The 131,535-nt window shown below is 30.3% G+C and overlaps 33 protein-coding genes across 33 annotated transcripts; 8 read left to right on the top strand and 25 right to left on the bottom strand.

Moving 5' to 3' along the window:
* Positions 1–11,603: 11,603 nt before the first annotated feature.
* On the bottom strand, positions 11,604–12,004 carry OCT59_010067 (uncharacterized protein; the record flags this gene model as incomplete). Its single annotated transcript, XM_066132786.1, has 2 exons — positions 11,604–11,828; positions 11,891–12,004. 2 exons carry the CDS (start codon positions 12,002–12,004, stop codon positions 11,604–11,606), a joined length of 339 nt encoding a protein of 112 aa, XP_066000399.1.
* Positions 12,005–15,686: 3,682 nt separating this feature from the next.
* On the top strand, positions 15,687–17,135 carry OCT59_010066 (uncharacterized protein; the record flags this gene model as incomplete). Its single annotated transcript, XM_066132785.1, has 5 exons — positions 15,687–15,804; positions 15,886–16,061; positions 16,119–16,290; positions 16,353–16,720; positions 16,797–17,135. The coding sequence occupies 5 exons, from the start codon at positions 15,687–15,689 to the stop codon at positions 17,133–17,135; spliced, it is 1,173 nt and encodes a 390-aa protein (XP_066000398.1).
* Positions 17,136–23,625: 6,490 nt separating this feature from the next.
* OCT59_010065 (uncharacterized protein) lies at positions 23,626–26,070 on the top strand (the record flags this gene model as incomplete). Its single annotated transcript, XM_025321698.2, has 2 exons — positions 23,626–25,479; positions 25,606–26,070. The coding sequence occupies 2 exons, from the start codon at positions 23,626–23,628 to the stop codon at positions 25,738–25,740; spliced, it is 1,989 nt and encodes a 662-aa protein (XP_025168131.1). The 3' UTR covers positions 25,741–26,070.
* Positions 26,071–29,002: 2,932 nt separating this feature from the next.
* OCT59_010064 (uncharacterized protein) lies at positions 29,003–29,558 on the bottom strand (the record flags this gene model as incomplete). The annotated part of the gene is made up of 2 exons (XM_066132784.1): positions 29,003–29,269; positions 29,388–29,558. The coding sequence occupies 2 exons, from the start codon at positions 29,556–29,558 to the stop codon at positions 29,003–29,005; spliced, it is 438 nt and encodes a 145-aa protein (XP_066000397.1).
* Positions 29,559–40,065: 10,507 nt separating this feature from the next.
* Positions 40,066–42,287, bottom strand: OCT59_010063 (uncharacterized protein; the record flags this gene model as incomplete). Its single annotated transcript, XM_025311807.2, has 5 exons — positions 40,066–40,196; positions 40,278–40,665; positions 40,996–41,649; positions 41,812–41,886; positions 41,964–42,287. 5 exons carry the CDS (start codon positions 42,285–42,287, stop codon positions 40,066–40,068), a joined length of 1,572 nt encoding a protein of 523 aa, XP_025168132.2.
* A 7,191-nt stretch (positions 42,288–49,478) lies between these two features.
* OCT59_010062 (uncharacterized protein) lies at positions 49,479–51,060 on the top strand (the record flags this gene model as incomplete). The annotated part of the gene is made up of 3 exons (XM_066132783.1): positions 49,479–49,776; positions 49,993–50,243; positions 50,476–51,060. The coding sequence occupies 3 exons, from the start codon at positions 49,479–49,481 to the stop codon at positions 51,058–51,060; spliced, it is 1,134 nt and encodes a 377-aa protein (XP_066000396.1).
* Positions 51,061–52,999: 1,939 nt separating this feature from the next.
* Positions 53,000–53,275, bottom strand: OCT59_010061 (uncharacterized protein; the record flags this gene model as incomplete). The annotated part of the gene is made up of 1 exon (XM_066132782.1): positions 53,000–53,275. One exon carries the CDS (start codon positions 53,273–53,275, stop codon positions 53,000–53,002), a length of 276 nt encoding a protein of 91 aa, XP_066000395.1.
* Positions 53,276–54,741: 1,466 nt separating this feature from the next.
* Positions 54,742–55,371, bottom strand: OCT59_010060 (uncharacterized protein; the record flags this gene model as incomplete). Its single annotated transcript, XM_025328110.2, has 1 exon — positions 54,742–55,371. One exon carries the CDS (start codon positions 55,369–55,371, stop codon positions 54,742–54,744), a length of 630 nt encoding a protein of 209 aa, XP_025168134.2.
* A 296-nt stretch (positions 55,372–55,667) lies between these two features.
* OCT59_010059 (uncharacterized protein) lies at positions 55,668–56,186 on the top strand (the record flags this gene model as incomplete). The annotated part of the gene is made up of 1 exon (XM_025311808.1): positions 55,668–56,186. One exon carries the CDS (start codon positions 55,668–55,670, stop codon positions 56,184–56,186), a length of 519 nt encoding a protein of 172 aa, XP_025168135.1.
* A 154-nt stretch (positions 56,187–56,340) lies between these two features.
* Positions 56,341–57,437, bottom strand: OCT59_010058 (uncharacterized protein; the record flags this gene model as incomplete). The annotated part of the gene is made up of 2 exons (XM_066132781.1): positions 56,341–56,764; positions 56,836–57,437. The coding sequence occupies 2 exons, from the start codon at positions 57,435–57,437 to the stop codon at positions 56,341–56,343; spliced, it is 1,026 nt and encodes a 341-aa protein (XP_066000394.1).
* A 131-nt stretch (positions 57,438–57,568) lies between these two features.
* Positions 57,569–58,308, bottom strand: OCT59_010057 (uncharacterized protein; the record flags this gene model as incomplete). The annotated part of the gene is made up of 2 exons (XM_066132779.1): positions 57,569–58,046; positions 58,124–58,308. The coding sequence occupies 2 exons, from the start codon at positions 58,306–58,308 to the stop codon at positions 57,569–57,571; spliced, it is 663 nt and encodes a 220-aa protein (XP_066000393.1).
* A 1,997-nt stretch (positions 58,309–60,305) lies between these two features.
* OCT59_010056 (uncharacterized protein) lies at positions 60,306–61,681 on the bottom strand (the record flags this gene model as incomplete). Its single annotated transcript, XM_066132778.1, has 4 exons — positions 60,306–60,577; positions 60,648–60,940; positions 61,011–61,160; positions 61,242–61,681. The coding sequence occupies 4 exons, from the start codon at positions 61,679–61,681 to the stop codon at positions 60,306–60,308; spliced, it is 1,155 nt and encodes a 384-aa protein (XP_066000392.1).
* A 324-nt stretch (positions 61,682–62,005) lies between these two features.
* Positions 62,006–62,218, bottom strand: OCT59_010055 (uncharacterized protein; the record flags this gene model as incomplete). The annotated part of the gene is made up of 1 exon (XM_066132777.1): positions 62,006–62,218. The coding sequence occupies one exon, from the start codon at positions 62,216–62,218 to the stop codon at positions 62,006–62,008; it is 213 nt and encodes a 70-aa protein (XP_066000391.1).
* A 791-nt stretch (positions 62,219–63,009) lies between these two features.
* Positions 63,010–63,537, bottom strand: OCT59_010054 (uncharacterized protein; the record flags this gene model as incomplete). Its single annotated transcript, XM_025329496.2, has 1 exon — positions 63,010–63,537. The coding sequence occupies one exon, from the start codon at positions 63,535–63,537 to the stop codon at positions 63,010–63,012; it is 528 nt and encodes a 175-aa protein (XP_025168138.1).
* A 37-nt stretch (positions 63,538–63,574) lies between these two features.
* Positions 63,575–63,937, bottom strand: OCT59_010053 (uncharacterized protein; the record flags this gene model as incomplete). The annotated part of the gene is made up of 1 exon (XM_025328111.1): positions 63,575–63,937. The coding sequence occupies one exon, from the start codon at positions 63,935–63,937 to the stop codon at positions 63,575–63,577; it is 363 nt and encodes a 120-aa protein (XP_025168139.1).
* Positions 63,938–64,645: 708 nt separating this feature from the next.
* On the top strand, positions 64,646–64,864 carry OCT59_010052 (uncharacterized protein; the record flags this gene model as incomplete). Its single annotated transcript, XM_066132776.1, has 1 exon — positions 64,646–64,864. The coding sequence occupies one exon, from the start codon at positions 64,646–64,648 to the stop codon at positions 64,862–64,864; it is 219 nt and encodes a 72-aa protein (XP_066000390.1).
* A 3,908-nt stretch (positions 64,865–68,772) lies between these two features.
* On the top strand, positions 68,773–69,724 carry OCT59_010051 (uncharacterized protein; the record flags this gene model as incomplete). Its single annotated transcript, XM_066132775.1, has 2 exons — positions 68,773–68,966; positions 69,532–69,724. 2 exons carry the CDS (start codon positions 68,773–68,775, stop codon positions 69,722–69,724), a joined length of 387 nt encoding a protein of 128 aa, XP_066000389.1.
* A 1,871-nt stretch (positions 69,725–71,595) lies between these two features.
* Positions 71,596–72,020, bottom strand: OCT59_010050 (uncharacterized protein; the record flags this gene model as incomplete). The annotated part of the gene is made up of 2 exons (XM_066132774.1): positions 71,596–71,908; positions 71,992–72,020. 2 exons carry the CDS (start codon positions 72,018–72,020, stop codon positions 71,596–71,598), a joined length of 342 nt encoding a protein of 113 aa, XP_066000388.1.
* Positions 72,021–72,539: 519 nt separating this feature from the next.
* Positions 72,540–73,930, bottom strand: OCT59_010049 (uncharacterized protein; the record flags this gene model as incomplete). Its single annotated transcript, XM_066132773.1, has 4 exons — positions 72,540–72,553; positions 72,730–72,862; positions 72,937–73,262; positions 73,333–73,930. The coding sequence occupies 4 exons, from the start codon at positions 73,928–73,930 to the stop codon at positions 72,540–72,542; spliced, it is 1,071 nt and encodes a 356-aa protein (XP_066000387.1).
* A 1,094-nt stretch (positions 73,931–75,024) lies between these two features.
* Positions 75,025–76,478, bottom strand: OCT59_010048 (uncharacterized protein; the record flags this gene model as incomplete). Its single annotated transcript, XM_066132772.1, has 2 exons — positions 75,025–75,455; positions 75,665–76,478. 2 exons carry the CDS (start codon positions 76,476–76,478, stop codon positions 75,025–75,027), a joined length of 1,245 nt encoding a protein of 414 aa, XP_066000386.1.
* A 362-nt stretch (positions 76,479–76,840) lies between these two features.
* Positions 76,841–77,158, bottom strand: OCT59_010047 (uncharacterized protein; the record flags this gene model as incomplete). The annotated part of the gene is made up of 1 exon (XM_066132771.1): positions 76,841–77,158. The coding sequence occupies one exon, from the start codon at positions 77,156–77,158 to the stop codon at positions 76,841–76,843; it is 318 nt and encodes a 105-aa protein (XP_066000385.1).
* A 643-nt stretch (positions 77,159–77,801) lies between these two features.
* Positions 77,802–78,077, bottom strand: OCT59_010046 (uncharacterized protein; the record flags this gene model as incomplete). The annotated part of the gene is made up of 1 exon (XM_066132770.1): positions 77,802–78,077. One exon carries the CDS (start codon positions 78,075–78,077, stop codon positions 77,802–77,804), a length of 276 nt encoding a protein of 91 aa, XP_066000384.1.
* A 58-nt stretch (positions 78,078–78,135) lies between these two features.
* Positions 78,136–78,845, bottom strand: OCT59_010045 (uncharacterized protein; the record flags this gene model as incomplete). The annotated part of the gene is made up of 2 exons (XM_066132769.1): positions 78,136–78,357; positions 78,516–78,845. 2 exons carry the CDS (start codon positions 78,843–78,845, stop codon positions 78,136–78,138), a joined length of 552 nt encoding a protein of 183 aa, XP_066000383.1.
* A 1,235-nt stretch (positions 78,846–80,080) lies between these two features.
* On the bottom strand, positions 80,081–80,422 carry OCT59_010044 (uncharacterized protein; the record flags this gene model as incomplete). Its single annotated transcript, XM_066132768.1, has 1 exon — positions 80,081–80,422. The coding sequence occupies one exon, from the start codon at positions 80,420–80,422 to the stop codon at positions 80,081–80,083; it is 342 nt and encodes a 113-aa protein (XP_066000382.1).
* Positions 80,423–80,962: 540 nt separating this feature from the next.
* Positions 80,963–82,525, bottom strand: OCT59_010043 (uncharacterized protein; the record flags this gene model as incomplete). Its single annotated transcript, XM_066132767.1, has 2 exons — positions 80,963–81,305; positions 82,008–82,525. 2 exons carry the CDS (start codon positions 82,523–82,525, stop codon positions 80,963–80,965), a joined length of 861 nt encoding a protein of 286 aa, XP_066000381.1.
* A 52-nt stretch (positions 82,526–82,577) lies between these two features.
* OCT59_010042 (uncharacterized protein) lies at positions 82,578–82,799 on the bottom strand (the record flags this gene model as incomplete). The annotated part of the gene is made up of 1 exon (XM_066132766.1): positions 82,578–82,799. One exon carries the CDS (start codon positions 82,797–82,799, stop codon positions 82,578–82,580), a length of 222 nt encoding a protein of 73 aa, XP_066000380.1.
* Positions 82,800–82,998: 199 nt separating this feature from the next.
* OCT59_010041 (uncharacterized protein) lies at positions 82,999–83,250 on the bottom strand (the record flags this gene model as incomplete). Its single annotated transcript, XM_066132765.1, has 1 exon — positions 82,999–83,250. One exon carries the CDS (start codon positions 83,248–83,250, stop codon positions 82,999–83,001), a length of 252 nt encoding a protein of 83 aa, XP_066000379.1.
* A 1,124-nt stretch (positions 83,251–84,374) lies between these two features.
* OCT59_010040 (uncharacterized protein) lies at positions 84,375–84,650 on the bottom strand (the record flags this gene model as incomplete). The annotated part of the gene is made up of 1 exon (XM_066132764.1): positions 84,375–84,650. One exon carries the CDS (start codon positions 84,648–84,650, stop codon positions 84,375–84,377), a length of 276 nt encoding a protein of 91 aa, XP_066000378.1.
* A 1,741-nt stretch (positions 84,651–86,391) lies between these two features.
* On the bottom strand, positions 86,392–86,919 carry OCT59_010039 (uncharacterized protein; the record flags this gene model as incomplete). Its single annotated transcript, XM_066132763.1, has 1 exon — positions 86,392–86,919. The coding sequence occupies one exon, from the start codon at positions 86,917–86,919 to the stop codon at positions 86,392–86,394; it is 528 nt and encodes a 175-aa protein (XP_066000377.1).
* A 9,014-nt stretch (positions 86,920–95,933) lies between these two features.
* Positions 95,934–99,846, top strand: OCT59_010038 (uncharacterized protein; the record flags this gene model as incomplete). The annotated part of the gene is made up of 13 exons (XM_025321705.2): positions 95,934–96,211; positions 96,336–96,517; positions 96,598–96,723; positions 96,793–97,043; positions 97,117–97,341; positions 97,407–97,691; positions 97,760–97,867; positions 97,945–98,168; positions 98,253–98,432; positions 98,505–98,685; positions 98,772–99,009; positions 99,091–99,278; positions 99,342–99,846. The coding sequence occupies 13 exons, from the start codon at positions 95,934–95,936 to the stop codon at positions 99,519–99,521; spliced, it is 2,646 nt and encodes an 881-aa protein (XP_025168145.1). The 3' UTR covers positions 99,522–99,846.
* A 738-nt stretch (positions 99,847–100,584) lies between these two features.
* OCT59_010037 (uncharacterized protein) lies at positions 100,585–102,347 on the top strand. Its single transcript, XM_025330825.2, has 4 exons — positions 100,585–100,769; positions 100,841–101,281; positions 101,356–101,626; positions 101,711–102,347. Exons 1-4 carry the CDS (start codon positions 100,616–100,618, stop codon positions 101,922–101,924), a joined length of 1,080 nt encoding a protein of 359 aa, XP_025168146.1. The 5' UTR covers positions 100,585–100,615; the 3' UTR covers positions 101,925–102,347.
* Positions 102,348–105,845: 3,498 nt separating this feature from the next.
* OCT59_010036 (uncharacterized protein) lies at positions 105,846–106,157 on the bottom strand (the record flags this gene model as incomplete). Its single annotated transcript, XM_066132761.1, has 2 exons — positions 105,846–106,079; positions 106,146–106,157. 2 exons carry the CDS (start codon positions 106,155–106,157, stop codon positions 105,846–105,848), a joined length of 246 nt encoding a protein of 81 aa, XP_066000376.1.
* Positions 106,158–118,681: 12,524 nt separating this feature from the next.
* Positions 118,682–125,534, bottom strand: OCT59_010035 (uncharacterized protein; the record flags this gene model as incomplete). Its single annotated transcript, XM_066132760.1, has 4 exons — positions 118,682–118,831; positions 123,704–123,731; positions 125,300–125,338; positions 125,503–125,534. 4 exons carry the CDS (start codon positions 125,532–125,534, stop codon positions 118,682–118,684), a joined length of 249 nt encoding a protein of 82 aa, XP_066000375.1.
* Positions 125,535–131,535: the final 6,001 nt, after the last annotated feature.

The following is a 131,535-nucleotide window of genomic DNA, read 5'->3' as shown; positions in this document are numbered from 1 at the left end:
TTTTAAATGTGCAACAGGGTTACGGGTGCGTGAGCAATCTCGAGAATTGTTCAATGGGCATGCAGTAGGAGCGCAGCCCAATTTGCCGCATCTATGGCAAAGCTTATTTGTATTCTCTGGGAGTTCCCATTGGAGCCTATGACCTTGCAGGGCGATTGATTGTTCCATTGCACGCAGTGTCCATCATTTGTTGTGATTTAAAGGTGATGTAAGCCCATCGTTTAGGTTTGTAAGAGTTAAGAGACAGGGGGATATTAACAGCCATAGCGCCAATTGCTCGCACCAAGGGCGCTAAATGCACATCTTTTGTGTTAGGAGGGAGCTGAGATAAAACAGCGACGAATTCACGACGTGATTTCTTTTGATCGAGGGATAGAGAGCATGGCGTAATGCGAAACAAGTGGAATAACAATAGATCGCCCACTGTTTATCCATGAAATGTCAGATGGAGAAAGCATCATCATAAACGATACGAGCTTGCTGGACTTTAGCATTGGCACGTGTATGAAGGCGACAGGATTGTATATTACCGTACTTTTTGAAAAGAGCAATAATATCATCTTTTTTGATGAAGAATGGGATGTCAGTAACTTGGATAGCCCAGAGATCTTCATCAGTTCGGAGTTGCTGAGGGTCATGTAGAAAAAATTTGAGATCGGCAAGATCATCATGTTGGAGGGAAAGGCAAGCATCACGTTCAGTGGTTGAATTAAAATGAATGACTAATCGTTTGAGGTCACCAGAATCAGACATGCGAGCGCGGCCAGTGTAAGAGTGATAAGTTTTCAAAAGGAGATTATTGACAGTATCAATCATAGCCCGATTGGTAAGGTATTTTTTGACAAATTCAGGGGAAGTATTAGGCACCGCAGCAGCCTGATAATCACGCCTAAGAATGGAAATAGTGGGCATGTCAAGGGGGAGAGGAGAAGTATCTTTGGTATCCATAATATCCTTATTAGGAGACGCGTCTAAGGGGGAAGTTTCATTGTCTTTTGGAGTATGCATGGACGCATCAGTACCAGACGCGACAGAACCAGACGCAGAAGGTGCAGCAGTATTTTTGGGAGGAGGAGACGAAAAGTTGTCAGCATTATTTTGTTGAGGAGGAGTAGTATTGCTACCTATAGCGTCAGCCGCTGAGTCGGCGACTAGGGTTGGATCAGTCCGGTCCAGTCCGGTCCGGTCCTAAAAAGACCGGTCTTTCAGCCTGGACCAGACCGGACCGGGACCGGACTGATTTATATTTAGGAAATTTGTCCCACGATTCACTTGATTAATGAAAAGGTTTAATCAAAAAAAATTAGCAAAATTTGTAAGCGATTACGCAAAATTTTGCTTGTATTAATCAATTTAGTAAAAATTCACGCAAAATTCTGCTTGTATTAATCAATTTAGTAAAAATTCACGTAAAATTCCGCTTGTATTAATCAATTTAAGCAAAAATTCACACAAATCCTTATATTAATCAATCAATTTAATTAAAAATATCGTAAAATTCACGCAATCAATCAATTTAATTATAAATAAATTTGAAATTTATTAAATTTACAAAAATCCAATAAATATAATATTCTTATTTTAAATAAATATTAGTTCCTTTAAATGTTCAAAGTTTATTTATTATTTATTATATAGCAACTTCAATACATTAAATTCAAAAACATCAATTAACAAATATATCGAATGACCTATTAACAAACGGCTTCACGGATCCAACTCTTCAAACACAATGTTACTCTAGCCGTTTCAGCATCCAGTCTATTTCTCAGTGGTGAAATTGTTAGTCCGGCTACTGAGAAAGCCTGCTCTGAAGCCACACTTGTGGCTTGAATACATAAATAATCTCGTGCAATTCGACTTAAAATCGGAAATTCTTCCTGTCGAACTTGCCACCAGAGCAGGGGATCAACCTGGTCTTCTAACAGTATTGCTAAATACCTTTCCATTTCATTATCAAGTGTCCTAGATGCCGATGAGTTGGTATTTTCTAATGAATTTAACGTAACGGTATTGTTACGTAGATTTCAAAAAAAACTTCGCGTCTCTATAATATCATTTCCCGGTGTAGTTTCTGCAGGTAATGGCGACAACGAGAAAGCATATCCGGCCAAATTTAATATCAAATTTTTTGCATTAGTTTTTTCGATTTCATCTTCAAATGCAGAAAATTTCACCCTTGGATCTAATAATGAAGAGATTTGTGAAGATTTGCTCATAATAGGCCAGTAATTACTTAATTTTTGATAAATTGCATCTGCCACAATATGCTGCGAAAAACTTTCATCATTAATATATCGAGACAAATGCTCCTGGATACCGAGAAAAACGAACTGAACGTCACCATGAGTTGGATAACTGGACGCTGAAAGAAGACGGGTTGCACGTTCGATTGGACTCAAAAGAACCATGGTATCCTAATTTTATTAAAATATAGTAAGTTTTTGCAATATTGTTATTGAAAGATATGCTGAAAGGATACTTACATCAATATTAATACGATCAACATCATCAAGATACCTTCTACGAATATTTAAATCATCAGCGGCAAGTAAATTCAAAGCCGGTTCCATTCTTTTCCACTTTTCCAACATGTAAAAGGTAGAATTCCACCTTGTATTAATGTCAAGCTCGGGTGCCAGATAATCGATTCCCTTCACCTTACATAGTGCTTTTAACGAGTCATGCACTGGCTGAGAGGATTTAATGTAAGACATTAGAGATCTTACTTTCTTAACGGATTCACTAATTAGATCTAAGCCTTTGTTAACCGCAAGATTCAAAACATGCGTAACACATCGGTAATGGGTGAAATCTAGATTCCGAAATTCTTCTTCGAGTTCCTCTACTATAAACTCGCCACAAGTAACCATCGAGGATGCATTATCGGTTGTTAGCGCTAAAGTTTTCTCAGCTAAACTGAACTTACGAAGAACCTCCATTATTGCATTCGCCATGTTATATCTACTATGTCGAACTTCGATTGGTATAATATCAAGAAGGAAATTTTTTAGTTTCCAAGAAGAATCTACATAATGAATGGTAAGACTCAGAAATGATGAGCTATTTGAGGCTGTCCACATATCTGAAGTCAGTGCTATCTTTCCTGGAATTTGTTGCACCGCCAATTTAACGACTTCTAATTTTTCCACAAATAAATTTACAACATTGTCTTTCAAAGTGTGTCAATTGTGAAATCGATATCTCAGATCAAATTTGGCAATCATTTGCCGCCATTCTTCACATTCAACAACATTAAAAGGTTGAATATCACACACAACCCAATTAGCAACCAACTTTTCACGTTCCTCCTGTTCATTTTTGGGATGAGGATCAACACGGTAATCATGCATAGTTTTTTGGCGTTGTTTCAGTGCTGCAATTTTGTGAGAAGACAAGTGTCTTCTTAAAGTAGAAGTTCCTGATTCAGCTGAAAATATAGCATTACATTTTTTACAAACAGGACGACCAGGATATTTGGCCGTTTTAGTATCAAAGTGATCCCATACAGATGACTTAGAAGCACCTCTTTCACCTCTTTTATTTCGTGATCGTGATTTAATAGATCGCATTCCCCTTTTACTACGCTGAATAGGAACTTCAGGCCTAGCTCCATTATCATCATCATTTTCAGCCGCGTGTTCATCAGCCGCATGTTCATCAGCCATGTGTTCGTCTTCAACCATGAGCTCATCTTCGTCTTCAGCTATTTGTTCATCTTCAGCCACAAGTTCGTCTCTGTCTTCACCTTCATCTTCAGCCACGAACTCATCTTCACCTTCAGTCACGTGTTCGTCATCATCTTCAGCCACAAGTTCGTCCTCAGTCATATCATCCATAGTTTCTTCTTCGTCTTCAAATTCAGTAGCATCTTTATATTCATCTTCTGAATATTCTTTACTTTTCTTTATTATAGTTTTACATAAATTGAGTTCGCGTGTGTGTTTAAGTAAGAAACGATGAATTGTTCAGTTAACAAACCGTGGGATTTAATTCATTTAAATAAGAAATTGAATTGTATTAAATGGCGAAGTACTTAAATTAGAAATTGGAATCGAGAATTGTAACTGAAGTTACAATTATAGTAATAACGAAACATTTTTGTAAAACTCCGAGGTTTGGTTTAAAACTTTATATGACTTTATTAAAATAAAATCATTTCGAAAATTTAGAAAATTTCAAAATGGAACAATAAAAAAAAATCGCCAGAATAGAAATAGATGATGAGCACAAAAATCTGGCTCATTTTTATTGGATACAAAAAATCATGTGATCGGTCCCGGTCCGGACCGGTCCCCAAATCTCGGACCGAAGACCGTGAAGACCGGTCCCAAGACTGACGCAGGACCGGTCTTTGCTAGGACCGATCCAACCCTATCGGCGACGTAGTCTTCTTTCATAGGATTATCTGGGAGCGTACGGGTACGTTTGGAAGGGTTGTTTTTATTGTTTGTTTGTTCATTATCTGAGTTCAAAACGTCAGAGCCAGAGTCTTTATTTTTGTTTCGTTTGTCTTGACGTTTGGCAGGTCCCCTGTTAGAGTTATTGCCAGCTTTTTTGTTACCTTTGGGAGGCATTTTAGTAGTAAAATAAGAGATGTGTTAATATGAAGAATAAAAATTTCTTTCGCGAAATTTTTGACCAAGGATCTACAAGAAAGAGTTAGCAGATCAGGATCTAAGTCACATTTTTGGGCAAACATGGCATAGTAGCCTTTATCTTTATTAATTATTTATCAAACTTTTACAAATTTACATATAAGAAAAGGAAAAGAAAATAGAATAAAAACTAACTAAAAACAAAGCTATATAGTCTCCTAGAAAGAAATTAAAATTAAAAGAAAGTTCAAAAGAAAATTCGCTAATACTAACACTTCCTAGATCTCCCCCCTTGATATATTCCAACCAAAGTAGAAGCAACTATGCTAACAAAATAACGAATGACACGCCTACTATTAAAATCGACACTACATCCTGCAAAAGCGGTTATTAAGTAGCACCGTTAGATGACCCATAAAACCCGAAATGTGATTAAACCAAGATAATTCATATTGCATCGAATTTTTTAACCAATCGGTTCCGGAGTCACGTGAATTAACATGGGTCGGAGGTGGTAAAGACGAGTAAGGTAAATAAGAAGATTTGGGCAAACCTTTAGGCCTTGGAGATTGTTTAAATTTTGAAGAAATGTTCATCGTATGTTCCCATAATCCTTTATCATACGAACGCGGATTCCAAATTCGTTTACGGAATTTGTTGACAAAATTGTTATGTATGGCAGCAACCACATTCATAGCAGTGAGGTGAGGAATACCTAAGTTTTCAAAAACTTCCAGAAAGGCGGTAGGCAAACAGCCACGAACAAGACTATAGGAAGACCAGTTGTTTGATGAAAAAGTTCAGCAAGGGAGGGAAGTAACTCTATTAATTGAAGAAGAGTAATCACAATTGGCATTATCACCTGCTTCTTTAATTTTTTGGATAAGGTGATGGAGATATGACGTTAAAATTTGGTGTAATTTAACGCGGCGCTTTTTGCATAAAAATAAGTGCATAAAATCTTCTAAGTGGTCTTCACAAGAACGACAGGTTAGAATCTCTACGTATAGATCAGATCGTGTTCTTTTCAACGATTCCAAAGTAGGTAAGTCTTCCAGAAAAAGTTGAAATTTCAACGTGTGATGTCTAGAGACATTTTCCTTAGTGAAGGAATTATCAAATTTGGGTTGAAACATTAACGTATGCCAGGTAAGAACCCAGTCAACCACATATTGGGATGGATCTGTTAAAAAAGAAATAAAATGGAAGCGAGAAAGAGCTAAAAGGTCTTTCATATACAACATCTGATGATATTGTTTAAATAGATGTCTCGGGTTGGATTCACAAACTATGTCATCATAAGACATAATATAATCATGAACTGTGGCAAGATCGAGACGGGAGATAAGAATAGCATCGTCAGATGTATGGGCAGTATTGGCAAGAGAGTCAGCAAAGTCATTCCAATAAAAATTAGAGTGAGCTTTAACCTTAAAGGGTAGAACTGAAAGTTGTTTATCCACAATCAGTTGTTGAATGATGGCCCAAAGTTCAAAATTGGTAGTCTTATAATAAAGACGAGAATCTGAATAATCAGATAAGAAACAATGTTTCAGACCCTCGATAGAAGACTGTGAATCTGTATAGATATGAACAATAGAATTGACAGGAGAGGCTGATAAGGCAGCATAAATAGCAGCAGCTTCAGCACGAGAAGAAGAAGGCCAATCGTAAATAATATTCCGCTTATAAGTGGCAATGGAATTAAGAAAGCCAGAATCTTTGACAATTTGAACCCAGCCCCATCCCATAGAAACATCACTAGTTACTAAATTGATAAGAGAACCATCAGTGTAAAAGGTATATTGAGAGTCTGGAGAAAGCACGACCGATGATGATGCAGCAACATCACCAGCCGTAAGTAAATGTGGAGTAAGCAAGGCCTGGTCAACAACAAAAGGAAGCAGGGGGAATATCAGCAGCGAGCATCGAGCGAACTGAAGAATTACAAGACAAAGTAACAAAGTCCATGATTTCCGCCCACGACACCGTAGCAGTCAAGCTGGATGTGTGATTCAAAATGGATGATTTCTTCATAGGTAAGATCCATGATTGTCGAAGAGAGGCCGAATAGGAGCAAGAAACAGAACCAGTAGCAAACTGATTTCTTTGAATAGGAAGATTTATTTATATTTAAATCGCAGCCAGAACAAGGTCGTAGAGTAATAAATTCGCTCGGACGAGATAAGCAGTCTGAAGTCCAATGTACAATAGTACAAGTAGAGCGTTTAGGTTGGATCTGAATCTGTTTACCAAATGAGGGAAGGCCATTATCACTCATCGTGACAATCCAATTCTTTTTATAACCAGAAGGAGGAATGCAAGGAGCAAGTTCTTTTGCAATCAGGCTCACAGGTCGTTGTACAATCATAAATCGGTCTTTTAACAAACCAGGTTTATCTGGAATCATGACATTAGCAGAGAGATTTTTGTACCAATTGGGAAGACGGGCGTTACCTCGCTTTTGAATAGAATTAGCATATATGATGGACCAAGAGAGCAAATGTGTTCCTTGAGGTGTCAAGAGTTGCGAAAGGTAAAAAAGGCCACGTTTTCAAAGTCTTGTTAAATTGGCTTTAAACACATCCAAAGAAAGACAATGATAAATAGGAGTATGACCATTGGGGTAAGTTATATCAGGCACAGACGATAAATTAGTGTGTGATAAACGAAAAAGAGTTGAGAGTAATGAAGCTAGAGTATTAGCGATATAATCTTGTTTAAAAATTATAAGAGAAGACCAACAAGTCCAATCCAAAACCATCAAAAGAGAAATAGGAATTAAACAATAAAATTGAATAAATCGCAACCTATAATTAAATAATGATTTCATAAAAACAGAGGAAGAATTTGCTAACAAAAATAAATTAGTAAAATGACTTTGTTGTTGGAATGAAAATAAATTGATCAAACCCAAAGCATGTGTTAAATATAACACCACATTAGGAACAGAGCGTGATAATTTGGCCTTGTGTTTAACTAAGGCACGAACTGAAGAGGTAATAGTGGAACATTCAGCCTCAGATAGATGCATAACTTGCATCCGATAATTTAATTTTGGGATTAAAACAGTATTATAGAGATATACCACTTGTTGGACAGTCAGTTTCGCAGGGCAAAGAGTAGCAGAAAAAGAATTACATTCTCGTTTAAGTTGTTGTCGGATAAAGTTCCTAGAGTCGTTAATATTAAACCAAACTCCTAAAAACTGGAAAGATGAGGACATAGGGATAGGAGTAACAATAATATTGGGTGTGGAGTTGAGCGATGAAGTCGACAAATTAAAGGCTATAGGAGACAAGTCACGAGAAGCAGCAACTGCATTGGTGGCTAAAACATATTTGTTATAGTTGGCTGAGGTATTGTTTAAACAATAAAATTCTTCAGTAATAGACAATATATGTTCCATTCCTTCTTTAGAAGAAGAGATCAAAGTAGAATCATCCATGAACACCAAATTATTAATTTCTAAAACATCCAGCGAGCAAGAAATTGATGGAGCAGTGTAGGGAGCCAATGGAGAAACCAAACAATAAGAGTCTTTCTTCTCATTTCTGAGAGTTGTAAGCAGAGGGTCTAAATAAATAACCCATAAAAGCGGAGAGATAACTTCACCTTGATCTATTCCAATTTTAACTCTATATGGTGGAGTAGGGCCATGTGCAGTAATGACACGATTAGAACGTGACATAAATAAAGAAAGTAAGAATTGAATTGCATTTTGAAGTAAACGTAAATGTTGATGAGCAAAACGCAACATAGATAAATCTACAGAGTCAAATGCTTTTGAAATGTCTTGAGAAAGAATCCACAAGGGTTGTTTAGTGACTACTGAATCATGGATAATGGATTCTAGAGTAATAATAGGATCACGGCAGGAACATCCAGGTAAACCTGCGAAATTACCACCTTGGAGAACATGGTGGGAAGCAAGCAAAGGAGCCAAACGATTATAAAAAAGTTTAACCAAAGCCTTACGAATCACCTCCAATAAAGTGATAGGACGTGTATTTTTAAGTTGGCATTTCCATTTATGCGGTTTAGGAATAGGAAAAACAGTAGCTTGTCTCCATAAATCGGGGATATTAGCCTCTGATAAACAGGCACAAATTAAATTGAAAAGCAAAGTAAAAACAGAAGGACCTAGGTGTTTCAACATCTCATACGAGATCATAGAAGGACCTGAGGCTTTGTCATTAGGCATGGAGGAAATTGTTGAGGACCATTCATCAAGGGTAGGAGGATCCATTAGTGAATCAAAAATAGCTGGAGAAACATCAGCAAGTGGTGCATAAGCGTTAGACCATCGTTCAGGCAAATCCTGTATAGAAGAAGGAGGAGTAGAAGTAATTGGAACAAAATTTTGAAAATGTTCAATAACTTCTTGATCAATAGCATCAGGAGAAGTTAATAAAGTAGCATCAGGAAATTTTATAGCGCGAAAAATTGCGTAAGTTTACGATTTTGTAAGTTTACGAAAGTTTATGGCATAATATTTCGAAAAATTTCAAAATATTACGTAAGTTTACAATTTCGTAAGATTTATGTGATATTACGGTTAAAATATTACGTGAGTTTTCAATATCGTAAGATTTACGCAATATTACGGTCAAAATATTCTGCAAATTTACGAAACTGTAAACCTGCGTAATATTACGGTTGAAATATTTCGAAAATTTACGAAACTGTAAACCTGCGTAATATTACGGTTGAAATATTTCGAAAATTTACGAAACTGTAAACCTGCGTAATATTACGGTTAAAATATTTCAAAAATTTACGAAACTGTAAACCTGCGTAATATTACGGTTGAAATATTTCAAAAATTTACGAAACTGTAAACCTGCGTAATATTACGGTTAAAATATTTCAAAAATTTACGAAACTGTAAACCTGCGTAATATTACGGTTGAAATATTTCGAAAATTTACGAAACTGTAAACCTGCGTAATATTACGGTTAAAATATTCTGCAAATTTACGAAACTGTAAACCTGCGTAATATTACGGTCAAAATATTCTGCAAATTTACGAAACTGTAAACCTGCGTAATATTACGGTTGAAATATTTCGAAAATTTACGAAACTGTAAACCTGCGTAATATTACGGTTGAAATATTTCGAAAATTTACGAGATTGTAAACTGCATATGCAGTAGAACGTATACAAGGGGCATGTGATACTATTGAATAATCAAAAATAATATAAACACCTTTTCTTTTATATAAACACCTTTTTTTTTAAGTTTGGGAAAGCAAATTTATTTTTATTTACGAATTTTTTATTATTTACAATTTTTATGTTAAAAATTAAAGTAAATTCTAATTTTTATTATAACTTAATAAAAAAAATACACATTTGATACTTGTTCGCTACTATTTTATAAAATAGTACCCAGGCTGTACGGCGTGGACGTCAGTATCAGTCACAGCCCAAAAAAAACGTGAGTCTCCAGCCGATATTTGGTACGGACTGGGCCGCACTACTCACTTAATAAATAAAAAAATAAAAAAATAAAAATAATTCTTCTTCTACGATACGTAGGTAAGTTTCTCCTTGCCCTACGATCGTCATGCGTGACTAAAATTGATCAAATTTATCAAATTTAAAACATGAACGTAAATATTAATTATAAATTTTATTATAGTATAATTACCCGGCCTCTCCCAAAATCTCGTTCTAAATTCGCGATAATATCTTACGCCGGTACGCGTCCACAGCCGCCGCCCAGGGTTACCATTACGATAAAGGACATAGTTCTAAATATCAAAATCAGTTTGAATATTCGGTAAATACATTTAATTTATATAAATGTAATGTTATTTATTTACTTACATGGTAATCCCTGACGAGGTTCCTCCACTTTTGGCTGCACTGTTGCCCGGAAACCCTCGTTCGAAATATTCTATTTATTCTGATTCAATTAAATGGATTGGTTAATTTGAATTTAAATTCTTTCTTAAAGAAATTATAGATATTAGTCATATGAACCTATTGGCAACAGAGTCCCAAAAATCTTGGCGGCTTCTACCATTAATATTGTGGTAGGCGCAGTTTCTGTCTCGGCGTATGTCAACAAGTTCGTCCATCATAGCCCAGTTCCAATGAACGTTATAGTGGGAACGATGACGTGTGTGGCGAGGCATTATTAGTAATTTGATTTTGGGATGAGTAAAAATTTGAAAGAAAGTCGTAAAATGTCACTTTAAATAAAATTTGAACAATACCTCTTTGGTTTGATTTTATTTCTCGTTTCAATTAAAATTTAATTTATTAGACTTTTCATCATTAAACATATTAATTAAATCTCATGCGGATATGGATTATCTAAATATAAATATCATGATTCTAAATATAAATATAAATCACTTAATTTATTTTAATTTTTTTTTAAAAAAAAAATCTTAGTTTGATTTCAATTAAAAATAATTAAAAATCATGTACATGATTTCAATTAAAAATAATTAAAAATCATGTACATGTTTTGGTTATTTAAATATAAATATCAATATATTATATTTAAAAATAAACCAATTTATTATTAGCACATTCTATTGAATTTTAAAAAAATCAATTTTTTTTTTAAAAAAAAATCATCAATATATCATATTTAAAAATAAAACAATTATATTCTGATTAAATATTTTGCGTACATTTCTTAAAAAAATCATAAAAAAAAATCTTGTACGTCGTACATGCAATTACTAAATATCATCCCCTGTGATAAATAAAAAATTACGCAACACAAATTCAACACAAACTCAACACAAATTTAACAAATTTAACGAAATTTGGCCAAAATTAATAATTTTTTACCAGAATTATCAACACAAATTGAACACAAATTGAACACAAATTTCAGTCACGATTTATTTATGTCGCACACCCGTGTTGTTAATAATTAAATAAATAAATCTGCATTTTATTTATGATATGGGAAACGTGACCATAAATTCTTTAAGAATATAATTTTATTAAAATAAATCAAAACTCCTATATCAAGTGACTAAAAAATATATTTATTTACGAAATATTCATTTTGTTTATCAAATCGGAGTACTATGTGAACGACACCATGTATAGACTCTATAGCTACAAAGTTATATAATTCTATCAATTTTAAGTGAGGACATCCATATAAATATGGGTTCCTTTTAGATTTAAAATCGTACCATTGAATTAATGCGAGATTTAGCGGTGGGTCTGTTAATACTTCTGCTAACAATAAGGCCTATAAATAATAAATATTTATTAATACTTTATAATAAATTATTACATAAATTGGAAAAATACCTGTCCATAACAAAGTCCTTTGTCTGATATATAATCATTTGATTCTTCAGAATCCATTGAAATAGCTATGTCGCTAAACCATACTTTATTATGATACCTGTTTGTGGCACGCATTATGGCACCATTTTCCAGTATTACCGATCCGTATATGTTTATTCGGGTTTCCAATAATAATTGTGAACCCATCAAGTAAATCTAGATATGAATCCAGACAACTTATAAATCTAGCAAAACCGGTCTGCATTTTATTGTCTACGGAATCTTTTTTTCATTAAAAAATGTATTTGCATCTTGTAAAGAGAAATCAAAGAGTCTTGCAGAAAATTTACAAGTGCGAGGTGTTTTTGCCGGATTCACTGAATGTTAAGACATTCTAATAGATATTGCTTGACGTTTTATCTATTAATTTAATTTCCATCTTAAGTTATATAATAAATATATACAATAAATAAATTTCCAAATACTTACAGTTCGTAAAAGCTGAGGTTCGACATCTTTTTTATTGCTAATTCGGTAGGGTATTTTAACGAAATATTTGTGAAGACTTTCGTAAGTTTCTGTGGTATAGCCATTTATTGCGCCATAAGATCGTATTGAGTCAATAATGTGATAAACCCATGAATGCAATTTAGGCAACTTCAAATTGGAAGGAGAAACAAATTTAAAAGCCTTGACAAACATCCGCGCCCATCTATGTATTGCATCCTAAAATTTAAATGTTAATTTAATTTATTTAATTTAAATTTTCGATTTTACTAAAATTTTAATACATACATTAAATTTCTCCAAGTCACTTTCACTAAATTCTTCATATCTACTTAAAATATACATTTCATTCCAATATTCGTACAATTTCACAAGATCATCATTATTTACAAAATTATCTACTTCGTTATTATTTTCATCATATAAATTATCAATAACAAATATCATGACTTTCATCAAACTTCGATATTCATTAGCAGTTAATCTTGCAATTGACTGCAGTCCATTGGAAAAAATTTTAATGGCGGGAAAACGTGGAATTGCTGCTAGACGGCGATCTACTTCTTCAACTAATTTATTACCATTAACATGTTGCAATTTTAAGATATCGCACGTGAAGATAATTTGATAACGAAATAAACCCAAATCTAAATGATGCATTCTGTCAGGAACAGTAGCCAAGTAGATATTTATATTCCTTGATAATATAAATATTTATAATTAATATATATATATGTTATTATAATTATTTCTACTTTTGCATACTTACGGCAAATCCCAAAAAAAATTAGGTACAGATTCTATGCAAACAGATTTTTGTGTATCATTTTCAAAATATTTACGCATTTCATCATGAGTTCTTAGTATTACATCATTAACCGATAAGTTTATATTTGCAAGATTGTCCCTTTTAATTAAACAGGAGTGACATGGAAGGCTTGAATTGGAGGATTTATAAACTAAACAAAAACTTGCGGCTTCTGGCCAATCTGCAATAATAGTTGAAACTCTAGGATAAAACCAGGTATTTTCATTATTTATAAAAAGGTCTATACCATCTTTTAATAAAATAATTGGTTCTAGTAAATGACGTAAAGATTTATGAAAGGTATCACGAACCAGATCTTTATTTGCAGCTTCTAAAATTGGTAAATATCCCAAAAGTTGCTTTGCATCCTGTTTATTACGACGCCATATTGGGATATTGCCTAATGAAATATATATTGGATGCAATTGACTTTTTCCTAATGTATCTGTAGTTGTTGCATCTGAATATAAAATAATTGATAATAATTTGGAACCAGTAGGTAAGGATTCTTGCGTAGTTTTCCACCATTTTCCAGTGTTTTGTTCACTGTAAATACTTTCTCTATTATACTATAAAATAATATAAATAAATTAAAATAAATATTATTTAAATTATTGAATTAACTAATATTTACTATTTACCTCATAGTTTTCGTAAGATAGCGCAAAATTTTGTGTTATGTCAGGAACAGTTAAGATATTTTTGATGCACTGTATTAAGTTTTGATAATAAAGAAAATAATCTTTATCCTTATGTTTTGTTATAAGAACTTTACTAAATTCTAAATTAGAAAACTTCATATTATTCATAAATGCTCGTCCCTGTTCAATATTTTTTGGTAATGGTGATTCTGTAAGATTTGAATGTTTATTAAAAAAACGTATTATTTCATTACCACCTTTATTGTTTATTTTATATTTCGTTACTAATAACATTAGATCTTTATAAGCATCATTAGGAAATTCTGTGCAAGTTTTGGTATTGAGATTTTTGGGTTCTTCAAAAATTTCAGGCTCTTCAGATGAATCTAATATATTTTCAAAGTTACTATCTTCAAGGCTCATCTCTGATATTGCACTTCCAATACTGTCAAATGACATATTTTGTACATTATTATCGATCATCCACCTAAAATTATAAACCAAAATGAGTTAGTATAATTTGAGCTTTTTCTTTAAAAAGAATAATCTGGAATAACATAATTACCTCAACTTTATCATTTTCATATTCACTACTTAGATTACTTCTTGTATCCATTTCACTGCTATATTTTTCACTATCATTATTATCATCATCATCTTCTACTTCTACTTCTACATTTTTTAAGCATTTTTGGGCGTGTTGAGTATATGCAAAGCGTTGACTGAATATTCGCATACAAAGGGGGCATTTGAAACTCATATTACTAAATTAACGCGTCAAATTTGATGAAAAGTATCAATTCACTATTTAATTTATATGAGATTATGTGTGCTAATAAAATTATATTGCAAATTCATTGTAAAAATTTAATGAATTAATTGAATGGATTACAATTGATTGAGTTATTTGAATAGACATGACTACGCAAATTTACGCATTAATGAATGGAACTGGCTGTAAGAATCTGGTGGCTAATATCGCGGAATCATTCGCAATTTTACGCATTATAGCAAAATTTAAAATATGCGAAACACTCAGCAATTTTGCTGTCGGGAACTTGCCGAGTTCGTGGGTTGGCAAATCTAAAAATAAATGTAACAAGTCTATGATGTACCATATAAATATTGTTTATTATTTTATTTACTATTTCAATTTGCCGGCAACCTGCCAAGTGAATCTGACAGCAAAAGTGCTGAGTGTTTCGCATATTTTGAATTTGCTGTAACGGGCTGTAAGAATTCGTATGGCTTATTCAATCGGCTAATCATCGATAATCAGCCGCAAATTTATTGGCTTAACACGGCAAATCACTTTTACAATAATGGACGGATGATCAGCCACAAATTTATGCGATAATCAGGTTATAAGCGCTCAAGATCACTATCAATCTGATCAGCCAAATGAGTTCACTGGCTGCAACTTTTTTTTTCCATGCATAAAAGCCCCAACATGTGTAACATGTTATTTTTTTATAAATTGGATTTGATTAATATTTCGATTGTACTATGTGCTTTTACGAGAGTTTTTTTTTAAAGTTCTCTTATAAAAGTGTTACAATATTTTTTCGTAATATCACGATGCAAAATTTTTGCATTAGTACATTCATTTTTCGTAATATTTCGCATTAGTTCATCCATTTTTCGCAATATTTCGCAAGTTTTTTTTCTTTTTTAGTATAGAATGGCGGAAATTACCTTATGACAGCTTGCCTCCTTTTTCTGAATTTCTGATTCATGTATTTCCCCCTTTTTCCTCATCCTTTTCGAATTTTCTAGTTCACCTTTTTCTCATATATTTCCTCTTTTTTCTCATATATTTCCTCCTTTTTTCTCATATTTTCGTTTCAAATTTATTATCATAATGGCTACAAAGCGTGGCGAGAAACGAAGAATTGACGATAATGAAAGATTTTCAAAACGTAGTACTGAGGGTAGCGAAGCTGAGAAGCGAGTGAGAATATCCGATGATAGTGTTGATGGTATATATGACATAATATGTATCATATTCTTTATAAAAGAAATTATATAATATATAGTTAAATTATATTTTATTGTTAAAGTTAATAAAAAAACAATAGAAAAACTATTAAGAACCAATTCGCAGATAATTTCTAAGCTTGAAGTTCTTATCACCGGACAAAAAAATCTTGAAACCCGTCTCTCGAGCATAGAAAAAAAGCTCAACGATAATAACAAAAATAATAATAATACAATAGATCCGGAAAGATATGTAAAGGTAATAAAGATGAATATTATTTAATGTAAACCTGAAATGCTAACCTCGTTTGATTAGGAGCTCGTTAAGAAGGTGTCGAAAATTTTATTTGAAAATTTTGTTTATCCTTCGCAAGACGAGTACAAACTCGCTACCGAAAAATATTTAAAAGATGAAAATCCGGAATTTATGCGCCAGTTCAAAAAAAATCAATGGATTATTTTTTTTCGAAAAAAAAATTGCCCCGACTGTAAGTTAAAGCAATTATGAATTTTATTAAATTTCATACTAACATTTTTTTTTAATAGTTAGTACAACAACATAGAAGCATACGAGGGACGTTCACGTCTAGAGTTAAAGACGTTATGTATTCTGTTTTCGAAGCGACTGGGCATAAATTACCGTCTATTAACACTCAGGCTAGTCCGTCAAAGATTCAGAAATGGAAGAGTAAGGCGGAGGTGAAAAGATGTTACAACAACCTATTTAAAAAGGTTAAAGATGGGCAACCTACGACATATATGTTGCTGATAATTGATAAGTTGCGAAAAGAAAATAAAAATCCCTCAAAAACACAAATAGCGTATGCGATTAGCATATGTGAAACGTACTTAAATCCTAATAATCAAAACATTCAAATGAGCGAAAGTATAATGAAGTCGAAGATAATCAACAACTTAGTAAGTTTTTAATTTACAATTTGCAAAATGTGAATTATTTGAATTACAGTTTATTTATTTATTTATTGATTTTTAGCAAAAGTTGGAAAATAGGGATAAATTTACACATTCGGACGATGATTCTCATGATGGTAATGATGTAGACGATGGTGGTGATAGAGCGGCTGACGATAGAGCAGGTGCGGCTGATGATGGTGTGACTAACGATGGTAGGCCTAACGACGATGGTGCGGCTAACGATGATGCACGATGGTGCAGGCGACGATGGTGCGGCGGCGATGGTGCGGCCAACGATGGTGCGGCCAATGATGGCATAGCTGATGATGATATACTTTCTATTGACTCTTATAACACGGAGGAGGAAGGTCGGTATGTAAATAGTTTATTAGAGAATTATGGGTTGCATAAAAAATAAATATTATTTTTTATATATATCACACGTAATAGCATTTTTTTTACCATAATTAATATAGTTTTAATAAATAAAATGGTTATTAATTCTTAACAACACGGGTGTGTGACATAAATAAATCGTGGCTGAAATTTGTGTTCAATTTGTGTTCAATTTGTGTTGATAATTCTGGTAAAAATTTGTTAATTTTGGCCAAATTTCATTAAATTTGTTAAATTTGTGTTGAATTTGTGTTGATAATTTTTAATTTATCACGAGGGGATAATATTTAGTAATTGTGTATATACAATTTCTGTGATTTTTTAAAATGCGGATTTCCGTAATTTTACGATATCGTATTTTCTGGCCAATCAAATTAGGCTGATCCTTGCATGTGATTTAATCATTTAATCATTTAATCATACGCGTTTTTGTCTTATTTATTTTTGTTTCTTATTTCTTTATTCTTTTGTTCAATATTTTTAATTTTTTTGTCTCTTCTTTCTATTATTTCTTTAATTATATACAATATATTTACATATATTTCATAATTTATTGCTTTGCAGGTATAGAAATATTTGTTTATTAATACTAATTATTTTCATTTTTTTTTACCTCTTTGTTATTTTGTATCGTAATACTAACAATAATATCCATGTTTCCTTTATTCCTTTTTACTTGTACTTTAATACTAATGATACTAACAATACTAACAACATGTTTATTTTTTCCTTTCTCTTTATTTCTTTATTCTTTTGTTCAATTACTTTGCAGGTATAGAAATATTTATTTATTAATACTAATTATTTTAATATTAACGCGTTTTTTTTTTACCTCTTTGTTACTTTATGTCGTAATACTAACAATACTATCTACGTTTCCTTTATTTCTTTTTACTTGTACTTTAATACTAACGATAATATCCATGTTTCTTTTACTCCTTTTACTGTTTCTTTAACTCTTTTTACCTTAATACTAACAATAATAACAATATTTCTTTTATCTTTATATCTAATACTAACGTTACTATAGCTGTTTCTCTTCTTTTTACGTCTAATAATATTGTTACTCTACTCTTTCTTTTTTTTACTTTTATGTATTCTGTATATATTAATAAATACTTGTAATTTTTTATGATTATATCTAATAAAACATACATTATATAAACTTATAGTACAGAAAATGAAGTATTATTTATCGAAATATTTTGAAATATTACGAAATATTAAGTTGTGTAAAATCACAGAATATTACGAATCGTCAAATTATGGAACATTACGCATCATAGAATTTCGAAATATTTTAAAAAGTTGCGAAGTATTACGCAGTAAAATTACGGAATATTACAAATCGTAAAATTACGAAGCTTTGCATATCGTAATATTTCGAAATATTTTAAAAAGTTACAAAATATTACGCTTACGCAAACTTGCGGCGGGTCTGGAAGCTTACGAAATATTATGATGTGTAAACTTGCGCAACTTTTCGCACTATATAATTTCCTGATGAGGGTGTGTTGGATGATCAATAAAGACACGATCAAGAACAATTCGTCGTCTAGTTCGTGATAAAGCAGATTCAATAAAAGTGGAAATATCATTGGTAAAGTTATCATTCCGAGCATCAATTTTAGCCTAAATAGAAGAGGCTTGAAATTCTTTTTCTTTAAGCAAAAGAAGACTTCAGAAAAGCAAAGTCATATTTTCTAGGGTTTGAAGTAAATTGGCAAAATTATCAATTCTTGCATCTCGAAGAAAAGGAGGAAAAGTAATAGGTGTAACAAAGATTTGTTTATAAAGGGATAAAATATTATTAAGACGTATATAATATGAAGACCACTTAGTTTCATAATACATAGAGTATGAGATAAGGGTCTTATAAAGAGAACGGATAGTTTTAGCCACTTTAGACAAAAATCTATATTATTGGCATAAACTATCCAAATCTTTAGGCTTCTTTGGAACATAGGTATTGCCCACAGTAACTGAAGGTAAGGTAGAATTAGCAGCTTTGATAATCCTGAAATGGAGATATTCACACTTCTGATTGAGAGGCCAAGCATCAAAAATGAGTGGATCAATTGAACATAATATATCCAAATTATCAGCAAAAACAGTTCACTGTTCAGTAGAAATAGAATCATATTTAAAAATACATCGAGTATTGCAACTGAGTTGACAAGCTCGTGCAGATTTAATAGCATCTGATAATAATGAAACATCAAAATATGTAATAATAGGGTTATGGTCAGAAATGTGTAAATCATGGGCATCAAAAATAGAAGCTGTTAACATATATTGGCGAAGAAGTAGACAAGACCAAACAAAGTCAATACGGTTAATAGTGTCCAGATGGTGATAAGTACCTAAGGTACCAGATAGGTTAAGGGGAGTGCAGTCCTCATAATTATGAGAAAGCAAATAGTGAAATAATTTGTGAATTCGTTTAGCAGCAACCTGAGGTTGATGCAAAAAAATAGGGTAATATTTCTCCAGATTCATATTAAAATCACCGCAAATAGCATGATGAAAATTTTGGGAAGAAGTTTGGGAAATTAAAGAAATTAATTGATCAATGACTTCATAACGAAGAATAAGATCATTTGTAGGGGGAATATAGACGACAAATATACGCAATTTAACATTGCCTTTAAAAAACAAGTCTACAGAAAGAATTCGAGAGGAATGGGATTGATAAAATTGAACATGAGTGGCTAGGGAGTTATGTATGAATAAAGAAACACCACCAGAAGAGTGGCCATGTTTGGTGGAATCCAGATCAGAATGAAAGGAAGTATAGTCACAAACTCGTTTAGACAAAAATTTCATTTGTTTAGGCGATAGATGAGTATCAACAATACCGCCAAAGGAGATGTGATTTTGTAAAAAGAAAGAGGAAATTTGGTCCATTTTAAAGGAACCTTGACCAGAAGTTTTAAGACCATTAACATTAAAGGAAGAAATGTTAAAAGAATTAGGAATGGGGGAAGTAGAGGAAGAGGAAGAAAATAAAGTATGAGATAAAGGATCATTAAAAATATCACTAAAATCAACGGGGTTGGGGGATTTCGCACGAAGGTATCATAATCTATATTATTGTTCATCATTAATGCACTATGATAAAAATTACGGGGTGAAAAGGAGATAACAAATTAATCAGACGAAGTCTTATTGACTAAGTCCGAGGAAGAGCCACCAGAGATGGAACTAATAAATCTTTCAATAGAGCCGGATAAGTGATCAAATTTGTTATCTAAAGATCGTTGAAAGGAATAAATTTCAGCACGTTCTTTATTAATAGTCGCTTCATCAGCAGTTTCAGGGATGGGGGAAGAAGAAATGGTAGAACGGGGAATAGGAACCGGTAGGGAAGGGAGAACCGGGCCAGAAATAGGCTTGTTCGAAATGGGCGGGTTAGATTGTGTTAGATAAGGGGGGTGCATTGGTGGTTATCAACAAGCATATGTGAAGAATTATTGAGATCAGGTGGGAGAATATCATCCTGTAGATGCCCAAAAATATGACGTTCCAGCCGAGACATCCTCTGATCAGCTAATTCAAGAGCATGAATTCTAGCACGTACATTAGCCATATCTTCTTGAAGGCTTTTAAGCACTGAAAGGATCTCTTGAACTTGGGAACAATTAGGATCCACCAAGGGAGGTTTGTGGCCAGACGAATTGGGAGTAGCAGTGTTATTACGTTGAGAAGTAGAAAAGGAAACTGAACGATTTTTGCCTTTACGCTCATTAGATCGAGGTCGTTGAGCAGATTGAGTAGAATTACAGAAATTAGAAGAATTAGGCGAAGAAGTATTATTGGTGGTATTCTGTTCAGCATTATTAGCTGAATGGTTACATTGTCGAGAATTAGAATGATCTTTGGATTGAGAACGGGAACGATGTCTACTGTGATTAGCAGAAGAATTATTATTATTAGATTGACCAATTTTGAAACGTTCTTTTAGGTGTGCGACAGGATTGCAAGTGCATGAGCGACCTCGAGAGTTGTTCAACGGGCATGCAGTAGGAGCGCAGCCAAGTTTGCCGCATCTATGGCAAAGCTTGTTCGTATTCTCTGGAAGTTCCCACTGGAGTCAATGACCTTGCAAGGTGATTGATTGTTCCATTGCGGTGTCTATCATTTGTTGCGATTTAAAAGTGATGTAAGCCCATCGTTTAGGTTTATAAGAATTAAGAGACAAGGGGATATTAACAGCCAATGCGCCATTGCGTGTACCAAGGGTGCTAAATGCACATCTTTTGTGTAAGGAGGGAGCTGATATAAAACAGCAACGAATTCACGTCACGATTTCTTTTGATCAAGGGTAAGGGAGCATGGTGTAATACGTAAACAAGTAGAATAACAATAGATCGCCCACTGTTTATCCATAAAATGTTGGATGGAGGAGACATCATCATAAACGATACGAGCTTGTTGGACTTTAGCATTAGCACGTGTATGAAGGCGACAAGATTGTATGTTACCATACTTTTTGAAAAGAGCAGTAATATCATCTTTCTTGATGAAGAACGGGATGTCGGTAACTTGGATAGCTCGAAGATCTTCATCGGTTCGGAGTTGCTGTAGGTCATGTAGGAAAAATCTGAGATCGGCAAGATCATCATGTTGGAGAGAAAGGCAGGCATCACGTTCAGTGGTCAAGTTAAAATGAATAACTAATCTTTTGAGGTCACCAGAACCAGACATGTGGGCACGGCCAGTGTAGGAGTGATAAGTTTCCAAAAGGAGATTCTTGACAGCGTCAATCATAGCCTGATTGGTAGGATATTTTTTGACAAATTCAGGGGAAATATTAGGCGCCGCAGCAGCCTGAAAATCACGCCTAAGAATGGAAATAGTGGGCGTGTCAAGGGGAAGAGGGGAAATATCATTGGTATCAATAATATCCTTATTAGGAGACGCGTCTAAAGGGGAAGTTTTATCGTCTTTTGGAGCGTCGTGGACGCGTCGGTACTAGACGTGACAGAACCAGGCGCAGAAGGCGCAGTAGTATCTTTGGGAGGAGGAGACGAAAAATTGTCGCATTATTTTGTTGAGGAGGAGTAGTATTCTACCTCCGGCGTCGGACCGTAAGTCGACGACGTAGTGTCTTCCATAGGATTTTCTGGGAGCGTACAGGTACGTTTGGAAGGGTTGTTTTTATTGTTTGTTTGTTCATTATCTGAGTTCAAAACGTCAGAGCCAGAGTCTTTATTTTTGTTTCGTTTGTCTTGTCGCGGCAGGTCCTCGTTAGAATTATTGCCAGCTTTTTTATTACCTTTGGGAGGCATATTGATAGTAAAATAAGAGATGTGTTAATATGAAGAATAAAAATTTTTTCTGCGAAATTTTTGACCAAGGATCTACAAGAAAGAGTTGGCTAAGTTACATTTTTGACAGATTAGCCCATTTTTCAGAGGTTCAAAAAATCATTTTTTGTAAATATCTCGGCATCCAGTGGTCCAATATTGATGAACTTTTTTTTAAATTGTAGAGCAATAAATGAAGTACAAAATAAAAAAAGTTCATTAAAATAAATTACTGGATGCTGAGATATTTACAAAAAACAATTTTTTGAGTTTCATCAAAAAGGGATGTTTTTGGCCAAAAGTCCATTATGACCTTTATATTAGATATCCGGGGTTTTCTTTTATTATTGTATTTAATAGTATATATATATAGCTAATAAAAAAAGAATTATATATATATGTAATACTAGCATGTAGATTAAAAATAAGATGCAAATTAGATGTAATATTAATAGTAAAGACAAAAAAATGAAACTAAGTAATGTAAAACAAAATAAGAAAAATGCTGAAATAATAAGCTTCAAAGAAAGTTTTTAAAATAAATGGAATAATTTGGCATTTTATTGGATAAAATAGCAAATTTTTAGATGGATTTTGACAGTTATCTAGAGATTTTAGTTGTATTATTATTTGTAATAGTGATATAATTATATAGGTAGTAGGTTGATTTTCTTTGGAAAAGTAGTTATATTTCATAATACTTAGTTCTTATATATGTTTTGTTTTTCTTATTTATATAAGTTTAATATATGTAAATAAGTGTAATTATAATATAATAAGACTGCATCTATAATAAAATAAAAAAAACAAAATAAAAAATAAAAATAAATTTCTTTTTAAAAATATTTAATTTTGTTTGTTTTAAAAAGGCAAAAAGAAAAAGAAAAAATTAGAAAAGAAAAGAAAATACTTTAAAAAAACATTTTTTGTATAATAGTATTGATATAATTTATTAAGTTTGTACTTATTAATAATTGCAAATTGCAATTAGATATATTAGATATTGAATTTTATCAATAAGTATATTATTTATATATGTAATACAAAAAGGTTATAATCACATGATTTATAAGCTAGTAACTAATTTTCGCAAGTGCTTAATTACGGAGAAATAGGTTAAAACTACTCCTTGTATAATTTTGAATAAACTATAGTTTAAACATTTGAATAAACTTTATTGTAATTGTAAGTGAATTAATTATTATGGGCCAGACACATTCCTCTTCAGCGAATAATCAGGATCAAGATGGGGATGTTATAATGGTAGACGATTCAGAGAATAATATCGGAGATGCCAATAGTTTAGACTTTAATGGAACAACATACGCTTCAAGGAGAGTACGTACACAAGTCAGCCGGACCAGCTCTCAGGATCGGGCTCAGTTTACAACTTCTACGATTGAGCAAGCTCCCCAAAATGGTTCGCAAAGAGTTTTACGAATGACACCAGCGAGACGCAGAAGACAACAACTTTCTAGTTTATATTCTTTTTTTCCTTCTACAGGAACAACAACTCAAACTCAAACTCTTAGCAGACCCTTAAATCGACATCAAAGATTGCATCACAACACCATTGAGGATGTTTCATTTGCGCCTAGGCAAACCGATGCAATAGCGCCAAGTTTGTTAAGACGAAATCGAACTAGATCTTCAAGTTATAATGGACAAGAAACTTCGACAAATTCTGGTATAACGTTTAGTAATTCGGAATCAACTCATAATACTTTACCAACTTCAGAAACAATGTTTGATATTAGACGTCCTCGTTCGAGTTCAGTTGATGCTATAGTTAATGGCGATTTAGATGGTGATATGACGCGGCCAAATGTTCGCTTCTCTGATCGCTTACGCCGATCTAGCACTCACAGAGGATCTTCAACACGCCAATATTCTTCATCTATTTCTTTATCCAGTACATCATCCTCTAATTCAGGTTCTTCGACAGCTGGTACTCAAACAGATCCTTTGGCAGGGTCGCCACAACGTTCAAGAAGAAGAGTCACTCGCATTTCGGCGAGACGACTGTTTAATTTTGGTGGGCAAGATTCTGAAAGCAACAGCAGTAATAATAATAGTAATAATAATAATAGTAATAATAATGAAGACGATGCGGAAACTCATAATTTAGGGCGAGTTTTGTCTATTGCAGCAGCAGCTACTGCTGCATCTCTTGTTGCTAGTCAGGAAAATGCTGTAATTGAAGCTGAAAGAGCGGCAAATGAGGGGCACGATGGAAGTTTTGAAAGTTTTTTAGCTGCTCTTCAGAGGCGACGTCGTGAGGCTTCAAGTAGATCTACTAATCAATTAACGGCAGCTTCTTCGTCATCTGAGGAACGAGACTCTTCAATTGATAATAACACAACTGGCTCACAGCCATCGCAACCTATGTCATTTTTCCGTTTATTTCGCTTTGGTGGATCTCGTTCTTCTTTGACACAGCAAAATATCCCACCAGAAACTGGTGCAAATGTTACATCTTCAATACCTAATGTGACAAGTGATACTAGTTCAAGTAATACACCTCAAATGGTACCAGTTATTATTATTGGAATTAGAAGCGTCCAGCCAAGAGATGATTCGAATGGAAATTCACCATCATCACAAAATGTTGATAACTCTGCTAATCTTGAAAGTAGAAATAATTCAAGTAGATCATCAAGAACTCGGTCTTCTTCAACCTCAAGTCGTGCTTCTGTTAGATCTACTGCATCAACTGCTACCCAAACACCGCCTGCACGATCGTGGATTATCTATGTTTTAGGAGGTACCTATCCTGCTACTCATCCTATTCTTACCACACCATCATTATTTTCTGATAATCCTACTTATGAGGATATGATGTTATTATCATCTCTTATTGGACCTGCACGACCTCCAACCACGACACAAAGCGAGATTGATGCAAGTTTACCAATTGCATTATATAATGAAAGCATTGTTACAGATCTTTTAGGAAATGCAGAGAAGTGTCAAGTATGCTTGTGTGACTATATTGCTGACGAAGAAATTAGAGTACTAAATTGTCGCCATGGTTTCCACAAGGAATGTATTGATAAGGTCAGTTCGTTATACCGTTGGCTTTCGATTTCATTTTTCAGATTCCATCAATTTTTGCATGATATATATGTTACATTTTCGGGTGTTTTTTCTCCCTTTTCATATATGTATAAATTATTTTTGTAGTGGCTTACTGAAGGATCTAACAAGTGTCCTATTTGTCGTGGTGTTGGTGTACCACCTCGTGAATCAGATACAAATAATAGTGGTCCTATTCCAACAACTTCAGCGGGGTTAGATTCTATGGGACCTTTCTTTTAAGAACAGACTTATATGGTGATCTTTAATGGACTATGATAAATATATGATTATATTGGACATTTTGACTGTAGATCAATTTTATTATCAAGTTTTTGAATAGCTTGAAGATATTTTTTTCTTTAATTTCCTATTTTTATTGTGATAGCATGATATTTTTAGAAGATCATCATTTAGGTTAAATATTTGTAATATTTTCGTTTATTACCGTGTTTTAATCAACTTACATCAAAAAAAATTACTATTGAAATAGCGGAAATCAAAGTTCCTAAAGTTTATAAAAATTACATTTCGTTGTTTTTCAATTGTTATATAATTACTAAATTATACCTTAAAAATTATAAATTTATTGAATATTTTATTTGGACTTTTTTTAATCTTTTTATTGATTTAATTTTTCTGTAAATATGAAAATCATAAAATAAATTTTACATTACATTGTAAACCATTTTTATTTTTAAAAAAATATTTTACTATATTATTAAGCTTTAATTTTAAATATTTTTATATTTTATTTGTTTTTAAAAAATATTAGATTACCTTTTTATTATTATTTTTTTATAAAATTTAGTTTTAATTGAATTTTTTAAATAAGTGAATTTTAAATTTTTCTTTAGATTTTTGATTATTTCATATTAAATAATTTTCACCTTAATATTATAACTTTTTTATTCAAATATACTATAAATCTATGAAAAAGTTTAGAAAATAAATGTACTGTACTGTACCAGTACAGTTAGTACAGTACAGTAGAACAACTAGGCCTTATTAATTGCAATTTACTCACAATTCTAAGTTTCTGAAATTTTAGTGTTTTTACCCTTGGTTTTTTTTAAAAGAACTGAAATACTGGAATGTTGATCATTTGAACTGAAAATTTGATGTTATTTATATTACTAAAATTATATATTATATTTTATGTTAAGTATAATATATAATATAATACAATAGTAATACAATATATTTCAATATATTGTATTATACTAAAATTTTACTTTATATACCAACCTTATATAAATAATTTGTAATAAAATTAATGTATTGATTTTACGGGGTTTTTTTTCTACGCACCTGCACAAAATGCATGGGTGTATATAATTTTATTAATACTATTAAAAATTGAAATTTTGCGCATAGTTAAAATTTTAATAAAATTTTAAATTTTTTAATAAAAATTAAATAGTGCATATATATTTTTTGTGTGCATCCTTTCTAATCAATATAAAATATCAGTTTACATAAAAAATTGCATTATACAAATACATTCTGGCAACTGAAAAGAGCTAGGCTCAAATTTTTCTTTTCTTTCGATCAGGATTTGATCACAATTGTGATCTACGTTATTACAAACTACACTTGGTTTAAATTTTACTACCAACAATATTTGACTTAGTTGAAGTCTCTAAAGGCCCTTTAAATCTTGCATTTTCTGCTGGTCTTCCCTTAGGATGTCTAATTAAAAGATTTTTGATTTGATTATCATTTTCCTGATCAACAGTTAAATTTAAATGAATTCTTGTTTGAGATTGATTATTAATATCCCACCTTGATTGTTCTAATTCAAATGCTTTATGATTTTTATCAGCAATATATGTTTGAAGTAACTCAATAAATGATTCATCACAGGACTTGCAAGCAATCTGATTAGCTTGTTTAATTAGCTTTTGTATATTAGAATAATATAAATGCTGCTTACTAATTGAAACATACTGTTGCTTATTACTATTTATAGGAATAGAACTACTATTATTATCTGTAAGAAAGTCAGTTTCTAAACCATCAAATTTTAATGCAGGATAAAATAACTGGTTCTTGAGATTTGACTGAATAGTAGTAAATCATCGTGAATTAATAAAGCCTATGTGAAATTGAACCTGTGATATTCGTAACATTACACTAAAGTAATACCTACAAACTATATCACAAGTTACAAGAGATAGACACAAACATCTATATATTCCATTATTCAGTAAGATAACCAAATAGTTTATTCCAACTGAAGTTAAGTAATTAACACTCCAAATACTTTTTATAGATGATTGAACACAATTTTCTAAAAGTCTTTTAAATGTAATTTGCCAAATTTCTTGATTTTCAATAAAATCATTAGCAAATGTCCAATCCTAAACAATTACAATTGATTAGTATATTTGTATATAAAATACTATACATAATGTAATGAATATGCTTGAGATTGTTCATGATTTATATAGGATTGATCCAATATTTTGACATCATAATTAAATGCTAATTCCATTTCTTTATAGTGGATATTTTGGATTGATAAAGAAACAAAAGCTTTAAGCTCATCAATTACTTTAGTTGCTAAAAGCTTTTGAAACAATAGTTGCAGGCTGTATACATGAAAAATTATTTCTCTTATTTACATAATTTTCATTATTTTGTTCTTTTTCTAATCTTTCTTCAATTGCAAGAAATATATCCATAAGTGTATTATTTAAATTGAATAAAAGTTGTTTAAAAGCAGAATTAACTGATTTATAACATGATGTTGTTTGAATATCTGCTGTAAAAATATTAATACTGAATACACAAGCCTAAGAAGTTTTAGATGGATAAAGAACTTTCATAAGATAATTTGCTGTAGCTGGATACTTAATAAGTAAAGCAGACTAGCGATCTTTAAATATTTCCTGATCTAAACTGTTACGACATTTATAAAAATCTCTTTTAAATGGTTTAAATAATTCACCAAACTTAAATCTAAAACGTAAAGGTAAATTTTGTCCAATATGCCAAATGCAGTGTATATGAAATGCAGAAGGATATTTTAACTGAATAGCTATATCTATTCCAGAATCAGTATCTGTTACAAAAATTTTAGGTATTATTCCTATTGCATTTAACATGCACTGTAAAATCCAAGAATATGCATCTTTTATTTTTCAGTCTATTAGTGCTTGAGCCACAATTCGTGATTTCATATTGCTATCAATTGTAACAAAAAAAGAAAGTGCCAATTCATAATGATTTGTTTTTGCAGTATTATCATTAATAATTACATCACTAAATTAATACCAAACTTCAATTTGATTAGAAGTCATCCAAAAGATTTTTGTTAATGTATTTGTCTCATGATCCCAATCTTTAAAGATTATCCATTGAAGATGTACCAAAAGCTGTGATACATCATTACCTAATTGATCTTTAGTGTTTCGATATTTGTAAATTACCTTATAAAGATCTTGATTGTAAACTTTTCGATTATATTTTGCTTTCAGCATACACTTAATTTCTAAAGGTTTTAATTGACTATCCATTCAATATCCTTTAACATGGACTTTGTAAAAGCTTTATCAGCATTAAAACGGCATACTAAGGGATCTAAAACATATCCAAAATGCTCATTAAACAGTGTAGTAACAGAGATAATACCATTTGGATTATTTTTAATTGGCTGAAAGAGATTAACATGCCATTTGCAACCAGATCGATGTGTTTTTGATGGTTTAGCTTTATTTTTCTTTGTATCATTCTTGTATACTATCTCTTCATAGTAGCATAATCTTGTCTATTTTCTTCGTTTAGATTCTATTTTTTCTGACCTTCTTTTGCAAATATAAAACCCTTGCTTATGAGCCTATTTTTTAATATATTCAAATACAGCTTTTTAGATAAAAAATATTAACCCAACTTCTTAATGTTGAGTTCAATTCTGTATTATATGAAGTATTATTAAAATAATTTTCATTATTTTCATTGTTACTTGAATTACTGTCTTTAGAAATGTTTTTAAGAAATTCTTCAGTGAAAAGTTCATTATCAGAATTATCACTAGATATGGACTCAGTATCGCTCATTTTGTTTAAAAAATAAAGAAAAAGAAAGAAAAAAAGAAAAGAGTGAAGAGTGTTGTGAGAAAGAAAAAAGGGAAAGGATGAAGAGTATGAGAAAGAAAGATCAATATAAATTAAAATAGTTTAAAATAGTTTAAAAAAGTTTAATTGTATTTTAGTGTCATATGCATACAAAAAAAAATTATACAGAAATGCATAATATGCATTCTGTATAAAATCTAAATTAATAATAGATATACTTTTTACTGTCTAATTAGTATAGTTATATTTACTATAGTTGTGATGTATTGTGAAAAATAATCTAGAAAGTATTAATATAAATGTAATAATTTCTTTATTATTTTATTTATTATAAAAACTATACAACTTTATTTTTAATTAATGTTTATTTCTGTAATTTATTTATTTTCTTTTCTTTTATTGTAAATTTTTATATAAAAATTAATAAAAATAAAGGAACTATATTATATTTAAAATTGTTAAAATATGTCATTTAATTTTTCTTATTATTATTTATAAAGTATTTTTATTTATATAATCAAATAGAGTTTATATTAGTATTGACCAAAGTGAAATAATTTTACTTTTACTATAAGTCATATACAGTATACTATTAAAATAAAAATATTTGAACATTTTATTTTACAATATATTATAAAAGCAATTATAATAAATTAAATTTATGATAAATCAGGTTTAAATCTGCTATATTAAAATAATCAAAATATATCAGATTTTATTAGTAAATTATAATATTTTATAAGTTAGATTTGATTCTATATCAGTTATATCAAAAAAATTTTGATATATTAAATTTTTTTCAAATTTAATATTAATATATTTTTTTTAGCTAGTATTCTATATGAATCAATTCATAGTATGGGGTAAAAACATTTTTTGCAAATAATATTTGATCTAGCAGTCTAATTTCAATAATTTTTTTTATTTATTTTAATTAGAATAACAAGAATTATTAAAATTTTGAAACTTAAATTAAATTTAAATTGAATTTGAATTAAATTAAATTTGCAAAGAAAAAGTTTAATTTATATGGAATATTATTTTTAGTATACCTTTATATTATTATAATTTTTAAAAAAATACTTAATCTTAGTTAAAATTATTAATTTTAACTAATCATTTTATACTTTACTATTTTTTTTTTATTTTAATATTTTAATCAAAGTTTAAAAATAATTTTATATTTTATTATACAATCAACTTTCTTTATAGTTACTTTCATTATAATTATATTCTACTATATAGTCACACCAGTTGGAATTTATTATTAAAATCTATCCTATATATTCACAATCCATCCATAGTCACTATTAAAAATCTCATATTAAAAAGTACTATTTATAGTTACAGTTATATAAAGAATATAATAAATTGCTTATCATCTAATGATTATAGAAAGATATAATACAGCTCGTTAGAATTGACTTATTAAAATGAATTGAATGGTGATAATTTCATCTTTCTACTTTGCTAGTATTTACAGCCAGATTTTCCTTTACTTCTTATAAAGCATCTTCGGATTTATATCCTATCATCCTTAAGGATAATCATACTATTGAGTACTTAATTCCTCAAGTAGACAGCACCTTATATGAGGACATCCCCCATTGGGCCACTTTTAAGGCTGATTTGAAGCTAAGATACACTGTCTACTCATCTTTACACCTATTGCATGATACTAGTACTTAGTTATTATTTACTAACTTTATCAAGTACATATTGTCATAGAGGATTTTTATCAGGTAGCATTAAGGTTGCTTGCCAAAATCTAGGGGTTTAGGCAAGATGGCATTTCGCCGAAAAGCAAAATTCTGCCAAAACTATATTAAAGTTATATTAAAAAACTGGCGAAACTTTGGAGAAACGCGAAACTGCCAAAACTTATTATAAATGCCGAAACTGCTGAAACTCTGCCGAAACTATAATAAATTTATAGTAAAATTCTGATGAAACTAATCGTAGGATTTTGAAGAGGTTTAGACAAGCAACCTTAGGTAGCATTAACTATCTACATCAGGAAATTTGTTTAGGCGTAATTTAGTGTAATATTTCGAAGGTGGTGTAAAATTTCGAAATATTACACTAAAAACGTAATATTACAAAAGTTTACGCTCTTAAATTTGAATAATTATAGTAATTTAAAAATATCTCGCTATCTACTGGTCCAATCAAGACGATCTATGGCTCATTGGAATCAGCTCATCAAGACAGATTAAATGGTAGTAAATTCGCATTTCTACAGTTGATAGAACGCTCTATAGTATGCAGTAAAGTTTTAAATTAATAGAAAGTCATCTATCAAACGTAAAGATACGATTTTACTACCATTCGATTCGTCTTGATGAGCTGATTCCAATGAGCTATAGATCGTCTTGATTGGATCAGTAGATAGTGAGATATTCTTAAATTACTATAATTATTCAAATTTAAGAGCGTAAACTTTTGCAATATTACGTTTTTAGTGTAATATTTTGAAATTTTACACCACCTTCGAAATATTACACTAAATTACGCCTAAACAAATTTCCTGATGTAGTACCTTTCTATACCACTGTTATAAGTATGAAGTCTCATTCAAAAGCCACTACAGCCTGCGATTATCTAGCACTGATAGTACAGCTGTTTACCTCAAGTGGTATACTTTATAGTGACCACTCAGACAGAAAGTAGCAGGTATCTGTCCAGGATCACCATAGTAAGCTAGTATCCAGAATCACTTCTTAAGGTGAGTATCAACCACCAGGGATCACCAACCAGAATCCAAAGAATAGAAAATCAAATCCCATAATCATACTACCTATTCTGTGCATGAATACCTTAATTGGTCTAAGACCTAACAGAAGGTCAAACTACCACTAAGACATTGCACCTCCAGCTTTATCATCTAGGATAACCATCTAGCTATTACTAACTCTAAGCATATCGTGAAGTGATCACCTAGACAGGAAGTTCTCCCAAGGTATAGCAAAGACAGAACTGCACATATGCCAATGGCCTCATAGGAAACGTTAGAAGGACATCATGACCCTTAGTTAAAATGTGCAGCTTAACCATACACACTAATTTACCATAATGCAGTTCAACTATATATGCTAATCTCTATACCTTCACACTATTGGTTGTAGTGTCTGCAGTAAAATTCTTTTATTTTCATGATCATGGAAATTGAATCTGTGACCTTACCATACTCAGGTTATATGAAAAATGTCACCGCTTTAACAACTGTACTAGGGTGACTAAGGTTGCTTGCCAAAACCTCTCCAAAATCCTGTGATAAATTTCGGCAAGATTTTACTATATGTTTACTATAGTTTCGGCAGGGTTACGGCAGTTTTGGCAAATGGGAGTTTTGGCATTTTGGCAAAGTTTCGGCAGGATTTTTAATATGATTTAATATAGTTTCGGCATTTTCTGTATAGGTTTCGGCAGTTATTAAGAAAGTTTCGGCAAGCAACCTTAAGGGTGACCAACCCTAGTTTTATTGTTTCATTTTTACTTTGCTAGTGTTTACGACCAAGCTTTCTTTTACTTCTTTTAAGGCATTCTTAAGCTAATATCATTCCCAATAATAATTATTATACCAAGTACTTATTTCCTCAGGTAACAGTACCACAGATGAGAACATTCCTTATTAGGCCACTTTTAAGACTAATTTGAAGCTAGGAATATACCACCTACTCATCCTTAACTTATTGCATAATACTAGCAGTTTCATCCTTTTATTTTGCAGTATTTGTACAGCCAGACATCCCATACTCTTATAAGTCATCTCGTGTCAGTATTCTATCATTTCTAAGGGGTAACTATTAAAACAAGTACTTAATTTCTTAGGTAACAGCACAGTATATGAGAACATTTCCCATCAGACCACTTTTAAAGCTAATCTGAAGCTAGAAATACGCTACTTACTCATCCTTACACCCATTGCATGATACTAATACCCAATTTATTTTACAACCTTTAGAGAGCACCTACTTTCATAGAGGACTTTTGACAGGTAACATCAACTATCTAGTACCCTTTCATACTACCATTTTAGATATGAAATCTCACTCAAAAGCCTACTATAAATTCCACGATTACTCAGCATCCGATTTGTGGTATCAATCACCAAAGAGATCACTAACCAGGATCCCAAGAAGTGGAGTAATCAAACCCCCATAACCATGCTACCTGTTCTACGTACGAATACTTTAGTCAATCTAAAACCTAACAGAAGGTCAAACTACTACTAAGACATTGCACCCTTAATTTTACTATATATCTAGGACAACCATCTAGCCATTACTGACCCTAAGTGGTATCGTGAAGCGACCATCTGGACAGGAAGTCCCTCCAAGGTATAGTAGTGACCTCAAGGACAGGACTGTGCATATGCCAATGACCTTATAGGGAACGTTAGAAGAACACCATGACCCTTAGTTGAAAGTTTTATTTTTTTATAATTACTGGCTGATAAGATATTTAACAAAATGTTGAAAATCAGCATTTTAATATTTTTTGATTTATATTAATAGGATACCACTATATAATATAATTTATATTATATGGTAGTATTCCACTTGCTTTAGATTATATTATCACCATATGATCTAAATACCACCATATAATCTGGATATTACCATATGATCTAAATATCACTATATAATCTAGATACCACTATATGATTTAAATAATATAATCTAATTATTACCATATAATCTAAATAATATAATTTACATCAGGAAATTTGTTTAGGCGTAATTTAGTGTAATATTTTGAAGGTGGTGTAAAATTTTGAAATATTACACTAAAAACGTAATATTACAAAAGTTTACGCTCTTAAATTTGAATAATTATAGTAATTTAAGAATATCTCGCTATCTACTGATCTAATCAAGACGATCTATAGCTCATTAGAATCAGCTTATCAAAATGGATCGAATGGTAGTAAAATCGCATTTCTACAGTTGATAGAACGCTCTATAGTATGCAGTAAAGTTTTAAATTAATAGAAAGTCATCTATTAAACGTAAAGATACGATTTTGCTACCATTCAATTCGTCTTGATGAGCTGATTCCAATGAGCTATAGATCATCTTGATTAGATCAGTAGATAGCGAGATATTCTTAAATTACTATAATTATTCAAATTTAAGAGCGTAAACTTTTGTAATATTACGTTTTTAGTGTAATATTTCAAAATTTTACACCACCTTCGAAATATTACACTAAATTACGCCTAAACAAATTTCCTGATGTAATTACCATTATATAATCTTTCTTACTATCTGTATTTTTTTTTACCACCATATAATCTAACTACTACTCACCATTTAACTTAACTACTACTATATAATCAAAATATCACTTTTTTCTTCTTGTTTCTAAGTTTTTTACATATGTTGAAAGGCTTGTTTACTATATTAACAAGATTTAAGATGCTCAAAAATTTAATGGATATTCAAATGTTTTTTAATGACCTTTTATTCTTTTGATTTGTGGTTATACTAATTCAGGAAAAACTAATGAAGTTCTTAATCTTGTGCTCAGAAATAAGCTTTATCAAATATTTAATGAGAAGAAAGAAGAGACGTGTTATATCAAGTGTAATGATCTACTTTTAATCAGCCACTAATTCAAAAAGTTGAAATATATGTATTTCAAATCAGCATTCCAGATAATTGTGAAATATTACATTTTGAGCTTTGAAGCCTAATAAAATCCCTAAGGTAGATTCTTTTTCTCCAGCCAGATAGAGGTACAGCAACTATATTCAAAGATGTATGTGCTGATCTGAAAAAAGTGCAGAAAAAAATCATCTCCTATTTTGTTGAGGGACAACATTATAATATCAGTTCTATATATGTATTCTAGAGTTACTTTGACTGTCCAAAGATAATATGAAAAAATCTCACATATATCTGCCTATTTAACAGATCGTGCACTATAGACGAGCTAGTCAGAATTATGTGTCAATATGCTAATGACTGGCGCAGCGTAATTAAGATTATTGATAAGGCATTATGTAAGCAAAAATTCATTGTTTTTGATTTAACTGTACTTCACAAGCATTCGCATCAGGTATGGTTTAGTTGGAATCAAAGTTTGGAAAAAGTGTCTTAGTTAATGAGTAGAATTTTTCCTCAAAACTATTGAGTAAGATGAAATGTATATTTTTCCTGATTTCTAGATTATATTCAGATTCACTACGGCTCTTCACCCATAATTTCCTTTCATGAGTGCTTGAATATGTTTCCAGTTTTATAGTCACATCAGGACCCTGAAGAATACATATAATACTCCAATTTTGTATAAACTTACTATGTAATTTCTTAATAGTTAAAATAGCAGTTACGCAAAAAGTCAGATTTTTATTTGCATAACAATAATGATTTTTACTATAAGTAAGATTTTCATGTTAATGAATATTAGAATTTTTTTTTATATGTTTAAAGTTTTTTTTTATTTTTTGTTTAAAAAATTTTTAAAATATTTTTTAATAAAAAGTTTTTTTGTTTGTTTTAAAAAACACTTGAAATATTTTTTAATAGAAATTGTTTTTTGTTTGAGAAGTTTTTAGGGGTTTGTTTAAAGACTTTTTTTTAATAGAAATTAAGAAATTTTTTTAAAATTCATTTACAAATCAAAAAAAATACATTTTATTACATATCTTGCATTGGTCAGAATAGTCCATTTCGTCCAAATTTCAAATTGACGAATGTTGGACGAAAGTTGGTCTAAATTTGGCCAATCATTGCCAAAAAAATCGTTAAAATTATTATGGATGATTTGCACAGTTGGCAATCACAAATTGGCAAAAATTCATTAAAAAATTGGAAATAAACTATTCGTCAACTTTTACTAGACATTCGTCCAAATTTCAAATTGCCAAATGTTGGACGAAATTAAGTCTAATTTTGTCTAATTGTTAATGATTTTATGTATTTAGCTTATTTTTAATTTTGTAATAACAATCAATTGATTAAATTTTATTATTTCGCTTTATTAAAATTACATATTAAAAATTATCATATTAAATATCTAATATCTACATTCTACAGTATCAGTCTATTTACACCTACCATTTACCATTTACCATTTACCATTTACCATTCACCATATATTGTCATCTACTACCCATTATCCACCATCCATCGTCCACCATTATCTACCATCATCCACTCATCCAAAATTATCTACAACTTACTCTATCTGACAAAAGTACAAAAGAGAAACTACAAAAAAAAAAGAAATGGTTAGTAAACCGTTATTATTACAATAAAAAAAGGTCAAAGTTTTGATGATTCAAAACCTACCTATTCAATAAAAATCCAAAGACAAATCTACAAAAAAAAATAAAGAAACGGTTAGTAAACTGATTTTTTAATAAAAAAAATTTAAGTTTCAAAATATTTCAAAACTTACCCAACCAAAAATCCAGAATGGAAACTTACCCATATATCTAAAGCCTAACCAAAAGTCGAAATCTACAAAATAGAAAAAAAAATTAAAATAAAATTTAAAAAAAATCCTTTTTTAAAATAAGTTTCGAAGTTTCACTTTGCCCAAGAACCGAAAGTCGAAATCTACAAAATAGAAGAAAAAATTAAAATAAAATTAAAAAAATACTTGTTTTTAAAAAAAGTTTCAAAGTTTTAACTTCAAAATTTACCGGTATTACAGAAAGGAGTATAGTCGGGTCAGCGTGATGAGTAGAGTATGGTGACATTTTGCGGTGTGTAACATAAGGGGTGTGAACCATACGCAGGTGATGTATAGCATCTCGGCCCATTCCAAATCACGTGTTTGGCCCATCGTGTTATTTATCACTTGAGTAAACTGTCACATAGAGTTCCATACTCTACTCATCACGCTGACCTGACCATACTCCTTTCCGTAGCACTCGAAATTTACCCATATATCCAAACCCAAGAACCGAAAGCCAAATTCTACAAAATAGAAGAAAAAAAATTAAAAAAATAATTAAAAAAAAATAATTTTATTTAAAAAGTTTCGAAGTTTTACTTTGAAACTTACCCATATATCTAATGTCCAATAACCAAAGGCCAAAACCTAAAAAAAGGAAAGGAATGGTTATTAGTAACCGTTCTATAATATTAATAAATAAATAAATAAATAAACTAAGATTCGTATTTATGAATCTTGGTTCCTCCATTCATCGTTGGTTCATCTATTCATCAGAAATCCATCTGAACCTATAAAAAAAGAAAGGAACGGTTAGTACCTGTTCTAAAATAATAACATATCGGCTGATTGGAAAAATTGGGCCTGATTTTGTATCACTAAATTTTGTTATGTGTAACACAAATCATAAGATCTAGTGGTTTAAAATTTTTGTCAATCCCTAAAACTCCATTCTATTTTTATGAACACCCTGAATAAAAAAAACTTTAATATGTAAAACACTAAGGAACCCATCAACTAAGCAAGGAATCTATCAATAAATTTCAAGTAAGTAACTAGAAGAAAAATCAATATAGTTGCTTTTTATTTTTAAAAACGCGTTAATTTTATAAATATTTCGCTTAAGAAACTTTCATTTTTATATTTTTTATAGCAACATTTGCCGAACGATTTGTACTTATGTTATCAACTTCAAATAACACGCCTTGCAACAAGTTTGAATGTAGAATATGTGGGAAAATTTATAAAAGAAATTCGGGTTTAACAAGGCATATGGCAACAATTAAAGATGCTAATAGTGTAAAACCAACTGTATATGATTTACCAGGAAAAGCAATTGAGAAGACATGACAAATTTGGTTTATCATATAAAGGAAAAACTAAAACAACATTCAAGGCATGTTGGTAACGTTTATATTATGATTAGCTGTACTGAGAGTCAGTTTTTTGGTGTTTTCAAAGGGCATATACATAATTATTATCCAAAAACAGGGAATTATAAGTGTATGTTTAAAGGCGTTGATTCTTACTCTACTCTATCACATATTTTAGGGGATGATAATTGGGGAGCTAAATATTTTTTACATCATCAAAAAACATTCATTTTATCATATTAATTACCATCAAATCCATGTGATTCTAAAGAATCATACCAATGTCAAGAGTCAGATCCTCTTCAGAAACCTGATCCTCTTCAACATCATACATTAATAAATACCACTGAAAAGGCTAGGAAGCAACGAACTCGCAAACCAAGACCTGTGCAAATTATTATTGGCTGGAAAAGAAAATCAAAGTCAGATGTACGTAATATTATATATTCATCAGGATTTGTTTTTATAAAATTTACAATTTTACGCACAAGAGTTATAGAATATCTCAATTAATATATAGAAATATAGTATATAGAAATATCAAAATCAAAAGGTGTACAGTCAACTCTCTTTATAGTCACACATTTGGGACAGTCCATATTTGGTGATTATAAAGAGATGTGACTATATAAAAAATTTCTTATATTAGTATATCATAATTCCGGCCAAAAATTAACATAATTTTAGCCAAAATTATACTTAAAACTTTATTGTATCGTAACTCAGCCAATATTAATCGTAGAGAAATGATCTTACCGCCACTCGATTCGTCTCGATGAGACGGTTCTAATGGTATAAAATACATCAAAATCCAATCACTAGATTAATTTCTGAAGTTAAAAAAATATTAATGGTTTTTGTGTAATAACTCTGCCAATATTGATCCTAGAGAGACGATCTTACTACCATTCGATTCGTCTTGATGCGACGAATCTAATGGTATAAAATACATCGAAATCCAATCACTAGATCAATTTCCGAAATTAAAAAATATTAAATGGTTTTTAAGTAGTAACTCCGTCAATATTGATCACAGAGAGATGATCTTACCACCATTCGATTCGTCTTGATGAGGGGATTCCAACGAGCTATTAATCGCCTTTTTATAATCACTAGGTACCGAGAAATTCAGCAAAACGTTAAATGGCGCAGTAAACGTAAATCAAGAAATATAATAATGCCGATGCTTAACATTTTGTTGAATAACTCATCAGCCAGTGGTCATGAAAGGATAAAACTACCACCATTCGATTTGTCTCAGTGAGACGATTCTAACAAGCTATGGTACATCTTTGTACGATTATTAGATGCCAAGTTATTTAATATATTCTTTATATAACTGTGATTATAAATGGTTCTTTTTAATATAAGATTTTTGAGGATAGGTGTGATAGTGACTATAGATAGATTGTGACTATAATGGGAGTGACTATAGAGGGAGTTGACTGTATATGATAAGAAAATGTGAAAACAAACATTTAACATAGAAATAGCGAAATTAATGTAATAAATATATTTTTTAAAAAAAAATTAAATAAAAAATCATTTCAAATAAACTAAGATCTTTGAAATTTATTATAATTCATTAGAATACATGATATTTTATTAAAAAATACATGAGTACTTATATCGCAATGATACTTTTTTCTGTGACTTAGTTTTCCTTTTTTTCTCTATATTTTTTATTCTCAATTCTAATATGAAATAATTTACTTGACGCGTAAACGTTTTGGTAATTGAATTGAATCAATTTCATCATGAATATTAAAATATAAAAGCCTATTTTCATGTTCAAGTATATTTACAATTGCTGATTTTCTTTCTTTTCCATTACCGCCATCTTTTGTTGTTTTTTTAAAGAAAAATAAAACTTATTGGTGGTTTTTGTTTTCAACTGCTGAGCACGAAAATGCAGATAAACCAAAATGGTGATGAATGCGTATCATTTCTGGGATATGGTATACCAAAACATGCATATATGGCGTTATGTCACTCGCCTGATAAAAATAGTTGGAATCCAAAAATTGATGCAACCATGCAATTGCACTATTAGAAAACTCTGAAGCATTCGTCTTTGGATCTTTCATTGCCTTGTGAAGTAAATAAAAATTATCCCACAAATTACAAATTTGGGTTGCTCTAGAAGTTGGTAAAAGTTTAGCTAAATTGAAATGTTGTAGAATGGCTAATTTATCCTGCCCCGTTAAAGAAGTGTATTGCCAATTAGTTGAATTTATTTCAAGCCAAAAATGAAATTTAACATTAATATATCTTATTTCTTCAACTATTACAGCTCTTGCTTTATCTTTCTACGTGTTTCTAGATTTAAGCTCATCAATTACTAGCCGTCAAAGAACATCTGTAATGCGTAACATTACATGCAGCTCATCTGGAATCCAATTTTGTAACGGAATCATATCAAAGATTGCTGATCAAATATGGCCTTTATAAAATGTATGATCTAAACAAATTTGATCTATACTTTTACTAATAGTCCATTTATATAAGAAATCACCCTTTTGCTCTTTTGATACTTCGCATCATGGACAAAAATACTTGCTATTTGCTGCATTTATCTCCAAGCAAATTGCCAAAAACTTCCAATCTGACGAAAAATACAATTCAATCTTCCATTTTACACCCTGATCATATTCTAATCCTTCTTCTTTTAACTTTCTCAATTCTACAATTAATGGATCCAATATAATGTGTAAAGTTTCATATTTTTCAATGCCAGGATATAAAACTATAGTGTAATGATTTTCTGGCTGATGCAAATTATCAATATCATTAAGAATTGAACACGTGACCATTACTTGTTTAACCTTTCTTCTTACATTACGCCTATCACCAGAAATTCGTAAATGAATTATAGGATTTGTTATATCCAATACTTTTCTTTTAAGAAGACCTGGTATCAAATATTTTAAAATGTTAATAATATCTCGTCTTCCTCCTTTTCCAATTGATTGTTGCACATTATCAATAACATCTGAATTATTAATATGTATTTCTGAATTTACAGGATCATTGGGTAGTGATGGTTCTAAATTTACAAGCGAAATTGGTATAATTTCCTTCATTTCATGAGTAATTTCTTTTCTTTCTGCAGAAACTTTCCATTCACGTGGTAAATCTTGACTGATTGAAGCTAAAGTTCTATAACTTTCACACGTTATTTGACTTTTATCACATACTTGAACAGCAGCTCTTGCTTTCCATTTTGTTTCTTCATTATTTTCCTCACCAATGCTAAAATGAAAAGATTTTTCTTTAATATTAAATTCAATAGACTTTAAATTGGGATTATTCTTTAAATAACAATTTTCTTTCACCACTTGATCAAATATTGTACATACAGAATTTGCAATTTTTTTTACTCAATTATTTTGTCCAGTTGAAGTTAAATTATCAAATTATTTTAAAATTGTTGCTCGCTGATGACTATCTCTTACTTGTTGAAGTACTTCTAAATAAAGACCAAAAAAATGTGGTCCTGAATAACGCGTTTTTTTTTCTGGATTTAAAGCCTAATTTAAAAAATTATTTATTACATTAATAACAAATTTAAATTAATAAAACAAATTAACAGATTAATTATATATACCTTAGCATATAAAACTGCTGCATCTGAACTTGATTTTTCTGACTTTACATGGTATTGAATTTTTTCCACATATTTAATTAAACACCTGACTGTTTGTAATTTCTTAGGTTTTCCCCAACTAGTTTCAACTTCATAATTATCAGGAATTCGAAAACTTTGACCTTTTGTATATTTAAGATAAGTAGCAGGTGGATAATATCCTTCTTCAATAATTTTATAGGTATAGCTTCGTCCAGGTTCAGAATATTGAATAATAGATTTCTTAGGATAGTTATGAATTTCAGTGGGATTTTTTCTTTTAAATAGTTGGTCACTATTTTCCATTTTTTTTTTCAAAGATTTTTTTTAATCAAAATTTTTTTACATCTTAAAAGTATGAACACATAAATTCCCAATAAAAAATATATATTTATTATTATAACCAATTAAAATACGTAAAAGATAATCTATTTATAGTAAAATTTATATAACTTTTAATTACCCCCTAAAAAAATTAGGGCACTTTTTTGATTAGCTGATATGATAAAAAAAAATAAACCAAGATTTGTACTTACTTACGAATCTTGGTTCCTTTTCTTCTGATCTTCGGAAGTCAACCCGAAACCTAAAAAATAAAATAAAGGAACGGTTAGAAACTGTTCATAATAAAATAAATAAATAAAAGTTAGATTCGTACCGTCTTTATGAATCTTTGGGTATTCTGTTCTTCAGAAGCCCATCTGAGACACCCAAGACCTAAAAAAAATAGAAAAAGAACAGTTAGAAACCGTTCATAATATTTTTAAAAAAAATAAAAAATCAAAATTCATAGTTACTTACAAATCTTAATTTTTCGTTATTTTTCGGAAACTCATAAGCCCACCTTAACTTATAAAAAAAAATATAAGAACGGTTAATAAACCGTTTGTAATAATAAACAAAGAAAGGAAAAAAATAAAAATTCTTATGAATCTTTGGATTTTTGTTCTTCAGAAGCAGGACCCCGAACAATATATATATAGGTCAGATAAAAAATTCAAAATTTACTAAGGTCAATAAGCAAATATTTTTCATGTCTGCTAAGCAAACTTTTATCTAACCCATAAATTTTTTACACTGCTAAGCAACTTATTTTATGACATATATATATTTATATATAATTTTTTTTATAAAATATGTATATAAAAAAAACTAAAAAAACAAAAATTTTTGAAATAATGTATGAATAAAGCTATTATTATTTTTTTGTAATATTACAACTTATAAATGTTTCTTATTAATATTTCGTATATCTGTTCTGTGACTTCAGAGCGTAATTTAGGCACTTTAGTCAAAGGAAACATCCAAAATCTTCTTAAGTAAAGTTGTTCAGCAGGTTCGAATCTACTTATATATAAATTTTTATTATGATTGAATAGATATTTATGGATTTATTCATGTTTTTTGTAACGCTACCAATACGCGGAATTTTTATTTTTAAAATTTACTGTAAAATTTGTCAAAAAAAATATTTTTAAAAAATTTTCTAAGTAAAAATGAAATAACTTTTATTGATTATTACAAAAATTATAGTGTAAAATTATAAAAAAACAGAAAAACACTTATTTTTCCCTTCCCATCCACCCATTGCTCTCATTTTAAATATATATTTTTTAAATATTACACGGACACGTATATGATTTATGATTTTAATATTACGCAGATGCGTATTTGTTTTATCAAAAACACAGTACACGATCACGTCTAAAAATGTTTCCTGTATTACATATACAATTAACTTATTCTTAGTATTAAAAATAGTAAATTTTTTTTATACAAACATGTTTATAATTTTGTTTACATATTTTATTAGATTTTTTTAATGTGAAAATGTAAATATATATTATATTATATATATATATTAAAAAATTCTATCCTGCTACACAAATATATATCTGACTATTAATAATTTAATACTCTGCTATGCATAATTATATCTGACTATTTAAAAATTATGTTATCAAATAAGCAATAATAAATCTCACATAGGAAAAATTTTTATATGTTGGTTAAGCAAACTCAAAACCTACCTTTATATATATTGTTTGGGGTCCTAGAAGCCCACAGAAACCTAAAAAAAGAAAAGAACAGTTATTAGTAACCATTCATAATATTTTTTTTAAAAAAATAATAATAAATAAATCAAGATTCGTATTTATTTACGAATCTTGGTTTCTCTGTTCTTCGGAAATTGAAAGGCCACCCAAAGCTATAAAAAGAAAAGAACAGCTATTAGTATAAACCGTTCATAATATTTTTTAAAAAAATAAAAAATAAAACCAAGATTCATGTATACTTACGAATCTTAGTTTTTTCCATTTTTGGAACTCAAAAGTCCATCCGAACCTATAAAAATAAAGAAAAGAATGGTCATTAATAACCGTTCATAATATTCTTTTTAAAAAAATAAAAAAAGTAAGATTTGTACTTGTACTTACGAATCTTTGGGTTTTCATTTTTTGGAAGCCCACTGAACCTAAAAAAATAAAGAAAAGAATAGTTATTAGTAACCATTCATTAATAAAATTAAAAAAAAAACAAAAAAATAAACCAAGATTCGTATATACTTACGAATCTTGGTTTTTTTCCGATCTTCAGAATTTGGAAGTCCACCGAACTTAAAAAAAAAGAAAGAATAGTTATTAATAACCGTTTGTTATTAATATTACCGAAAGAACTACCTAAAAAAACCTGAAATATTGGAACCGAAGTGGTCTATAAAAAAAAATTGTCAAAAAAAACCTACAAAAAGAAAATCAAAAGCGAACATCAAAAGTACCTATAAAAAAGAAAATCAATAAATCAGAAGTAACCTACAAAGAAAAATCCAAATTTCAAGTTCGAATCAAAGCATCTACAAAAGAGCAAATACGAATTGGCTATTGTTCCAAGTAGAAGTTGAACCTGCACCTTATGATTGAATCATATGCTCTACCATCGAACCTTCGGGATATAATGGTAAAATGCTATTCTTTCAAAACTCCCAAATTCCAAAATTGAAGCGTACTTACAAAAGAAAAACTTCTTTACTGATAGAAGTTAAACTCAAGTCTGGAAACTGAAATGAACTGACCTACAAAAAAGAAATTCCAAGTCCGGAAACCAAAATGAACTGACCTACAAAAAAGAAATTCCAAGTCCAGAAACCAAAATGAAAATAAATTCCAAGCCCAAGTCTGAAAACTGAAACGAAGAAACCTACAAGATAAAAAAATTTCAGAAACTGAAATGAATGACCTATAAAAAATAAATTTCAAGTCTGGAAGTCAAAAATGTTCAAGTTCGAGAGTCAAAACGAAGAACCTACAAAATAGAAAATTCTGGTTCGAGAGCTGAAATGGAACAACCTATAAAGGATATTATTGTCCTAAGCAGGAGTCAAATCTGCACCTTACAACTGAATTGTATACTCTACTATTGAGCCTTCAGGACACAAGTCAAAGGTCCAAATAGAAGAAACCAGACTGAAATAACCTACGAAAAAAAAAAATAAGTCCAGAAGTCGAAATAAATCGAAGTGATCTACAAAAATAAATTCCAAGAAACTACAAAAAAACGAACTCAAAAAAGAGTCCAAACCTGATTAAAAAGAAACTAATTTAGACTTTTATGGCAAAAGTCTATTTAAATCTTAAGGGGTCGAATGTAAATCATTACTAATTTAAGTTTTACTTTTTTAACAAGTATTTGGCTATTATTTAGATAGTTCAATATTTTTAATTTTGTTCAAGGTTGTTAAAAATTGTCAAGTTATTAATAAAAATTGATCAAAAAAAAATATTGGTTGATTTATAGTTTTTTTTTATATTACAACTCAACCAAAAATTAACCAAAAATCAACCAGTTGATTTATGCTAATTTTTTTTTTGATTTTTATAATTAGCCGAATGTTTAACGAATCACATAATGACGATGATGAACTTTTGACGAAAGGTATTAATGCTGAAAGAAACGATTTTAACCAGTATTGGCATCTAGTGATCATAGAGAGACAAAACACAGCTTATTAGATTTGTCTCAATAAGACGAGTTGAATAGTAGTAGTTTTATATTTCTAGGTGTGATAGATGCCGAGTTATGTGATAAAATGTAAAAATGCATAGTGGACGAAAATACAAAGTGCTAATGTGTGGTATAGCTTAACATCTATCATACCTAGAAACACAAAACTACTATTATTCAATTCGTCTTGTCAATATAAATCCAACGAGCTGTGTTTCATTTTTTTATAATCACTGAGTGGTGAGATATATAACAAAATGTATTTTCTTTTATTTTGTAGTATAGTTCTAATTATTCTTTATCAGAAGATACTGTAGAACTTTTTTGCCTAAGCCTGTTTGATTTAAACCTTGATGTATAAACAGAAGAGAATTATTAACAATTGTGATATTCTAAAAAAATAAAGAAAATAAATTAGCTTTTTTTTCAATTCTAGTTAAATAGTTTTAATGAAATTATACCTTCAATACTAATAAAGCTTCCACAAATGTGTTAAAATTTCTGCATCAGTTAGCTGTACCAGAATTATAATCGAGCGTAGATGGTAAAGATGCTAAACATCATCCATATCTTTAATAAGAACGCTCAGATGCATCATTTCTCCTGTAAGATAATCTTTAATCTTAGAATTATCAAATAATTAACCAAATATAAAAAGAAAGAAGCATACCTGCCACTTGGATTCTGAGAATCCCAAATTCATCTTTATTAGGTTGTGAATATATGCCATACCATCATTCATTTCTCGCCATAGGCCATAGCTTAATTTTATCATTTTCTTTTTTACTATCAATGCATATCAAGTGTGAAGATTCTGTAAAAATGAGTTCATATAATTTTTTTTTCCACTCTATTATATACATAATATCTGGTCATTTTTCTTGTTTTCCTCTTCTATCCACACTAGCTATACTTTAACACTTGGTCCTAAGTATAAATAAATATTAATTTATAATACCACTTGAACATAGTCTATCAAACTTACGTGCTAATAAAGGCTGATTTTCTAATTGGGATCTTTTTCAGTGCAGAGTGGATAATAGAAATAATTATATCTGTTATGTATGTTTCCTCACTTTGAGATTTAGCATTCTGAGGTTCAAAAGCAGGATTTTTTCAAATGTTACTTCTAAAAGATTTAAAAAAATATTACGGTTAATATGTGGTGATTATAAATTACTAATATAAGAAACACTTACAATGTATCTAGAATTTCCTCTGTAACTTGCAGTAAATCCTTTTCTGTTTTCTTTCAAGTACTGGTATATGATAACTTTTCTGGAAATTCATCAATATTCTCAATTCTGAAATCTTTTACAAAAGTTTTACATTTCTCTTAGATAATTGGTAAAAGTATTGCTTGCATATGTTGGGCCAGTTTTATGAAACTTTGACGTGCTGTTGATGTCAAATCTTGTACTAAATTAGAGTTATCACTTATTACCTAACTGGCAAGCAGTTTCTGCCATATTAAATTATCAATATTTACTTTTTTTAATAATTGATGCATTTCTACAGCAAGCTGGGATGATTTTTCCTATAAAAATGGAATATAAACTTTTTTAAGTTTCCTGCCTAACTCACTAATATCTATTATAATATTACCTTAAGTTTGGATTTCAAGTCATGTATATTTTTTACGATTTTTTCTTTACTAATAGAATTTTCTATTATCTTTAAAATCTCAATATCTTTAAAACTGCGGACACCTTCATAAGTTATGTCAAACTGGCGTGTAAAAAAAAATATTATATTAGTCTTTGATGATGATATGAAATTTTAATACTATAAGCTCACATCATCAGAATAATATAACAAAGTTGCCATCTCTGTGTAGCCTACATATTGTAAGCAACTCCGCTTTTCATATATGGACTTCTGAAACTTGCAAAATTAAAGTCAAAGTACTCCCATACGTCTGTGGAGTTGAATCCAGTACTAGTCAGCTAATGGATACCCAGGGTTTTCCCAAAAATTACAGTTGAATGGATTCCTCATTAACTAAAGCACACAATGTAAAAGTGGGGGTTTAAGGACCGAAGGTCTGGCCCCCACTGAAATATTGTGTGTATGGGTCACAGAACGTTAAAAACAATATTGATTTTTCTTATTATATTAGAAGAGCTTCTAGCAGTTCTAGAATCTTAATTTCGATATTATATTTCTTAATTCTGTGTGGATTCTCCAACTTCAGAAAGCATATTGATTTTTATTATTATATTAGAAAAGCTTCTATCAACTCTAGAATCTTAATTTCTATATTAACTTTTCGTTATATTTATTAAACCATATGAAAAAATAATATATCAGAAAACCGTTCTATGCAATAGTCATTTCATTAAATAACATATTTTTATATTAAGTTATACGAAAAAAAATAAGTCATACAAAAAAAAATAAATCATATGAAATTTCTGTCCCAATTCCCCATAATAAGTTATGCGAAAAAATCAGTCCCAACTTTTCCATAATAAATCATATGAAAAAATATATCAGAAAAGGATTCTATGCAAGCTAGCTCCTTAACTAGCATATATTATTTTAAATCATACGGAAGAAATAAGTCATACGAAAAATTATTCCAACTCTTCCCAGAATAAGTCATACGAAACATGTATATCAGGAACAGTTTCTACGACACCTAGCAAAAATTTTTGTCCCAACTCTTCCAGGTCATCTGATCTTTGCACATACGATCTGAAGGATCCAAGTTAGCACCACAGAGCGACCTGGAGTATCCGAGCTGTCATAACTGTCAGCGAAACTGTTACTCGGCTAGGATATAGGCTTCTATTAGTTCACCAGTTTCAGGCCAGCTTGAATGCCTGAATTATTACGCCCAAACTTCTGGCCAGAATAATGCGACCGAATTTATACTGCGCCTTCAGTCTCAGAGCACTTCCCCGCTACTATCGAGCAACTATCAAGCAACTATCAAGAGCAATATGCTTTCCCATTGCTTTCGATGATTTGCCCTAGATATGTCTTGAGAAGTCTTTTCGATCATATCCGTCCCATTTGTTTGCCGGAAGTGCACCATGTTGCAACCTGACTATTGTCTATTAGTTGTCGGTATAATTATGTGGTGGATAAATTCATGCGAGCGTAGCGCCTCTCCGGCCAGTCAAGCAAGCGCTGAATGGTCCTGTGAATTCCATGTTCGAGGTTGGCAGAGGTGCATTTGTTATGCCCATGGCCCGTTTGATTACCTGAAGTGCGCCATCTTGTAACCCATCTATCTAATGCCTATTTGTTGCCGGTAAAAGTATGGCAATTTGTTGATTTAGACTAGGCCCAAAATTGTATAGCTGGTTTGCGTTAATGAGGGCATCCTATACCTGTGTATATATCTAGAAAGATGAAGGCTTCTGCCAATATTTAATCCATAATTACGGGCCTTCACATTTTGATATATATCCACGTCTAAGGGGGAAATAATTAATTGAATAAAAAATTATATAAGTATGTAATAGCGTGAAAGTAAGAGATAACATCATGATTAGAAAATCTAGAAGTGATAAAAAAGATACAACTTGTAAACGTTGTGGTAAAATGTGTGTAAATCCAAATAAACTTCGTGAACATCTTAGACGAAAAAATCTGTGCAAACCATTATCAGAGATAACTGCTTCTATTCAAGTTCCCATTCAAGTACCCATTCAAGCACCCATCCAAGAGGTTATCCAAAAATCTGCTATTAATGATACTCCCTTCAAAAATCCTAAAATCGAATGGATTTATCAGGATATAAAAAGAAAATTAGGCATTTTTAAAAACTTACAACAGGAAACAAGTTCTGTGCACTAAGAACTTCGATAAAGCGTTTTTTACTTTGCATTTAAAAAGAGGGTAATTAATAGACTTTTATACAGGTGTTGCCGATTAAATCAAAATGGAGTTCGTTTCTAAATTCAGCATTCGATTATTTATAACGGGATTTTGATAGAAGGAGAGGGGTTATATAGATAAGAAAGGGTTGTAGCCGAAATTTGTAAAGAAATATTTCCAGAAAGGTTGTCAGAGGCAACAGGTGATGATACTAATACCCCTGTTCAAACTCCTGAACCTGAACTACAAATAACCGTTCAAGACTTTGCCCCTAAGCCAGAACTCATTCACGGAAGAAAGTATATTACCAAAGAGGAAGCCAAAGCTTGGGTTAATCCAAATGCACGAAAACCCAGAGAGCGAATTAAGACATGGGGAGCAAAATTGCAAAAACGTTGGAAAGAATTAGATCTAGGTGATGAGCCAATTGAGGTAAATCAGTAAGGTTGCTTGCCAAAACCTCTCCAAAATCCTGCGATAAATTTCGGCAAGATTTTACTATATGTTTACTATAGTTTCGGCAGGGTTTCGGCAGTTTCGGCAAATGGGGGTTTCGGCATTTCGGCAAAGTTTCGGCAGGATTTTTAATATGATTTAATATAGTTTCAGCATTTTCTGTATAGGTTTCGGCAGTTATTAAGAAGGTTTCGGCAAGCAACCTTAGGTAAATGATCTAGATGGTTGTAAAATGCTCTTTCATGATCTTGAGCAGTATGATCCAGAGGCAGTTCGCCTATCTACATTAAAAGAGTTAAAGAAATATGAAAAGATATTAGAGTCTGAAGGCGGTCCTGGACCTAAAACACAATCATTTAGGGAAGGTAATAATTTGATCAATAAAGAATTTGAGCGCTTAGGAGAAATTAAGGGGCCCAAAAGGTCAGAAAAGGATTTAGAATTTAGAGAACAAGAAGAATTGGAAACAGCAGTTAAAAGAAGAGCTATAGCCGTACATCATGTAAAAGTTCCCAAATCCCATCCAGATAATGGAAGTGATATACGAAAAATGTTAGAAAGCCGAAGAAAACAGTTTAGAGAAATACTTGAAAAGGAATTCGATAAACGTGAACAATTTAAGTTCGCTCTATGTTCTCTTACCAAATTTTTTATAGATGATAAACCTGGGAATGAAAAACAGGAAAAAAAGAATTCACGAACTGACTGGCTTAGAAATAAACAAATTATAATTTATAATAGAAATGAAATAGATGATTACTTAAGCAATGCTTTCGAACAAATCCTATACTAAGTGGAGGAAAGAGGAAATAAGACTAATTCTTGAGAATATATTTGGGCAGTAATTAAGGTTGCTTGCTGAAACCTAGGGGTTTAGGCAAGATGGCGTTTCGCTGAAAAGCGAAATTCTGCCGAAACTATATTAAAGTTATATTAAAAAACTGGCGAAACTTTGGAGAAAAGCGAAACTGCTGAAACTTATTATAAATGCCGAAACTGCCGAAACTATAATAAATCTATAATAAAATTTTGACGAAACTAATCGTACGATTTTAAAGAGATTTAGACAAGCAACCTTAGTAGTAATACTGTGTCTGGCGGGACGATTTGCAGTTCTTCTCTTACAAATGAGCATCTAGGACCCTTGTAAAGCTTGTAGAGAATAGGCTGATTTTCTTTTATCAAATAAGAATCAATTGTAAAAACTTCAGGAGACCAATTGCAATCAGTTGCCCTTCTTCTCCCACCTTCTAATTCACTGGGTTCTAATAGATGTCGAACTTCAGTATAGCTAGGTAAAAGTAGTTCATTATAACCAACTGGTCTCCTATGTTTGACAGAAGGTCTAGCTATTATTTTTTTACCTTTTAATGCCTTTTTTACAGCCTCGTTAGGAGACATACATATTAACAGAGTAGGAGTATTATTGAAAATATTATCATTTATACGAAGTCCTTTAAACCATGCCCTGGATTTATCAGTCAAAGGCAAATGAAAATCTTCAGCATCTTGCTGAAAATAAGCATATTTTTCAAATTCTTGATGGTCATGTTCAGCAATAGCTACACCACGTTTAGAGTTAGCATACTGAATTCTAACACCATAGCTAAGCAATAAATCTCTACATTCGCCCATATATTCAGTGCCTCTATCTACAATAAAAGTATTTGGATAGCTAAGAGGGTTATTAGGATCATCATAGATTTTCTGAATCGCTCTAGCCATCTGTGAGGCTGTTTTATCAGTCAATGCAAAACTACAATGATACCTAGTTGCAACATCTTTGATGACGCCCCTATACTTATAAATCTGAATATCTACTTTATCATGAGGCATGGGAGTAGTATCGCTCTGGTGCACTTCATTTAAAAAATATATATTATTAAAGGAGGCATACTGAATAAATTTTGGCCGAGACTTGTGAATCTGATGTAAAGCCTGCTTATTTAGCCAATTTTTTATAACAGCTAAAGTAAACCCATATCTGGCTTTCTTACAAGCCATTTGCATTTTTTCAGCAGACCGATAATATCCCTCAGGTCTGTAATAAAGTTTCTGTAAAGCAAGATCCCGATCTAAGTCTCAAGCTTTTTGAGAAATAATATAAATAACCGGGAAGTCAAAGACTCGAAGCCTTGCTTCCTCTTCCATTCCAATTCTTTATAATTACAAAAAAAAGCTGGCATCTATTAAGTCAGATTCTATTCATTAGCTGAGGCGCTTTTTTCCTTACGCTTTTGTCTAGCTTCTATCTCCTTCTGCAGGTTTAATGGAATATTAAACCGCTGGTAAAAATGGTCTATCTCTGCATATCACACACATGTCTTCTTACATATATAGGGTCTTCAAAATGTAGAAAATCATACTGCAAATAATACACATATCATACATACATATCGATGCTTTTATATATATAGTATAGGTACTTGATATATGTATGATATATATATTAGTACCCGATATGTGTATGATATGTATATTATTTGTGTATGATTTTCTACATTTGAGTGCCAACAATATGTGTAAGATATGTATAGGATAAATCATTTTTTTACCAGTGAACTTTAGGCGGATTGCAAGAGGATCATCTTCCGGCCTAGTGAGATCAAATACAACAAACTCACCTTTTTGAAGGTAGCTATTAATGACCATAGATGCATTTTTTACATCATCAGTATAGCACCTAATGATCTTGGAAATATTTTTATGCGAGCTACCGGAGTTAAAAACTACTAAGTAAGAGGCATTTTCACAAATGAATATAGGGCTTTGTGATATTTTTGCGTTACATATATGCTTGAAATATTCTGATGTCGCCCATTTCCAAAAAATTGGCCAATTTGGTTTTGTATATACTCTGGAGCCAAACATATATCCTCAAAAACAATTACTGTACTTCGTTCTGGCGAAAATGCTCTAACACTAGGGATTTTTTCTGGTGATATATAGCTAAATTGTATATTTTCATAGTAAGGCGCTTTTGGATCTTTTGAAATTATACCATACATACTGTATATCTTACAAATGCCCATATTCGCTCGTCAGGATGATAACCACAAACTATCAAATCATCGCATGCAATATATCTAGACCCTCCTTTTTTATCTTTATATATATATTCAGCTTTATTACCAAGAAAAAGATTTCCCAAAATATTAGTCTTATCTGATCCACTTATCCCAGTGACTAGCATACGAAAAGTCCATGATGGACTTGCAGAATGCGACTGAATTCGGGATGATTCGTTTAAGCCTCATCATATCATAAGAGTAAAGTTTCGCAAAGGGTAAGTATGACCTTTTTTGGTTCTTCTGTGTATCGGATTGGGAATCCATAACTATGATTTCTATAGACTGGATAAAAAGTTTCTTTCTTTTTGGTTGGACGAAAAGTTCATCCGTATATATACCATATAATTAATATCACCACGAAGGCTAATATAATAAACAAGAATATAAGCGGGATTATATACTGATCAGGATTACTACCTCCTAACGCAATAATAGGTACGGCTGAAATACTATTACAATCCTCTTTTCCATTGGGCTCGCGCTCTGAGCAGTGTGAAGAAAAATGAGGTATCTCTAGATCTTCTACTGTTTTACTATGCTTATAATCGCTGGCTGGATGATGGATTTTCTATGGGCAAATTTTTTTCGGAACATAATGTCTCAAAAATTTCAGTCTCATGATCCGCTTCTGCACTACCTATTTTTGAATCATGAGATATCGATGCAATTGTGAAGCAAACCGATCTAGTTTATCTCTTTCGTTTTGTTTTGGCTCTAGATCACTTCACTAGCATGAAAGGCTTTAGAGGTGCGGCTCGGATGAATCTGGTCAATCCGTCATCTGGATGATCACGTGACGGATCAATCCGGATTAAAAAAATCGGATCATCAGATTATCCGCGGATTGACCGGATTGATTATAATTCCGGCCGGAATTAAGTAATCGGCATGGAATTATTCTTTTTGGGGTATGAGTAACATTACACATATCCAAAAAAAAGCAATTTTATTTCCCAGCAAAAATGAAATTTTGGGTTTCACAAGAATCCTAAAAAGGAAAATTTTCGATTAGGTATTTAACTGTTGTCACGGCAAAAGTATCATTCTGATGCATAGCAGGTATTATTCGATGACTTTTACTGTAAAATATATTATGCGTATCGATTCTCCCGCATATCATCGAAAATGATACTTTGCGTTGTCACGTGATGCACGGGTATGTCGATCATTTCTAATTTTGGCGATACCTATTTCACAAAAAACCAGTTTTTCTAAATTTAGTTTCCAGTCGTGTAACATAAAATTTCCTAAAAAGGAAATTTTTTTGTCGATCCTGTATAGGATTGATCGGATATCCGGTCATCCATCTGGTCTATTTGACGGATTATCTGATCAATCCGAATCCGCCTATTAGACGGATTGATCCTAGATGACCTGGATTGACTCGTATTCGGACCTACCTTCTAACTGAAAGAGAAAATTAATCCATCCTTAAATGATGAATTTTGCGTAACTTTCTCCAGTTCATTTTTCAATTCCTTCACTCTAATCTCAAGAGAGGAATTGTCCTCTTGTTCTATCGAACTGCAGGAAGGATCATAGGTAAAATTTTCACATAATTTTTCTGACTTTAAGCTTGCAAGAAGACGAGCCTCCAGTTCATTTATTCTAACCTCAAAAGAGGTAATTTCAGAATCCTTTAAATTAATCTCAGACTTTAGCGATTCTATTTCTTTTAACTGTTTGGCATTAAGATCGGCATGAGACTTTCGTTTACAAGTAATTTGGGAGACAAACTTATTATTCAAACCATTTAGTTGCTTAGATAGGGGGATAAATTGATTCATAGAATCTTGCATACGCTCATTTTCTTCATGTGAGTGATCTAGATCATTTTGCATACACTTATTTTTTTTATCTAAGGCATGATATTTAGCTATAAGCTGTTTGGCAGATCTTATAAACATTTCACGATCTTTTTTTAGCTGTTCTTCAAATTCTAAACGGCTAGGTAGATATCGATTGGATGGAGGGCTTCCAAGTTTACTGCCATCATTATTACCTACATCATTCAAGGTATAGATTCGAGGCATAGTTTTTTATCCCGCAAATATAGACAAAAAAAAAAAAAAAAATATTTTTTTTGAAATAATATGCTTTCTTCCTATATTTCCAAAATGATACATTTATCCTAATTATCCCAATAATTCTTTTTGAATTAATGTATTTATCCTATTTATTCTATTAAATTATTTTCGAAATAATACATTTTTTCTAAATATTAAAAAGACTACACTTATCTTATTTATCTCAAAGAATACATTGTTTTTATTCATTATATTTAAATATTTTTTGAAATAATTTATCTGAAAAATACACCATCGAGATTATGGTTAGACAACGTATGAATTGTAATGCTCCTCCATTCTCACCAACCGATTATGATTTTATTATGCAACGTGAAAATGAAAGGCCGAGGAAGAAAGTTTTAGATGAATTGATGGGCAAATATAATACATTAATGAAGCGCATATATCAGATTTGGAGAGGTGAAAAAGCTAATAGAATTGCCTGGAATCAACCAATAGCTGATATTTCTGTTGGATCTGAAAGAGTGTCAGATGGATCTGCTATAATGCCATCTGCCAAAATAGGAGGGGCTCCAGGTATTACTTCCTCTCCACATGACTTACCACTAAAAAAAAATAGCCAAAAAAAGAAGTTAAGTAAAACGAGTGTAGCCTTTACTGAGACGGATGATACTATTAACCATACTCCCTCTAATGATAATATATCTAGGATGGGATCTGAACTTGAAAAAGTATTAAAAGAAATGGATGACATCGGTAATTCCATTCCTTCTTCAAGCTTTGTACAGTTTACGCACTTTTTTTTAAGTCTTCACTAGTCAGGCTAGAGGAATCGGTGGATACTTGGTTCTGATCTTCTTTTGGCGGATCCTTGACTGCCGGAGCCTTGCTAAATGTTGGGATAATATATGCCTTTCCATGTAACTTTATGCAGAACTGGTTTTTATTTGGCTCAGGGATACCTTGAACCTTTCAAATGTTTGACATATCAAAAAATAGCATTGGTTCTGTTTCACCATTATCAATACGAACAAAATTTCCAATGACCGTGATTGTCTTATCTTCTTTATCCTTCAAGGTAACTGGCACGTCTGTATACCATCCTAATGAATCGGTAATATGCTTGGAATTGCCCTTTATGGCAAAATTAGATGGTTTATCAGCCTTCCATCCAAGCGCTTTGATTGCTAGATCATTTATACCACCAAACTCACTGCCGGGATCTAAAAAAGATTCAGAAATAGTTAAGTCATTTATATTAGCATCCAGATATTGTAAAGATGATAACCACTCATCTGATTCTTTCATTTCCTCTTCTTGAGCCTTTCGAAACAAGCACATTTTTTGTATCGGTGGTGAGAGTTTAGACAATAGCTGATCATACATTTCAGGTTGGCTAGATTCTAGAGGTGAGGTTGCATTAGTATCACCGGTCAACTTATGTGAAGCGCCTCTCGGCTCATTTACCTGTTTTTTTTTACCGGTGGGTCATATTCAATCCATCTATTATCATCCTCATCATAACCACCCCCACCATTTTTCTCACCATCTGAATCGGGAGGAACTATAAGTGTAAGAGGCGTAAAATATGACCGAGTGAATTTAGATTGAGCTATTGGTCTTTTTGGACAACTTCCTTTACTATGGCCCGTTTCTCCACAAATTCCACATTTTTGTATAAATGCTTTTTTCTGAAATAGATCAGCTAACTGATTTACATTATTCCGAGTTTCTTCAAGTCCTTCTTCAATCCTATCAAATCTAGCAGAATTATTGTTTCGCTGTGAACGAGGTCTTTGAAAAGGTTTTACAGGATAATCTGAGTCTAAATCTTCCTTACTTAATAAACCTATTTCTTTTAAGTATTCTGATACATAATAATTCTTGAGACCTTCCTCTGTTTTCAATGAAGATGGTGGACCTCTCGGCTGTCTAATGGGTTCAACAGTTTGTGGAGCAGGTACTTGCGTTTGCTGAGTCATTTGTGATTGTAATTCTGTAATTTTCTTTACTAATGCCTGGTTTTCGGTTTTTTGTTGTGCCAATGCATTTTGAATTGCTTTTTGCATATCTTCTAAAGAAATTCTTTGCTGTTGCGGGGCTGAAACAGGCGAGGGTTCATATATTTCTTGAGATGCTCGATTAGATACTAGAGGGTCAGGTAATCTATCTCTTTTATGTCTAGTTATTCAGCGTAATTCTATCTCATAAAGCTTTTAGCTAATTCATCTAATGGCAAATGTTCACCAATATCTTCAGCTTTTTCAAGCCATAAAAGTGGTAAAGCATCTAAGAACTTTCTACGTAATTCTTTAGGTCTATAGTTGGCTCGTCTACCTATTCGTAATATTTTTCTATATAATTCATCTATAGTCATGTCTCCCTTTCTGATTGTGTTATACATCAAATCCCGAAGTTCCTCTTCTACTGTAGGGAAATGAGTTTTTAGCCACCATACGGCTTGATCAAATCGAATACCAGCTACAACTACTGTATTTCCAGCATTAGCATTTGGTGCATTTACAGGAGCATTAGTAGGACGGCCACCTGCTGTACGCCAGTCTTCATTCCAAGCATCTTCTACAGCTCTTAACTTGATTATTGCATTTCCTAGTTGGCCAACAGCCTCATTTAATGCATTAGCTCCTATCTGTACTGCAGTTCGCCCTTTACTGCAACTAAGTTAGCCTGCCCTGTATTATCGAGTAAGTTAGTTAGCTCCCAATTCTGCTTTGTAGTAATCTCATCATCAAACCATTCTAAAGTCCTTCCTCTCATACAGGCTCTTAAATGTCCTAGTGCATTATCTCTTCCTGTTGGAGGACCTGCTGCATTATCATTTGGATCTATTCCCCGATTCTGCAAGTCTAGTTTAAGTTGCGCAAGAAAGTCTGGGATACTATCATCCCAGTCAAAATATGGATGAGGTATTCCTGCCATGTTTACTTGATTAGGTGGATTATTCTGAAGCGCCAAAATTTGTCCCTGCAAATTTAAATTATTCTGTTGCTCTGCTTGGGTCTTATTTTTCCATTTCTCGTATCGCTTATAGAGCCTGTCACAATTAAATTCTAACAGACCTATATTCCCTCTACTTCGCTGTAAGTGATGGGCATTTCGCTGATACAGCAATTGTAAGGCAAATTTTTCCTGTAGTAATATACCAATACGGGTTCGCTTTCCTGTTATATTGTCTAACATTCTATTTACTTGATTTCGAGCATTGGTCCGCAACTGATAAAGGTCAGCAATAACCATTTGTTCCACTCCTTCAGCATTTTGCCTTCGTATAATTTCATTATCATGCTCAGCCTCTGCATCATATCGCCTTCGTTGCTCACGAACTAAATTCTGATGCAAATTATTCTCTTTTTGGCGAATCTGCCTTGTCGCCCTTTTTATTTGATCAGCTAAGATTTCTCTACCTATTGTTGTATTATTCAGATAACCATCTATAGCATTTGCTAGCTCTGTGATGGTAGCCATTTCTAAATTAATATTAGGATTATACAAGTCTGGAGAATTCCCTCGTTCTGGCGAATTTTTTCGTGATGAGATGGTTCTAATCCGACATCGCAATTTCTCTACCTGTTCCTCAGAATCTACTAACTGATTTTCTATACTAGAAATATGTTTTTCATTATTACAAATATCCTTCTTAGCTTGATATAGTTGCTTTTTTAGGCTGGAGATTTCGGATTTTAACCTGCTATTTTCTCTTCTTCAAGAAGCTTTTTAAGGCGCTCTATCTCCCTATTGAGATCTTGAATTTCTTGCTCACATCGGGCATAATCCCGTTCCAGTTGATTAATTCGTCTCTCATTCTGGCGATTAATATCAACTTCTATCTGCAATTCACTACGAAGATGATAGTTCTCTTCTTTCAGCTCAGCTTTATGTTCTTCACATGTTTTTCTCTACCTTGGGTGAGATCTGTGAAATAACATTCTCTTTTTTCGTGATTATAAAAGAGAATGGGAGAACCTTTGATTTATATTGATCCTCAGAAAGCGCATAATCTTGACCAGGATCTTACTTTTCAGAAATACAAGGAAAAAAGTATCCCCAACCAAATTCTCACTAATGAATAGAATTCGACTTCATAAATGCCAGCTCCTTTTCTGCCTCCAGCACTTGCATCTTCAGATCTTTGATCTCATAGCACATTTTCTTATTTGCAGTAATCCACTCTCTATATTCTTTTTCTATGTCATGCATAAATTTCTCAAAAGTTCGTTTATTATAATCGATCAGATGCTGGGATAGTACTTTAAGCTCATTCATAACCCGGCGATTATTCTCTTCTTCATAATCATGCTTTAGTGCCTCTGGCCAAGTAGTATCATTAGTTTGGGACCAATTATTTACAACATGTATAGTCGGTAATGCTGGGGATACATTACATTCTGGCCAGCTTCGAGAGCGCAATATTTTTTCCTGAGTCATAGTTTTACGTTTCTTCTTATTTAACGAATTCTCATAAACCTCTAATGTGCGCCTCAAATAAGATTTAATTCGTTCAGACTTCTTGGAAATAGATTCTAATGGAACAGGATCTTTAGAATGGTGCAAGAGTCTCTGGCAAGCTCTCTTGACAAGACTTTCAGGTAGTCTATCAATAATATGTTTATAGTCAGAATGGAACATTTTATTAGATATAGGTTTGCGCAAAAAAAGTTTGCATGCAAAATTCATCTATAGACTATAGTGGTACGCGCCTATATCGCGGGTTGCGTCATATCTGGTAAGGGATTGGTTTAGGCTCAGATCACGTGATCAATGGTCACCAGAAGATCTTAACAGTTTTATATTGTTAGTAATTTTAGGCAACAGGCCGTTTGCCAAGAAAATTTTCTGGGACATAATGTCTCGGAAAATGCCAAGAATTTTTTTATTATCTAATACACTGCTTTATTAATAATATAACTTAATAAAAATTACATGTATGAAATCTCTATTCTATGAATTTTTGGGGTCATAACCGTTACTACCATTTCACTAGAACTATGCTCGCTATCCCCAGAGTCAGAACTATATAATATTTTGTGAATCGTACATGCGACGGCCGTTCTCAGAGTCATCAATGCATGTATAAGCGAGTATACGGCACTTGGGGAAGTCATATGCAACGGAATTGTTGCCTCCTCTATTAAACAGTACTTGTAAATTCCTGATTCTTTTCGCATAGCATAAAGTTCTATAACATCGCCTAGAAATGGATCGAGCGGAATATAAATGATTTATGAATATATAAAAAAATAAAAGTAAATTATTCGTACCTGCGATGTTAATAGTGAATATGGTCAGATTCTGCCTCCTCGATGGTTGGTTAAATATCTTTTTAAGGTTTTTTATGTTCCTTGTGGTGTCGATAGAATCCTTGGAAAAATGTATTAATTTTTTGTGATCACGATCCCGCTTATCTTGACTGGAATTAGGTCTACCGGTCTCAAGATAAACAATTTCAAGTTCAGCATTTTTTCTGAACTGGGCTACCATCATATAATCGGCTCTTCGGGCAATTTTACGAGAACCTTTTTGTATGGCACTAGCTGAACTCCCTTCTTCACCCCTTAATTTAGAAAACATTAATTATAGCAGATATGATAGTGGAGTAATGAAACTTTTTGAGCTAAGCCTACCATATATCCCATGCTATCGGGTTTCCTGGTAAATCACTCATCACTATATTTAATAATGGCGCAAGCACCTCACAAACATATGATCCTTCATTTATCGATTTCCCCTTCTTTATATATGCATCATATTTTGGCGATTTCCAAACCTTGAGCCTATAATTATTTATTGGTTAATGAGCAAAGTAAAAAATCATATAAACAGATTTTGGCAAGAATTGCTCGCCAGTGACTTACATAGATTCTAACATCCGTTTTGTTAGATCTTGTAATTCTTCGGGCTTATCCAACCATTCTCTATAATTAATATTACCCAAAACCTCGTCTATGTTAATTTTCGATTCTTCGTTTTGGATAAATTCGTTACAAGCTTCCATTATATCATGATTCTGTTCTAACTTATATTTTCGAAATGGTTCCTTAAAAATATCAGAAACTGACCCAGGCATATTTGTGAAGGGTTCTGACTTGATATCTAGAACACCTGAACAAATCGGATGATCAAATCCAAGATTCTTCACATTTATTTCCTCAAGTTCTGTTTCTATTCTCTCCCACATGGTTTTCTCATAACTAGCGCTTTCAGTCATGCATCGTCTAACATCACGCTTCAAAGATCGTAAATTTGTATTTGCATCTTCATACCAGGCTTCTGTATCGATTACTAACGCTTCCATTTCTGAGAGTGAACATAGATCTTTGAATGCAGTTGTGACCTAAAATATATTTAAAATTAGTTTCCAAGACTCGTTTGACAAAATAATTTCATTTTACATCGCGGAATCAGATTAGGTTTCCATTTTCATAAAGTCTCAAGTGCCGGCAAAATATTTGATATGTAGATATAGTATAAAACTAGTTACTACTGAGTGGGAAGTAATAATATTACAACGGACATCAGTCTCTTCGCTAGTGATTATACTATACTAGAAAACCTAAAAAAGTATGTCATTATATCCATATATTCATCATGAAAATAGTTTATCGCCTTACCCGTTTAGCTAATTTTTTCCCGGTACTAAAATTTTGAAGCTTTTTTTTCGTTCAACATCCTCTGAGGGGACTCGTTCTAAAACTTTTTGCAAAATATTTTCAAAGTTCTCCACCTCCTTTTCGAGATTGCCTGTCCATTCATCTTCCTCTACTCGTACAAATAATGCCGTAGAAATTCTGACGATATCAAGGGGTTCTCTGGTTAAAAGGAACTCTTCCATATTTAGATAAAATAAGAAGATAATTGTTAGTGAAAAGCTTGCTAGTCAAAGTAAAAAAAAATAATGTATGGTAAATTCCAATACCTTTTTGCCATACCCTTTTAAATGTCTTGCATTTCCCATTCACGTTCTTTCTAATTCACATTCATGTTGGGGGAGAGATAGGAGATATGCAAGGTACTTTACGCTAAAATTTTATGTTTAAGAGTAAGACATGTGGAATGTGCATTGTAGATCTTAACATTGCAAAGACGTTGGGGAATATGCATATACGAACTTTTTTTTTCACCTGACCGCTTAATACTAAGACCTGGCAGCGTTATATAATGTATTTCTGTCGAAATTAGTGAACACCATATAGTAGAAATAGCCTGTAGCTCTGGAGAAATAAACTCACAAATTCCACTAAACGTTGCTAGAGAAAAAATTCGAAATATTTTTGGGGAACGCTTATGTGTGAAATTATTTCGTCGCACAAGCATAGAGTATCACTTATTACCATCATATCTACTCATCGGGATCAGAAACACGTTTATTTTCTGTCACACAGTCCACATGTATTATCTGTAAGGTACTCGCATGGCTGGTCTAACCCAGATTAGGTGGATCACAATTTTTATTTCACATAAATTATACATTTCACTAGCGATCACCCATACATTGTAGTGGAGTAAGCGAATGAAAGTAAGAAAAATGATTTATTGTATTATTAAGTAAAGCGTCTTTGGCTAATAATTATACATAAATATAATACTATATTATTTTGATAAAGAATCTATGGCCCGAAAAACTCAGCACACATATTCACAATTATTATTTGAATCTGAGAAATCTATAATGTTAAACTTTCCTTCGATAGTAAAACCATATTCAGATTTAAAATAGTCAATTTTTAGCGAATCACATGGATATGGTTTGCCTATTATTTTACATCTATAACGCGCATATTCTGAACTTTTAACAAAGTTTACATTGCCATTGTTATAATATTCATTAATACGGTAAGCTTCAGAATTCGATAGCCACTTTAACATATAAGACCAATCACCATATGTAACGATTCTATAGCCTTGCTGATGTAATACTATAAAAGCAACTATATATGCTATATTACCTAATCGATTATGTAACTGATCACTCTTCTTTTCTGCCCACTCGCGTGGAATATGACCATCATATAGATTATTCAGAAAAGATTCAGGTAAATCTTTAGCTAGAATTTTTTGATCAATATACCATACATATAGATCATAAATATCTCTTTTACCACGAGGAGATAGAAACTTCTTCTCATCAGGAGTACCATCATTCCTCACCATATTCCAAACTCGTTTTAGGTCTCAACTTGAAAGTTCTCTAAGCCCGTTGGATAATTTTTGCATTATTAAATATATGATATGCAGTCTTTTTCCACAATTCATAGTCTGCATCACATCTAATTCTAAAACCCTGACTAGGAAAATCAGTAAATTTACCACAAATCTCATAAATTTCATCTTTACTTAATTCTAATGCTATTCTTCCTCCTTTTTTCTGAATAGGATTAGAATATGCAAGATGCTTTTTAGTGGATTTAGTAATGCATTTATTCAGATGATTATTCGCATATTCAATTGTATTTTCACGAATAGTTACTAAGGAGTCGCATACAGTGCAATAAATATAAACTGAGCGCTCTCCGACTCTAAATCTCCCATCCTTATATGATCTTTCAGTCATTTGGATAAAAGCATTCTTGGAGAAGTATTTTGGGTTATTCTCGAGAAGTTTCTTAAATGGATAAGAAATTCGAGAACATTACAACAGGATTTAAACTGGAATAGTTAGTTTTAACCATTTTTATAGTTTATAACCGATCTTAATGATTTACTGTATAGCGTTTTAGCGAATTATAGCAATTTTAGCAAATTCTAGCAATGATTTAGCAACTTATACTAGATAATATCATCATTCAAATTTATACAGATTTACTGATTAGCGATTAGATGATTTGTAGCCGATTTGCGAGACTACATGTTAGTAAATCCAAAATTCATTTTTATTTGATTACAAACATTTCGGAATTTATATGCTAATTTTATATTTACATGCAGTTTGTGGATCTCTCGTGATTAACAGGGATTAGCCAAAGACGCTTTGCATGATTTATAACATAAAAATTTGTATCACCTTAGCTCCCAGACAGTTTCCGGCACTTCTTCACAACCTTCTCGCAACTCAAATCACGGGATGGGTTACAGATCAGCCAATAAGATTTTGCGCAGTAGCTAAGCCACCATTATTATTCGATTAATCATTATATCGATCATTTTTTAGCCTTAATACAATTACGACGCTCATTTATTCACAGCTCAGTCGAACCATGGCACTTAAAGGCAAGGCTTTTTTTGCTTGCTCTGTTACCCCACTTTTCTTAAAACCGTAAAAATGTCTCTCGAGTGGAATGAAGAGCAGACCCGTTTCCTTATTGACGAACGTAAAACTGGTAATGAAGTCTACCATAAAACCCCTAAACGTAGCAAGACAGACTTCTGGAAGGAGATATCAAACAAGCTTAACGAAAATAATAACACGAATTATTTTACTGGAGAAACCTGTAATAAGAAATTCCTTTCCCTAACTCGAGCTTATTATGTGAGTAAATGATAATTGTTGGCAGACTAGATTTTGCCTGGCCTGTAAGTGGACAATGTCCGGCCAATTTTTTTTCAACGCTATATACTTGTATTAATCATCGCAAGTGTGATATATTTGGTATATCATCAGGAAATTTTATAGCGCGAAAAATTGCGTAAGTTTACGATTTTGTAAGTTTATGAAAGTTTATGGCATAATATTTCGAAAAATTTCAAAATATTACGTAAGTTTACAATTTCGTAAGATTTATGTGATATTACGGTTAAAATATTACGTAAGTTTACAATATCGTAAGATTTACGCAATATTACGGTCAAAATATTCTGCAAATTTACGAAACTGTAAACCTGCGTAATATTACGGTTGAAATATTTCGAAAATTTACGAAACTGTAAACCTGCGTAATATTACGGTTGAAATATTTCGAAAATTTACGAAACTGTAAACCTGCGTAATATTACGGTTGAAATATTTCGAAAATTTACGAGACTGTAAATCTGCGTAATATTACGGTTAAAATATTTCGAAAATTTACGAGACTGTAAACCTGCGTAATATTACGGTTGAAATATTTCGAAAATTTACGAGACTGTAAACCTGCGTAATATTACGGTTGAAATATTTCGAAAATTTACGAGACTGTAAACCTGCGTAATATTCCGTTTCGAAAATTTACGAGATTGTAAACTGCGTATGCAGTAGAACGTATACAAGGGGCATGCGATACTATTGAATAATCAAAAATAATATAAACACCTTTTCTTTTATATAAACACCTTTTTTTTTAAGTTTGGGAAAGCAAATTTATTTTTATTTACGAATTTTTTATTATTTACAATTTTTATGTTAAAAATTAAAGTAAATTCTAATTTTTATTATAACTTAATAAAAAAATATACATTTGATACTTGTTCGCTACTATTTTATAAAATAGTACTCAGGCTGTACGGCATGGACGTCAGTATCAGTCACAGCCCAAAAAAAACGTGAGTCTCCAGCCGATATTTGGTACGGACTGCCTACTACTTACTTAATAAATAAAAAAATAAAAATAATTATCTTCTACGATACGTAGGTAAGTTTCTCCTTCTCCTACGATCGTCACGCGTATCTAAAATTGATCAAATTTATCAAATTTAAAATGTGAACGTAAAATAGAATGTAATATTAATTATAAAATTTTATTATAGTATAATTACCCGGCCTCTCCCAAAATCTCGTTCTAAATTCGCGATAATATCTTTGGCCGGTACGCGTCCACAGCTGCCGCCCAGGGTTACCATTATGATAAAGGACATAGTTCTAAATATTAAAATCAGTTTGAATATTCGGTAAATACATTTAATTTATATGAATGTAATTTTATTTATTTACTTACATGGTAATCCCTGACGAGGTTTCTCCACTTTTGGCTGCACTGTTATCCGGAAACCCTCGTTCAAAATATTCTATTTATTCTGATTCAATTAAATGGATTGGTTAATTTGAATTTAAATTCTTTCTTAAAGAAATTATAGATATTAGTCATATGAACCTATTGGCAACAGAGTCCCAAAAATCTTGGCGGCTTCTACCATTAATATTGTGATAGGCGCGGTTTCTGTCTCGGCGTATGTCAACAAGTTCATCCATCATAGCCCAGTTCCAATGGACGTTATAGTGGGAACGATGACGTGTGTGGCAAGGCATTATTAGATTAGATTTGATTTTTATAATTTGATTTTGGGATGAGTAAAAATTTGAAAGAAAGTCATAAAATGTCACTTTAAATAAAATTTGAACAATACCTTTTTGATTTGATTTTATTTCTCGTTTCAATTAAAATTTAATTTATTAGACTTTTCATCATTAAACATATTAATTAAATCTCATGCGGATATGGATTATCTAAATATAAATATCATGATTCTAAATATAAATATAAATCACTTAATTTATTTTAATTTTTTTTCCAAAAAAAAAAATCTTAGTTTGATTTCAATTAAAAATAATTAAAAATTATGTACATGTTTTGGTTATTTAAATATAAATATCAATATATTATATTTAAAAATAAAATAATTTATTATTAGCACATTCTATTGAATTTTAAAAAAAAAATCATCAATATATCATATTTAAAATAAAACAATTATATTTTAATTAAATATTTTGCGTACATTTCTTAAAAAAATCATAAAAAAAAATCTTGTATGTCGTACATACAATTACTAAATATCATCCCCTTGTGATAAATAAAAAATTACGCAACACAAATTTAACACAAACTCAATACAAATTTAACAAATTTAACGAAATTTGGCCAAAATTAATAATTTTTTACCAGAATTATTAACACAAATTGAACACAAATTGAATACAAATTTCAGTCACGATTTATTTATGTCATACCCGCTATACGATGTACATGATTTCTGGCCAATCAAAATTAGGCTGATCCTTGCATGTGATTTAATCATTTAATTATGCACGCGTTTTTTGTCTTATTTATTTTTGTCTCTTATTTCTTTATTCTCTTGTTCAATATTTTTAATTTTTTTGTCTCTTCTTTCTATTATTTCTTTAATTATATACAATATATTTACATATATTTCATAATTTATTGCTTTGCAGGTATAGAAATATTTGTTTATTAATACTAATTATTTTCATTTTTTTTTACCTCTTTGTTATTTTGTATCGTAATACTAACAATAATATCCATGTTTCCTTTATTCCTTTTTACTTGTACTTTAATACTAACAATACTAACAATACTAACAACATGTTTATTTTTTCCTTTCTCTTTATTTCTTTATTTTTTTGTTCAATTACTTTGCAGGTATAGAAATATTTATTTATTAATACTAATTATTTTAATATTAACGCATTTTTTTTTACCTCTTTGTTACTTTATGCCGTAATACTAACAATACTATCTACGTTTCCTTTATTTCTTTTTACTTGTACTTTAATACTAACGATAATATCCATGTTTCTTTTACTCCTTTTACTGTTTCTTTAACTCTTTTTACCTTAATACTAACAATAATAACAATATTTCTTTTATCTTTATATCTAATACTAACGTTACTATAGCTGTTTCTCTTCTTTTTACGTCTAATAATATTGTTACTCTACTCTTTCTCTTTTTTACTTTTATGTATTCTGTATATATTAATAAATACTTGTAATTTTTTATGATTATATCTCATAAAACATACATTATATAAACTTATAGTACAGAAAATGAAGTATTATTTATCAAAATATTTTGAAATATTACGAAATATTAAGTTGTGTAAAATCACAGAATATTACGAATCGTCAAATTATGGAACATTACGCATCATAGAATTTCGAAATATTTTAAAAAGTTGCGAAGTATTACGCAGTAAAATTACGGAATATTACGAATCGTAAAATTACGAAGCCTTGCATACAGTAATATTTCGAAATATTTTAAAAAGTTACAAAATATTACGCTTACGCAAACTTGCGGCGGGTCTGAAAACTTACGAAATATTATGTAAAATTACGAAATATTGCGAACCGCAAAATTACGGAATATTACAAATCGTAAAATTACAAAGCTTTGCATATCGTAATATTTCGAAATATTTTAAAAAATTACGAAATATTACGCTTACGCAAACTTGCGGCGGGTCTGGAAGCTTACGAAATATTATGATGTGTAAACTTGCGCAACTTTTCGCACTATATAATTTCCTGATGATGTAGACGACTAAGGCTTATAAAGAAGGATCCAAAAAAAAAGGAGCCTTATCGGTGAACAATATTATGCCGAATTTTCAACCAAATTTTGGAAGGATCCTGGTATTTACACTGTGCCTTTATTGCGATATTTTTTTACGAAAGATACACTAAAAAATGTTTATTATTTATTTCTAGGAGCACAACAGCATCCCAATACAGTAATGCCATCATCATCACCTAACACGCCGAGTAGAAGACAACCATCAAGAATTCCTCGATCTCCTAATAGATCGCGTATAACAACACCCTCTATATCAAGACCACTTTCTTCTGGTTCCAGACCCGTGACGCCCTCATTTTTTCAGAGCGCTGAAACGATTAATATTTATATTAATTATAATGAGCCGGATCGAGAGTGATTTTATAGTTTGCTATTCTGTATTAAAGCGGGATTTTTTTATATCTGTAAATTGTTATATTAGTTTAGTAAATTTTGTATTTTTTCATGACTGTAAGTGCGATGCAGTAGAATACGAAAGCAAATGTAATTAATAAAAAAAATAAATATCAATATCACTTGACCGAAGGCGCTAAAGCATAAAACATGAAACATATTTAAAAAACTCAAAGTACAATCTTTATTATATTTTTGTAAAGTAATATGTGAGAAAGAGCCAGCCGGCTAAGTAAAAATGAAAGTAAAAATAATAGAGTAGCAGGTTGTTTCAAGGGAGGAATAAAGCATAAATGCCTGCCGAGCCCCAACCCATATAATGGCAGTTCCTTCCCCGCTACTCTGCATTATTATTAAAACTAGCTACCCATGCGTTTATCTGATTAACAGTACTAACTGTACTGCGACCAACACCACTATAAAAATTTTTCACTGTTGAGATTTTAATACTCCCTCCAAGACTACGAATATCTACCGCTACCGAGTAATACATCTCATCAAAAGTATAATTCCTCGCCTTCATAAGTCGATCAAAGTGTTGTTTAAAGCGAATTTTAATGTCTCCAGTAATATCAAAAATTCCAGATAAATTGGAACTTCCAGAAGAAGAGCTTGGAGACGAATTAGTTGAAGAGTCTCACGAATTAGTTTCAGATTCATTGGTCGAATTAGCTTCAGATTCATTGGACACACTTTGTTGGTCAAAATCGGATCTTTAAACTACTGCGTAATGTTGATTTGTTTCATTTTGGAGATTTTCGATAACAACATTAATTCTGCTAAATTCATTACGGCAGGCTTTTTCGATATTATTAACTTTCGTAGTTATGTTATTGACCATTGAAAAAATTTTCTGTGCCTCCCTAGTAAAGTTGCCTTGATCTTTTCAACTTCTGCAGTAAGTTTACCATCGATTTCAGCATAAATTTTACTGATTTCCGCAATGAATATGGATTTAAAATTGGAAATACTTATGTCAACTTTTGCGGTGAGCTTATCGTCAAATTCAGTAAAGGTCTTTTCTATTTCCGGTGTATCAAGATAATTGACAATTTCGATGGCACGTGCATAGAGTTCATCAGAGACTTTCTGTTTGATATTTGACCATATGGTGGTGATCTCCATGAATAACACTGACAAACTGGACATGATTAGGCGTAGTAATTTTATTGAGATTTTATTGGTGGATCAAGTTTTTTAGATAATATCGTTTGCTTTTTTTAATAGCAATAGTTATCTTGCGTAAATGCACTGGGAGAAAGGTTTATTTTATACTGTATGCTTACTACGCGTGAAAAGAGAATTTAACCTGATTTAATAAAAATTATGTTGCTTTATTAATTATTATGTGTATTTGTCATAACTACATTTTTCATAATTACGTCGCTCGTAGATACCTGATTGTTGAAATAACAATGCATGACACGTTAACAGTGTGAAATCGGCATTATGAATACTAATAAAGTACCAAGGAATTTTCTGTTTATTGCTTTCGATTTGCGGGTGGGCTTACCCCGCTAGTATTTCTTTTTTCGAATTAATGAGAAAAAAAAAGGTGGCCCCTATTCGTGCTCCATACAAATCTACTAATGACCGTAAATGGAAATTTGTTTTATTATATAGAATGTGGCCAGAGGCATCCCCCTTACATTTTATAGGATCTAGATCTGTAAATCGGTAGATTAAAAGGTGCAATTTCCATTCTTGTCCCATTCTAACAACAGGGACACCAATTCAAAGATTCGTAATATATGTATCATACCAGAACTTTCCAGAAATAAGTTGACGGATTAATTATTCATTGATCTAACCCACAGGAAGTGACGTACTTACTGTGCATTTTGCAGATAACCAAAATCAAATCTTAGAAATAAACGGTAAATTCTTGCCAAATTAATAAGATCTTCTGCAACACGTGGGTTGAGTTCACAGCCCGCCCCTATTTCAATTGTAATCACAAAAAAAGAATATCATGGATCGAGATCTGTAGATGACGAATCGCACATGTTGGAATACGTACCACTAATTCCTATTCAAAAACGGATTAATATGCTATTAGCCTATACACGTAATTTGAATGCGCTAATGTTAAGTAATGCTAGTAAGGTAATAAAAATCTACCATTTATCAGCGGAGATCATGCCGATTTCCATATTCAATTCGTTCTATAATCATGATTTGCGAAACACAAGTTAAACGACGCCCTGTCTTACGATCAGCATGTAAATCAGGATGTGTTATTTTTTATTAGTAATTCAGAACTGCGTAATGAGTGAGATAGAACATACCAGAACTTCTTTCGGCTTGGCGCTGGGGAAAGTTCATCACTATAGCAACACAAAAATATTGGGTTTATTAATAAGATCCTCTAAAAATAACGACTGCAGTTGCTGGTGACGTACTACTGCGCATAGAATATTCTGCGGTTGTGAACCAGTGACGTATTACTGCGGAGAAGAATAAATGACGTTTTACTGTGCACGAAATCTAAGCCACCCACGTGATTCGAAAAAAGAAATATACGAATTCGCATAATTCAGTCAGTGCAAGTAATTGATTCGCCCAATTAATTCACCTGCTTTTAGCGCTTTCAGCAGGCGGTTACCGGAGAGATAATAGGACTCATCATTGGGGAAGTTTTTCTTTCGCATCTTCCATCGCGATAATAATAACCTCTATCATGTTCACCATATTCATTATATCCATCGTAACCATTATATCCGTCATCATTATACAAGTCCGATTCATCTGACATCTCTTCTTCAGAATAATTGTCGTGACTACAGCCACTATCATCATCTACCTTATCTGATTGCGAAGCAACCTCTTCATTCAGTTCTTTCACTGACTGAGATGTGGAATCATAATCAAATTCACAAAATACACATCTTCGTAATCCCCAGCTGAAATTAAGGCCGAAAAAAAACCTTGCCCATGTTTCGAACTGCAAAACGCCTTCCGGCTAACTTTATCTAGTATTCTTAACTTGAGATGTAACATATTTGATATCATCATCTCTTAAATTTGAAATAGATGTCGCTGAAAATGTTTTTATGCGTTGGATGAATGGATAAATACTAATCGTTAAGTCTTATCCTCGCTAATACGAAAAGGTTGTATAAAACACTTTCGATCAAAAATGTGTAAACGTTATTATGCACACGAAACCGGCATTTATATTTTTTCAATGCACACCTACACGCACAATAAAAAACCATTCTATGCCGAATTTTCATTGATACTGCAAATAAAATACATGACCTAACTCACTTCAAGTTTATTAATATTAAAAGAACCTTGATCATATGTGGGTATTGATATTTCGTGCAAAATAATAAAATAATGAAGCAGTTTATTTCAATGCTAAAAATATGTTGTGATATAATTTTTCCTATTCCATTACAAGTAAAAAAAATGACTCGATCTTATTAATAATAAAATGTTTCGAACTAAAAGTAAACTATTTGGCATCAATGTAATAATTAGTTATTGGGTGAATTTAGCATTAGCAGATTCATCGTTTCGAAAGGCTGTTTAGCGTTCACATCCTGAAAAGTGAAGTTATAAAAATGGTTAGAAATGCTAACATAAATCAGCAAAAAGGTTTGCAGGTACAGTAGTATACAAAATAAGTAGCTTCGTTTATCCTCAGTTAAGCCAACGAGTCCAACAGAAACTGAGAAACCACAATATAATCTCTCAGTCAATGTCGATTTAAACCTACCCGTTGAGCAAACTGAATTGCTCACCGAATAAGTTGCGCCCCCACGCCGACTTTGGACGTGACTACGCGAGAACTTATTCCACATACCACATTCCCATTTATATAAATATACCTGAGTTTTTGATTTCAAGTTCTGTAGATAAAACAGTTAGCTTAGTTAGCTTACAATATGAATTTATTATACAAGAAAAATTATCAAATACTTACGACGTCAAACATCAAATTCGCAGATTGGATAAATTTACAAATTTGTACTTGTTTTTCTTCTGTTCTGATTGCTCTCCAGAGCTTTATTAGATATTTGTCTTCATTCAATGCCAATCTTAGAATCTTCCGCTTATCCCCCTTCTCTATCTCCTCAGTTTCCTCGAGAATATAAAGAACGAATTCTGTAATCTTTCCCAAATTTGTATCGTCAAGTTTCCTTTTTTGTGGTGGGTGAGAGTGTTCTTTATCGGCTTTATTGATCCATCGTTGCACTACTTCGTTATCAATATTTTCTTTGTTGGACGATACTTCTTTGTAGTCTCCACCTAACGTCAAATATAAAAAGCTCAGTTTATGTTTTTAGATGAAGTCAAGTTATTCTCAAGAAAAACTTACCAAGACAAATTACAACCTCACAAGCTAGAACAGAGACGTGCTGAAGTTCGTGATCGCTCCATCGACCTTTTTCGTCAACGACAATTCCGTGCGCCATTTTGTTACGCACATTTTTCTTAAAATTGCTCAATAACTCAGTGGGATTTGCTTTATATCGACCATGAAATAACGGCTTTTTTGGTTTCAAAAAAAGCTTTATATTCTCTATAATAAAATTTATCATACATAGCAAATCGGCGTTCCCAAAGTCAGTACTAATAGGAGGGTGTTGTTTGGCACAGAAGGATTTCACCACATCGAGAGGAATAAAACCTTCACTTTCAACAAGAAATTTATAAATCGCTTTCTCAACTAAATTAAGAAGCGGTTCAACTATCGCTCCTTGCTCGCTAGCAGTAAAAGAGAATGCTTGCTTTACTGGCGGAGAGACATCACGAGTACGTTTGTTACCATTATTGTTGTAATTGTTGATAATCGCACTACTTGAATCTTGTTGCCCAACAACAGACGAATATAGCTGACCTAGCCTTTTGAGAGGATGCCTCAAACCAATTAAATATTTTTGTATGAGCTGGATTTTGACGGAAGGCTTCATCATGGTACAAATTATCATGTAATGAGTCACGTAACGAAGATCGAGAAATCTTTAACGGGCAGATGCTATGTAGCTTGTCTAGGGTTGACTTTAAAGTATCTTTAGTGTTTTGTTCAATAACGCCGGAGCGTAACCAAGTAGAAAGTCGTTTGTTTTTTTTAGCCATAAAGGAAGATTAAGCATCAATAAGTAAATTGACCTTTAAACGCGACGCGTGAAGATATCAGATATATAAAAGAACTGATGTTACACATGATTGTCTGATTACCGGCTTAGTCACGTGGAGAATTAGGTCCTAAAATGGCAAATACAGTATATGAATCTTTGCCAAACCGTTGAATCATATGAACCAGAATACGAAATAATCTATCCCAGCTATATGTCTGTCCGCTCATTTCTTTCGGATAATATAGATAATATAGTCTTACCAATATACTGTAAATTTTAGATTACAAAATCTCCGTTCCAAAATGGAACGCACACATGATTTGATTTTTCACCGGTTTCGAACATATATGTAAGAAGTGGGTCGGAATTTTTGTCTATCTATATCACTCCCACACGGACCACATAAAGGATTAAGTTCTGCAAGCCGAAATATACACAGTTTAAGAGCAAATATTAGTATATTAAATAATGGTATATTTAGATTGCTTTGATTAGTTTCGATCAATTTTTATTTTACTTGCGCAAGGTGAATAAAAAGGTTTACTAAGGCCTCACCTTTTTATATAATTTGCAATGTGCCTAAGGATTGATTTAATATGACCACATCACAAGAATCAAATCAATTCGCCTCCTTAAATTCATAATAGATGCTACCTATTAACAAGGGGACACCAGTTTAATCATTAACAGTTAACATTAATCCATATATTAGGTATATACTGGAAACCTGGACAAGGGCACAGTCAAAATTGGCATAACAGTCCCAAGAAAACTTTTAAAGGTTTGAGATCATAAACTGGTGGTTAGCAGTCTCTGACATTACTACTTATTTAAATCAGGTGAAAAGTGTAAAGAAAGTATTTTATTAATACATGCGAGCAATAAAAAAATAAATACATGTTACTAACTGGTTGTAAATGATGATGTTTCTATGCTACAATTGCGAATTTGAATTTATTGCTTGAAGTGAAGCAAGTAAGACAATATTCTGTTCCATTTTTATACCATTCGCCATGTAATCCATAATTTCCATGTTTTCCATCGCAAATAGGACATGGTGAGCTCCACGGCTGAGGTGATGCAAAATTATAATTATCAATCCCTCTAAAACTATTTCGGAATTTCAAGTATGGGAAGTGCTCTAAGACGGATTTGATAATTAATTCTGGATCGGGTCTGACTTCAAAAGTTATAGGCCCTTTTTCTGGCTTCGAATTTATAACTTCACTCTGTTTTGATTCATGTACTTCTGTTAGTTGCCATGGCTCATTTCCAGTTTGTTTTTTATATCTTTTGTATAATTTGGAACGAATCTTATCTGTCAAAACGCTTGGTAATCCACTTAATTTGGCATGCCAGTCTAGATATTCGGGGTTAGTATTTTATTAACTCAGTCATTTTCCTTTTTATATGACTGCAAACAATTTAAATCCCTTTTCTCATATAGACCTATTCATTCGAAAAAAAAAGATTAAAATTCCCAGACGATCCCAGAGGGATCAGACTATGCAACTATCTCAATTTCACGCTGTTCACATTTAATAAAGTAAGATCCGGTATTATACGTACCTTCTATTTCTTCATCATCATGACCTAATTTGCATAATGGGCAGATGTAGTCCCCGCATGTTGTCTCATCAGTAATCCCATAATAGTCTAAATTTTCAATACTACATTCTCTATATAGATTAGGATATTGATCCAATATCTTGTTGCGAAAATAGGAATGATCGGGCTTAGATTGGGATGCAGATGATACACTTGCCAATGTACTCATCTCATCCTTAATCTGATCGTTCCTCAAGGGAACGGTTTTCAAAGTCACATGACACTGATGATCACTAATATATTTTTTTACTTGATCTATGACATTTTGGATTTGTGCATTAGTTAGTTTCGAAATCTCAGTTGCGCTATATGAGACCAACTTGATTTTGTCTATCCCAACTCCATTTTTTCCAAATAACGTGAGGTGTTTTCTAGCCCTAAGAGTTTTCTTGCGCAAGTTATCTTGTGTGATTTTAGCAGGGAGAAATGGTTTCATTTCCTTGTAAATCTTTGATCTTGCCGTTTTATCTTTGATTCTACCATCAGCAGTAAGAGCATCTACCCTGCTCTCGAATTCAAGTGAATAATTATACCAGTCTAAGATTTCCTGCTGACCAGACTTTATTGCTATATCGAATAGATAGGACAAGTGTTGGGCAGAACCTGAAATCATATTCTCTGATCCATTGCAAGAGGAATTAGTATTGGTAGAGCTGATATTGTCATCACTGGATATGGGTGAACAGGTGTCGAAAGATGCCTTTAGCTCTTGTATTAGACCCTGTTCTATGATTTGATTTTTATCTAGCGATTCCTGCTCATCATCTTGCTCCATGGATACTTCGAGATCTGGCTTAACTGAAGACACATGACTCTGATCGTTCCCCTCGAGGAACGGTTTTTTTGAACTCTTCCGAAATTTCTAAACTCATCCGATGCGCATCCTCATATGAATTTTCAGGATACCTGTTAACTACTTTTACTGTATATCGTGCGTCACTTTCGAATCCACCGTGGGAATTTCTTCCTGAGAGGTATCTGCAATGACCAATTGAGGAGCAACCACCACAGTTTCTGATACATAAGCAGTATCGGAGATGCTGTCCTGGTTAGCCAATTTACGTAAAAATTTCTTCTCCTTATTGCGTTGCTTTATTTCACTACTAACGATTTTCTTATGAGCCTCAAGCAAAGAAACTATTCATATCTTTCTTCCAACGATGTGCCATTAAGGCGCTTCGCAGAGTTGGCAGGTACTGTTGCCACCAATTCTTGCTTATTATAGCAAACCTCTTCAGGAAAGGAATTATCTGTTTCCACATCCACCAATGGTTTCTCATGATACTCCGCAACTGAATTAAAGTTAGATGTACTATTGTCAGAAGGATTATCATTATACAACTGCTCTTTCACTGGTAAGGAAGCCTGTTCCACTATCGCAAGTCTGATCTCAAGCTCCTTATTTTTTTGCTCCAGTTCCTCAACTCTAACATCGCGTCTAGTATTCTCCTCCATAATCGCTTTAAAAGTTCAGCTTTTTCTGCCTCAAGCTCGGCATTCTTAGCCTCAAGTTCAACGATACGCTGTTTCAATACTTCAAGCTCGGATGACATGATTGATAAATTTTATACAAGAAGTGAAATATTCAAAAGTTAGTTAGTATATATATACATAGAGACTGTCATTTTACCAAAAGAAATAGGTTATAAAGTCACCAGATTTCCGAGACCGTGCGGTCCCGGAAAAATGCCAAGAAAAAAATATTTTATTAATACATGCGAAAAATAAATACAAATGTTCGGGACATTGCCCGTGATACATGACGCTTCTATATAAATGTCTAATGTATATCCCTACAGTCTAACTAACCACCTGACATTTACGTGACTTGGAAATTCGCCCTTCCTTCTTTACGAAATGTCTGTAAAATACATGATTATTAATTATAAGAAACTAGGATTACAAGTAATCGTTGTACAGGAATTTGTAAAATAAGAAATTCTTACACAATATATCCATCTAGCAATTGAGATAATTTGAGCTGTTCCTCGTCAAAAGCTTTCTCTTCTTTTTTGTATCCTCCCGGCTTGCCATCCCGAAGTCAATCAGGTATAGGGCACCTTTATCGTTAATTAAGATATTTTCCTCCCGAATATCATTATGGAGGATGCCATGTTTGTGGATTGCTTCCAATCCCTTTAATAGCCCTTGTCTTTTGCTGTTCCGTTATTTTTTTGTCGCTCAACATACTACCAACAATGGTTAAGCCGATAACGAAGCTCATGCCTCCTCCATAATATCCATAACAGACCAGCTTTGGGATATACTTGCCTTGAATATCAGCTAGATCTTTATAAATCTCGACTTCTTTTTGCATTTCTTCCAGGACATACGATGGAGCCTTCAATAAGTCTACACTCTTCAAAGCAATCATTTCGCCACAAAATTCGCATAGGAGCGTTTTTCCACTTCGTCCTTCACCTAGTATGCTCTTAAACTTGAAAGCTAAACTTTTGCTGGTTTACTTGGACGTTAGAAGATGATTGTTGATTCGAAAAGGTGCTGGAAGCCTGATTAGTTAATGAAGAGCTGGATGATGATTTTGAGTTTGATCGAAGAGTACGTGAATTATTATCCCCTTGAGCCGGCACTAGTACTTGAGGTTTAGGAGAGTTGGGATTCTCTTTCGCCTGTCGAGTTAGATAAGCATATGCCTTGAGAACTCCATGGAGATTCGGATTGTAGTGGAAGGGTTTTTGGATCTAGGGAGCTTCGTGTGTTCTTGGCATAGAAACCAGTGATTATCATAGGTGGTAAGAATACCGTATCTAAGTTCATTTTCTCACATATAATTATAGATTTGTTGAATTACATCCTTGCCCTTACTCGTATTATAAAACTCGGGAAATGTCTGTTCACCCATGTCTTCTAAAACATGCTTTCTTTTTGCCTCAATCACCAAGATCAATGAACCCACGAGATGACAGGTGAAATCCGGTATGCCAGGAGAAGTAGGTGGACGTTTTGAAAAATTATAATCTGATCCTATAAGCTTATTTAACATCAAACAAATGTTGATAGATATAGCAACGCGAACATCCTCTTCATTGACTATCTCTATATCTTGGTTAAATTGTGGCCTCTCGAATATCGGTTGTTGGTCGAAGCGGAATTGATTCACTTTATCAAAAAGTCGCCCCATAGTTGTACACTTGTCGGCGGGTCACCATTAACCTTTGTAGTGGTCTTCGATTTAGTACAGTCTGAGAATATGTTATGGGTGGTGGCAGGGTTGGGAAATGTACTGTACTGAGTTTTTTTAGTACAAGTACATTTTTTTATATAAATTACAGAGGTATTTTCAATCATATATACCTTAGTTTTAAGTGGTCCAGTGATTAGATTTCAATAAAATTAAGCTCATTAGATTCGTCTCAATGAGAGGAATTTAATAGTATTTATTTTATCATAAATGAATCAATATTGACAGAGTTAGCATTTGAAGTAACTTTATTAAATATATGGTATTTAAAATTTTAAGTACAATGTACTAACTGTACTGTACTGTACTGTACTGTACTGTACTGAAATTTTACCTTGTACACCATATTTTCCCAACCCTGGGTGGTGGAATACACGACAAAGCCTCTTCTAAGCTGAGAACTGGAAACGAATGCGTGTTAATATTACAAGGGCAAATGACGAAAAATTAGACTATACCAGACACTCCAGACACTTACGTGGCAATTTTACGATGACATGGATATGTTTTTTAGGAGGCGAAGTAGGCCAGTAATCCCCAATATCATTTATTGCCAACAGCTCGTCACTGTCCTGGAGTATTAGATTTCTTAATTGATCGTCCTGATCGCCAAGGATCGACACCTTCCATAGCTTGAGCTTGTCTGCAGGAAAATTATCGAACTCTGGTGCCTTTTCGTCTTAATAGCGTCATTGAGGTCACCAACAAGACTAATTCCTTCTATATGGACAGGGAAGGCGTTCGCGGTTGTATTTCCTTTGACGAGACATAGTAAAGTGATAGGCATGTTTTCAGCTTATATGATATTTTTTTGCGAAATGTTATTGGCTTAAAGTTTGGTATGTGAGGACAAGAGTTGAAAGAATTTTATTTGCGAAAAAAATACTGAGGCAGACTATATGTGAGAAATTATTCTGTTTTACAAGCCTGCCGTGTGATCAGCCACATTGCATTATAGGTGCAACAATCGCCTAATCACTGCGCCTCACCAATTGTGAAGACTCTTCTCCTGATATAGTGCGAAGCGCCTTTACGGCTAGTCCTGATATTTCATTACACGTGACCTGTTTCTCATAACGTTTGATAAAAATACTTTATTTATGAAATAAAAACGTTGCCGGAAGCCGGCTTACAATACATAAAAATTGCGACTATAGCGCTACATGACACTAAAATTATGGAGAATATACGGTGGCATGGAAGTGACCCGCTCGAGGTTGAAATTGATCATTAAAAAAATCAGAAATATAGGCTTGAGAGTTCATTGGTCTTTCGCTAACTGTTCTAGGATGGATCTGACGAATACTTAGAGAAAGATTAGAAAATTGTACCCCCAACAGGCCTAACTGGTTTAACCGGTTATGAATTGCAATTTCAAGTCCGCCAACCGTTCGACCTGTGTTGATTGTAATTGCTTGAGCTACTTGGTTGCTTGGAAGATCGAAGAGGTTTCCTATGGGAACGATAAGACAATTGAGAGTGATATCAATACCATCCCTATCATTGTTATCGGTCATTGTGTAGCGAATTTTCTAAATTTAAGAGCCCATAGTGAGTATTTTTTATGTCGTATTTCGCTCCCATACATAACTTCTATCATATACGCACCTTAAAATTTTTTGCGGAAAGTTGGCTGAACTTCCACATACTCCTACATGCTTTATATCTTGCTGGGAAAAAGTTAAGGAGATATGAGTCATGATTAACAATGTCGTATGGTGCCAAGAGTTCTATAAAAGCACATGCAAACGGAATTTTTAAACCTTTTCACATGGAGATCTACCGGAGAGACTATAGTTGGTTTTACGCCTGGCGATCTCGAAATTGCGAGTCCCTCGGCCCTCCATAACATATGCTTTTGCCGGCGCTATTTACTTTTAGAGCTGGTCCTGTGTTGCTTGTAGACATTCTTTCACATTTTCTCATGATTGTTTGGGAAAAAAATAGAGGTAGTAGTTAGCATGAATATATGCGAAAATTAATATGTTGCACAAGACCTATCTGATGATCCACTTATTTTTTGTCGCACAATCTGTGGCTCAGCAAATTCTTCCGAGCTAATGATCATTGTTCTGGACTATTGATCTAGCCAACCCTGGATCGGAATACCACTGGGAATTGTCTCGCATACTTAAATCTAAAAGGCCCTGAGCAAAAATATGTCTATTAGCGAAATTGGCCTGTCTAAGATAATCAGTAAATGCAGTAATAAAGTCGTTTGGGTTATCAGCCGTGCCCATAATCATTGGAGTAGTCTCGACATTGATATCTGGATTAAGTGAAACGAGCTGATCTATGGCTTCTTTGCTAATTTTATAACACCCTTCCAGATTAAGATATTTTAATTTGGGGCATGATCTAGCAATTTCTTCGATAGTTTTATCAGTAATTCCACAATAGCTAAGGTAGCATAGCGGACATGCTCATATCACCTTGCCGATCATTTGCTGATCACTAATTCCAGATTTTAAAAACTTATTGCAAAATCACAAATATTTTTCAAATAATGTGGCAAAAAAATAATGGAAATCTAAGTAAAAACACTAAATTATCATATGACTTTAATTATGTAATTATTAGCACAATTTTTAATAATATCATAAATATATTATTTGTATATGATAATTCACTAATTATTGCCGATTATCAGACAAAAATTGAAGTGCGAAAATGAATTTGCGAGTGCGAAACTTAAGAATTTGCACAAATATTCTTTATATTATGTAGAATCTATAAAAAAAAATAATGCAGTGATCTGATTCATAATGCAGGTTTTTTATTAGTAACATAATTAGTGAATAATTTCGTAAAATGAATAAATATATGCCAAATAATAATAAAAGCTAATAAAATTTAATACACAATAAATTAAAACTAAATTTAAGTTATTTGTGAAATTTGAGCATATATTATTATGTAAATTTTTTTAGCAACGGTATCATATTTATATTATGTGATAATTGAATAAATGATCAGCAAATGATCGACAAATGATCAGTCAGTATTGTGATAAAATAGGGATGTCCGCTATGCTAGCTAAGGTCAAGTTGTTAGAGCCCCAGGCAGGAGCAAATAACATTACAAATTATTATTTCAGAAAACCCTGTATGACCAGAAATATTTAGATATTCTAGTTTGTGGCATGAATTTGCGATTGCAGATAAACCTATATCGCTTTCTGATTTAAATCCGTGTAAAGCAGATATATTAAGATACTCCAAATTTGGGTATGATTTCGCTATTAGCTTTAGAGTTTTACCAATACGGTCGTCTGTACTTCCTTCGAAATCTAAATGAATTATATTTGGGAATGTGTGTACAATGCCTTTGATTTTTTTATTTGAAAGTGGATAGTAGTGTGATATTTTAAGATGAGTTAGTTTCGAGCTATAAACTGGTTTTCTTCCTCCTCCAGGTACTATTTTTAAAAATCTTTCCAATCGAATTTTATCATTTACTTCATTCCCCTTTAGCTCAATACGCCTCCATAGAATAGGAGCACCGCATCTGTACCACAATCGGGATACAAATAGAGCGGGATATAGTGACTTATCTATTGCTAAGAAATATAGAATTCGCTCTAATAGTTCCGGTAAATTAAAAATGCTTGAATGCGCCATAAATATTCTATTTTATATGTTGTATCTTTAAACAAAAAATAAAATTACGCGATCACTGCTCTGGGCTGGCTGGCTTAGAAGAACAATCATCTTTTTGCGCAAACTCTAGCTCTCGTGCCAATCTATCCAATGTTAATTTAAGACCAATTATATAGACTTCTTGTCGAAATTCAGGTGCAACCCCTGCTAGAAACACCTTTTTAATATTTTTATTCGCATCTTCTATAATATCATCTAAACTTTCCATATTGTGTAATTTGCTAGTAAACCCCATACTTTGTTATAGGAGCCTATATCCTTAATTAAAAAAATAATATTAATATATGCATAGTGACTTCCCTACCCGCTTGCTTGCTCATATGCCAGAAAAAATATATAACATTTCATCATCTGATCTTTCGCGATTCTTCTCTTGTTCACTGTTCTAGACTATGTTACAGTATATGAATTAAAATAACATCAGGCACATTCTCTTATATAGGATCATTCTCTACAAAATACAGCGTTTCATCATCATAATAAAGAATCTTGTTTATAAATTGTTTTATTCCGAATCCAAAAGGTCTATTATATTCTTTTGGGGCAAATCCTCCGTATGTATCTTTTTTAATGAAACCTAAAAATTCTGATTCTTCCCATTTATCTACATCCCACCATGGGACAACATTTTTAGCTATCTGCCGAATATTATATTTGACTATTTCTTTTTCCTGTCCTTCGAGCATTCCATTATGAAGTATATATCTTTCGATCTCTACCTGTTTTTTAGCTATTTCGGTTTCCCTTTCAATAAATTCCTCTGATACTACATTCCAATTAAAGGGTTCTCTTCTTCATGTCCCAATTTATAGTATTCTAGTACTTGTATCTTCCATCTTCGCCGAAACTCATGCTGGATTTTTTTATACCAAGTACTATTTATCCAGCAGAGCTTATCAAGAACCTCTAATGGAAGCTTTTGAATGATTATAGCAATTGTATCTGCTTTTTCGAGCGGGTTGTATGAATGCATTATATATCAAACGTAATGATTTACTTAACTAATGTTTTTTATTTCAATTGCTAATTTTCACCTATATTATTCTTTAGACGAAAAAATATCTTTATATAAAAGCTTTGCCAAAGACAACTAGATTGCCATTGCTTTGAACATCTGCTCTATTTCGTCATCTGATCTTTCGCGATTCTCCTCCCTAGCTATTAGATAATAAAGCTTATATAATAACTCTAAACTGCTATATAGATCATTATCTTCATACCTTTTGCGATAATTTTCTAGCCTTTCAGTATATGCTTCTTCCTTAAGGAACATTTTTACTGCAAGTGTCTTAATATAGTTGTTCGGATCCTTTCAGCTCGCAGTTTCTTTAGATAGTCTCCATAATTTTTCGCAAGATTATCATATTTTCTGCCCTTTCGCAAAGCAGTTTTTATGACTTTGACTTGCGCAAGTTCTATATCTTTATGATCTACCATTTTTGTATGTTTCTAATATAGCAATAGAAAAACTTTAATTAATAAAATTATATTCTTTGATAATTTTACCTCCAGAAAAAATATTTGTTATAAAGTCTCTATTCCTTGACTCGAAGTCTAACTTTCATAGCCCTTTCTTCTGCTTCCTCGAAGATATTCCAGATGCTACCAGGCGTTTGTATAATCCAATTCGCCAATGTCCATATGGGAGAGTTCGAATTCCATCAAGTAAGATTCAGCGCTTGTTATCATATGGATTCAGCCCTATCTTATTTACCCTCTCCAGATATATTTGATGATCATAACTTCAGAGGCCATACATATCATGCCGAGTTAGTTTCTTATTCCTAAGACATTCTAGAAATTTATCATGTCAAAGCTCTCTTTTGACCACGCATTTCTTAACACTCTTTGCCTTCTGGATGCCATGTTTCTTCTTAGATTCTTCTGAATCAGAATCATCAGGAGTTTTTGGATCATGACCTGCTGGAAGAACTGAATACATTTTTGGCTTTAAGCATACTGATTCGCCTATTGGATTTCCTTTTGTCTCATCCTTCATTAGAAACAAGTCTCCTGAATAGTTAAGATCGAAAATGTCTGGTCTTTCTGCTCGATCTTTATAGATATCCTCAGTTTCTATCCACATTATAAGCGAGTCTGTATCTGTATAAAGTAGACAGGTCTTATCTTCATAGCGAGGCTTTATGTAACTGTACCAAAAGTTGAACATCATAGCCTTGCTAATGTCAAGAATTGCCTGCCCTACATAGATTGGTTTGTTTAGAGTTACTGTACTTTTTAACATATGGACTGCTGTAATTCCCCCTTCGAATGCTTTAAAGCCTACATATAATAGTGAACTTGCTAAGTGCCTGATTTTTTTATCCTCTTCTGTTCGGAGTAGCTCTACTTTCATATGTTTACGGACATTCTCCATCTGTTTGCCGAAGACTGCATTATTTTTTAACTTATAATACATAACTCCAAACTCATCCCCAGTGGCCTTAGCTATTTTGCGTTTACGAATATTTTCCTCAATATATTCTTTCATCCATGGAGACTGCCAGAATTTTAATTCACCATGAATCTTTGTAACTTTCATCCCCAATTTCATGTATAACTGGAGTGCATGATAATGGACCACGTAGTTCTTTTTGGGATAAAGGGTTTGGACGAGCTTTTCTCCTGTTGTATATTTTCCACCCCCAACTTCTTTATCTTGCACTAATCTTTCATTATACAAGCTAAGCCATTCTTCTGGAACTATCTGCTTTTCTGGTGCTAAAGGATAATCTGCAAAGAAATCATGCAAATGCACTGGGGCTTCTAGATCAACTTCCAATGTATATCCTATTTCCGCATCTGGTGCAATGCTTTGTATGTCTGGAACCTCTTCTGGGCTTACTTTTCCCAATATTTCTGTAGGCATATATTGGGTCATCGCATCTGAATATAAAGCATTCTTATCCTCATATAATGTCCAAGTTGTAGGCTTACTAGAATTATAATCTGGACATTTCGGATTATTAGCTTTGGCATATCGGTGACTTGCCATTGTCATTCCTCTACAGATACCATTTTCAATTATCAGATATTCGTCCATATCTGTCATGAGCTTGAGTTCTGCCCCGCTACTTTTGTAAAGAGAATCATTAAACATTCCAGGTGCTGAAACATAATGAGAGGGATCTAAGCCATTATCTTTCAAGCACATGATAGTGTAGTTCATAAAAACATCCGCAAGTAAAAGTACATCTGTCTCAAGATAAAGATCATGATATTCTCCAAAGTTCTTCATCTCAAATATTTTCCATACCTTTTGAGCATGTTTATAATCCTCTTTACTAATATTTTGCTGACTAAGAAGTGAGTAGAAGTCCTTTCTAGGTGGGAGGCTTGTTCTGTCAAATTTTTCCCATGCATTTGTCCAGTCGTATGGGAAAACGCCCTTTTGAAAAAGAAGCTTAATCTTATCTATTAAATAGCCTTTCTCAGTAAAGTACCTAACAATTAGGGTAAATTTTTCGAGCTTTCCTCCTAGACATTCTACTAATTTATCTAATCCTATTCCCATATGCTGAAAGCTATCAAGAAATCGGAGCTGGCCAACATCCATGGCTTTGTACTTTTCTATATTCTCTGGGATGCAATTTAGCTTATCAGCCGTGAACTTGCTCACAACTTTTATAAGCGGATAAGAGTCATATCCCCGGAAATTATGACATATAAGAGGCACTTTAGTTTCGAAAGAGCCTATTTGCAATTTTTTGTTACAAGAGTCATGAGCTGGGCCTCAGTACTTTCCATTTATATGATCATGATCCTTTACTTTTCGATTAAGTGCACTTAAAGCTTCTCAATATCTTTTTCTGCGCTTTCTTTAATTTTTAATGTTCTTTTTCTATGCATGTTTCCCATTCTTTGATTTCTAATAAATTATGCTTTGCTTCTTCGAGTTTTTGTACTATCTCTTGTGCTAGTTTTAAAAAAGGTCCCTTGCAAATCCAGCATTCTGTCACCTCATTGTATGCTTTAAGATCTCCTGGTGCCATTATCATTTCTGCAGGCGCAGATAAGTCCTCCTGTATGTTTGCCAGCTTCTCCTCGATTTTTGTAATGAATCTTTCAAGTGCATCTGGACCTCTGTATAGATCATGACTCATAATCTCATAGTTAAGTGAACTATCCATATGAACAACTACATAACAATAGCCACACGGCTTGTGCATCTGTAATCTTTCGGTATGGGTTAACTTCGCCTTCTCTTCGGGAGCTAACTTTTCGGTTAACATTTCTAGATCCCAGAAAATGCGATATGGATTTGGTTGCATGCATTTATGATTATAAAAAGCTTTGACACTCCTATTCTTCACCGGCATTTGCGGCTGCGCATTGGCATTATTTGACCCTTGCATTTTGGCAAATGTTCATTGTATCTTATCTCTGAAGAGTATACATGAAGACAATAACGGCAGAGGTATTTTCGCCCTTTATGTTTGCTATGATTATATACTAGCTTATGTAAATCTTTGATAATACAGTAATGGCTTCTATCATCTTCTGTAATTACTAGAAGATTTATTTGCTTGTATTCATCTCCTCTTCTTTCTGTAACATAGCGAAAGTTAAGACATTTGTTTTGGTTGTGCCATTTATAGACACATAAACTGATTTCAGGATTATTTTCTTCGAACTTCTTATAAACTGGTGTTGAGACCGGCACTGGAATTGGGATGTCTTCTATATTAAATTCCTCCACGAAATCTCCATATAGCCGATGCGGATTTCTTTCTGGATGAACTTTAACTGGATGCAAAGCTCCTAGGACACACCATCCGAAGCACCAGTCATCATTATTTTGAATATTAATAATTCCGTTATTACGTTTTGGTATAGTTTCAGGTAAAGGTATATGGGCAGTAGGACAAATCAGATTGAAATCAGATATCTCTATACTAAATTCTTCTATATATTCTGGGTAAGCATTAGACATTTAGTATATTAGTTAGCTCTAACCGTCACGCTATTACTTGCTTATATAATTTTTTCTTTAATTATTTATTTCCTATGTACCTATTACTTTTCAATTATAGAAACCCTACTGAAGATAAGTATTTACAAGCTTTCCAAGCGGTTCTAGCTATCGCAAAACTGAAGCATTAACTAATTATTAATTAATCTTTTCGTATCTAGTAATAAAAAGTAGGATGATCAGTGAATATTCTTGCCCATTTCTCTGCAATACTGGAAAGGCTTGTGGAAATCCTTGCATTCGTCCTGAAGGATGCCGATTTCATTGGAAAGCTAAGAAATGAGTACCATGCTCTGATTGTGGTAAGCCTACAGCTTCTGCTTGTGGCCGATGCCCAGATCATGTTAGAGACTACTATGTTACCCAATACTATATTAGACTTCGATTAGAATTACTAGAAAGACTTCGATCAGAAATGCGAGAAAGAACTTTTGAGGAAATAATGGTTAGACATAGAGATGCACTTGCAAAGCTTAATATTTCTCTTTGTAAGAAATGCCTCCTTCCAATAAAACTAGAAGAGGAAGTATATTGTGATAGTTGCCGGTCAGAATAGGTAAAGCAAATAAATGGAAAGACCCTTTCAGCTAGCTTTATACCTTAATTTTAACCAGAATTTGAGTGACGGGCAGTCTAATGGGCTTTTCATTAGACTTGCTTTTTAGCCGGAGGCGCAGAGCATATTTTTTTTCGTTAAAGTTTTATAATTAATATGCTATTTGATAAGTTAACTCCTGCGCAGAATCCATTCTTGACTAAAGAAAAGTTGGGACAATTCCACAGATTTTTCTGGGCAGATATGATCGAAAAGACTTCTCAAGACATATCTAGGGCAAATCATCGAAAGCAATGGGAAAGCATATTTCCCTCGATAGTTGCTTGATAGTTGCTTGATAGTAGCGGGAAAGTGCTTCTAGGACTGAAGGCGCAGTATAAATTCAGTCTGCATTATTCTGGCCAGAAGTTTGGACATAATAATTCAGCATTCAAGCTGGCCTGAAACTGGTGAACTAATAGAACCTCACTGACTTCCTACCAGTTCCATAACAGTTTCATGACAGTTCCATGACAGCTCTAGGATACTACCAGGTCGCTACCATGGTGCTAACTTGGATCCTTCAGATCATGTGTTCTAAAGATCAGATGACCTGGAAGAGTTGGGACAAAAATTTTTGCTAGGTGTCGTAGAAATTGTTCCTAATATACATGTTTCGTATGACTTATTCTGGGAGAGTTGGGACAATTTTTCGTATGACTTATTCTGGGAAGAGTTGGAACAATTTTTCATATGACTTATTCTGGAAAGAGTTGGAACAATTTTTCGTATGACTTATTTCTTCCGTATGATTTAAAATAATATATGCTAGTTAAGGAGCTAGCTTGCATAGAATCCTTTTCTGATATATTTTTTTGTATGATTTATTATGGAAAAGTTGGGACTGATTTTTTTGCATAACTTATTATGGGGAATTGAGACAGAAATTTCATATGATTTATTTTTTTCGTATGACTTATTTTTTTTTCGTACGACTTAATATAAAAATATGTTATTTAATGAGCTAGCTTGCATAGAACGGTTCCCTGATATATTATTTTTTCGTATGGTTTAATAAATATAATGAAAAGTTAATATAGAAATTAAGATTTTAGAGTTAATAGAAGCTTTTCTAATATAATAATAAAAATCGATATACTTTCTGAAGTTGGAGAATCCATACAGAATTAAGAAATATAATATCGAAATTAAGATTCTAGAACTGCTAGAAGCTCTTCTAATATAATAAGAAAAATCAATATTATTTTTAACGTTCTGTGACCTGTACACACAATGTTTCAGTGGGGCCAGACCTTCGGTCCTTAAACCCCCACTTTCACATTGTGTAAAGCCTTTACAAGCTCAAAACTCTAATATTGGAAGTGCGCTAATCATCATATGCCATTAAATACTATTTTTCATAAAACCATTAAAAGTTTATTTTGCACTAATATATTATTAGAGTAAGTATATATTTGTTGCTAAATTAACGGCATTATTTACTATATTTCTTAAGGCATTTTGTTTAATCAATAATTCCTCTTTCATAGCTTGAAAGATAACAGAAAAGGTGGTAATGTATTTCAACAGAGAAATAGTAAGAAAATTAAAGATTTTTCCAGATAAGCTGTTAGACATTTTGATAAAAATACGTAGTTTATTAGACTGTTTAGCTTGATGAAAAATAAAATCAATAGCGAAATAACAAATAATCGTAAATTCTATATACAGGCCTTTTATTTATATGCTCCATTTATGTCTTCTCTGAGCCTGAATTCATTTGAAGCAGAAGAGTATGCAATAGACATTGCAACAGACTTTTGCACTAAACTTTTGTGTTAAAGAATAAAGGTATGTGGAATGTGCATTGAAGATCTTAACAAATACAAAAGCATTTAATAGGGATAATGCATGTACTTTTTTTCACCTAATCGCTTAATACTAAAACCTGATAATATTATATAAATATGTTCAGCTCAGAATATAATAGAAATAGTGGTCTTAAAGGGTCTACCAAATATAAATGCCATGCTATTTCAATAAATGTTTGCAAGAAAAAATTTGAAATATTTTGGGAGATCAATTTATATGTGAAATTATTGTTGTACAAGTATAATTTTACAAATGATTTGCGAAGTGTCATTCTAACTGATATTTTTTAATTTTTATTTATCTATTAGAAAAACAATAAATATACTCCTCATATGGTGAGATTAATTTGGCTGGATTAATTATTCCAATATATTTTGAGTAACTTTTTCTAAATAAACTATAAAACTCATTGCAAGTTTTAGCATACTCTTTTTGTGTTTCAGGATTTTTTACCATCTGATTATATCTAAGTATACCTAAGAATTTCTTTCTATCAGGAGTACTATTATTCCTTACCACCTCCCAAACTTGTTTTGCTGAAAATTCAGGTCTCTTCTTGTAATTCCTGTAAGCTTGCTGGATAACTGTTGTATAAAAATTCTCAAAGTTATAATGATAGTAGTATTTAGAAATCAAAAATCTCCAAGATCGCTTCATTGATCTCCCTGAACTTGAAAAATACTTTATTAAAATAGTTATAACCAAATTTTTGTAATTTTAATGAAATTTTAATTAGGTAAATCAGATTTTTTATTCAACAGGTAATACATTTCACAATTATACTAGGTGATCATACAAGCAGATTATATAGCGCAAAAAAAATAAAGTTATGTTTGGCTAAATATAGTTGAGATATATAATATTAATAATATTCAGTTGAAAGATATTAAGTCTATCTCCTGCACAGAATCAAAATATGCTTCAACATCAATCAAGACCTGGTTTTTTTCAAATCTATTATGGGCTAAAATCTCTGGTGCACTTATACTACATCGCATAATGTATCTCTTAAAGCCACTCATTAATACAACAAGCTTTAGTGATAAAGGAAGAAGGTTGTGACTGGCTTATCCATTCAAGATTCCCTTTAGAAATCATATCTCTAATATTGGCCAGATTTTTTTCTAAAAGAAGTTAGCTTGAGAAAGTATTGCTCATATAAATATTTTTTTATTTCGTTATAAATATAGTAAGGCTTGCTAGGCATAGTGTTTACATTACTTTGCATTTTATGCTTTTACCTGATACGTTGAATCCTATTTGATATATTTTCCAATCACATCTCAATATCTCATATTGACGGATTGCCTTCTTTGTGAAATAGCAAGATGGAGGATTATTTTTCAGCTTTATATAATCTTTGAAGCTCATATCACAATATTTATTTCCAGTACAATTTGTACGCCAATGCTTATCCATAAAGAATGCATAGAAATACTTATACCCACTTTTTAATTTGAATTAGACAGGCTGATTACAAGAATAACATATTCCTATATTTATTCCAAACCAAACATCACACTAATATAATAAATATGTTTGTTTTCTACTAGTTATGATAAGATATCTCTTATTAGAATAAGTCAAAAGATGATTTTTTCTATATTCCATTAATGTGTTCCAAATTCGATCCTTCCAATCTGATGGAGTTTTATTTTCACGTATTCTAGAAAGATCATAATAATATGTGAATCAGTTACACTTAAATGTACAAAGGGGTCAGAATATACCATATTTATCAATTTTAGTTATTTATTGATTTATAGAATTTACACAGCAATTTTTATCAATTTATAGCTAATTTAGTAAGATTATATTATACTAAATCCAAATTCATTTTTATTCGATTATAAGCATGTTGGGAATTTATATAGGGTCATATCTCGGCTAAGCTAATTTTATATTTACTATCTTTGTAACTGTAATGATTAACGCAGCTTAATTTAAATCAGTTTGTGATATGATATACTGTATATTGTATCACACGAGATTTCTTCTAGTTTTTCGCCAGTTTCTCGATAGTTCTAGAAGTATTCCAGAAGTTGGTGAGTTTCTATAAATCATGCAAATCAGATACATCTTTTCTTGATTATACTAGCTAAGCCACCATTATCATTTGACTAATAGAATAAAAAAGTAATATCAGTTGTATATGTTTAAAAATTCAAAATAAAAGTGATCAGTTTACCTAGGTAAACACCCAAATATTTATTATAGTTTTGTAAAGCAATACATGAGAAAAAGGGATTGACTAAGAAAAAATGAAAGTAAAAAATCCTAATACTAGTGATGAGGGTGTTCTGAGTCGAAACAGTGTCACATGAGTACATGACTGTGGTGCAATAATAACAGCTAATCCTTGACGTTTTTTATGATATATGCAACTTCTGGTCTAGTTAGATCTGAAAACTGGATGCAGTAAAGGATTTGATATGATGAATCTTATCTTTATCAATCACATGCGCATGATAAATTATCATGCTGATCATTGTAAATTTACTAACTTTATTGCAGTACATTAAGAAAAAATTATTATAAATCTCTATAATATATACAGTTACATCAGAAAGTATTGCCCGATTTAAAAATAATGCCAAAATTGGCAAAACTTTATTAATTCTCATTAAAATTTACATAAAAAATAACTTTTAAAATGGCTAATAATGTGTTAGCCCTACTTTTGCTTCTAATATTGCATTGATTTGTTGTGGCATTGAGGCAACAACATCTTCAAAAATGGAGCAGTCCAAATTTTTCCATTCTTCACTTAGTGCAACTTTAAGTTCACCCACAGTTCTAGAAAAGACCTCCTAACTCTGGATATTGTCTTTTAACTGCTTTCAAATATTCTCTATTAGATTTAAATCAGAGGAATTGGCCGGCCAATCAATAATTTTTCTTTAACCAATCTTCTTTAACCAATCTTTAGTTATTTTTACAATATGAATGGGTGCATTATCTTTTTGAAAAGTTGCAGCCCTTCCTATTAATTCACAAACTGTATGATAAAATGGATGAAGATGTTTATTTAAGATTTCAACATAAGTATTTGAATTAATTTTTTCATTTCCTTCCTTATATACAGTCAACTCTCTTTATAGTCACACACTTGGGACAGTTCATATTTGGTGATTATAAAGAGATGTGACTATATAAAAAATTTCTTATATTAGTATATCATAATTCCGGCCAAAAATTAATATAATTTTGGCCAAAATTATACTTAAAACTTTATTGTATCGTAACTCCACCAATATTAATCGTAGAGAGATGATCTTACCGCCATTCGATTCGTCTCGATGAGACGGTTCTAATGGTATAAGATACATCGAAATCCAATCACTAGATTAATTTTCAAAATTAAAAAAATATTAATTGTTTTTGTGTAATAACTCTGCCAATATTGATCCTAGAGAGACGATCTTACTACCATTCGATTCGTCTTGATGCGACGAATCTAATGGTATAAAATATATCGAAATCCAATCACTAGATCAATTTTTGAAATTAAAAAATATTAAATGGTTTTTAAGTAATAACTCTGTCAATATTGATCACGGAGAGATGAGCTTACCACCATTCGATTCGTCTTGATGAGGTGATTCCAACGAGCTATTAATCATCTTTTTACAATCACTAGGTATCGAGAAATTTAGCAAAATGTTAAATGGCGCAGTAAACGTAAATCAAGAAATATAATGATGCTGATGCTTAACATTTTGTTGAATAACTCATCAGCCAGTGATCATAAAAGGATAAAACTACCACCATTCAATTCGTCTCAGTGAGACGATTTTAACAAGCTATGGTACATCTTTGTACGATTATTAGATGCCAAGTTATTTAATATATTTTTTATATAACTGTAATTATAAATGGTTTTTTTTAATATAAGATTTTTGAGGATAGGTGTGATAGTGACTAGATAGATTGTGACTATATAGGATAGATTTTAATAATAAAGTGTTTTGAACATTCAACTGGTATGACTATATAGTAGAATGTGACTATAACAGGAGTGATTATAAAGAAAGTTAACTGTATTTTCATCACAAAAAATCAATGGTCCTTTTATTCCTCCCACAAAACATCCCTAACCATAACTGATTTTTGACCACTTTTAAAGATAGGTGTCAAACATTTAGTGTTAAACCTTTCCCCTGTATGCCTCCAAACTCTTATTTGTCGTAACTGCTTTTCAATCTCAATACTTGATTCATCAGAGAAAATAACTTGGACCCAATCACAAGTTGTTTTTTCTTTTGATTACTTGTAGTTTTTGTATTATAAATAACAGTTTTTACATTCATTTTATTATTATAACTAAACTAATAAAAAGTAATTAACTATTCTTACAAGTATATAGTTTAAAATTTATAAAGGATTCAAGTTCAATTTTTAGTTTATCATAATATTGATTAGTAATCTGAAAGGTTATGTTAAATCAGGATTTTGTAAAGGTTTATACTATAGAAATTAATTCTTTATTAATGATTTTTACTTTACTTTTTTTTAAATTTTATTGGTTAATTAGCTAAAAAGGAAAAAAATTATAATAATGTAACATAAAATTTCCTTAATAAAATTTGCAAGAAATTTTATATATGATTTTTATCTTGAATCTAGAATAACCTATCTTATAAGTAAATGGGAAATTAATTCTAATATGAATACCAGTAAAATTTGAAATTTTTAAAAAAAACTATTTTTTTTTTTTTTGTAAGCAATTGGCAATCATCTTTTAGCATTTGATTTTTAAATGATATTTTAATAAGAATCAAAAAAAGGTAAGTTTTTTATTAAAAACTTCCTTGTATTTTTGCAGATTTCACTTTCAGATTATTACTTCTAAATGCAATAACAAACAAAGATAATAGAAAATTGTAATAAATTGCAATAAAAAATACAATACATTTTTTAATCTTGTAAATGTTATTAAAATTGGACTCAATTGTCTAAAACTATTAAACTATTATTACTAAATTATTATATAATTCTTTTAAAATATTTTGTTTACATTCAATTGTCTAAAATTGTCAAACCATTATCATTACAAGATAAAAGGCAAAAAAGATGTAAGAGAAACTAAAAGATGTAAAAAATAGAGAGAAATAAAAATGTGATGTATAAATAAGGAAAATGAAAACATGATGGAAAGGATAACAGAAATGAGAATGTGTTGGAAAAATAAAGAGAAACAGAAATTGTCAAAAAGATAAAGAGAAATGAAAAAGATAGACAAAAAGGTAATAAAAAAAATAAAGGTAATAGAAAATGGTAAATAATAAAAAAAATGAAATAAAAAAAGTGGAAAGGGTAAAAATATAATGGAAAAGGTGAGGAATAAAAAGTTGATGAAATTGATTATATACAGTAGCTAAAAGAATAAAAGGTACAAAGTGTCAAACAAAAAACTAGAAAAATGTACTTTAATTGCAAAACCAAAAGAACTAAATAGTCTTAAAAAAAGGAAACTGAGAAACATTACGTTAAATAAGAAAATGTGGAAATATGGAATTATAAAAGTAGAAAAAGGAGATTAAAAAAGAAAAAATTAGCGTCACACATGACGCGGCTTTATCTTACTCTAAAGTTTATATAAAAGGGTTTAAATCTATTTTAGATATGATCTCCAAAATTCATTTGAAAAACAATATTTAAAATCCCCGCTTTTATTCCTAGAGAGGCAAAAATTTGTCCGATCATATAATGTTAAATCACGTGATATCAAGATCTCACTTCCCATTTTTGAAATATTACACCTTTAAAAAATTATACTTATATTCGTTTTTTCCAATATTGGATAAGCTTAGGACGTGGGAATCAATAATACAACACATGATCCCACTGATTCCATGTGCTATATTAATGCAGGGTGAAAATTATAAATGCGTAATACGAACCCCTTTTTGAACATCCCTCCTTATAAACCAGGTTTTAAAAAATTTTTTTTTTCTTGAAACTTTTAACGCATTTTTAACGTTTTTATAATGACAGACAGAAGCCGAAGAAAAAGTATAAACGGTCATGGTGATGAACAAAATGAACCAATCTCTAATACCAATTTATCGAATTTGGAAAATCGAAGAGACAACAATTATTCAAATCCTTTACCAGCTGTACGCTCTCGATCTTTTTCAGAACATTCAAAAGATAGTATCAATGTACAAGAACCAAATGAAACTACTTCCCTATTGGAAGGTGCTCGTGAGCCTTCTTCTCATTATAGTCATTTTCCATCTGCAAGGGAGGACGATAACGCTTTTAGGTTGTTACTTTTTATTTAACTTTGTGATCAATTTCATTAGACTAATAGAATGGTCACCATCAAAGATATTGATGTAGAAATATTATAAACGAATGAATTCGTTTAAATATATTTATTTAAATAGTTCATCTTCACGTTTTCGGCGGCATACTTGGAATCCTAGGCAACTAAAACATTTAACAGCGGCATTTACTGAACAAATTGGACGATATAAAAGGAGAAGTGGTGCTTACGACGAAGACAAACAAGCCATGCTTAATGAAGGAGGTGGTATCCGTGTTTGGTACGATGATTATACAACTATCGGTAAAGTTAAATTTTGTTATCTTTCATATTCGATAATTTAAATCAGAAATTCTTAATTACGTGTAATTTTTTTTATTCAGATTGGATTCATGATTATGTCAAAGAGCGCGTTCGTATACGTAAACTCCACTCGATCAAAGGAATTCGTGGATGGATAGTTACGTCATATGACGGATTACAAGGCTGGGTTCTCGTTTTTCTAATAGGTAAGTTATATATTCCAATACAAACTTAAATTAAATTATGACTTCTAAGTCGTTCTATTTCCTTTATAGGAATCGTGACAGCATGTTTCGCTGCTGGTGTTGACATCGCTGCAGAATGGGGATCTGATTTGAAGGACGGATATTGTACGGAATCATTGCGATTAAACAGGAATTTTTGTTGTGCAAATATTACTAATAACGGGTTAGACTTAAATGATGATAATAAATGTGATAAATGGAACTCATGGTCTCAAGCTATCCGTATACATGATGAATCGGATGCTAAGCTGTTTGATTTCTTTGCTTATGTTGTTGTAGCAGTATGTATTGATCTCAGATTTTAAATTATAAAATGAATTTAAAATAAATTTTTGTCTATATTTTTTTTTTTAGCTTCTTTTCGCGACTGGGTCGGCGTTACTTGTTAAATATAATTCTTTATATGCCAGACCATCATCCAAAAGCTCTGCTCGAATAGAAAATATAGAACCGAAACGTAAAGAATTGAAACCCTACGCTGCTGGTAGCGGTATTCCAGAAGTCAAAACTATTTTGAGCGGTTTTGTGATTCGTGGATTTCTCGGTATAAGAACTCTTTGGATTAAAGCAATTTCATTGGTATGTAATTAATTTATTTCATGATTTAAAGAAATAAAACAAACAAATTCTTTTTTTTTTCTTAGGCAATGGTTGTTTCAGCAGGAATGACACTTGGAAAAGAAGGACCATTTGTTCATATTGCCTGCTGTATCGGCAATGTTTTATCTCGTCTTTTTCACAAATACAATAAGAATGAAGGTAAACGTAGGGAAATTCTTTCAGCTTCAGCAGCTGCCGGTGTTAGTGTAGCCTTTGCTGCGCCAATTGGTGGTGTTTTATTCTCTTTGGAGGAAGTCAGTTATTATTTCCCAAGTAAAACTTTATGCAGAAGTTTCTTCTGTGCCATTGTTGCCGCAGTTTCATTAAAAGTAATGTATAGTGTTTACTTCATATTTTCTTTGACATTTGTAAAATTTTAACATTTGTTTTCTTTTAGTTGATAGATCCGTTTAATACAGGAAAAATTGTCATGTTTCAAGTTTCTTATAATAAGGATTGGCATGTTTTTGAGATAGTTAATTTCTTAATTCTTGGAGTCTTAGGGGTAAGCGTTAAAAAAAAATTAATTTAATTGTTTCAATTTTAAATTTTCAAATTTTCATTAAATTATTGAATTTTTAGGGATTGTTTGGTGCATCACTATGTAAATTAATTCTCTTATATACAAAATATATTCGAAATCGAACATGGTTGAAACAATGGCCAGTAGTTGAGGTAATGATGGTTGTTGTTATTACTGCTGCTGTAAATTTTGGTAATAAATATACAAGGATGTCGAACACAGAATTGATATTCGGCTTGTTTAGCGAGTGTACTAATGAAAAGGAGCATGATGGATTATGCGAGTACGTTATTTATATTTTTCGAAAGGAAGGAGTATATATATGTGAAATCTAAATTTATATCACAATCTTCTAAAAACTTTACAGTAATTCTTTTAATGGAATGTTTGAAGCATTTTATTTACTTGGACTTGCATTAATTTCTAAATTCCTTACATGTGTAATAACATTCGGTATAAGAGTACCTGCCGGAATTTTTATTCCAGCTTTACTTGTTGGTGCATGTTTTGGAAGAATGCTTGGAATTGTTATGCAGTACCTAACTATGTAAGTGTTAATAAGAGTAATGATTGAATTTGTTCAAGTAGTAAAAGTATATTAATAAAAATAAAATAATAGGACGTATCCAGATTTTCCTATATATTCAACGGTATGTAATCAGAACATAAATGGTGATTGTGTTATACCAGGTGTGTATGCAATGGTCGGTGCAGCTGCTTCATTAGCTGGAGTTACAAGAAGTACAGTCTCTTTAACAGTTATTATGTTTGAATTAACTGGTACATTAACCTATGTTTTGGTGAGTTAAATAATAGTTTCCTTCTTTTATTATCTTTTATTATGTTTCGTTAATAATAATAATTATTATTATTATTTATTTAATAGCCAATAATGACTGCTATAATGATATCAAAGTGGGTAGCAGATGGAATAATAAAACATGGTATTTATGACTTATTAATAGATTTAGGAGGTCATCCATATTTAGATTCTAAGACGGAATATGATGGAGCAAACACGACATTTACCACTACATTGGATTTATGTCAAAGAGATTTAGAGGTTATCGATGTTAATGATTTGAATACTATTGGTGAACTCAAAAATAAATTGAAAAAATTATGTGAGTATAACGTATTTTTTTAAAATATACATACATAATAAATATATCCTCATATACATTTATTTTGGTTATGAAATATAGCTACGTCAGGATATTCAGATGCAGGATTTCCAATTGTAGATAATAAAATACTAGTAGGATATATAGCATCAACAGAATTAGAGCATGCATTAAGTTTAGCGCATGGCTCAGATAATTTAACAAGATGTTATTTCAAGGATGAAAATGTTATTGATAAATCTGCTAATTTCACTGCATATGTTAATCAGGTAAGTAATAAATTTTTTATACATTGTATATATGCACAGTATTAAAATAATATCATTTAATAGGCACCATTAACTATATCAAAAAATGCTTCATTGGAAATTGTATTGGAATTATTTAAAAAGTTAGGATTGAGATATGTTATTGTAGTAGATCGTGGTCAATATGTTGGTGTTATAAATAAAAAGAGATTACTTATTTATTTAAGACAAATAACAGGAAAAGATATGAATAATACGTTATAAAACAGCAAATAGCTTCCTATATTGACATTTTTTCTGGGAATATTTACATATTAGTTTATTCACTTTACTAAATCGCAGCTAGTGCTGGTCAATTTCCAAATAAATTATTTAATAACGTAATTCTGACATTTTACACTATATTTTAATATGAGGTTTGAATAGGAATAAACATTTTTTTAACATTTCTCATTTTAGCTTCACACTAGACAAAATTTGAAATCAGAGCGTTTTACCTTTCTATTCTAACATTATTTCAAAAATATTTTTGTTATAATCACCACTTATTTATAATAAAATAGGATTTAATTTTAATTTTTACACTGAAGTTCTTTAACATTTTGCCAATTAATCATTAATTTAATTAATTTAACAATTTAACAGGGATTTATTATCAAACATTAATAAGTTGTTAAATAATAATTTGTACGATAAAATCCTGGTATGGTCTTGCTTCATACCTGTTATGCATTCTTATTGTTTATAATCCACTACTATTTTGTATAATTATAGTCTAATTAACATAGATGTGAAAATGATAACAGATAAGGTCAGATTTAAGGATATTGCATAGATAACGGAAAAGCGATTTACACGATTATGTAATTGTTAATTGAAAGATACTAAATTCTTTACTCGGGGTCCAATTAATTTATACGCGTTTGGTACAGGCAAAATATCAACTTATTCGGCCGAGGAACTTTTCTATGTATAGATGACATATAATAGTAATACAAAATTTAGCCTACCATATCTACCATATCTTGTAAAGTACCTGTTATGAATAAAAATATACTAGAAGGGACCAAATTCATTTGTGAATAACAATAATAGTATAATCTAGAATTCACGATTATAAGATTTTTAAGTTATTATTATTTCCCAATGTTTTGTAAATATTTATTTATTTTTACCAATTATGTAAAACAAAGTTTAATCTGCAACATTTTTTTTTTAATCAATATGCTTGATTGGAAGGTTATTGAATTGTTCAAAAAAGGCTCAATCGAAAAAAAGATTGTTTATCGTTATATATAAATGCTTCTTAATCTTTCATTTCATTTTTAAACCTTTTTTTTTCACAAAAATCATAAAAAATGGTTGTTAGGTTAATGCAATTATTTACACTTTTATTATCAATTGGTTTGTTGGCAGCGGTAATTTTAAGTTTCAGTTTTGTGAAGCTTCCAGATATAAAACAGCAACCAGATCGTCACACTGGATATCCGACATGGCATGGAGAGATCGAAGGTAACTATTATTATTATTATCAAAAAAACTATACTTGAATAACGAAAGCTAATTTAAATTTTTTTTGTTAGGATACAATTATGATCAAAATGATGCAGTAAATACATTGACCGTTGTATTGCTTGCAATAACCGGTACTATAGGCTTGAAGATAGTTAATCACCCTCCAACGAATCAAAAACTTATCACTCGCTTCTACACCATTACTGATGATAGCGATGCAGATATTAATGGCATACCAACGATTGGTTTTAATCGTTTACTTGTCCTTTATGTCTGGACCACATTTGCAACTGTTCTTTTTGCTATATTTGTTGATGTAGGAAAATTATTTAGCGCAGTTGGAATACTTCATAATGCAACTGAAATGGCAATTTTGACCTTGATTGGAAATGGTGGTAGAATAAAGGGCGGATCTTTATTTGCTTGGTTATTATTTTATATCTTGTCCGCTAGTGCCGCTGTAATCTTACTTGATTTCCCTAAAGATGCGGCCTTATTTAAATTCCAAGGTTGGCACTTTAATTTCATGTGTTTATTATAAATATTTCGTGGAGTAATATTAATAGTTATATTTCTTCTTTAGGTTTAATTATGGACATTGCTTTAGTTATTGAGTTCACACGCATTTATATTTCCACAAAAGAACACATTCGCGAAGCTGAAAGGGATACCCTTCCCTCATTGAATCCTGATGAAGACGATAATAATATTAACGATAACACTCACGGTACTTACATCCCAATCTTACCAACTACAATTGAATATCCTAAACATCTTCTTGTTTTACTCCTTGCATCGGGTATCCATCTTGCTGGAAACATTTTGAACATATTGTTCTTCTCTAAGAATACACCGTATGTATAAAAATTTTTTTCTTTTTGAATTTTTTTTATGGTAATTGGCTTTTATAGTAATTCTCTCTCTCTTCTTTTTAATAGTTTACTTATTTTTGAGCTCAGTTATTCTACAGTTTTCCCAATTTACGTTTATTTTGTATATTTGGATACTACAGCAACTAGTATTTTACCGCAAAAACGTATTTATTTACCGTATACACCTACATGGAAAGCAATTTTAATAGCAATTAATTCAATCACATTATCCTTATTTTTCTTCCGATTAAGTTTCTTATTCTCTAACAATTCTGATTAGTTAATGATTGCCTATAAGTTTCTTTATTAGCTTTGTATAATGATTTATTAGGCCCAATTTTCTCTTTTTATTTTAGGATTCCCATTATTTTCTTTTAAATGACGTATTGAGATTCACAATCTTACGAAAATTCTATAATTCTAATTCAGTTATCATGTATATTCTTGAGTTACATTCTAAATTTAAAAAAGGTTATTCCATATACTGTAAGGGGTAATTCACAAATTAAAGTTTTTTTATTTATGTATTCCCTGAATTGATAATCGATAATCTCAAAAATTATTATTATTATAATAATAAACAAATATCGTGTGATCATTTACAGATGTTGATCTCGTTTCGCCATTACCATCACGTGATATAAACAAAAATCAGTTTTAATTTAAAATTCACCTAGTTTTTTTTATGCTCTACTTATAGGAATTATTTTATATAGTTTCTTTTGGACTGTAGTCACTGTACTAATGATGCTCTTTCTGCGAAATAAAAATAAAAACTAAACTATTTTAAAATTTAATTAGTTGACATTACACATACATTTTAATCAATAGATGATCAATTCAAATTAATGGTGTGATACAAAAAAAATAATTTTACATTATTATAATAAAATACTAAATATGGAACCAAGATAATTTCTGGTTTTTGACTATTTTGGAGGTCAAAATGGTCATACAAAAGTCAAATGATCAAAATTAATGAAATTAATTATGATATACTTGTAGGGAATTATTTTATGTAAACCGTACTAATGACGTTCTTTCTGTAAAATAAAATAAAAAACTATTTTAAAATTTAATTTATGATATTCTAGTTGACATATTTTAATCAATTCAAAAAATTAATTTTACATAAAACATTTTTATATTATTATAATAAGGAACCAAAATTGACTATTTTTAGAGGTTAAATGGTCATACAAAAGTCAAATGATCAAAATTAATGAAATTAATTATGATGAATTATTTTATACAGTTTTTTGTAGACCGTACCAATGATGTTCTTTCTGTGAAATAAAAATAAAAATCAAACTATTTTAAATTTTAATTCATGATATTCTACTTAACCAGCAAATGTTTCCAATGAACTAGAAATTTGCGACTTATACAGTATATAGCATAAAATAATAAATAAAAAAAGAAAAATAATAAAAATAGAAATAAAAAATTAAATAAAAATAAAACTATCAAAATCCTTACTATTAACTAATTAAATATAATGAAGTTAGAAATATAAATAAATTTATTCAACCAAATCAAATTTTTATATCAAAATAATAATTTGAAGATAAAGGTTTATAAACCTAAGATAGCAGAAAGTATTTACCAATATACAATTTAAGTTGCAAGTGCATTAAACCTAATAAATCTTGAAAGTGTTGCTTAGATGAGTCTGATATTAAAGTATATATTAAAGTATATATAAATCAGGATCATCTAAGATAATAATTGTTGCTTCTTCCTTTAATTTGTTATGTTTATATGTCTGTTAGTTATATTAGCCTTAGATCTATAATTATGAGTGGAAGAGTGTTTATCCTAAACAGTAATGTTGCATAATTTTCCATTTAACAATATGGTTATATTTATCTTTTTATAAATAATTTTTAAAAAGAATAATGACCATATGAGAAGTTTAGCACCTAATTGTATACTTCTAACTTATGAAAGTTTAAGATTTTTCTGTAAATAGAAAATCACAGTAGAGCTAATTTTTGCCTACATATATAAAGCGTTAAAGAGCAAACTGGTATCATTATTATCACCATTATCCATACTTAATATATCATCTATATTATAATCATAGTTACCTTCTCCAGCTCTTTTATTATTACCACTATCATTAATTTCATCACCTTTCACATTATTTTCATCTGAATCATCCAATATATTTCTTGAAATATCGCTGATTTCACTAGTAATTGAATCATGTAATAAATTAACAAATTGACCAATCCATAAACTTTCGATTACTACATAGCAATTGTTTTTGGATATTATTTTGCTGCTTGTAGTTAATCTCTGAGTAGAAGCTTATTCCTTATTATATTTCTCATCATCGTTTTCTGCAATATATATATTGATCTCATCATTATTAAGATAAGTATTTTTTTTTGATCAATTCCATAAAATCTAAATTTAGTTTTTGAATTGGATTTATAATACAAAATTAATTTGCACATGGCACAGGTCAAAAAGTAAAAAATCAGGTATCAATCAGTCACCAATTGGTGACTGATTGATGCCTAATTTTTTACTTTTCGATCTGTGTGGATTCTAGTTTATCCACATTAAAATTTAAATAACGTTTATGAAATAGTCATCCTAAAGTTGAAAATTTATGTTCACAAGTTGCTAAATTTATAGGATATATTGCAAATAAATAATTTGCAATTCTTAGCAGAATATTTGATTCTGGTTTAGTATTAATATATTTTTATCAATTCATAGAATTATTTTTAGCAAAACTGATATCTAGATTAAATGACTCTTGCTCATTAATATATTTCTATATTTAATCACATAAAATTTTAGTTTTATAATGATCAAAACCTAAATTTTTTTCAATTGAAGCTGTATATTTGATAATTCTTATGAAGGCATATTTTTTAAATTACATGTTTCTAAATTTGAGATCTATAAAAAAAATATGTAATATACTTATCATCATCAAACTCATCAAATCTTTTATTTATTACTTTGATACAATGATTTCAGAATGTAGGATTTAATGATTTGAATAACTTTTTTAATGTAGCTGCAAGTCTTGTCAAGCTTAAAAAATAATCTGCAAGTGTAGCTCTTTTTAATTTTAATGAAAGTATTACTTTTTTTAAAGAATTCAGAATAAATCCAAAAACTCATAAATTTGAAAAAATTTCTCAATTGAATAATTGGTTTTATTTTATTATTTGTTAACACTTTATCATGATCACTAGATATTTTTCTAGTATTGATTGAATTTACAGATTCACTAGCCATATGGGCTGATTTGTTTACCTTTAATTAAAATATTAATTTTATTACATTTTTATTATACAAAATACTATATAATATACAGTAAATTGGAAATGAGTATTAAAAAATTTTTATTTAATGTTATTATACTATAATTTGGTAAATATTTCTTTTAAATTAATATAATTCTTAGCGTTTACTATATATGTTAAAAATTTGTATCTCAACTTAAAACATAAATATCTCCAGATCCAGTAATCCAATTGACAAGCTCTTTTTTTGTTCATATAGGTTCATATAGACCAGATCAAAGGCTTTCCAAAGAGCCTAAATTTATAAAAAATGGATCAGTGGATTCCAAGATATTTGCATTTAAGCATGTTAAAAAGTTCGTACCTCAACTTTAAACATAAATATCTCTGGATCTAATGATTCAATCAGTGAGCTTTTTTTTTCGCCTATAAAGTCCAGAACAAGGGCTTTTCAACGAGCTTAAAATTATAGAAAATGGATCAGTGAATCTTGATATATTTGTGTTTGAAGATGGTAATACAAACTCTGATATAAAATAATTATTTTTATTGTTTGAAAATATTTATTATGGTACCATCTTTTATATGATATTTTTATTATACTTTTATAAACATTTATAACTACTAAGGCTATATAAATTTTTATTTTACTTTATATTTTATTAAAATATACTTACTTTTTAATAATTTTTTTTTTTTAAAAAAAACTTTATTATAGATGCGATCATGTTTTATTATAATCACGCTTACTTACATATATAAACTTACAAATATAAGATAAACAAATACATATAAGAATTAAGCATTATGAAACAAGATTACTTTTCATAAAGAACAAGTCGACCTGTCACCTAAACAATCACATTATTGTTAAAAACTATGATACGACCTCAAATTCAAAGGTGACTGTCATGATCTACCTAAAAATTTGCCTAATGACCACCACGATGGAATGCCAAATCATTCCATTTATTCCAATTACTTTCTAACATATTACAGTCAACATCTTTGACATCCACTTCAGTGCGTTTACTATGTGACTTAGCTTTTTTATCTTTATCGCTAATACCGTACTGCTTTTCTTCTTTTATTTGTAACTCGTTCCTTGGTTTCCAAATAAGCACTTTGAATTCTAATAAAACTCTCCCAGTTATTTGCTTCAGCACCTTATATAACAATTTTTTTTCAGTTATTTTAAAGCATCTTAAAAATTCTATTAACTGACAACTGACTTGATTCTTCATTAAAAATATAAAATCATATGAGCTTCCAATTTCCCACATACTAAGCCCATTAATTTTACTTTTTAATTTTTGTGTATCTATATCATCTTTTGAATACTCCTGTATAATTTTAACTAAAAAAATTTTTAATCGTTTAATTATATCTTGTACAACATTTTGAATCTTACTACATTTCCAAAAATATTCAGAGGTTTCTTCTTCTATTTTACAAAAATTACATTTCTAATCTTTGTCATATAGATCTGGCTTACGCTTTTTTAAATTAGCACAAGTTGAGTAATTCATTACAACAAATTTTAATCCTAAATGATTGTAAATAATGATCCTCAAACAATGTATCATATTGATTTATATTATTTAACTTTAAAGATATTTTCCAATCTATCAGCCTTAATAGATCTGATTGTCTATAAACTTTATTACGGTATAACATTAGAAATTCATCTATAAATTGAGCGTCCTTGATTCCCTTTATCATAAGAATGGGGTTATGTTCTATAGGCATATCTCTTCAATAAATCGTACCATTGTGTAATAACAATTTATCTTCTATTATTAATACATTTTCTCAGCACTAGATTTAGCGAGCTTATCTGCTTCTTTATTATAATCACAATCACCATACGCTTTAACTTTAGTTATCTTTACTTAAAGACTATAGATCCTAATTATCTTGAATAAACATAACCATAAAACCTTATAATTAACTTTTGATCTTTCTATATCTTTAATCATCAAAAAGTTTAAATCATCAAATGTATTAACTACCCATTGAGAATCACTATATATTTCAACATTTGCAGCTTTAGGACAGATCATTAAACTTAATATCACTGCCATTAATTCAGCCTTATTAGAAAACGGATTATTTACAATTCCACAATTAAAACTTTTCTTTATAGGAGCACTAATTACAAATGCACAACCCATCATTATTTCACTAGTCGCTACATTTTTCATCAACCTATCTGTATAAATCTCTATATCAGTTTCTTGCATTAAACTATTTGCAATTTCTATCAACACATTACGATAATCACTTGGATGTATATATTTGAATAAGCCATTCACTTTTTCAATAATACATTCATTCATAAACGTTTTCTGTAGTATTTACATTCCGCTTGAGCTAATGCCTCGTAAATAGCCATATCTGCTATATAACGATCATTTTGTATTGAATTTGCATTAATTTTAACACAATTCTCTATATTAATATCTGTTATACACCTTACTTTAGTGTTACTTCTTTTATTTCTGATTTGATTCGTTTTCACTTCACATCCTCCACATTTTTTAAGGATTGGCAATTGTACTAATGGTGATATTTGATCATTTTCTAGATCTTGTATCCAATGTTCTATACGAATTTTATCTTCATTTGAATCATTTAAAACACGCCCTATTATAGGTTTACCTATTTGATCATGAAAAGTTGTTATCCAATTTTTTGTTTTTATATTATTAATTTTTGTGTCTACACAATGTATATTATATCCTAATTGATAATCAGTTTTCACTTTCTTAGATTTTAAAGGTTCTTCAATAAGCTTAGCTTCTATAAACTTGAACCAACTAGGGATTCTACCCTATGTATTTATCTTAGTTCTATGTTTCAAATCTTTATATCTCAAAAGACGTGTACCATCTGTAAGGATAGTGCTGCAAATAGGCAATTGCGGAATAATTGCGATTTGTGGTATTGTGGAACATTGCAGATTTTGAAGTCTAAATATCCGCAAATCCGCAATTCGCAATTGTCCGCAATTCCGCAAATATTCTGCAATTCCGCAAATGATCTAAAGTACTGTAATTCAATTGCAGTTGAATTGCGGTACTTTACGGAATTGCAGAACATTTGCGGAATTGCAGATTGCCCGCAAAAAAAAGAATAATTATTTTTAATAAATGTAATTTTTTTAATTAACTAATAAAAAAACCGATTTCTTCTTATTACTAAAAGTAAAAAAAATTTGGTTTTTCATTAATAAAATTTTTTAAAAAAATCAGTTTATTTTTTAGAAGAAACATATCGACCGGTTAATTTGACAATTATTAATGATCTGGATTAGATTATCGGACAGCATAGTACAAATCAACTAATTGCATTGCGCAATTTTAAATATTTTTTTTTTCATTTTAAAAAAAAATTCGTTCTTTTTTTTGTAAATTCCGGCCTGAAACTTGGAAATGGAGACTGGTGAGTAAGGTTGCTTGTCTAAACCTCTTCAAAATCCTATGATTAGTTTCGTCAAAATTTTACTATAGATTTATTATAGTTTTGGCAGAGTTTCAGCAGTTTCGGCATTTATAATAAGTTTCGGCAGTTTCGCCATTCTCCAAAGTTTCGCCAGTTTTTTAATATAACTTTAATATAGTTTCAGCAGAATTTTGCTTTTCAGCAAAACGCCATCTTGCCTAAACCCCTAGGTTTCGGCAAGCAACCTTACTGGTGAGTATTTTAAAGGAAGGTAAGCGGGTTTTTTGTTTTTTATGTAAGAACGTTTATTAACGTTTTTCTTCTTCTTTTTTTTGTAGATTCCGGCCTGGAACTTGGAAATGAAAACCAGTAGGTGTTTCTAGAGGGAAAGCGGGGTTTTTTTGGGTTTTTTTATGTAAGAATGTTTATTAACGTTTTTTTACTTCTTTTTTTGTAAATTCTGGCCTGGAACTCACCTAAAGTTGCTTGCCAAAACCTCTCCAAAATCCTACGATAAATTTCAGCAAGATTTTACTATATGTTTACTATAGTTTCGGCAGGATTTCAGCAGTTTCGGCAAATGGGGGTATCGGCATTTCGGCAAAATTTCGGCAGGATTTTTAATATGATTTAATATAGTTTCGGCATTTTCCGTATAGGTTTCAGCAGTTATTAAAAAGGTTTCGGCAAGCAACCTTAAACTCACCCCAGCCAAATGATCGATATAGTTTCTAAGCTAAGTGAGCGTGCACTACATCCTAGCTTATAAACTGCCCATGGGCCAGATTAGCCCACGAGATCTGATTGGTCCAAACAACTTACCAACATTTAATTACAAATAAGGCAATTTTATAACTTTTGATCGGATATTTACTTATAAACTCATGGTCAAGGATTGCATTAATATACATTTTGTACCACCTTGTAACTATAAAAAAGGCAAAAAATTTTTCAAGGTTACACATTAATTTGGCCAGAATTAAGATAATTTCGCCCAGCAAAATTTGGCCAGAATTATAAAACGGACATAAATGTCCGTTTGCAAATTTGGCCAGAATTATAAAAACGGACATAATTTAGCCAGAATTATAAAAACGGACATTAATGTTCGTTATTGTAAATTTGGTCAGCATTATATTATAAATTGCATCAATTTATCATAATCCAGTGATCATAGAAAAAATAAATTATAACTTGTTACCTTTGTCTCATCAAGACATGTTAAATTGTTAAATTGTGGTTTCTATCATCAATAGATGGAAGTTATTGGCATTTGGAAATATTTAAGAATACAAAAAAATTCTTTTCAAACAATGTAAATATCTTATTATTTATTAATCCTAAAAATATAAAACTCCTACCATTTAATACATCTCAATACAATCCAACAAGCTGTGTATTATTTTTTTACAATTACTTGATGACAAGTTAATGCAATTTAACTTTTAGCAATTTGGTATATTTTAACCAAAAAAAAATTTTTTTATTGTAAATTTAAGTTATTTAACATTTAAAAAATGATTTTTTGTTTTTATTTTTTACTATTAAATACAAATTATTTCAAAAATGCAGAAAATTAAATCTTTTAATTATTATTTAAAAATTATGCTATTAAATAAAACATTATTTTTTTTGTTTTTTATTTACTTTTTTTATTAGATCTAAAAATTGTCAGAAATTTAAATCCTTCAATTATTAATACATTACATATTTATGGAAGTTAAATAAACATACTTATTTAATGTAATTTAGCAATTAACATTGATTAATTTTGATTTTATTAATTTTTTTTTATTTGATGATTTTGATCCAAATTATTTCAAAAATTGATAGAAATTTAACTCTTTTAATTATTAATACATTACATATTTATGGAAGTTAAATAAATATACTTATTTATTAATCTATTTAATGTAATTTAGCAATTAACATTTAATTTTGATTTTATTTATTTTTTTTATTGATCCAAATTATTTAAAAATTAATAGAAAATTAAATAATTTATTTGGCTCTTTTAATTATTAATATATTATATATTTATAGAAGTTAAATAAACATACTTATTTAATCTATTTAATGTAATTTAGCAATTAACATTGATTTTATTTTAATTTTATTTTATTTTTTTATTTGATCTAAATTATTTAAAATTTGATAGAAAATTAAAGGATTTGATTCTTAATTATTATTAGTACATTATATATTTATGGAAGTTAGATAAACATACCTATTTAATAATGGAATTTAATATTTAAAATTATTTTATTAATATAAAACTTAATTTTTGTTTTGTTTTTATTTATAGTATTTTTAGTATTTTTTTATTTTTTTATTTTTTATTTTTTTTTATTAGATACAAATTATTTTAAATATTGTTAGAAATTGGATCAACAAAATCATTTATTTAAAAAAATTTGGATTTGCAAATATTGCAGTAAATGTTTATCAGTACATTTCGCAAATCCAAATTTTTTTTAATGAATGATTTTGTTGATCCAATTTCTAACAATATTTCAAATAATTTGTATCTAATAAAAAATAAATAAAAAATAAATACTGTAAATAAAAACAAAACAAAAATTAAGTTTTATATTAATAAAATAATTTAAATATTAAATTCCATTAAATAGGTATGTTTATTCAACTTCTATAGATATAATAATATACTAATAATTAAAAGAATCAAATCATTTAATTTTCTAATAATATTTAAAATAAATTATATCTAATTAAAAAAAAGAATAAAACTAAATAAAATCAATGGCCTATTAATAAAATAATTTTTCAATTGCTAAATTGCATATGTAATGTACTAATAATTAAAGAATCTAATTTTTTGACAATTTTTAAAATAATTTGCATTTAATAATAAAAAAAATATTTTAATTAATAAAATAATTTTAAATACAAAATTACATTAAATATTAATATGTTTATGTAATTTTCATATATATTTAATTTACTACTAAATACTAGGTATATTTATATATGTAACTTTCACATATATTTAATATACTAATAATTGAAAGATCCAATTTTTTGGCAATTTTAAAAATAAAAAAACCAAAAAGTCAATATTTTTTCAATAAACCAATTTTTTAAATGCCAAATAGCATTAAATAAATAGTATATTTATATAACATTATCTACAATAATAGTATATAATGAATTGGATAATTAAATAATTGTTTATATATTCTTAATGAATATATATATATTATATTAAAGTAAACTTTTATATTAAAATAGCATGTGATGTATTATTTTATAACAATTAGAATAATAAATTAAATTATTAATTAATTATATCAATTATAAATTTTTGTAAATTTTCTTTACAAAATTTTCATATAATATTTATAAAACATGATGTTCATATAACTTTTATATATTAAATAAATAATAAAACAATATCTAGTATTCTGATTTAAAAAAAAACAAATATCTATTATCTGATTAAATATATACATTAAATTGCTAAAAGCTAAACTGCTTTAGCTTGAAATTAAGTAATTACAAATAGAAAGATAAAATATATATAGCTTGTTGGATTGTTTTTTTGAGATATTTTAAATAGTAGCAGTTTTATACCTTTAGGATTAATAAATAAATAATAAAATCATATTAACATTTTCTTGAAATAATTTTTTATATTTTTAAATATTTATAAATGCTAATAACTTTTATTTATTGATAATAGAAATATGAAATTACCACTATTTAGCATATTTTGATGAGACAAAGCCAATAAAATATAATTTATTTATTTATGATTACTGAATAATTAGTTAAAATATTTACATTCATAATGCTGGCCAAATTTACAAAAACGGACATAAATGTCTGTTTTTATAATTCCGGCCAAATTTATGTCCGTTTTTATAATTCTGGCCAAATTTGCAAACGGACATTTATGTCCGTTTATAATTCCGGCCAAATTTTGCTGGGCGAAATTATCTTAATTCTGGCCAAATTAATGTGTAACCTTGAAAAAATTTTTGCCTTTTTTATAGTTACAAGGTGGTACAAAATGTATATTAATGCAATCCTTGACCATGAGTTTATAAGTAAATATCCGGTCAAAAGTTATAAAATTGCCTTATTTGTAATTAAATGTTGATAAGTTGTTTGGACCAATCAGATCTCGTAGGCTAATCTGGCCCATGGGAAGTTTATAAGCTAGGATGTAGTGCACGCCCACTTAGCTTAGAAACTATGCCGATCATTTGGCTGGGGTGCTGGAACGTGGAAATGGAGACCTGTGAGTATTTTAAAGGGAGGGGAAGCGGGTTTCTTTGTTTTTTTTATGTAAGAATGTTTATTAACGTTCTTTACTTCTTTTTTTTGTAGATTCTGGCCTGGAACTTGGAAATGGAGACTGGTGAGTATTTTAAAGGGGGGAAGTGGGTTTTTTTTGTTTTTTTTTATGTAAGAACGTTTATTAACGTTCTTTTACTTTTTTTTTTGTAGATTCCTGCCTAGAACTTGGAAATGGAAACCGGTGAGTATTTTAAAAGAAGGGGAAGCAGGGTTTTTTGTTTTTTTTATGTAAGAACATTTATTAACGTTCTTTATTTTTTTTTTGTAGATTCCAGCCTAGAACTTAGAAATGGAGACCGGTGAGTATTTTAAAGAAGGGAAGTGGGTTTTTTTGTTTTTTTTTTTATGTAAAAATGTTTATTAATGTTCTTTTACTTCTTTTTTTTTGTAGATTCTGGCCTGGAACTTGGAAATGGAGACCGGTAAGTATTTTCAAGAGGAGAAGCGGGTTTTTTGTTTTTTTTATGTAAAAACGTTTATTAACGTTCTTTCTTTTTTTTGTAGATTCTGGTCTGGAACTTGGAAATGGTGACCGGTAGGTGTTTCTAGAAGGGAAAGCGGGAGTTTTTTGTGTTTTTTCTTATGTAAGAACGTTATTAACGTTCTTTCACTACTTTTTTTTGTAGATTCTGGCCAGAACTTCGATTAATAGTATTAAGTTCGTCATTGTTGTCTGTGTTTGATTTAGTTTTTGGCGTAGTTGCGCCATTTCAGAAATTATGGTTTTATTGTTTTTAATAAATAATAAATAAATAAATTTATTAAAAAATTTTTTTGATTAAATTATCATTTAAAGACATTAAAAAAAAAATTTAATTATCAGCCAATCAGAATTGCGAAATTGCGAGTTACTAACCGCAATTCAACTCCAAAATCTGCAATATTGCAGATTTTGGAAATTATTTGCGGACCCATCCTTAATAATGATAATAAAACAACTGAAATAAAAAAAATTATTTAATTAATCACATGATACCCTCTGATCAATTTTTTCTTACCATTAACGTTAAGATTTTTGAAAAAGAAAATATTTTTATCTACAACTACGGAGAAAAAAAGACTTTACAAACAAAATACACTAATAATTTTACCCCTCAATCATTTTTGCCCTAATGTATTAAATTTATACCTGTCTGGACAATCCTCGCTGAAGATAATTCTTTTGCTTTTATCATCAGTATTTAAACGATCCCTATACAATTTGTTATTTTTATTTATTATCAAATATTATTAATTATTTATTTTAAAGATATTTATTTATTTATTTATTTATTTTCGCAGCGCATTTGCAGTTTTATTAAAGTAAAAAAAATAAAGAAAAAATATATACAAAGTAAAATTCCCTAATAACTACTCTAATATAATTAAACTACAAACCACTCGTCATACCGGTAGTACCCCACGTGTGCACTGTCGAGTGATCGTTTGACTACGTAGGTAAACTTCGTTTAGTAACAGGTTATCTTAGCCATAAAGGCCCTATCTTCAATATCTGGTGATCACGGGACCCAAAGATATTTATTTATTTTATTTATTGAAAAAATGTATTTGTAATAGCCTGTTACATATCTTATTTGTAACATCCTTTTTTTATTTTTTTTTAATAATAAATTTAATGTGTGTTTCACAAATAAAATTTTTATATGCAAAATTTAATTTGGAAAACTTTTACTTAATGTATTTAAGACAGTTTCATAGACAAAATTTTAAGTTATAAGCAGTTTCTTGAAATTTTTTAAAAAATTCTTTTGTCTTAGTTACACGACTGATCTTTTGTTTTTGTTTACATTACGCCTGATCTTAAATTTTAATTGGATAAAATTGGGGGTTGTTACAAATAAGACGCGTAACAGGCTGTTACAATTAGATTTATCCTTATTTATTTATTAAGAATACATAATACAAAAAAATGTCATTGTTAAAAATATATATCAGATATGTTTTTGTCAAAACAAAAAACAATAAAAATTATAAATTTTGAAAAAATATTTGTTAAAAAAATAAAACTGAAGCTTATTCAGCTTCCCTAAATATATCAACATAGTTTCTATTTCTTTTTAAAAATATAAGCTGGTTGATTAAAAATGAATCTAAACGAGTTCTTTGAGGAGTAATCAAATTTTTAGTATCTGAAAAGAGCCTTTCTGAAGGAACTGAAGTAGCTGGTATAGAAAGGTATTTCATTGCTATTTGATGTAAAATTGGATATTGATTTTTATTTGTAAACCACCATGAAAAGGAATCATATTCTTTAAGAGCAGGTAACTCTGTCACATTGAGATAATGCTGAAATTCGTCCTTTATTGGTGCAGTAATTTTAGCATTTTTCTTTTTCCAAAAATTTCCCATTGTTGTTGATTTATTTGTATCATTATGATCAGGCAATTTAGCTGTGTTATCTTGTTTGAGAATCTCATATTCTTCTTTTAATTGATTAATAATTTGATTACATGTTTCTTGAGAATTAATAAAATCTAAACTTTTAAAACGAGGGTCAAAAAATATCCCTTTAAGCACAAAATTTGAGGAAAATCCCATCTTACTATTATATCTTCTAAAATAGCATTTTGACACTCTGATGCCTCACTAGTTTCCAATAAATTAAACTCAGTTTCAAGTCTTTCTCTTAAATTATATATAATTGGATATGTAAATCCAATTGTTGGATAATTTATGCCACTTAATAAACGTGTTGCTTCTTCAAAAGGGTTTAATAATTCTACTATTTCTCTAATTACTTTCCATTCATAAATTGTTGGACACAATACTTCTAGTTTTTCACCTTCTTTACGAGTAATTGAATTTGTATTACTCATTAATGAGGCTTTTAGCATTTGAATTGCTGGTTTAAGAATGATAAGTCTTTAAAAAGCATATAAAGTTGAATTCCATCTGGTATTATTTGCTTTTATCACATCAAGACAAATAATATTTTCTGCTTTTCCTTCTAAATCTTTATCTTCAGTTTGCTGCATTGCTTGTTGTCAATACAAATAAATTTGTGATTCTTTCAATTGCTGCTTTTTCTTATCTGCTGATAAAAAACTGATAAGATGTTTACATTTTCCAATTAATTCCTTTATAATATCTAATCCTTTTCCAATACTTAATTGGAGGGTATGAGCAGCACATGGAATTCTTTTACCAATACTTATATTATTACATGCTTTTCTTATATTGGAGCCATTGTCAGTTACAATAGCAATAATTTTTGAATCAATTCCCCATTCATAAAATAAATCAAACAAATGTTTTTGTATTTCAATCACACTATGTGGATATGGCAACTCCTCCATATTGAGAAGTACTTCTTGTGGTTCAAATTTTGATGTCAGCCAGTGTGCTGTAATACCTAAATAAGGTAAATGTGCTGGTGAACTCCAGGCATCTAATGTTAAAAAAATATTCTGAACTTGCATAAACTTTTAAGTGTATTTTTTCCTATTTCATATGCTGTAAAAATTCGATTCTTAAGAGTTTTTATACATGGAACTTTATAGCGTTCATCAAATCCATTTATCATATTAATAAAATCTGGATTTTCTACTATACTTATTAGGGTTGTACTGTACCAATAATAAAATCTATAACATTTTTAGTTAAAGATTCTTGTTTAAAAGAATCATGTGGGTTAATAATATTATCAGGTTTCTTAAGTTTTTCTAATTCTTCTTCCTCATATCTCATTGCAATAGCTTTTGTAATTTTATGTATTCCTAATAAATGTGTTTTCATTGAACTTGGAGAACCACACCATGCAAGCATTTTTTTACAACCATTAATCTGATTAGTATTATCATCATTAAATTGAAAAAATTTCTAAACCCAGCTAGTTTTAGGGTTTGTGATTTTAGATGGAGGCTTTCTTTCTTTCATTAATAAAGTCTGTTTATTGACTTCTACTTCATCATTAATAATTAGTCTGGAGCGAAGCGAAGGACTATATACTATTTGTGTTAGTTTCACAAATGTCCCGTTGTCCGCCCGCTCACTGTATGAGTCGATGGCCATCTATTTATATTGGTTCTTTCAGTTACATGTGATAAAAATAGAACAAAAATTGTTTATTTGATATATTTTTTTTGATATATATTCTTTTTATTCAAATTACCTGTGTTTATTAAGGTTAATAATTTCGCTTTTCGCTCTGGACTTCCAACGGTTACCATTTCCTAGTTATATTAAGGTCTGATATAAATGCATCAGATATTGTGTTATCATTAAAACTTTTCTTTAATAAAATTTCTGACTCATATAAATAACTAGAATCATTTTCACTTTTATCTGCAATTTTTTGTACTGAACTTCTTTCTTTTGCTGCTGCTTCTTCTGCTTCTTTGAGTATTTACTTATATTTATTTCTTGTAGTGGTCACCATTTTTAATAGTTTAAAATAGGTAACTATTTATGTGAATGTTTAATATTTTATTTAATATTTATTAATTAATAAATTGGTAAATTATATAATATAATATTAATGATAGTATTATTACCAGTAAATTTGGTAAGCTAATGATTAAATATATTGTTTTGATATTATAATTATATAAGGATTAACGAAAATTGATGAGGCTGTTTATTGGGCACAGGAAGAACAATTAATAATAATTATTAGAAAAATCTAGGACGATTTTCTTGTAATTTTAACAAAGAGCAAAGTGTTTATATATAAAAAAATTCCATTTTTTTTTCAATAAATATTCAGAAGTAAAATCTAATCTCAAATCTATTCTAATATATCACAGTTATTAATTAATTAGTATTAATTAATTTTGTGCAATAGCAGTTATTTTCATTGTCAAATCAAATAAAGTAAATTAATACCATTGATCAATAATATTTATAATCATTATAAAGAAATCCATATAAAGAAAATAAATATATAAATAATAATTTATTAAATAATCATATAATAACTAAAATAAGAAATTAAATAAAATAAATCTGATCATAACACGTTGATCATTCAAACAAAATTTGCTTCGGAATATCGGCAATTTCATTGTATATTAGATTTAGCTAAATTTGTGTAATAGTAAAATAATCAGCCAAATCACATGGTTAATTTTAGAGAAACTAATGGCAATGATCTGCAACAATTACAATAGATTTGATTTTTTTATGCGATTTTTGATTAATTGATTTTGAATCGAGTTTTGATTAATTCAATTATCGCAAATTCAATTTCCATCCCTAATCGTACAAAGTTGAGCCATATATCATTAGATTCGTCTTAACAAGACGCGTCGAATGGTGGTAAAATCATGTCTCTAACATCGATAGATCACATGTTAACCTACGCTAAATGATTTATCAATAATTGGAATTATCAAGCTATCTATCGATGCTAGAACTATGATCTTAGTGTCATTCAACGCGTCTCAGTAAAACAAATCTAATGAATATAAATTCGTCTATATACGACCACTGGATTAGTGCTCCTAACAGATCAGATCAGATCAGATTTTACTTAGATTCAATCTGATTTGAAATTAATTAAATCTGATTTAATCTGATCTGATTTAAATCAGATCAGTTTAAATTTAATCTGAATCTGATCAGATTTAATTAGATTCAAATCTGATCTGATCTGATTCAAAACTGATTAAATCTGATCTGATCTGGATCTGATCTGATCTCTGATTTGAATCTGAATAAATATATTATAAATTCTAACATCGGGAAATTTTTTGGGGAGCAGATCTGCGCAGATTTTCAGAAATTATATCTGCGCAGATCTTATACTCTGGCGCAAAACATTAGAGGAAAAATCCAATAAAAAACTGCTCAGATTTTATAAATAACAAAGTTCTGCGCAGATTTTTAAATAAAAAACCTTTGAAATATCTTAGCAATTTTTTTCAGTAAAAATCTGCGTCAAAATAATACAAATTAATTTATTGCATTAATTACTAATTTATTTATATAATCAAAATTACTTTTTTATTATATATTAACAAGTTTACAAATACAATTGAAATCTATTACTAGTCATTGCTATTCATCATCTTTTTACTGCACATTTACATGTTGTTAATGGTTTGGAACATTGTTCCAGTTGGTTCGATTCCAACAAACAACAAACAAAATAGAGATATTTGTTACAAATTTCGAAGTTATTACTTTCGAAATGTTTGACATGAAATCCCAGGATCTAAAAAATAAAGAAAATGAACATTAGTAAAACGTTTGTTAAAGAAAATTAAAAAAAAGAAACTTCGAAGTGTTATACCTTTGAAGTTCTTTCAAATGGAGCCGGAACCTAAAAAATAAAGGAAAAATGAACGTTAGTAGAACGTTCGCTAAAGAAAAATAAAATAAAAAATAAAAAAGAATTTTAAAGGTTTACCTTCAAAATTCTTTCGTCCAGAAGCCGGAAAACCAAAACCCTACAAAAAGACAACTGAAACGTTAGTAAACGTTTCGTAAATTAAAGTAATAAGAATTTCAAAGTTTACCTTCGAAATTTCATCAAGAAGTCCGAAAACCTGCAAAATAAAAAATTGAAACGTTAGACATTTCGTTTATTTTTTTTAATTTTTTAAAACATAAAATAAAAAAAATAAATATTGTGAAGGTAAATACCTTCGAAATTCTATCATGGAGTTGACCAAAAAGTCAAGTGCCCGCAACCCTACAAAAAAGATAAATGAAACGTAGTTAACGTTTCATTGAATAAAAAAAAAATTAAATATTGAAGTTTTACCTTCGAAATTTCGCATAGATCTACAAAAATAAAAGAAACAAAAATATTAGCAAACGATTCGTTAAAAAAAAATAAATTTCATTTAAAAAAATAAAAATTTAAAGAACTTTGAAGAATACCTTCGAAGCTCTATCCAAGTCCCATCCAAGAAGCTGTGGATCTACAAAAAAAAGAAAATTTTATTAGTTAGTAACACTTCATTAAAATTAAAAGAAAAAACAAAAATTTAAAGATACCTTAAGGTTCCAAGAAGTCACGAACCTACAAAAAGAAAAAACGTTAGTTAGTAACGTTTTGTTAAAGAAAACAAAAGAAATTAAAGAACTTCGAAGGATACCTTCGAAGTTCCATTCAGCATCAGCAAGTTTGAAAAGCGTTGATTCACACCAGTATACGTGTTGATCAACACCAGCTAGTTGTTCAACATGATTAACAATATTAATCAACACTTATATATTGGAGTATATCAGCGCATAATGTTAATATACGCGTCGTTCAACTCTAATTTGTAGTGCAACACATTATGCATTGTTGTTCAACGCACTGTATATTAACGCATATATATGATTACATGTGTATATTTTAATTAAATTATATTTATTTATTTATTTTTACTCACCTTAGGAACCGAACCGGTTACCTCAACTTACAATATCATATCTCACGATCTAACCACTGTACTATTTAATTTAAGTATAATATACATTTATTAAAATTAGTATTTAAAAAAAAATCATTTCGGCAATACTATAATGGCCGTACTCTATATCACATGTATTACGTGATACTGGATTACCGCTGCGGACTGCGGTATAGCAAAAAAAGAAATTAAGCTTTTTTTAGCAAAGCTTAATTTTTTTTTGCTTTTCTTCGTTCTCCCCTTCCCTTTCGTTTTCCCATTACCCCTTCGTTCTCCCCTTCGTTCTCCCCTTCCCTTTCATTTTCCCATTACCCTTTATTTCTCCCCTTCCCTTTCGTTTCGTTCTTTTCCCTTTCGTTCTCCCCTTTCTCCCCTTTCCTTTATAAAAGTTTTATCCGTTATTTCTATAAAAACTCCGTAAAAATGAGCCTTCACGGATCCATTCACAAAAAATGTAATAAGTGGATAAATTCCGTAATATAAGGTCATTAATTCCGGAGATATGAGCCTTTTACGGAAAAAAGTTTGGTAAGTTTCGTAACAAAACGTTGCGAAACTATTTATTCATTTTTTAACGAAACATTTTTTAACGTTTCAAAATATTTTTTTTAAAAATTCTTTTAATCGGAACGTTGGCTAACGTTCCGATTATTTTTTTTATTTCATTTTTAATCGGAAGCGTTGAAAAACGTTCCGAAATATTATTTTTTTTAAATTCTTTTAATCTAACGCGGGTTGGCTACGTTAAAGAATTGGAATTTTCCGATTAATTTTTTTACTTCATTTTTAATCGGAAGCGTTGAAAAGCGTTCGTTAAATATTGTTTTTTAAAAAATTCTTTGTCACCGAACGCTGTGCAATTCCCGATTTTTCATTAAAAATATTTTGAAACGTTTTTAATGTTTGAAATATTTGTTTTATTTTTTAATCGGGAACGCTGTCTAACGCTTCCGAAATATTTGTTTTTTCATTTTTTAATCCGGAGGCGTTGGTGCTAACATTCCGATTTTTTCAAATTAAAAATATTTTGAAAGCGTTTTTTGCGTTTGAAATATTTGTTTTATTTTTTTAGTCGACGTTAAGGTTAGCGTTCGATTTTTCATTTTTGCCGAAATGTTTTTGCGTTTTGAAAATATTTTTTTTCTTTTTTTTTTTTTTTTTTTTTTTTTTTTTTTTTTTTTTTTTTTGGTCCGGAGCGTTTTTGCGTTAAAACAATTTTTTTTAATTTTTTTAATCGGAACATTGGCGTTCCGATTATTTTTTTATTTTACTTTTTTTAACGAAACGCTTAAAACGTTTTATTTATTCTTTAACTTTTAATCTGAATATTGTCTAACGTCTGACATTTTTTTTATTTTTCATTTTTTTAACAAAACGTTTTAACGTTTCGAAAATACATTTTTTTTTTATTTTTTTTCTTTTTTTTAATCGGAACGCTTTTTTAACGCTCCAAACAATTTTTTTTAATTTTTTTAATCGGAACATTGCGCTCCGATTCATTTTTTTATTTTATTTTTTAACGAAACGCTTGAAAAACGCTTTATTTATTCTTTTTTTAATTTCTTTTTTTTAACTTTTAATCGAACATTGTCTAACGCTCCGATTTTTTTATTTTTCATTTTTTTTCAACAAAACGCTAACGTTCAAAATACATTTTTTTTTTATTTTTCTTAATCAGAACGTTGGCTAACGTTCCGATTTTTTTTGTATTTCATTTTTAACGAAACGTTTTTAACGTTTCGAAACTTTTTTGATTTTTTCTTTAATCAGAACGTTGGCTAACGTTCCGATTTTTTTTTATTACATTTTTTAACGAAACGCTTATTAACGTTTCGTAATTTTTTTTCATTTTTTTTTCCTTTCTTCTTTTAGGTCAGCGGGTGGACTTCCGAGTTCCGAAGAACGGAAAACCAAGATTCGTAAGATAAGTACGAATCTTGGTTTAATTTTTTTTCTTTTTTTTTAATATTATTAATGAACGGTTACTAATAACCGTTCTTTTCTTTTTTTAGGTTTCGGAGTTGACCCATAGGTTCCGAAGAACGGAAAAGAACCAAGATTCGTAAGTATATATGAATCTTGGTTTTGTTTTTTTTTGTTTTTTTTTTAAAAACATATTATGAACGATTACTAATAACCGTTCTTTACTTCTATTTTTTAGGTTTCGGGCGGCTTCCTGGTTCCAGAAGAACAGAAAAGAACCAAGATTCGTAAGTATATACGAATCTTGGTTTTGTTTTTTTTATTTTTTTTTTAATATTATGAACGGTTACTAATAACCGTTCCTTTCTTTTTTATAGGTTCGGGTGGACTTTGGACAAACGGGAGAACCAAGATTCGTAAGTACGAGTACGAATTTTGGTTTTTGTTTTTTTTTTAATATTTTGGAACAATTTACTAACCGTTCTTTCTTTTTTCTTTTATAGGTTCGGGTGGGCTTCCCAAGAACGGAAAACCCAAAGATTCGTAAGGTATGGTACGAATCTTAACTTTTTTTATATTTTTTTATTATTAAGAATGGTTAACTAACCGTTCTTGTATTTTTTTTTATAGGTTCGGGTGGGCTTCCGAAGAACGGAAAACCCAAAGAATCAGTAAGTTTTGAATAAAACACGTTTTTTATTTTTATTTTTTTTATTTTTTTTTAATTTTCTCTTTTCTTTTTGTAGGTATCGATTCTTTCGGCTTTGGGATTTGGATATGCCGATATGGTAAGTTTCGATATTCGAAACTTACATTTTTTTAATTATTTTTTTTAATTTTATTCTTTAAGAAACGTTCTAACTGAACGTTTCTCTTTTTTTTGTAGGCCTAGATTTTCTTTTCGGCGCTCTGGATTTTTCTTTTGTAGGTCAGCTTGATGGTTATTTCGACCCTTGAGCGAATGAATAATGGAAGATAATTCCTCAATTTTCAATGTGAATATTAAACCACTTGATGTTGTTAAGACACATACGACGAGATTTGGTTTTGATTTTTATCATGAAGGAGCATAATATTAATATAATTATCGAGGGAAAGTTCATATTTTTACCTTGTTATGGTTGTGTCACCAGGGGTGCTATGTCAACGGAATTTTAGTACGTTGATCGCTTAAAAATCCGCGGCAATCCAATTATAACAAGAGGATGAATTTTTACAATTTTACATGATTAGATATTGTATTTGTATTGTACTGTATTCTATAAATAAATTTACAATGTTTTACAATTTAAAAATTTTAAAATATACACGTTAATAATATACAATAATATATATGTTAATAAATTACTAATACTACAATTAAAGTTAACTATCGTACGATGACTAAAAAATACCATTGCTACCGTTGCTATACGTGTTTTTAATATCAATATACGCGTTTTTATACATTGTATACGCGTTTTTAAACTATCGTTGTTTTACTATGTGTAGCTTTACACTTAAATGGGTGTTGTTTTACACGTTTTTAAACATTTTTAAGTGGTGTTGATTGACAAAGATTTCGTTTCCCTACGTTTTTTGGCGTTGAGCAACACATGGTGTTTTTCAACACTTTATACGCCTGTTTAAAACTTGCTGATGAGGAAGCACCCAGGAAGCCGTAGACCTACAAAAAGAGAATACCTTAGTAAAACTTCATTAGAAAAAACAAAAAAATAATTGAAGTTTCAAAAGTGAATAAAACTTTCGAAACTTACCATTCCGCCCAAAGATCCCAACTGATATCTACAAAATAGAAAATTAAAAATTAAAAAAAATGAAGTTTCGAAAGTAAATAATACTTTCGAAACTTACTATTCCGCTCAAAGGTCCTAACCGATACATATAAAATAAAGAAAAAAAATTTTAAAAAAAAATAGTTTTGAAAAGAAAATGTTTCTTTTCGAAACTTACCATTTCAAAGACTAATCCGATATACAAAATAGAACCAAATAAAATTTTATAAAAAAAGATATTTTTTTTTTAAAAAAAAAAAGTTTCAAAGTGTTCACTTCGAAACTTACCAATATAAAGCCCAAATATCGAACTGATACAACATTAGTAATGGAGCCTAACTTTGGCGCCTAGGATCTAAAAGCATGAAAAATGAACGTTAGTGACGTTCATTAAAATAATTAATAAAAAAAAGAAAAATTTGAAGGTTTTACCTTCGAAATTAAGAGTCTGGAGCAGATCTTTGGCATCCAGGACCTAAAAAAAGACGTTAATAACGTTCATTAAACAAAATTAAAAAAAATTAAAAAAAAATCTGAAGGTTTGTTTTTACCTTCAAAAATAAAGTACGGAGCTGATCTTCAGCATCCAGAACCTAAAAATATGAAAACGAACGTTAGTGACGTTCATTAAATAAAATTAAAGATTCAGAAGTTAATATACCTCCGAATTTCAAAATTATCGATAGGTTCCATGACTTCCATCCGGAACCTATATAATATAAAAAAAAATAATTTTTTTTTTAAAAATAAATTAAGATTCGGAGGTAAGCATACCTCTCGAATTCCAAATCATCGATAGGTTCCATGACTTCCATCCAGAACCTAAATAATATAAAAAAAAATTATTTTTTTTTAAATAAATTAAAGATTCAGAGGTAAGCATACCTCCGAATTCCAATATCATCGATAGGTTCCATCCAGAACCTATATAATATTAAAAAAATTATTTTTTTAAAAAAAAAATTAATTAAGATTCGGAGGTAAGCATACCTCCGAATTCCAATATTATCGATAGGTTCCATCCGAACCTAAATAATAAAAAAAATTAAAAAAAATTTTTTTTTTTTTTTTTTTTTTTTTTTTTTTTTTTTTTTTTTTTTTTTTTAAATTTTTTTTTAAATAAATTAAAGATTCAGAGGTAAGCATACCTCGGTTACCTCCGAATTCCAATATCTTTGATAGGTTGTTCCATTCAGAACCTATATAATATTAAAAAAATTATTTTTTTTAAAAAAAAATAAATTAAGATTCGGAGGTAAGCATACCTCCGAATTCCAATATTTTTGATAGGTACCTATATAATATAAAAAAATTATTTTTTTTAAAAAAAATAAATTAAATTTCAGAGGTAAGCATACCTCTGAATTCCAAACTAAATCATCGATAGGTTCCATCCGGAACCTATATAATATTAAAAAAATTATTTTTTTTTAAAAAAAATTAATTAAGATTCGGAGGTAAGCATACCTCCAAATTCCAAACTAAATCATCGATAGGTTCCATCCGAAACCTATATAATATAAAAAAAAGATTATTTTTTTTTAAAAAAAATTAATTAAGATTTGGAGGTAAGCATACCTCCGAATTCCAATATCTTTGATAGGTTCCATCCGGAACCTATATAAAAAAATTTTTTTTTTTAAAAAAATAAATTAAGATTCGGAGGTAAGCATACCTCTGAATTCCAATATCTTTAATAGGTTCTATCCGGAACCTATATAATATAAAAAAAAGATTATTTTTTTTTTAAAAAATAAATTAAGATTCGGAGGTAAGCATACCTCTGAATTCCAATATTTTTGATAGGTTCCATTCGGAACCTATATAAAAAAATTTTTTTTTTAAAAAAAAATAAAGATTCGGAGGTAAGCATACCTCCGAATTCCAATATCTTTGATAGGTTCCATCCAGAACCTATATAATATAAAAAAAATTTTTTTTTTTTTAAAAAAAATAAATTAAGATTCGGAGGTAAGCATACCTCCGAATTCCAACTAAAATCATCAATAGGTTCCATCTGGAACCTATATAATATAAAAAAAAATAATTTTTTTTTAAAAAAAATAAATTAAATTTCGGAGGTAAGCATTCCTCCAAATTCCAATATTTTTGATAGGTTTTATCCAGAACCTATATATATAATATAAAAAAATTATTTTTTTTAAAAAAAATAAATTAAATTTCGGAGGTAAGCATACTTCCGAATTCCAATATCTTTGATAGGTTCCATCCAGAACCTACTATATAATATAAAAAAAAGATTATTTTTTTTTTAAAAAAATAAATTAAATTTTGGAGGTAAGCATATACCTTCGAATTCCAACTAAAATCATCGATAAGTTCCATCCGGAACCTATATAATATAAAAAAAAATTTTTTTTCTCTAAAAATAATTAAAGTTTCAGAGGTGATATACCTCCAAATTAAAATTGACAATAGGCTCTATTATGTTTTTGACTTACAAACTGAACGTTAACTGACGTTCATTAAAAAAAATTTTTTTTTTCAGAAAAAAAAAGAAAAAAAGGTATATGACTCCTTTTTAGTTCTGATTTCCCCTGCATGTTGCAGATTATGTGCCGAATGTTGGACGAATTTGCCTTAAAGATTCCGAACCTTGCAAATAAATATTTTTTTTTAAAAAAAAAATTTCTCTGATAAGTTTTGAAGCTTAAAAAATAATAGAAATATTTTTTCTTTGGAATCTTTAACAGATTATTTCCTAAAAGGTGTTGTAGAAAAAATTATTTCACAAAGTTTTTTTCTTTAGTAATAAGTGTTGTAGAAAAAATTATTTTTTTAAAGTCTTGTAAAGTTTTTTTTTTTAAAGAGTATTGTAGAAAAAATCATTTAGGTATTAAATCAAGTTAGAGTTAATTAAAGTTTAAATATTAAATCAATGATAAAATTGCAGATCGAACTGATATTTTAATGAAAAAAAAAGCAAAAATCTGCAAAATTGCAGACTTCAGCATAAATTTCACATAAAAAAAAGCAGAAATCTGCAAAATCACAGACTTTCCGCAGAAATGCATACATAAAAAATCGGAAACATGCAAAATTGCAGATTATTGCATAACTTTGTAAAAAATAAAAAGCAGAAATCTGCAAAATCGCAGACTTCCGCATAAATTCACAAAAAAAATGCGGAGATCTGCTAATTTTACAGATCTCTGCAGTTCTGCATCTTAAAAAATTTCCCGATGAAAGCTATAATTTGTAAATATGTAATTTGGCCAGAATTAGCACTTAACTCTGGCAGGAATTATTGAATTTCCCAAAAAGGAAATTTAGGTTACACAAAATGCCAACTTGGTTCTATAAAAATCGATTTTTGTGAAATGGCTATTGCCAAAAAAAGGAAATGATCGACATATCCGTTTTGGCTGGAGTTAAAAATTAGGAATTAATTCCAGCCGGCATTATGAATTCGGCTGAAATTATTAGTAAAATCAAATCTGAAATCTGAATTAAATCTGTCAAATTCAATCTGATCAGATTTGATCTGAAGCTAATCTGATTTGTTCAGATCAAATTTTTTTTGATCTGAATCTGAACGAGTTAAATCAGATTATAACATGTATCCGAAACCTCTATGTAAGCCTGGTTTTGACAGGGTTTCGGACTTTCAGTAATTTAATTATAATAAATTATTAAAAACTATCCAAAAATCCATCCGAAACTCTAAAGACTTTATATTATAGTTTCAGCTGGATGTAGAGATTAATTTTTATCATTTTTTAACTTAATTTTGATTTAAAGACGTGGCCAAAAATCACGTGAAAAGGTTTCAGCTACAAGTATAGATCAGATTTTTTTCAGAGCACTACACTGAATGGCGAATAATATCAAGTTTCGCATTTTTTAAAAATTTTTGAGCGTTAAAAATTAAAAATTCCGATATATGAATTTATTCATCATCCAATGGTCATGCAAATATGAATTAAGACTCATTGGATTCGTCTCGATAAAACAAATTGAATGGTAGTGAGATCATGTCTCTAGCATCAATAGATTATAAGTTAATTCACGCTAAATAATTTATAAAAAATTGGTATTATCAAGCTATCTATCGATACTAGAGACGTTTTCTTACCACCATTCGACTCGTCTTATCAAGACGAATCCAATGAGTTTTAATTCATACTGTATTTGTACGACCATTAAACGGCGAATAAATTTATGTATCAGAATTTTTAATTTTTAACGCTCAAAAATTTTTAAAAAATGCAAAACTTGACATTATTCGAATTTATATTCATTGAATTCATTTCACTGAGACGCGTCAAATGACGCTAAGATCATAGTTCTAGCATCAATAGATAGCTTGATAATTCCAATTATTAATAAATTATTTAGCGTGGGTTAATGTGTGATCTATCAATACTAGAGACATGATCTTACCACCATTTGACACGTCTCATCGAGACGAATCCAATGATATATAGCTCAATTTTATACGATCACTAGATGGACAGCTATTCAATTTTTTGCATTTTTATAAAAAATTGGATTAAACTGAATCGAACTGCTGGTTTTTCGGTTCTAATACCTGAACCAAACCAAACTGAATTTTGAGCCAGTTTTGGATCAATTCCCCAGTTTAGTCTGAACTGTTAGGAGCTTTAATAATATCTTTAATAATTAGATGATTTTATGCATAATTTACATATAAACTTTTTTACAAAAAAAAAAAATTATTATTATTATTATTTTAATATTATTTACCCCTTAAAATTGAAATTACATGATTACATATTACCTAAAATCTGAAATTCGAAATCTAAAATTCAAAATATAATTCTGGCCAAAATTAATGTAATTTCACTTAAACATGTAATTTCAGCCTAAAATTATAATTCAGCCAAAACGGAAATGCAGATCTTTCCTTTTTTGGTGATAGCCATTTCACAAAAATTGATTTTAGTGTGAATGACACTGGTAACATCACTTTTCTTTTTAGAATATTTGTTAATTTCTGCTAAAATTAAGTGCATAATTCTGGCTAAAATTACATATGTAATTTCAGAATTACAGCATTACAGATTAGTTACGGCATTAAGACCTAATTACAGTATTATGTCCTAATTATGGCATTACAACCTAATTACAGCATTACAACTTTTGCTTTTTAATGTAGATAGGTTGCAACCTGTTATATATGACACTGTATCTTAATTTTTTTACGGCTAACATCTTTAGTTAAACATACTCATAAATAATTACGTTTAATGTAATTACCGTAAATACTATTGGTAATTAATCACATGATATGTAAAAATGCAAGAAAAAATGCTGAAACTGATAGTTCAGCAGTTTTACATGTAAAAATGAAAAGAAAATCGCTAAAACTAATAGTTCTGGCAGCTTTACATATAAAAATAAAAGAAAATCGCTGAAACTGATAGTTCTGGCAGTTTTACATATAAAAATAAAATGAAAATTGCTGAAACTGATAGTTTTGGCATATAATAAAAAGAAAATCACCGAAATTGACAGTTCTGGCGTTTTTATTTCTAGAAATGCAAAAAATGCTGAAACTGATAGTTCTGACATTTTTACTAGTAAAAATGAAAAAAAATGCTAAAACTGATAGTTAGAGCTCCGAATGGGTCAGGTCAGGTCAAGTTAATTGATAAACCTGACCTGAAATTTTTTTTCAGGTCAGGTCAGGTCAGGTTATATCAGGTTGACTGTTTGACCTGACCTGACCTGAAACCTGAAAATTTTCAGGACTATTTTTATTAAAGTATTGAAAAAAAACAGTACAAAACTTTTTTTTTTTTAATATAATATTATGAAAAAAAAACGTTTTTGCAATTAAAATATTGAAAAAAAATATTGCAAAACATTTTTTTTAATATAACATTATGAAAAAAATGTTTTCGCAACGTTATTATTGAAATATCAAAAAAAAAAACGTTACGAAACATTTTTTTAATATAATATTATGAAAAAACGTTTTCGCAACGTTTTTTCTCAAAATATTGCGATTCAACATTTTTATATTGATTTTGTATAAAAAAAGTGAGTTGCGGTATTGCGATTCACTTTTTTATATAAATTCTATATAAAAAAAGTGAGTTGCGGTATTGCGATTCACTTTTTTATATTGATTTTATATAAAAAAAGTGAGTTGCGGTATTGCGATTCACTTTTTTATATTGATTTTATATAAAAAAAGTGAGTTGCGGTATTGCGATTCACTTTTTTATATAGAATATTCACTTTTTTATATAAATTCTATATAAAAAAAGTGAGTTGCGGTATTGCGATTCACTTTTTTATATTGATTTTATATAAAAAAAGTGAGTTGCGGTATTGCGATTCACTTTTTTATATAGATTCTATATAAAAAAAGTGAGTTGCGGTATTGCAATTCACTTTTTTTATATAAAATCAATATAAAAAAGTGAATCGCAATATTGCAACTCACTTTTTTTATATAAAATCAATATAAAAAAGTGAATCGCAATGCCGCAACTCACTTTTATTATATAAAATCAATATAAAAAAGTGAATCGCAATACCGCAACTCACTTTTATTATATAAAATCAATATAAAAAAGTGAATCGCAATGCCGCAACTCACTTTTTTTATATAGAATCTATATAAAAAAGTGAATCGCAATACTGCAACTCACTTTTATTATATAAAATCAATATAAAAAAGTGAATCGCAATACTGCAACTCACTTTTATTATATAGTAGAATCAATAGTTTCAGGTCAACAGGTCAATCAGGTCAGGTCAATCTTCATACCTGACCTGAATTTTTTTTAAAAATCTCATATCATAAAGCAGTAAAAGATTTCAAAACTGATGTGATACAATTCTTCAATGATGTACGTGATAATTATACCAATTTTTAGATTCTAGCTTTTATCAAATAAGTGATATCACATCATATATGCATGTACTAGACTACTAGTATATAATATTTCAGAAATATGCACATTCATCATTAATTTGGTTTAGCTGCATTTTCTTGTTTAGCTATAGAAAAAAAGAATCACCAATAAGTTTCTCATTTCTTTAGAAAAACAACAAAAGATAGTGATGGAGAAAAAAAAGAAAGTCTGCAATTATAGATATTCTTAAATATAAAAATAGAACTTTATATTTTAATAATTGCAATGAAATTGATTTAGTTTTAAAACCAAAATGTCTTTGTATATAAAAATACAAAAAAATTATTAATTTAACTTTATATTTATTTAAATAATTATGTTAATTATGTAAAATTAAAATTTGTAGAAAAAAGTATTTATATGAAAAATAATTTTTTAAAAAGCAAAGTTACAAAAACTTAATTTTTAATATAATATTATTTTTTATATGTACAATAATATTATATTTACAAAATAAATTTAATTTTTTTTTTATTTATTTTATTTTTTAAATTTTTATTATCATTACCCTTTCCCATGTTCATCTAACAATTTTCATATGTAAAACTATAAAATTTATGAAAACAAATCCTGATGAATAATTAATATTATGCACATCTGATTTTATTTTTTCCCTTTATTTAATAATAATTTGTATAGGTTTTGGTTTGTGAATCATCTTTTTTTAGTTTGATCTTAAAAAAGATTGAGTTCTTGAAGAGAATCCAGCTTTTGAAAAAGATCAGAATTATTTGGATTTGATGGTAATTACTAGTATGATAAAACAAATGTTTTCTAATGCTATGAAAAATATTTAGCATTCCAATTGTCATCTTTCAATATATGTGATAAAGTAGAGTAAATATCAATGCCTTTAAATATACATTTATAATTTCCTGTTCTTGGATAATAATTATGTATATA

The sequence above is a fragment of the Rhizophagus irregularis genome, chromosome 18 (assembly GCF_026210795.1).
Source record: "Rhizophagus irregularis chromosome 18, complete sequence".
Taxonomy (NCBI): domain Eukaryota; kingdom Fungi; phylum Glomeromycota; class Glomeromycetes; order Glomerales; family Glomeraceae; genus Rhizophagus; species Rhizophagus irregularis.
The sequence above is the reverse complement of the archived record's forward strand: the minus strand, read 5'-3'. Positions and strand labels throughout refer to the sequence as shown.

Excerpts from the sequence above, each read along its gene's own strand:
- OCT59_010037 (XM_025330825.2), top strand. The coding sequence starts at position 100,616 with ATGGTTGTTAGGTTAATGCAATTATTTACACTTTTATTATCAATTGGT. Across the intron at positions 100,770-100,840 it reads ATGGCATGGAGAGATCGAAG|GATACAATTATGATCAAAAT; the intron begins GTAACTATTATT and ends TTTTTTTGTTAG. Across the intron at positions 101,282-101,355 it reads GGCCTTATTTAAATTCCAAG|GTTTAATTATGGACATTGCT; the intron begins GTTGGCACTTTA and ends TTTCTTCTTTAG.